Below are 112,165 nucleotides of genomic sequence, written 5' to 3' on the forward strand. Positions count from 1 at the left end.
GTGAATACTGAACGAATATTGTTGGTGGGAAGGAGTAATATATTCAACCATAGTCCAAATGCTAAGATGAGAAAAAGGTTAAGAAGATGCAAAACAAAAATGTATAGTTTCTCAATTTTTGAATCATAATTATAATGACTCATTCTAGATACATAGTTATTGTTGATAATGAAAAGAACAAATATACCAAGACGAAGGAGGAACCCAGAAAACAAAACCTGGGCAAAAAGAAAACCTTCGAATTGAAATAAATATATGCCCCCAGAACAAAGCTAAAAGAAATCGATCCTCAGATCTCTGCCCTTATAGCTGAAAGAAGAGGCATTTTTGAATTAAAAGAAAATAAAAATAAGTTATGAAACTCCAATAATATAAAAGGAATTAGAATAAGAATCGATTTCAATGGTGCAGCTGCTTCTCTTTTCGTTTTCACAGAGTTCAGAGGCCCCTTATTTATAAGGTGGGGGCTAGGGTTTTCTATGAATCACCTTTGGTAAAGAAGGTCTTCTTGTTGCTGTAATAGCAAGCTACTCCCTTAAGTTTCTATTATGTTAAAAATGCCCATCACTTTGTAATTATATCTCATTTGTTTTCACAAAGTATTGCAAACTCTCTTTTTTTATTATTTTCGAAATATTTTCAAACACAATTACGGAGTAAAGCCTTTTAAATTTACGCAAATTTAGAGAGTATGGATCGTATTTTTGTAAACAAACATTTTTATTTTATAAAAATTCTCCAACACTTATTATTTTTAATACATTAAATTAAATACTGTATAAAAATAATGTCAACATAACTAATGTCATATATCTTATTTAATATTATTCTTATACACTCTAACAAATAATCATTTAGGAGATCTCGCTTGTGTTTGAAACAAACGTTAGTAGTCTACTTTGCCAATTTTGGTTGACTGGGGTTTTATTAAGGAAAAATTACTTGGAGGAGTACTTTTTAATAAACAATTACTGATTTTAGCGATATTTTTTATTTATTACTATTTATAGCAATACCTAGCAATATTATGATAAATTTGTTATATATTAAAAGTGAATTATGCATGCAATATAAATGTATTACAAGTGTTTTAAAATATATTATGCTTGTTTAGTAGAAAATTGACACAATGTATTATAAGAGTATTAAAGTGTGGATAAATGTATTATCCATGAATAAAATTTGTATTATATGTGTTTTATAAATTATTCTCGATAATATGTATTAAACCTATATTATAAATGTTCAGTGAAAAAAATGTTATTGCTATAAATGATAAATATTTTCTTAATATATCATATTTATGTAAATTTTCCTTTTATTAACATTGTAAGATAGGAATAGGACAATTTATTCGTAATATGCCAAGAAAATTAGCATTTCCTCGTTTCATTTTATATGATACAATTATTACTAATAGAGCTAAATTATTCTGATAATCATTTTTCATTTTAATTTTATGTATTAATTTTCGGACACGTGCATTGTACGTATGTCCCATGTAAATTTTTATAGATCCGTAAAAATATTAAAAATCTATGAAAACATGCATGTAATGAGTAATAAAATGCAATAGTTATAAATAAATCTTTAGAGTGTGACAAAAGACATCAAATAAGGGTCATATTTTAATGTTAAAATTAATTCCTTTTATGTTAATAACTGTAATTTTTTTTAGTAGTTAACAAACTTTGAATTAAGTCACAAAGAGTTAATTTTAACATACAGACTTACGACATTCAGAATTTATAAAAAATCAAAATAAAGAAATCTAATAAAAATAAAACAACAAAAAAAATAGAGAAAAAAAAATACAACATACATAACCTTTTTAAGACTTTAATCATAACAATTGAACACGTCTACTGAGAGAAAAACAAGGTTGCGGACAAGCTAGTGAAGGAAGGAGCAGAAGAGAACTGCAGGAATTTTGATGTAATTATGTTTGAAACCCCACCATCCTCCTTGGTGGACTTCTTAGCCTTGGATAATTCTGAAACATTATTTACTAGGAAAGTTTGTTGTTGTAATGGTCGTATAACAGACCAGGAAGGTGGATTAATTCCTCCGCTTTTGTATTAAACTCCGATTAATATTATATATATCAAATCTTTATAACAATAACAAAAAAACAATATAGTCGAAAAAAGAAATATAAAATCAGTATCATATTCGTCCATAATCAATCAAAATTCAAGAGTTTTCTTCATCAAGTCAAACTAAAACATGAATCAAGTAGTAAATAATGATAGTATATGTTATTTTATAAGCTCTTAAACATGAGAAAAATAAGTTACAACCTATCCAGATAGTATTGAGCAAAATCCACAAAAATAAATCTTTATAAAAAAAAATTATTGATTTACACTTTTTTTTTGTACACCTTTATATAGTACAAGAAAGATAAGAAAGACAATAGAGTTATGATTATGAAAAGAATAATTTCAGGGAAAGCTCGGAGAATAAAACAAATAAGGTTGAAATATGAAAAGACTATAATGCAAATAATGTAACCTTTCATCTTATGACTTAACACCTTCCCAATTTTAATTTTTAATAATAAAATAATATGCTATAATTATTATTTAATATTTAATTAATTAAATATTTTATAATATTTTAATTTAGTGTAGGGGCAATGATAATTCAATTTTGAGATTAGAATCTTCCCATTTTTAATAATATATGATATATAATTAAAAGTTCCACCCTCAATTGACATCCTACACTACGTAGGTAGGTTATGTTTACATACTGTATGTTCATTTTTATTTTTTTGTGCGTTTATTTTTTTATATTTTAAGTCACTGTTCATTCTCAATATACCGAGACATTAGGATCCTAGCAGGTTGGTAAATCCACTCTAAAAGTTTTAGATAAGGCTAAATTCATCGGTGATTATTTAAAGTTGGTACTAATTTTCATTTACACATTTCAATTAGGGTTTGTTTATTTTAGACACCTCATGTCAGATCCCGCTATGTCATTTTGATACCTTTTTTTATATATTTAAGGTCAAACCATAGCCCTTAAAGTTGACACCAAGTTTCACTTAAATACCTTAAGTGACGATGTTCATTTTAGACACCTCATGTAGGTTCCGCTGAGTCATTTTGACACTTTTTGCAGACATGACAAAGTGAGTGTGATACCCTCAACAATAGCGCATGAAGGACTTTATTTAACCATTTTTTATTTGATTTTCTCTTCTTCTTCATTTCTCAAGCCACCATCTCCCACCATTTTTCCAAGCTTAAACTCTTTCAATGGAAGTCGAATTTTTTATTCAAATCCGTTTTTAAGCTATTTTTTTTCTTCGTCATTGTATTGCTTTTCTAAATCTACCATCACCTCCCTCCACTTTTTTCGCTGGAAAAATGGATACCAACACCTCTATTTTATATTTCTTCTCTCTTTATTTCTTGTTCTCACCATCGCCATTAATTTTATCACTATCGTAAGAATTTTTTAATTTAATTTTTTTTCGGATTTGAAAATTGCACCCACCATCATCTTCTTCTCTTTTCTTTTCTTTAGATCCAATAATTATAATTATGAAAAAAAAGTGAAAATCTAAATCTAATGAAAATCTTAAAATGAAAAAAGAAGCAGAAAATAAATTGGGGGTTCGGGAGGTGCTAGGAAAGTTTGGGAAGAAAGGAGGAAGGAGGGGTGGGGTAGTTGTGGTGGAGTTTAGAAATAGGTATTTTCTTTTTAATTATTTGTAGCTGAAATTTAGTTTTTTTCCTATAATGTATTTTTTAAATATTATTTTGCACTCAAATGTCACGTATTCTTTTTTAATTAGTCGTAGTGCCGGTCATTCACGAGTGTATTACACACACTGTGTAATTTTAGCTGATTGTTAAAAAAGTGTCAAAATGACACAACAAGACCTTACGTAAAGTGTCTAAAGAGAACATTGCTGAGTTAAGGTGTTTAAGTGAAACTTGGTGCCAACTTTAAGGGGCCACTGATGGATTTGGCCTATTTTTAAAACCAATTTAAGTGAAAGTTGGTGTCGACGTGGATGGATGAGTTCAGCCTTTAGAGAATCTCCATCAATGACTTTGACAGTTGAGCATAAAAACACTTGCCCATAAAGATGTGGAGATTGGCATTAAACAAGGTCTTAAACTAGCCAAAGCGAGGTGTTGCAAAGAATATAAAGTGGAGAGGTACTACCTATTTGCTGTCAAGCTTATCAAAGAGGACATTGATAGAGTGTATCCTTGCGCTCAAGTAAATGGACTTTATCCTCTTCACAAACTTTTAAGCCATATAGTCTATGAAAGATATTAAGAGACTGAATATTGCAAAAGGATTTATGAGAAATTTATTTGTTATTTGTATTTATTTGTTATCTATTTTACTGAGCCGAGGGTCTTCAGGAAACAACCGTCCTACCTTGGTAAGAGTAAGGTCTGCGTACATTCTACCCTCCCCAGACCCCATGTTGTGGGATTTCACTGGGTTGTTGTTGTTGTACTATCCTTCCCAATTTCCATATACTCTGGGAATAGAAAAATAAACTCAAAAAGCATTACGAGAAATTTGCGTCTCTCTCTTCACAGAAATGTAACAATATTAAAACAAGATTCTAACGACGAATGGACAAAATTACTAAATGAATACGAGGTGTGACTAATGCATTTCTCCTTTTTCCTGAGGAGAAGTGATCACACTAATGGCTCTTGTTCTTTTGCAAGGGAACAAAAAATAGAAAAATAAACAAATATCATCGGTATCATACAAGCGTTCATCGCTACATACAACCATGAAAATGCCAAAACAAATTTACAGGGGCTTCTCTTACACATACTTCATTTGTAAATGTCGATCTAGACCTATTCAGTAGCTTAGAAACAAACACCAGATGTAAAAGACCAGAGACCAATAAGGCCTCTCTATTGAAGTAAAAAACATGGAACTTCACATGGCCTGCTAGCTTCACTATCTACTTTTAACTTGAACAAATACATCAGACTATGTAAATGACCACTCCGATTGTTCAAATGAACTACGTTACATGATTAATGAACGCCTTCTCTTTATGTCTTATGGTTTTTTCTGTCATTCAATTCCACCAGCCTTCTCCCAAGCTTCACTCAAGCAGTCACAAATTCGATACCCTTGTACATTTCTAGATTATACTGCATGCTACTCATACTTATTTATCTGAAACTATAAAAATATGGTACGACAAGTTTATCACCTAAATCTGACGACGACACAAGATATATCATCTTTGCTGTCTCTCTTCAACGCTTCAGCAGTTAATTCCTTTGCTGCTTTCTGAGGATCTTTAAAGTTTCTAGCTACATCAACTGCCTCTTGATTAGACATCACCTGAATTAATATAATGTCAAAAAGACGAACTCTTGATGACAGTTCGTGCATCAGAAAACTAAAAAAAAAGACGCACACCTTCCAGAGACCATCACTTGCAAGGATAAGAATATCACAATTGACATCAATGTGCATATCAAGAATGTCAGGATCTGATCGTAAATGTGATTTAAGACTCTTATCTCCAAAAGCACGAGAAACAGCTAGCTGCCCGTTGACCCTTGCAACATCCCCTGAAAAAACGCAGAAAAGTCATCAATAAAAAATACATCAATTTTTTTCCTGAAGAACATAAACCAATCTTGGGTAATATTTCCAGATACATAGAGTTCACTGTTAGGTCAGGTCCTTTGAACCTCAATTACACCAAAAAATAACCTCCACCACTACTACTATTTAACTAAAAAGCACATACAGTGAAATGGATGCACGTGAAGTTACTATGGCAAGCAGTGTAAGCAAATAGTTCAGAAACATAGGACAACAAACACAAATCTACTAACGGCAAGCAGCAAAGCAAATAGGTCACAAGCATAGTGCGAACTTATTAGCAATAAGTTTCTCCCAGTGATAAATGGTTCATTTGAAGTGTGCTAACTTTGAGGAGTGTAACAGAACATGTTTCTGCACTAAAGAGCGATGTTGCTCAGACTCTTCAAAATGCTGCCACACTGTGTCGGATCCTCCAAAAATGCACTGCTTTTGGAGGATTCGTCACGCACCCCGTGGTATTTTTGAAGAGTTTGAGCAATATAGCTAAAGAGTGCAGCTAGCCAATTTTAGCTACTTAAAAGAAAAATGAAGAAAGGATATGCAAGCATGGCGTTACAAATACAGATGGGCTCAAGCAACAAGATTTCATTCCAGCAAGCAGAAGCAGAGTTCCAAACTTATACACCTACTGGTTGATTACTGAAGTGAAAGTCCTCCCCTGTTTACACTCAATATAAAAGTAGCTGACAATTCTCTACCAGACAAGAAAAGAGAAAGGAGAACAGAAAAACGGAGTCAATTAAGAAAGCACATAGGAGTATCTACAGCTACTGAGCTACCTGTATCCTCGTACTTGCAATTGATTAGAAATCCACTGACAACAATCAACAGTACTGGCAAAAATTTAACTATAAGAACGTAGAGATAGATTAAAGTATTAATGATTAAGTTAAGGAGTTGGTGAAAGCTGTTCGCCTATTGTTTGGGCTATATCCAGGATTTTAAGACAGTAAACACAAAGTTTTCCAAAATCTCAGTTAAACACTCGGATGTATAAGGAAAGTCATTCGAAAGGGTTTTCCAAATCCTTAGATTTTTTAGCTAAGATGGGAAGCCCATAGTAATAGAGCTATCAAACCGAGTAAACGTTCATCTGCATGCTCTCAAACCACAAGAGCTTGAATCAATTATTCAGCAAGAACGGATTTCACTAATCTCATGAAGATTTGTCAAATAGTTGAAGGGACATTGTATGAGAGACAACAAAACAGAGTAAGTCCAAGGTACTACAACAATACAGATAAAGAAAGATCCACCGCTACCTATGTGGGATAACCTATGCGGTCATACCGCTTAAACTAATATTACATCCTGTCAAGAGTCAAAAGAAAATAAGAGAACTCTTTTTGGAATTGGTCACGTTACAATCTATAAGAAGAGCTCCTTATATAGAAGTCTTAGGTTACATAAAATAGGGTAAACAATTATTCTGTACTCCTAACAAGGTAAGTAAATATGTATATAACGCTTTTGTTTATAGAAGTGTGTCAAACTTTCTCTAATGCCACAATAAGGAAATTTTCTCTCATAAAAGAAAGTTGAGAGAAAATGGCAATAAATATACCAAGCATTTCCCTAATTGAAGAAATAGATAGGATAGGTACAAATCGACCACAAGCAGCTATAGATTGGAAGCATAGGCAATCTAAGTTGTGTGAACTCTTCACTTTCGGTGCCGCATACATGTCGACACAACATGGGTGGGGGATCCGTACTAGATATGGTCAATCGATTTTCGGTACATCGACCAAAATCAATGGAGACACTCGAGACATATACAATGAATTCTGAAGTCAAGCTAGGGTGAAAATATAATTTAAACATATGGTTTTTATTGTTAAAAGATATTTGTATTAAAAAGTCTGTAACCATAAGGTGCTATAAAGATATTTATCAGTGTTGTCAAATGCACGCTTAAGCCCTGAAGTGAGGCGCAAAACATGTTTAGCGCTTCGCCTCGCTTAATGTGTGCTTTAAGTCGTCATCAAGGCCCTAAGACATACTTTTCCGAGCCAATGAGCATTTCTTGAAGAGGCGACACTTCACAATTAGTATTTTACTTTATTGTTATTTTTTTCAATTTCTTTGTTCATATATTTGTTATTCATGCTTATAATTATTAGTCTTGGACTAAACATATATGTTTGTACTTTTTCTCCATTTGCACATGTTTTCATTAAACCCTACGTTTTATTTGCGCTTAAATCACTAACAGACCATAGAGCTTATTTGCTCTTTTGATAACATCGATTTTTATAGGTCAACATCACAGTTGAATGAGCAGTGAACTCAAGAAGTCTAACACGGCCTCTATATCAATTTGCAATAGCCATGTTACACAAGAAAAATAGTAAGGAGATGCATTTGTACTTGATAATTATTACATATTCAAACTTCCTCTCGAAAATTCATGCATTCTTTTTTTTTTCCCAAATAGTCCACCATAAACATTTTTATAACTCTATATTTAGATATTTGAATTATTTTTAGCCAAATCCCTGCACTTATATCCATACTTGGGGTCCATACTCCTGAATCTTAAAATTTAGATCATGTCGGATCTGATCCCTAGATCTGCACCTGCACCCACACCCAAGTCCGAGCAACTTAGTGGGGAATTAAGTATCTTGTGGCAGGTTATCACTACTATATTTGTTTTTTTTTATTGGTGCTATCTCCACTCCTTATTTAGTCGACTCACTTAATTTTTTTTCCATTTCTAGTTCATGTAATTCTTGCTTATATATAGGCTTCCACGTACAAAATCTCAGAGTAAAAAAACATTTTGGTTCAGAAAAAACCTCATGAACATTATTTAATAAGTAATGATTATCTGAGCATATTTATAATTGAGTAATCTATTCAAACTTCTATACTCAGCCTCCGCATTGATCAAATGAAGTCATCACTTTCCCTTCCTTTCTTCTTAGGGATGGAGAAACGATAGCACAAAAAGTACAAAAACTACTACCACATATAATAATATAACTTCCTAGCATAGAACTACAGGCAAAAATCAAATCTGGTAAATTACTAGAGTAGGACCAAAACGGAATATTTGGAGTGCAAATTCAGCGATACAATGCATGAGGCGGACGTGGAAGTGAGGCTTGATACACAGGTTATCCCCAAGAGAGATAGTTTCAAGTATCTTGGATCAATACTCTAGGAAAGTAGGACATCAATGATATCAAACATCGTATTGGTGCGGCGTGGATGAAGTGAAGGATTGCTTCCAAAGTCTTGTGTGATAAGAAGGTACGACTTAAACTTCGGGTAAGTTTTACAAAGTAGTGGTTAGACCGACGTTGCTGTATGAGGTGAAGTGTTAGCGAGTCAAGAACTTTCATTTTCAAAAGATGCAAGTTACGGAAATGAGGATGTTGAGATGAATGTGTAGACACACTAGGAAAGGTAAGATTAGGAGAACGAGAATATCCATGGAAAGGTGAGAGTGGCCTCTGTGGTAGAACAATGAGGGAAGTAAAACTGAGATAGTTGGATGCCTCAGCAAGGAGGTGCGAGAGGTTGGATATAGTGGGTACGAAGAGAGGTAGAGGTAGGCCAAGAAAGTATTGGGGAGAGGTGATTAGACAGGACATGCCACAACTCCATATTACCAAGGACATGACCTTACATAGGAGGGTTTGGAGGTCACGTATTAAAGTAGAAAGTTAGTAGGTAAGGAGTGTTGTCTTGATTTTCAAGGGGTTTAGGCATATTCTTATAGTGTCTTGCTTTAGATTCCACCATCACTTATTGTTGATTGTGTTTAGGTTATCGCATTATTCTGTGGTTGATACTGTTCTCTTATTAGTTGTTTTGTTTCTCCACTGTGGTTTTCCCTTTTTCATACCTATTTTGATATGTTGTACTCGAGTCGACGGTCCTTTGGAAACGGCCTCTTAACCTCCATGAGGTAGGGGTATGGTCTGTGCACACTTTACCCTCCCAAGACCCCACTAGTGGGATTTCACTGGGTATGTTGTTGTTTTTCTCGTACTCCATATATAGTGCTGCTTTCCTTACTTTCTCCTCATCATTGACATTGAGAGGTCTATTCTCAAGTATAATCTCTCATTCTTCTAGTTGCCCCAATAAATTCGTTTTCTGAGCACTAAGATTCCGTTGATAGCTTTTACTCCACTCTTTCAACATTGATTTAAGATCTTTGAATTTGCAAGCTAACCTGTAGTCAGGCTTCCCTGAAGTCTGAAAAGAATTCCACCAGCTTTCTGTTCTCAGCCACCACTTTATAAGACTCCAGTTTCTGAAACTTTTTCTATGGTTTACAAATGTGGAACTATTTCATTTTACCAAGTGAAATGATGTCCAGCAAACTCAAGATTTGGACTATTTGACCATCCAGCTTCAAATAGTGTCAGTCATTTCAGGATGGACAGAAAACATGTACGTACCAAAATCGACTCCCATACACTCTAAACGGGTCCTATATTTGGTAGATGATTGCAAAACAATAGGAATATTTCCTTTCCAGATTACAAATTGTGATCATATATTTCATGACAATTTTAGCATAAACCGACCTCTTCCGTCAGAAAGAGAGAGAGAGAGAGAGAGAGAGGGAGAGAGAGAGGAAATCAAGGTAGCTAAGAGAAGAAAGAAGCAGACATCTTGCATCCAAGGGTGGCCTAGTGGTTAATGAAGTGGGCTGAGCACCATGAGGTCTCAGAGTCTAATCCCAACAGGGACAAAACACTAGGTGATTTCTTCCTATTTGTTCTAGTCTTGGTGAATAGAGTTACCTGGTACCTTTTGTTGGTAGGAAGTGGCAGGTATCCTGTGGAATTAGTTGAGGTGAGCGCAAGCTGACCCGAACACCATGGTTATCAAAAAAAGAAGAAGAAGCGGACATCCAATGAACAGGGAAACGGGTCTGCTCATCACCTTTGTACTTAACCCTTGAGGACTAAAACTTACATTTTCCCAAGGCTCAAAACCAAAGGAATCGAAAATGGAAAAAGGTTCTTATATTATTGTAATGTGGCATTCAGAAATAAAAACTGCAAGTGGTTCAACAAGCACAAAAGATAATGGAGGTTCAGATTATGGTACATGAGCACATTCAAAAGCATATTTTTTGCATGATGTAAATAAATACAACTGCTTTATTGGATGGTTCAAGTCTCCTCACTCCTGGAAACACAAATATAAGACAGACAAAACAATAAACCGTGCCTGCCATAAAACAACAAACCAATGAGCATTACATGTTAATTATTGGGAATGTCAATTGCACCAAAGATTATCTTGGACAGAAATTTCTCAATCACTGACTACATTGTTCAGATTTCAGGAAAGCACCTGGCATATTTGAGACAAAACCTCCTCGGTCCTCAATGCTGTCTCGTTCTGTATTTGGCTCATGATCTATTGTCATCTGAATAGCTTGACCACCCCGAGAAAGAACAGCTCGTGAATCTCCCACATTAGCTACCCACAATCTTAGTCCATCGAGCAGTATAGCAGTGACAGCAGTAGACCCACCTCGGCCCAAATTAGAACTATTTGAAAGTATTGTCTGGTCAGTTTTTTCATAGGCTTTTGTGATTGCCTGCCGTGGATCTACCCAAAACTCCTCCTAGTAAAAACAAACCAGGAGATGAGATGCCAACTGATCAAATTTTTCCACTACATTATATGTTTCAAACAGCAATTGGAAATTCAGGATGCATAGCAAACATACCTCCTCTAAGATATTGGCAAACAGATGTTTCTGCAGATAAGAAGGAACCTCATCCCCCAAATGACCATCATAAATAGCAAATAAGCCAAGCTCATGTTCTTCCATACGTACAAATTTTGCTACAAGGAAATCTTCCATCGGATGATCAGCCTTCCCCTTCACTAGGCTAAAACCATACTTAATATTACCCTCATGGCTTCTTCCTTTAGAGCTAGAAGAAGACTCTCCACCTACCCACTGAGTATTAAAGTAAAAGAAAAGTTAAAAAAAGTAAATCTGCGAAGGTGTTAAAAATAATGAAGATTGAATAAGAAGAGCAAGAACATAACCTAGAAAAGACGAGATATAAAATAATCAACTTCTAAGTGGAGCATATTCAATCCAATATTTTTTAATTTGGTCCCAATTAAGCAAGGGTGCATCAGCTATTCACTCATCATTTTGATGTAGTTAAGCGGCATAGTTCAACTTTCCATGAGAAGTTCCATGGCATGAAAGTTAAGACAAAACCTTCGGCTATCTTTTTTCTTCTCTTAACAACAACCATATGCAAAACTTTAATCATTGCACTTAAAAATCCAGTAACTAGACATTCTTCATTGCACTTAAAAATCCAGTAACTATATATTCCAAGTAACTAGAAACATGGTAGTAGAAATGCAAGGTAAAACTGCGTACTCTTCCCCGGAGTGCACTGGGCTGTCATTTTACAAATCCTAAGTAAACATAACAAGGGCCAACTTTACCTGAGTAGTCAATTACAATTGTTGCATCATAGAGGAAAGGATTAAGTATAAGACAAAACTCTAATTCATTTGCAACATCCAATGAGTGTTGCTTATGAGTTCTACAGGATCTCAATCACACCCAAAGCTCAGTTCTTTTTTTATTATTATTGTAAATGAACTCATAAAGCCACCATAAAAATTATCAAAAAACCTGAACAATCAAAATTAAACAAAAGAACATTTTTTTACCTGGCCACAGTTAACACCAAAACAGCCCAGTTTCACCATCCTAAACAATCTGTGCCACAAAAGTACAATTACATCAACAGATTTTCAACACCCTGATCAAAAACTCTCAGGAAAAACCCACTCAAGCAACAACCACAAACTCATGAAAATCACACCATAAAAGTCTACAACTCAATCATTCATAACAACCCATATACCAAGAAAAGGGAAAAAACATATATTTTGGGGTCTATATCAAGAATTCAGTCAAACTTACCAATTTTAAACACAAACAAATGATGGGTTAATTGGGTTCTTGCATTAACAAAGAATTTTCCCTTTTCTTGAACTACTACTTCTTTTTCTCTTATGTGTTTTTGCCGAACCCAGAATGACGGTGAACAGCTAGGAAGCTAGCTAACACTGAAAAACCTCTTCGGCTTTACACTCAAAAGATAAAGAAAAAAACACTCTTTTTTTTTTCTCTCCTCTTTTTACGTTACGAAATTTGGTTAACCCTTTGTGAATCTTGTTCTTTTCTTCTCAACCGTCTTCAGGACAAAATTCAAGAGAGGATTTTTGGCTGTTTACAGAGAAAGTGTGGGGGGCAAAATTGGAACATTAAATTAAAATTTTGACTTCTCTGTTTGAACATGTCAAGGTTTGTCGCTCGCATTACGGTTTTATTTTATTTTTGCTAAAGCGTTACGGTTTCATATACGACCAAATATGTGTTGTTCGAAGTAAGTGTCATTTTAATAAAATAAAATTATTCTAATTTTTTTATTTTTTTAAATTTTATGTTAAGTTAAAAATAGAGTATCATTTTAAAAAATTCAAGATAATAATGAGTAAATGTTTTTAACTATATCCTATATGAATTTTTTTAAAGAAACATCTAATAAAATGTCAACTTAGTAAATACTCTCCCTATTTTGAATTTGGGAGGCAATGCACACTCATTAAGAAAAACATTCAATAAAATAATTTAAATCATATTTTTCACTATTATCCTTTTGTTTAAAGGAAAGGGCAAATATGAAAAAAAATCAAGCATTTATCTTGAACTCTGAACAATTTAATTATTTTGAACAATGAATAAAGGCTTATAAATTCACTTAATATAGAATAGAGGGAGTAATAGCTTGTATTTATTGTTTTTCTTAATCAATGAGAACAGAGCTAAAAAGACACTTATTTTGAGACGGAGGAAGTACATGTTTCCGGATATGAATCACTTTTAATAGGACCTTCAAAATAAAATTTCTCAACACAAATTCAAATTAATTGAGCTCCAAAACCAATTGCGGGAGAAAACCAAAAAAAACTAATTTATGTACGACTTCAAATATATTTCTATTTGAAGCATTCCTTTCAGATTTCACAAAAATCTTGACAATTCTTGCGATCAAGTTCTGCATTTTATAATAGGAATTCAGAACACATATTTGACCATCTACAATATGTACGACTTTCAATATAGTATTTGCTTATAGTTAAATGTCGATCATAATTGGCTAAATAAGTGATGATTAAAAGATCATAATTTATATTGAAATGTACAAATGCGAATTTTAGCGGCCTCACACAAGCAAACTTAGAATTTGAAGATTGCGAGAGTATTATTATTTTAATACAAACGCTAGCAAAAATTTTAATAATGACTAAGAAATAATGTCGTATTTGATTTATTATTAATGACGTAAATAGTAGCAAATATATAAGTATATAGATCAAATATGAATTTTAAATTAATACTTAGACTTTAACTTTGTTGGAACAATTAAGAGTGATAGCTTAGTGGTCAAAGTTGTGCAAAATATACAAAGTGATTCAAGTTCTAAAATTGCATCCACCTCACTTGAGGTTAACAAGTCCTTTAAATTAAAGAACTTTCAAAAATAGTAAAAATTTAAAATATAATGAGGCAAAATAGCTATAATTTTTTTCAATTACAATTCGTAGCTACATGTTAAAGGGAGAAGAGAAGCGAGCGAGATTGGGAGAGGGAGGAGAGAGGCAAGTAAGAGAGAGAAAGAGAGGGCAGAGAGAGGAGAGAGGCAAATTGTATCTGTAAATCTGCTGGATAATTATATATAAGTAACTAGTCTGTATATGTATCATTGATTTTATTTGTATGTCTGATGGATAATTGTATATATGTAATTAACAGGTATATGCATCAATGAATACAATAGTATTAACGAATACAATTTGTATTAGCGAATACAATTGTATCAATGTTGTATCAAGTTCAACCTTTATATTTGTATAATTGATTGTTATCATTTGTATCAGCAAATACATGTGTCTTTTTATTTGTATCACTGAAGAGGATCTGTATAGTTGACACTTATCAGTTGTATATGTATAATTGATTGTTATTATTATTTGTACTTGTATAAACGACTGTTAATATTTATATTTGTATAATTAATTGTTATTATTTATATTTCTATTGAGAGAGAGGAGGCAAAAAAAGGCGAGAGGAAGGGGGCGGGGAAATAAGAGAGGCGAGAGAGAGATGACAAAGAGAGAGGAGAAAGGCAAGCGATATTGCAGAAAAAGTGAGGAAGAGTGAAGGAGAGAAAAAATAACAACAAATCCTAACTATAGTTACAAATTGTAATTCTTTCAAACTATAGTGGTGTATTATAAATAAATATCACATATTTGCTTAATTATGTTATTTTTCCTTAATTAAAACTTCAACCAATATCTAAGTGCATTAGTGTTTATTAGGGTGCACATTTATATAGTGATTTGTCTCTTGCATCACGAGTACTATTATCCCTATATAGTGTTCAGCTAGCATCTATTATCATAAACCTAATAAACAAATATGCCCATGTAAGTGTGAATCGAATGATGAAGAAAACACACTTAAATATCAAAATATGAGGCAAGTAAAAAATCAATTATGTATTGTGCTAGCTGGACACTATATGGGGACAATAATACTCGTGACACAAGAATAGTGTCCAGCTAGCACCTATTGTCATAAACCTAATATACAAATATTTCTCATGAAAGTGTAAATCGAATGATGAAGAGAATGCACTTAAATAGCAAAATATGAGGCAAGCAAAGAAGTCAATTGTGTATTGTGCTAGCTAGACACTATATAGCGACAATGATATATATATATATATCATACAAATGGATCCGTCTCTCGCGTCGCGATTACTATTGTCCCTATATAATGTCCAGCTAGCACCTAAACCTTATATATAAATATGACCTGTGGAAGTGTGAACCGTATGATGAAGAGAATGCACTTAAATAGTATAATATGAGGCAAGCAAAGAAGTCAATTGTGTATTTTGCTTAAGCAAAGTCTATGCTTCTTACCTGTGATTCTTTTGACATCTCATCCCTTTCTTTGTGATTGCTTCATAGCTTATTTTTTCTATCGTAAATTCTAAATTTCAGATGGTTAAATATAATTAAATGATATAACATTTACTTTATCTATATATATTATTCTGACTCTTTAAAAATGATACCGTATCTACATTGGATTCTCAAAAAATATTTCATTTTTGAAGAATTCAGCACTATATAACATGTGTTTGGTTGATTTTATTCAACTCTGCATTATTATTACTATTCACATAAATTATATTTTTTTTAAAAAGGGCAGTCCGGTGCACTAACGTTCCCGCTATGCGCAGGATCCGAAGAAGGGTCAGACCACAATTGGGTATGATTTTATGCGAAATGGAGTGCAACCTTATTGCACATATTTTAGAACATTTTGTGTTTCACGTATTTGGAGACTAAAAACTCGTCGATACATATGATAAAAGGATCCTGATGTTTTTAACACATCATGCTTCAAAATTAATTTTATCATATTCACTATATAGACAAAAAATTAGGTCTTAAAATTAACGAGCAATCACATATAATAACTTAAATTATTTAAATGTAGACAATTTATATATTACAATACAAGTATAATTGGTCTGTGAACCAATCAAAACCTTATAATTGTTCTCTTATTATTTACTTGTCATTATTAAACTAACGAAAAACGGTTAAAAATGCTTTTAAATTATGTGAAATGAATAAAAACACCATTCGTTTATAATTTTATCTAAAAATACCTTTGTGTCAATACTTTAGTTCAAAAATATCTTTATTGTTACTTAATGAGTCAAAAACGCCTTTTTTCAAATAAATAGATTATTTATTTTCTTTTTGAACACATTTTTTTCCTAATAATATTTCTTTATTAGCAAATGTTAATCCTACTTCAATTTGAAAAAATAGATAAAAAATGAATAAAATTCTTATTTATTATAATTATTTTTTATCATTATCTAAATAAAAATTAATGATGAATTTATTGTGATCTTATATATATATGAAATATATTATCTGCTAAAAGGGTATATGAAGTTACTCTATTTTAATTGATAAAATGAGATTAAGAAAAAAAGATTATTTTCTGCATTTTTATTAGTTAGAGTGGTTTTAAAAGAAAGAAAACAAGAATAAGATGTAATATTTTTATTAGGATGTGTTTTAAAAGAAAAGAAATAATATATTTATTCAAAAAAGACATTTTTGACTCATTCAATAGGAGCATTTATGGACCAAATATCAACGGTAAGGACATTTTTGGACCAAAATATTGGCGACAAGGACACATTTGAACCAAACTATAAACGGAGGACATATTCATTCATTTTACATAGTTAACTATAAACGGATGACATTTTTATTTATTTCACATAGTTTAAAGATATTTTTGCCCTTTTCCGTTAAATTAATTATGCTTGAAAAAAATAATCAATAAGCTTGCGCAGGAACCAGTGATATTTCTCTTTTTTAATTTTTGATGTTTGTATGCATATTTATCACTATCAATTATTTTTCCACTAGGTCTAAATTCAGATTCAATAAGTAATCATGTGTTAGATAGTCCTTAATCCTTATACAATAGATGTTAACAGAAAACATCTATTGTAGAAAAAAAAAATGAGAACTTACTTATTTTTTCCACAAAAATTATCTCCTTTTCTTTTCTTTGCACTATAACTTACGACTAATAAAGTTCATTGAACTATTTTAGGTACATTTCATGAACTCTATATCGTACATTTGAGTTGATTTTAATTAAAAAAAGTTCAAATCAAATCAATATTTATATATATATATATATATATATATATATATATATATATATATATATATATATATATATATATATATTACTTTAGATATATATATTACTTTAGTATAGTTATTATAATATAATTTGTAAATATTTTTAATCTTTTTAATAGTTCAATGTTTTTTAATATATTATTTCAAGTTTGAACTTATAATTTTGGATAACAGTATTACAGACCATAGAAATCTAATAACTCAAATAGAGCTCAAATTAAATCTTGTTCATTTTCATTATCTTTTATTAATAATAATACTTGCATTATGAATTTTCATTATCTTTATTGTTGATGATACTATATTGTAGCATAATGTCATGACTTATTAAATATTTTTTCTGTTTTATTATATCTTTACTAAGACAAAAAAAATATTTGAAAGCACACATTAGTTACATATTTTGTGTGGTAGATATATACTTAATATATAGGGAAAAAAGTTTCAAGAAAAATTGAACCAAATCGAAAAGTCGGGATCAAGAAAAATGATTCTTGTTGATTTAATTGGTATATAATTTTCTAAAAATCGATATAATTAATTTGATTTGATAATTAAAAAATTCAAATCAAACCAACTTACGTACACCTCTAGCTGTAGAATATGTAATGCCCCTGATAGAAATGATTAGATGGGACTTGATAAAAGGTTAACAAAGCTTTTAATACATATACACACTTTTTAAAAAATAAGTATAAAATAAAACAAGTGCACATAATACACATACTTTTGTGTTTGATGATTCAACTAACATGACAAATTATATACATAAAGTATATTGGATCAAAATAAACAATATGCATGTATCATAAGTTTGGACCGTGATACTATTAAACCACTTTTTTTAAAATAAAAAAAGGAGAGGAGAATCAAATAATTAAGAATATCTTTCCCTATTATTTATCTTATCTTAAATGTTTTTTCTTATTTCATAATTCTAATGTTAGAATGGTAGTAGTTGACTTATATTGTAGCTAAATGCTAATCATAAATTTTATGCTTATAACTTTTCCTCATCATATCCCACCTATGAAATACTCACTTTAGAGTTATTTAAATTTGACTATTGAAGCATCGAGAAAACAAAAAACAAAAAACTAAAAAAAAAACTGGAGTATTAATTACCTTATCTTATAAATCCACTATGATATGCTACACTTTACAAAAGTTTATGGTCATTAACCGTTCATGTAGTACTTTTCTTGTTTTAGCAGAGTTCTTTTTTGAATTAATACGTCAACAACCTCGTAAATTTCATTTAGCTATTTGAATTACGATCTGTTTCAATTGAATAAATAATAAAATATTTTTATTAAACACTTTTGGTTTAATTTATGAAAAAAATTTGTCATGGGTTCTCAAGTGTCAATTACATAGATAAGTTAACCATTTATGATAAGTCAATTCTTTTTAAGGGAAAAGGCTCAAATATGCCATCAAATTTTGAGAAAAGACTCATTTATTCATCCGTTAAAAACCATTTGAGAAAAACTCATCAATGTCATTATTTTTTAACTCCGATTTTGCAAAATCACCCAAACTTTTTAACACTTTTCTATTACAGTTTTGAATCAAATGTACTCTTTTTGCTTCTTCTTCTTCAAGAACACATGAAGAACATCAAAACTCCAATTTTCCAATTTCTTCAATTCTTTACGAAATCATCTCAAATTTCAATAATAGCATCCATTCGTGCTAGATATCAAAATTCAATATCTTTTGAGGTCTAATCCAACCTAACCCAACAAAACATACTTAAATTTTTTCAAAGTTTCAAAACTTTAACTCCTTTAATGGTAGAATCTTTGCCGCAACTGCAAATTACTTGAAATTTTGAACATAAACTCAAAAAACACTATGCTAAAGTTCACTATGTCTATGTTCAAAATTTTCAAGTGATTGGAGTTGTAGAGAAAATTCTACCATTAAAAAAGATTAAAATTTTGAAATTTTGAAGAAATTTTAAGTGTGTGTTGTTGGATTAGGTTGAATTCGAGCTTAAAAAATATTGAGTTTTGATATCTAGCTCGGAGGAATGTTACTATTGAAATTTAAGGTGATTTCGTAAAGAATTGAAGATGTTGAAAATTTGGAGTTGGTGTTTTTCATATGCTCTTGATGTTCTTGAAAAAGAAGAAGCAAAAAGAATATATTTGATTCAAAACTCCAATAGAAAAGTGTTAAAAGTTGTTTGGGTAATTTTGCAAAACCGAAGTTCAAAAATAATGCCATAGATGAGTTTTTTCTCAAACGACATAGATGAGTCAAACTTTTAACGGATGGCATAAATTAGCCTTTTCTCAAAGTTCGATAGCATATTTGAGCCTTTTCCCTTTTTTTAATGATATTAATTTGCTTCAACAAGTCGTAAAACCTAATACCTGTTCCAGTTAAATTTGATATGTATGATTAAAAAAAATGACATATTTTATATGGTAAGCTTAACTATATAATAGATACTTGAGAAGATGTGCGGAAGTTTATTAAGAATTTGAATCAAAAGTTTCTAATATGAACACTTTACCATTTATTCATATGCTCAATTGAAACGAATCGTAGTTCAAGTTTAGATTTTGAGAGATTGCAGACAGTATCTGTCAACTTTGATATTGCTTCTGATGATAGAGCGCATGCTTCAAATTTCAGATTATATTTTTCATGTAAAATACAATTAAAATTTGATTGTTTGATCTATTGAGATATTTTCTATCAGCAAGGAAAACCATACCTTCTTTTTACCTTAACATTTTCCACTCAACTGAAAAGTTTTTTCTTTTTTGGTGGTTCTGACTGAACACTTGACTTATACATGTTCAACAACAAAAAGGACTAGCTGGAGTTGCAAATGATGTTGCATTTCTGTCCAAGTCCTTGTTAAAATTCACACCTCAATAATGATATAGTGACCAAAACATAGAAGAGGCTCTCTTGTTGTAACACAAAATTCACACCTCAATAATGAAATAGTGACCAAAACATAGAAGAGACTCTCTTGTTGTAACACAACTACCTACAAGAACTGCTCGCTCAAGTACCCGAATATCTTCTGATGCATTGATATAATACACACACACAAACACACAAACACAAGACCAGGCTGGAAATGTTAACAACTCAACCTACAGCTTTCATCTTTACAGACACAACAGGCCAGCAGAACAATGAAAATGTTCAAACTAGAAATCTTATATAATAGTGACAATGTTCCGACAACAAAAATATGAGATGAAGCTGCTTCAACCACATGTACAGCCGGCAAACAGAGTTTAAAACTATGATATCCACGAAGTTCTAATCAGTGCCAGGACTTCAGATAATCGTTATTGCCATCAAAATGTAAGTAGCAGAAAAGAAAGGCACAAGTGTGAGCATGACAGAGGACTGTAACCCCTTTCTAACACTTATTTGGTCTTAATGAGAACTTCTATACTATACAGCAGACACACATATATGGTACATTAGGTAAATGGGGTTGCCCGACAGATGAGAATGAAATTCCAGACGAACCACCTGATCAATTAGAGATATAGACACAGTGATGGCTGATCAGGTCAGGACTAAAGAGTAGATGAGTACCGTACTAATGTGCTGAGCCAAATGGTCATATTAGCCACTTGCCTCTCCACCTTGTAGCTATTGTAGCTCCACATAAATGATCACCTGTAAGCAAGTCAAACAAACCAAAGTTAAGAAATTTCCCAGAAACTGCAAGGTGGTCCTCCTGAGCCTAAGGCCTTAAAAAATGAAAATATGCATCATATTTGTATATAGATGTGTCCATAGTTAGAAGGATGCACAATATCATATTTGCTTGCATTTGTTTAAATCAGACTTCTCATGTAGCACTTCTCAGTGGACAAATTTAAATTTTACGTAATCTTTTATATTGTGCTCATTGAGTTTTGAGTCGATCTTCTTTTCAAAAGTTAGCCCATAGTTGTATCAAACATGATATGCGACAGAAACATACCAATGCAACTTGCAATGCTTCTTAACCAGCTAATTATGACATACAGGAAATATGGACATAAAAGATGAGATTCGTGACTAGTGCCATTCATGAGTAGTCATGTTTGTTTGTTCTAGATGCAACACTAATGCTTATATTCAAACTGGAATGTGAAAATAGGAGTGTGTTGTTCATTTACTCATTTTCATCTCTTTTTGATGAATGTCTTCTACTGATGATTCAAGATTCTCACGTAGCTTACCCTGTTTGGGAAAGCCGCTGCCAGTTCATTAGCTGATGAGACTGTGGATGCCTCTGCAAGTAAGATGAACTGGTCCCAATACCATTATCATCACCAACATATTGGTCTGAATAGTTAGTACTTGAGGGAGACCATGTAGGAACTACACCCCCATCCCTTTCTCTAGTACTACTGGAAGATTCTGCTGTTGAATCTTCAGAATTCCTCCTCCCTACCGCAAAATTAAAATGTGGGGTGGCATTGGTTCGAGCTGTTTGCATGACGGCTTGGTCACGCGTGTCTCTCCTAGGACCTTCAGCTACATTGATGTCTGTTGGAACTTCTGCCCTACTTTCCACAACTGAATTCCTAATATCCACAGAGTTCTCTTCATCTTCAGCTCTGAACAAAGATGACGTCATGCTTGGCACCATTTGATCTTCATAGCGTCGAACAGTAACTATTACGGGGTTGTTCCTGACTGATTCGTGGTCCATCTCCATATGCATGGCCTGCGGAAAGGCTATTGGCGAGTCAGCAGAGTCACCATGTCCTTCTTCCATACCATTCTCAATCGCAGCTCTTGCAGCTGCATCATTCTGCCACATTTGTGATAAGGCTTGTTCTAGTCTAACTTTTGCTGAATCAATTTCAATGATCGGAAGAGGATAATTGGAACCCAGCTCAATGCCAGCAGCTTCAAGTACAGATTCTGGTGCATTCCATGGATGGTGTATCCATTCGGTGGGCAGCCTAGCAAGTTCAGGAAGCCACCGCCGGACATATTCCCCATGAGGGTCACACTTGTATCCCACAAACTGCCAGAAAAAGAACAGGTCCAAATAACAAGTCAGCCTTTATTAAAAAAATTTACATGAAGAAACAAGAAGAGAAATGGAAAAAGGGATAGAGAGCAAAATCTGCAGCCTCCCTTTTGTTTAACATGAAAACACAAGAAAGAAAAACAGAAGGAAGGATTCCTCAGGATAGTAAATAAGTACAATTTGCAATTAGGCACTCACATACACATTCCATCTTAGCTTTAACACTTTCTGTAAGAAGATTGAGGCCCATGAGATGTTCATGCAATGTCTACTAGCAAGTCAGTGCCATGGAACTAACTTACAATCTGAAAATAACAATTACCACAACGTGGAAGGCTATACACGCATTCGAAGTATATACTAGTCGTAAATCTATTAAAAAATTTATGATAGTGTGAAGGTCTATAATTGGTGTTCCAGCAATATAGTATGAAGGTCTATAGTATGAAGGTCTATAATTGGTGTTCCAGCAACTCTAGTATGAAGGCTATAATTGGTGTTCCTGCAACTCTAGTATGAAGGTCTATAATTGGTGTTCCAGCAACTCTACTATGTTAGAGAAGAAATAGAAGAAAAGGAATTGCAACTGTGAAGTTTTGAAAAATTTCAATTGGAAAAGGAGAGTCTGCCCAAAGATTACCCTAACATACCTGTGGATTATCAATCCGATCAAGCTCACGACCATCAGGTAGGGTACCAGAGATATATTGCCAACCTAGAGCATCACTCTCAAGATCTGCATCTAACAATGTGTCCCAAAAATATTTCATTCCCCACCTCCATGGAAGCTGCAGAACCTTCACAAAGAAACTAGATACCACAACTCGGATACGATCATGTAGCCAGCCAGTTGCCCATAACTCTCTCATACCAGCATCAACCAAAGGATAACCTGTTCTACCTTGTCTCCATGCCTTAAAGTAGCCCTCATCCACTACCCATGGGAAGTACCTTAGGTGACCAAGCAAGGGCCTTTCATGGCTATAAGGATGATTAAAACTCATGTATCTTGAGTACTCCCTCAGCCCAATGGACTTGAGGAACAAATTAACACTCTCTTGACCAGCTTTATTTCCTTCATTGGCCCAGAGAACTTGCTTGATGCGAACAAGATGGAATACCTTACGAACACTGACTTCTCCAAAATGTAAATGTGGAGACAGAAAGGATGTTGTTGCACTATCAGCTTTCCGACGGTTCTGCGAGTACTCAAGTAATGGTCCATTAACGAAAGTAGTTAGTGCTTTATCAGCATTACTCCAGCCAGGTGACCATGCCCGAGCAAGAAGTGCATTGCTTCCTTTCTCTGATTCATCTTCAAATACCAAGTTGTCTGAAAGGCATCTTGATGCATCACCTGGAAGTTTGCACATGAACCCATGTATAAACCAAGTTAATCGAAATCAGTGCTCTTATAAGTACATTAATACCATCCTAGTAATTTGTTTGACCCTTAGCTTATTAGTGACAGCTCAAACATAGTCAGCATCACCTTTCTATTTTTGAAGGACTTGAATATCTGCCAACATGCACATTATGCACCATGTAGCGATCTCCGAGCTTAGAGTCTAGCAACGTGTTCATTACGGTGCAATGACATTATTTTTATCTGACAATTAATATATCTATTACCTCGAGGAGATCTCCCAATTTGTGTGCATCATTGGTGGAACATAACAGTAAGCCAAGTAACAACAACAACATACCCAGTATAATCCTGCAAGTGGGGTCTGGGGAGGATAGAATATGGAGGTACATAGGTTATTTCGGAAAGACCCACCATGCCCTACTAACCTTCTACCCTTATGTTAAACAAAATATGTACAAACAAGAATAGAAATTTTATCCAGAAAGCCAACACGATATAGGAGAAGCTTAGATGAGAACAAACCAGAAATAATCCTTTTAGGTGGAAGAAGTGGAGCATCTGGATCATAAGGCATGCTAAGGCATCTCTCCCAAAAAGCAGAAAATGTTGTGAACGGGCGACCTTCATCATCGTTAACTTCCCATGGTTCATAGAGCAAATCAGCATTAAAGGAACGCACCAATATACCTTGAGCTGTAAAGATTTCTTTTGTGCGATGATCTCTAACAAGTGAAATAGGATCTAAAGCAAAAGAAGTTAAGGTGTTGGTCAGGATAAAGCAGTGGATCAAATTAGCTGCACAAAACTATGCATCTTTTAACTTCTTTTACTGAAAAGAGATCCTTAAAAATAAAAGCCATACATATCTATTAGCAATTTACCATTCAGCCATACATATCAAATGCCAAGCAACCCCCTTTCTGTTTCTATTAATCAAATAATAAGGATATGGAATATGTTAAGTACAACAAATCCAGATTACTGTGGTTTAGATTCAGGCACTAAGCAAATTAGTGGCCAAAGAATGATACAAGCACTAAGGATTGACATAGCAAAAAGTATTGCACCTAAAATTCATTAGTTAATGAGAAAGGCGCATGCTAATAATTTATTATTTTTACCAGAAGACAACTCAATATCTTATTCTTAATGGACATACAACAAGCAAGCACCAATCTAAATTAAGCCATCCCAATAATAGAGTACCATTAACTTCTAAAACAACATCAAGAATTATCCAATATGAAGTCAAACAGAATGATTACAAAGGAAAGCCAAAAAAGGAACTTAAAAAGTAGTACTCTTAAAGATAACCACAAAAATGGAAACAGTACTAACCATACAAATGATTGAAGAAGAGCTGAGTAGCACCAGTGGATTTGACAACTTCAAGAAGAGAAGAAACACTATCAGTAGATCTCTTTGTAATAAGGGACGTTCCAAGACTCTTCAAAGATGAATCAAGATGAGCCAAACTCTGCTTAAGCCACCATCTTGAAACTCTACCAGGATAATAATGCCCTTCTTCTTCAGGAGCCCAAATAAACACAGCAATAACTGCTCCTGCTCTCACTCCAGCAGCCAAAGCAGGGTTATCTTCCACTCTCAGATCCCTCCTAAACCATACTATGCTACAACCACCACCTGCCATCTTCCTTCAACAACCCTAACTCTAAACACAACTCTTTTTCTCTCTCTATGTAAACACCATGTTAGTGAGTCTTTCTTGGACAACAGTATATTGGGTTTAATCTTATCTATTCTTTGACTGTTCCCTGTAGCTTTCACTGAGGAGATAAAGATTACAAAGATGATTTTTTTAGGCAGAATTCTAGTAAAGAACCTAACTTTAACAAACCCCAAATGTTATTCTTGGATGAATGATGAGATGCTATTCTTTTGAAGTTACTATAGGCAGTGGCCACCCAAAAAAACAAACCCCTCTAGAGAAAGAGGGAGGTTGAGGTTGATTGGTTATGGTGGTGGGGTAACAAGAGAACTTATGGGAGATTTGCAACCACAACTTTATGGTTTTTTAAGATTTTATTTTTATATCTTTTCTTCCTTTCTTATCCTAAGAAGGCAACAAAATTCCACCAAGCCTCTATCTCTAGTGCCTTCTCTAATCCTCTCTCTTTGACAGGGAGGAAAATTCTTGTTAGATTCAATATTGGCTTTCTTAGGTACAATAAAGTCATGAAAATTAGATGTTTGATTTTCTTGAATCATTGCAAATTGAAAGTGATTTGTGGATGTTTTAATCAGACAATAGGACATCAAGAAATGAAATGACAAATAACATTTTGTTCCTTGTCAAGAATGAATTTTAAGTTATAATATACACTTTGTTTTGTTACATTGAAAAAAGACTTAAATAATTTACAATCTTTCAATCAAAAGTAACTCTACTTAAATCTGTCGGTAGAAAAAACTTCATATTCTTGAGTGCATATTTCAAGATTATCAAACCTTTATTTATCAGAAAAAAATTGACATATTAATTTATCCTCTCCACGTATGTTTAATAAATGCCTTGTTAACATTCAACAAATATTCTTTAATATTTGTTACAATAAGTAAGCAATGTGTTATAACATACACTTGTATAATGATGTATCAAAGTTTTGCCAGCTTTTATACAGTTAAAAGGAGGCAAACACACCACCTTTTTTGCTTGCATCTGATTCTAGACAACAATTTTTGTCATTCCCATTATATTATAATATATAGTGTTTGGATTTTTTCAATATTTTATTTTTTGTCGGTTTTTCCGACCAAGTTGGGAGTGTGTATAGAGAAAAATTGGGAGTTGGAGGGGGACATCAAGCATGGGTAAGAGAAGGGATAGGAGTGCTGACTACTTTGGATTTGGTATTTTTCTAAAGGGTGTGTGGGCCTTTCCTTCTTTTTCATGAATGGAGGTATTAGATTCCCATTCATTCATCTGTTGTTATTTAAAGTCACTTGTAATGTGGGAACCCCACACACCTATGTTACTATATTTTCACATGCTCTTGTATGCGCTTCTTATGGTAAATTTCTATTATTAGGTAAGAGGGGTAGGTGAGATGGAAAGAGAATTTTCGAGAAATTAAACTCTTATTAACGAGGTGAAATCTTAGGTAGTCAATTAATATTGCATTATTAAGATTCCATGTATTCTCATTTTTTATAGAGCGAGATATGACTCATTGATTTATGGAGGAATTGATTTTACCGCTCCACCTAGCATCACAACACTTGATAGCAATATTATAATTATTGAATTATAATCTTTGAACTAATTTACTTCACCTAACAGGTGGGATAAAATAACAACAAGTTTGATGAGAATTATAATATTTGGATTAGTTTATTACAAATAAGAGATGAGATAAAATAATATCAAGTTTAAAGAGATAAAATGGGATATCCAAGACTAAGTTTAAGACTAAATTTATAGAGTATTTTATTTGATGAGATAAGATCAGGATTGGGGTTGGGAGTCTGATCTCAAGTTGGATCAGGGTCGGGAATCTAATCATGGATTTGTGTCGAGGTTAGGATTCAAGTGTTGGGTTGGGATCGAGAGTGAGAGTTGAGGTTGGAGTCAGGATTAGGGTCCCAAATGGGGATCAGCAGTCAGGTCTCAATATCGAGGTCAAGTTTAAGATTTGATCACAGGTCGAATCAGGGTGTCGATATCAGGTCAAGGTCGAGTCTGGATCAGAATTGGGAGTCTTTGTTCCAAATTAGGGTCAAGGTCAAAAGTTGGATCTTGAATCGGGGTTGAAAGTCTAATCCTGAATATGGATTAAGGTCAGGAGGTGGGTCTTAGTCTGGGTCTTAGTCTTAGTCTGGGTGTTGTGTTAGGATCAAGAGTCGGGAGTCGGGGTGGAGTCAGAAGTAGGGTCCCGAATTTGGGTCAGGAGTCGAGTGACGATATCGAGGTCATGGCTTCATCCGAGTTCAAGAATATGTTAGGGGGTCCTGATAGCAGGGTCGAGAATTAGGCTATGGGTTAGGGTTGGGAGTCTTGTTCCAAATAGATCCTGGATTGGGGTCGAAATTCTGATCATGGGTATGGATTGGGGGTGAGAGCCAAGTCCTAGGTCGAGATCGACTTAGAGTTGAGTTCCGAATTAGAGTTAGGAATTGGGTCCCGAGTTGAGATCAGATAGTAATGTTGGAAGAGAAATTTGGAAAATGTTTTCCTAACTTCATGTGGGAAAATCATTTTCATTAAAATGGAGGAAAATTAGTTCATTTGGAAAACAATTTACAAAATGTTGAAGTCAATCAAACGTAAGAAAATTAAAAATTATTTTTGTTTATACCAAACACACCCAGATCTATTTAGAATCCAATTATTAACCTTTAAAATTATCGTTTTAAAATCCACAACTAATAAAACTAAAAATTGTGACTCCGCCTTAGTTCAGGCAACAATTAAAAAAAATGTCATTTGTGTTGAGTATTGGGTGTCTCTTTTCCAAGTAGGGCCCACTTAAAAGTGGGCAAGTTGCCCACTTGTTTTTTTTTTGCACAATTTATGCTTCCTCCTCTTCTATAAATGCCATCCTTGGCATTAAGAAGAGAACACACAGATACAAAAATCTCTTCTACTCTCTCTATATTCTCTTGCTTTCTTTTCTTTATAAAACTGTCAAGTTAGTTAACTTTATAACACGTTATCAGCACGAGCCTTCGTCGCTTTGAGCTATATTTTTAGAAGGTAACAAAAGGGGTAAGAATTTTATTTTCTTAAAATATCTAATATTTCAAAACTTGAATTTGTTGCTCTTGATATTTCAGAAAAAATACTACTCATCATGGGCACTAGATGCCGAAATACATCTAAAATCGATGGATTTGGCAGACACCATTAAAGATGACAATACGACATCTAGTCAATACCGTGCCAAAGTCATGATATTTCTCCGCTACCATCTTGACGAGGAGCTAAAATTATAATATCTCACATTAAAAGACCCCCTTAAACTGTGAAAAAATTTAAAAGAAAGATATAACCACCTGAAGTTGGTCATGATTCCACAAGCACGTCATGATTGACTAAATCTGAGATTAATGGATTTCAAAAATATAACTGAATATAATTCTTCCTTGTTTAGAATTATAGCTCAGTTAAATTTATGCGGAGAAGAAATCACTGATCAAGATAAACTGAAAAAAACATACTCCACAAATATGCTCCTGCAGCAGCAATATCGCAAAAAAAAATTAAAAAATATTCTGAATTACTTTCTCACCTTCTGATTACTGAACGTCACAATGAACTGCTAATGAAAAATCATGATACTCGACTCATTGGTTCTTTGCCACTCCCTGAAGTGAATCAGGCAAATTATAACTAACGAGATAAAGGTCATGGCCCCAGTCGTGATCGTAGTCGTGGCTGACACCGAGAAATGATCAGCAATACAAAAAGAAGAGTGAAAAGCCAGAAGTTTTACCAAAGAAAAATTCAGAAAGTATATGTCATAGATGTGGAGGTGTGGGGTAGTGGTCACAGACTTGTCGGTCATTAAAACGTCTGGTTCAGCTATATCAGGCATTCTTGAAAAGTGCAGAAAATAATTCAAAAATAAATTTTATCTCTGAAGATAATATTGAGCCTATGCATGTGGATGTAGCTGATTTTTTTAATTTTTCAAAAGACAATATGAATATTGATAAGCATAATAATATTTAATTTTCTTTTTATTTATCTGTACTAAATATTATGTTTGTATTTTTCAATCCAAGTAAAATTTGTGTAATGAACCATGTATTAATTATAATATTTACTTTATTTTCTTTTTGATGAAAAATATGAAAATGCCTCAAATTTTATTTGGATCAATGATCAATCACGGAGATATTTGTGTAATTGATAGTGGAATAACTCATGCTATTTTTAAAGACGAGAAATATTTTTTCAACTTGATTAGAAGAAAAGCAAATGTTACTACAATTTTTGATAATTCAAAAATGGTTGAAGGCTCCGGAAAAGCTACTATGTTTCTGCCTAAGGGGACAAAAATTGTTATAGAAGATGCATTATTCTCTTCTAAATTTCCAAGAAACTTATTAAGTTTTCAAGATATCCTCAGAAATGGATATTATGTTGAGACACTAAATGAAATGAATACTGAATATCCTGGTATAACCAAGAGTGTCTCAGGCCAGAAATATGTTTTGAAAAAAATATCAACTTTGTCATCTGGCCTATATTAAGCAAAAATTAATGCAATTAAAGCACGTTTGATCGTAAACCAGAAGTTTACTGATTCAAATACATTTGTGTTATGGCATGATCGAATAGGTCATCCTTGATCAATAATGATAAGACGAATTCTTAAAAATTCAACTGGACATCCGTTAAAGAACCAGAAGATTCTTACGAATGATAAATTTTCATGTGTTGCTTATTATCAAGGCAAATTAATTATCAGACCATCGAACCTGAAGGTTGGCATCGAATCTCCTACCTTTTTAGAGCGTATACATGGAGATATATGTGGACCTATTCATCTAGCTGGTGGATTGTTTAGATAATTTATGGTCCTAATAGATGCATAATCTAGATGGTCTCATGTGTGCCTCTTATCATCCCGTAACCTGACATTTGCGAAATTGTTAACACAAATAATAAGATTAAGGGCGCAATTTCCAGATTATTCAATTAAGGCCATTCGCCTTGATAATGCTGGAGAATTTACATCTCAAGCTTTTGATAATTATTGTTTATCAATTGGGATAAAAATTGAACATTCTGTTGCTCATGTTCATACTCAAAATGGCCTTGCAGAGTCATTTATTAAGTGCCTACAATTGATAGTTTGACTTCTACTAATTAAAACAAAATTGTCAATTACTGTTTGGGGTCATGAGTCAAATATAGCCCATCTAAAAAATTTTGGTTGTGCGGTATACATGCCTATAGCACCACCACAACGTACAAAGATGGGCCTTCAACGAAGGTTAGGCATATATGTTGGGTATGACTCACCCTCCATAATTCGATACCTTAAATCGTTGACTAAAAATTTATTTACTCCTCGATTTGCAGATTGTCGGTTTGATGAAATAACTTTTTTGTCATTAGGGGGAGAGAAAAAAAAACCCGAAAAAGAAATTGCATGGAAAGTTTCATCACTATCTCATTTTGATCTACGTACCTGCACATGTGAGCAGGAGGTCCAGAAGATCATCCACTTACAGAACATAGCAAATCAAATTTCAGATGCATTTACTAATTTAGAACGGATAACTAAGTCACATATCACTGCAGTGAATGTGCCTATCCGAATTGATGTACCAAAAGGATCATATACTAGTATCATAGCTTCTGAATTCCAAACACGCCTGAAGCGTGGTAGACCATTGGATTCAAAGGATAAAAATCCTAGAAAGAGAAGCGTGAGGAATAACAAAGATTATCACTACACAAGAACCTCTTGAAGAAGGTTAACATTTGAGTATTCCTGATATTCCTGAAGAAATCAGTAAACCTGAGACCCAAGTGAATGAAGAACTTTCAATAAGTTCTACCGGTGATGAGATAAATTTAAATTGATTGAAAATTACGATGGATAATATTTTTACATATAATATCGCAATTAACCTCTTGCAAAATAGTGAAAGTCTTGAACCTAAATTTATCGAAGAATGTCGATATATATGTGATTGACCAGAATGGTAAAAGGCAATTCAATCAGAATTAGACTCACTTGCTAAACGTGAGGTTTTTGGACCTGTAGTCCAAACCCTTGAAGGTGTAAAACCAGTTGGCTATAAATGGATTTTTGTGCGAAAACAAAATGAGAGAATTGAAATTGTAAAATGCAAGGCACTCCTTGTTGCACAAGGATTCTCTCAAAGACCCGGGGTCAATTATGAAGAAACATACTCACCTGTTATGGATGGAATAACATTTCGATATTTTATCAGTCTAGCTGTACAATAAAAATCTTGAAATACATCTAATGAATGTAGTTACAGCTTACCTTTATGGTTCACTTGATAATGAAATTTACATGAAAATCCCAAAAGGATTAAAATTGCCTGAAGCATGTAATATGTCTCGGGAGATGTACTCAATAAAACTGCAAAGATCATTATATGGTCTAAAATAATCAGGGTGTATATGATATAATCGTCTTAGTGAGTACTTAATAAATGAAGGCTATATAACTGATGTCATTTGTCCATGTGTTTTTATTAAGAAAATGGAATCAGAGTTTTTTATACTCGCCGTTTATGTTGATGACATAAATCTTATTGGAACTCTTGAAGAGATCCAAAAGGCGATTGAATATCTAAAGAAAGAATTTAAGATGAAAGACCTTGGAAAGACAAAACTTTATCCGGGTCTGCAAATTGAATATTTAGCAGACGGGATTTTTGTCCATCAATCTGCCTACACTGAAAAAATATTAAAACGATTTTACATGGACAAAGCACATCCATTAATTACTCCAATGGTTGTTCGATTACTTGAAGTGGAAAAAGATCTATTTTGACCTCCAGAAGAGAATGAAGAACTTCTTGGTCCTGAAGTATCATATTTCAATATTATTAGTGCACTTATGTATCTTACTAACGCAACCAGGCCTGATATAATATTTTCTGTTAATTTCCTGGCAAGATATAGTTCATCCCCAACGTGAAAATATTGAAACGGTATCAAACATATTTTGCGATACCTAAAGGGCACCATTGATATGAGTTTGTTTTATACTAACAAAGGTTGTGCAGACCTTATTGGTTATGTAAATGCAAGTTATTTGTAAGACCGACATAAAGCTCGATTTCAAACAGGCTATCTATTTATACACGGAGAAACTGTTTTATCATGGCGATCTACAAAGTAGTTTATTGTTGCTACTTCTTCAAATCATGCTGAAATAATAGCAATTCATGAAGCAAGTAGAGAATGTGTGTGGTTGAGATCGATGATACAGTTTATCAAAGAAAGATGCAGCTTGGAAAATAATGTCAAAGTACCCACAGTTATATTCGAAGACAATGATGCTTGCATAGCTCAATTGAAAGGTGGCTTCATAAAAGAAGACAAAACGAAACATATCTCACCAAAATTATTCTTCACAAATGATCTCTAGAAGAATGGTGATATCTATATACAACAAGTTCGTTCAAGTGATAATCTTGTAGATTTATTCACAAAGGCATTACCAACATCAACTTTTGAGAAGCTAAGATATAAAATTGAAATGTATCATCTCCAAAATATCAAATGAAGTTTTCATCAGGGGGAGTAAAATACGCGTTGTACTCTTTTTCCCTTAACCAAGGTTTTGTCCCACTGGATTTTCCTGATAAGGTTTTTAATGAGGCAGCATTCAAGGCGTATTGTCAGATGTGTGTACTATTTTTCCTTCACTAGGCTTTTTTCCACTAGATTTTTTCTAGTAAGGTTTTAACGAGGTACATCTATCGGTGTTCAGAATAAATATGTATATTATTTCTTATAAAAATTTTATGGAGGCACATTATACATAGACATCCAAGGGGATTGTTGAGTATTTGATGTCTCTTTCCCAAGTGGGGCCCACTTATATAAATGATATCCTTGGCATTAAGAAGAGAACACACAGATACTAAAAATCTCTTCTACTCTTTCTATGTTGTCTTACTTTCTTTTCTTTATAAAACAGTCAAGTTAGTTAATTTTATAACAATTTGCAATAATAATTAAGGTGGTTCTTCTTGTTATGAGTTGACATGTGCGTATGGAACTGTTTCCTAGTGCCTATTACCGGAAGTAAGTGGTATTAGTAATTTTTTCCATTTTTGAAGCAAATCAGTGATGTGAAAGAGTCCCATCATAAACTCACACATAGAAAACTTATTGAAAAGAATCCACCAGAAAAGAGCTAGCGCACACGCTTTGCTGTTCTACTTCTACATATGATTTGTTTACATATTTAAATCACATTTTTATTAGCAGTAGAATATACATAAACGTAAACAACTGGAAGATTGAAAACAAAAAAATAATTACTTGTCCGAGAAATTACAAATTATGATATATGGAATGAAAAGATAAACACGTACCGTGTTACAGTTTTGACAAAAATTGAACAAAAATACTTCTGAACTATCGAAAATAGAACACTTTATTCTTCGTTATCTTTTGATATTAAAAATATTCTTTTTCGTCTAAAAATTGGACCACACTTGCTAGTCTTCACTATCAGAGCATCAGCTCCCAAGTTAATTTTGTATCAAAATCAAGCTATATTTCTGGATTCTTAAAGTGTATATATGTTATTTTCTTTTTTTTTTAGCCCGGTTCATTTTTTATGGCATATAGCCATATACTTTTGTCAATCCCTTTTTGTTATTCCAATTTCTCCTAAAAAAGCTCAAAGGTTGATATTTTATTACTACTCTGTCTACGTTTAAGCGGTAATTTTCGAAATATGAGATTCAAATAAGTTTTTTTTATCATAATATTTTTATATATCTTTCAAATATTTTCAATTGTCAATTATTATGGCTTATAATATTATTTTTTACATAGTTTCCAAACATATTGATTTTTTTTCAAAAATTTTAAATTATTTGACTCTCAAAACCTTGTCTTTTAGAAAGAAAAAAAAAGAGTGGAAGCGGGCTAGTCCCCAAAAATGCCCGGTACTTTAGCAACAATGATTTGTTTTATGGACAGTTATATTATTTTTAGTTCAGCCTCTAACTTAACTCTTGAATCCGCGGGCTTTTATCTTTTTATAGTTAAGAATATTTTCTCTTTTCCGTAGTTTTAAAATATATACTATTTGTTACCCCCACAACCTTCCCTTTTCTGAACTAATGAAGCTTTCGTGAATTAAACACTAGCTTTAATGCGTGTTAATTTGTATAACACAAATTGTAGAAGGGTCCCATATTCATTAATCAGTCCAAATTTTCCTAACAATTAATGATCATAATCATCAAGAAAAGTTGAGGGGGAAAGACAAAAGGAGGGGTCCATAGTGGCGTACAACTGGATTCTTTAACGTTTTATAGAACATATTCATCAAACATAAAACGTTCTAACCATACAATGTGAGTAATATTTGGTTAGGTTTGAGTCTCCTCATATACAAAATTATTTGTTATTAGAGATGCTTTACTTCTCAATATAGGATTTTGCAGCGTGAATTCAAATTTAATCGATTTTTAATATAAATATAAAATATTAGGTGAAAAATCAAAAAAATTATATTTGGTGAATATTTTTTTCCTGAGGTATGGCCCTGTGAAAGCAGTCAAATAACGAATATTTTTGTGTGAAGTTTGATATGGTTTGTCAAGATCAATTTCAAACATATTTTATTGAAATTGTAAAATTTGACAATATCAAATATCAGATAATTTTTTGCTGAAGTTGTGACATTGGCAAGAGTTCAAATTTATAATGCCTTGTCAATGCCAATTTCAAACATTTTTGATTTATATTAATAGCGGCTTGCCAATGCAATTTCAAATAGTTTTTCATCAAAGTTATGGCATTGGCAAAATCTAACTCAAATATTTTTGACTAAAGTTCTTGACTTGACAAGGTTAAACTTCATATGTTTTGGCTTTGAGGTCAAGACATATATTTGGCTAAATTTCAGAGATTTTGGCATGAAGTTCAGATGAACAAATTTTCTTCAAAACCATCGATTTATTCTTTGAATTTCAATAATCAAACATACAATATAACAACCAATTTTAATTTAAAAAGCTCAAATTAAAAACATAAGTTTCATATATTATCAAGAATAAACCCCAACCGGTAAATTGCCAAAATCACACCATTTGATGTTATATACTATTGTAAACATGTTTTTATTACTTGAAAAAATAAAATGAAGTTTGATTTATTGCACCAAGTTTTGTTTTGAAAAAAAAAAACTTTTTCTGAAAATTGCATGCAATTATGTTATTAATAGCCTGATCTTTGACGATGCTAGGTCTCGAGATAAACTTGTTGCGTTTCGATCAACGTATAAAATCCTTTGATGGTCTAAATAGTTAGAGCGAGCACCATGTCGTCACTTGTTGGTATAATATCGTAAATTCGAACTTAACAGTAATCAATTTGGTATATGTTAATATCATGCAATTTACCGTTTTCGTGCTTACTGTTAAACAATTTCTCATATTAGTTTGTAGAATTTTGAATTTTCATCACAGAATTAGTTTTCTGATCCCTAGCTCATTTTTATATTAAAACTATGAGATATAGAGAGTAGATAAATGTTCATGGTAATTTTTGCGATAAAAACTTTGGACAATGTCAAAAAGTATTTATGATTTGAATTTTATGAATTTTGAATTTAAAATTTAATTTATGAACATATATAATGAATTTTTCAATATATATACAAAGTTTGGATTAAATTTATTAAATTATGTTGAATGTCTCATTTTCATGCTACACCCCTAGAATAATTAATACTATTTAAACGCTGAATGATTAGAACTATTTATTTTTTAACACTAAAAAAATTATTTATTTTTAAATATAATAAATATATTATTCAAAATAAAAAATAGTTAAATACTTAACTATTAGAAGGAGAAATGACGATTTTAGTCCATGTATTATTGCATAATTTTAGTTTTAATCCCTGTATTATTTGATTATGCGCATTTTAACCTTTAATTATTTGAAGTGGATGATTTTGGTCCTTGAAGTTAACAAAAGTTAACTATTTATCAAAATGATTATTTAAAAATATATAAAATAAAATAAAGGGAAGGTGATTCTAAATACTTGAAGAATTATATATATAAAATTAAAATTATATTATACATATTTTAAAACAATATACAATTAAAATGCAAAGTAATTGATAGTGTCGATGGCGACTGAAGAATATGTGGTAGTTGGTGATGGTATATATTGGTGATAGTTGACGGTAGTGCTAGTTGTGATGATGGTGATGGTTGGTAGTGAGATAATAATGCACAATATTTTCGGTTCACTTCGTCACACTCTCGTTCAGTGGTTAGGACATCGTCTTTTCATAACGAAGATATGTCTTGGTTCCATAACATGATTTAAATATGGCTTTTCATGACTATGAAATTCCATCGCAGTTGTGAGATGGTTGCGGTGGTGACAATGAATATAATTTTAATGATGAAGATGGTAAGTATGTTAGTGATTGTCAGTAATATAGTTGATAACAATGTTAGTTGACAGTGATGATTATGATGACAAAGGTGGTTGATAAAAATGACAGTGATTGTTACTTGTTAGTGATGATAATTGTGAATAGAGTGATGGTGAAAATTATTCACAAAAAAAATTCTTTTAATAATATTGATTTTTTGTTCAAAATCTCAATAATTAAAATCTATTCAAATTAAACAAATATGGCTTAAATCTTAATATTAAAAAATGATGAACTTAACAACATAAAGATCTGAATTATTTAGATTCAAAACTCGTTAAATACAAACAAACCAACATGAATGTCCAAATATTGCAAAAATATTAAAATAAATCACGCAGTACTTCTAATCGGAACATGCATAAAATCAAATCGATCAACTAAAAAGTTACCTTTGAAAATTGAAGGTAACTTTGAACAAATCTTTGAGGATCTCCTCTATATATTGTTGGATGTTTTTTAATTTGTGGGAAAAAGAATACAATATTGAAAGACAAAAAGAAGTATTATGGACCACTTTCATCATTCGATTTAGTATAGATTCTTACCTTTATACGAATTGTTGAACAACAAATTTAAAATGGAGTTGTATAAATTAGAGTGGCAACCCAAAAAGAGATAAAGTAAAAGACAATTGAAGAGAGATGGTTCCACGGCTGGCGTCTATATATGCTACGTAGTTCACTCTTTATATTCGATAGATGGGCGAATCATCCTTTCGAGTTTCGACGAAAAATCATTTGAATTGAAATCAACTAAGTAATAAGTCATAACTCAAACTCTCTATATGTTAATCAAGTTTTCAACTTCTTTATTAGTTTTCTTACAATTTGTTTCATTACCAAACAAAATTAATATTTTGTTATAAAAGTAGTCAAAAGTGGATGTTTATGGGACTCACTTTCACTGTAGTGAATAACATTTTCACTGTAGATCGTCGTTGCCTATAAAAGGCACCGTCTGGAATACAAAAATATACACTCAATTCTCTCAGCTCTCTCTCTTTCTATTACTCTTTCTTTTATTGTCTTTCCTTTATTCTTAATTTGCTAAGTTAGTTTATTTTATAATACGTTATCACCACAAGTCTCTATCACCTTGAACTATTTTAAAAAGGTAACAAAAGGATAAGAATTTTATTTTCTTAAAATATCGAATATCTCTAAACTTAAATTTGTTGCTCTTGATATATCTGGAAAATGCTACTCATCATGGGCACTAGATGCCGAAATACACCTAAAATCGATGGATCTAGCAGACACCATCAAAGATGACAATATGACATCATCGCTGGGGTTGAAGCTTCTTCAACCTTTAGCCCACTCGAGCGGAACTTCTAACTAAAGTTGCTCACGTCTTTCAGCAGGGTCTGGGCTACGGGGTCCTTTTTCTATCCACTTCTAAGCAGGCGAAAGGTCCAAATCATAGCCGGGAGCGAGCCGGATTTCGAAATGAAAGTGAAAGAGTAAGCAAAAAAATGTGTGCCGGGCGCGCGACCCATCAACCTACTAGCAACTCCCAGACAACCAAGAAAGTATGCGCGAAGAGTTGTCCCTGCTTTATCCATCTCTACTTCGCGGGACTAACCAAAGAGACGATGAACTCACACTTGCTGGTAAAGTCGTCCTCGGAGGAAAGACCGTATCAAAGACATGATATTTCTCCGCCACCATCTTAACGAGGGTTAAAATTATAGTACCTCACATTAAAAGCCTCCCTTAAACTATGAAAGCATGGTCATTCTTCCATAGACACATCATGATTGACTCAATTTGAGATTAATGGATATTAAAAATATAATTGAATATAATTTTGTCTTGTTAGAATTATAGCACAGTTAAATTTACGCGGAGAAGAAATCACTGAGAAAGACAAACTTGAAAAAATATACTCCACATTTCCACCCGCGAATATGCTCCTCCAACAGCAATATCGCAAAAAAAGTTTTAAAAAATATTCTGAATTACTTTCTCACATTCTTATTGCTGAACGTCATAACGAACTGTTAATGAAAAATCATGATAGTCGGACCGTTGGTTCTTTGTCACTCTCTAAAGTGAATCAGACAAACTATAACTAACGAGAAAGAGGTCATGACCCAGTCGTGATCATGGTCGAAGAAGAAATTATAATCACGATGCTCGACGGACACCGAGAAATGATCAGCAATATAAAAAGAAGAGTGAAAAGCAAACATCTATACCAAAGAAAAATTCAGAAAATATATGTCATAGATGTGGAGGTATGGGGCACTGATCACGGACCTGCCGGTCATCAAAGCATCTGATTTAGCTATATCAGGCATTCTTGAAGAGGGTAGAAAATAATCAGACACAAACTTTATCTCTAAAGATAATATTGAGCCTATGCATCTGGATGTAGATGATTTCTTAAATTTCTAGAAGGAAATATGAATATTGATAACCTTGATAATATTTAAATAATTTTCTTTTTATTTGTCTGTACTAAATAATATGTTTATATTTTTCTAATTCGTGTAAATAAATAAAAGTTGTATAATGAGCGTGTTTAAATTATAACGTTTAACTTATTTCTTTTTGAAGAAAAATATGGATATGCCTCAAATTTTGTTTGGATTAATAATCAATCACGAAGATATTTGTGTAATTGATAGTGGAATGATTCATGTCATTTTTAAAGACGAGAAATATTTTTCCTACTTGCTTAAAAAAAAGCAAATATTACTATAATTTTTGGTAATTCAAAAATGATTAAAGGCTCTAGAAGAGCTATTATATTTCTGCCTAAGAAGATAAAAATTGTTATAGAAGATGAACTATTCTCTTCTAAATCCCCAAGAAATTTGTTAAGTTTTAAAGATATCCACAGAAATGGATATCATGTTGAGACACTAAATGAAATGAATATTGAATACCTTGGTATAATCAAGAGTGTCTCAGGCCAGAAATATATTTTGAAAAAACTATCAACTTTATCGTCTGGCCTATATTATGCAAAAATTAATGTAATTGAAGCACATTTGATTGTAAACCAGAAGTTTACTGATCTAAATACATTTGTTTTATGGCATGATCAAATAGGTCATCCTGGATCAATAATGATGAAACAAATTCTTGAAATTCAACTGAACATCCGTTAAAGAACATGAAGATTCTTACGAGTGATGAATTTTTATGTATTGTTTGTTATCAAGGCAAATTAATTGCAATATCATCAACCCTAAAGGTTGGCATCGAATCTGCTGGCCTTTTAGAGCGTACACATGAGGATATATATGGACCTATTCATCCACCTAGTGGATGATCTAGATATTTTATGGTTCTAATAGATGCTTCATCAAGTGGTCTCATGTTTACCTGTTATCATCTCGCAGCGTGACGTTTGCGAAGTTATTAGCATAAATAATAAAATTAAGGGCGTAATTCTCAGATTATCTAATTAAGGTTATTCTCTTTGATAATGCTGGGGAATTTACATCCTAAGTTTTTGATGATTATTGCTTATCAATTGGATTAAAAATTGAACATCTTGTTGCTCATGTTCATACACAAAATGGCCTTGCAGAGTCATTTATTAAGCCTATAATTGATAGCAAGACCTCTACTTATGAAAATAAAATTGTCAATTACTGTTTGAGGTCATGCTATCTTACATGCAGCAACACTTGTACGTCTCAGACCGATCAATTATAATAAATACTCTCCGTCAAAATTAGTATTCGGTCATGAGCCAAATATAGCCTATCTACAATTTTTTAGTTATGCGATATACGTACATGTAGCACCACCACAACGTACAAAGATGGGCTCTCAACGAAGATTGGGTATATGTGTTGAGTTTGACTCACCTTCCATAATTTGCTACCTTGAACCGTTGATAGGAGACTTATTTACTACTCGATTTGCAGATTGTCAGTTTGATGAAACAACTTTCCCATAATTAGGGGGAGAGAAAAAGGAACTCGAAGGAGAAATTGTGTGGAAAGTTTTATCACTATCTCATTTTGATCCACGTACCCGCACATGTGAGCAGGAGGTCTAGAAGATCATCCACTTACAGAAAATTACAAATCAAATACAAATGCATTTACTAATTTAAAATGGATAACTAAGCCACATATTTCTGCAATAAATATGCCTATCCGGATTGATGTCCCAAAAGGACCATCTACTGGTATCATAGCTTCTGAATCTCAAATACGCCTGAAGTGTGGTAGACCATTGGATTCAAAGGATAAAAATCCTAGAAAAAGAAGCGTGAGAAATAATAAAGATGATATTACAAAAGAACCTCTTGAAGAAGGTCAAGATTTGAGTAATTCTTATATTCCTGAAGAAATCAGTGAACCTGAGACTCAAGTGAATGAAAAACTTTCAATAAGTTCACCCGGTGATGAGATAAATTTAGATCGATCAAAAATCACGATTGATAATGTATTTGCATATAATGTTGAACTTAACCTCATGCAAGATAGTGAAAGTTTTGAGCCTAAATCCATCGAAGAATGTCGACGTAGATGTGATTGGCCAGAATAGCAAAAGACAATTCAATAAGAATTAGACTCACTTGCTAAACGTGAGGTTTTTGGACTTGCAGTCCAAACCCCTGAAGGTGTAAAAATCAGTTGGCTATAAATGGGTTTTTGTGCGAAAACGAAACGAGAGAATTGAAATTGTAAGATACAAGGCACACCATGTTGCACAAAGATTTTCTCAAAGACCCGGGGTCAACTATGAAGAAACACATTCACTTGTTATGGATCGAATAACTTTTCGATATCTCATTAGTCTAGCTGTACATAAAAATTTTGAAATACATTTAATGGATATAGGTACAGCTTACCTTTATGGTTCACTTGATAATAAAATTTACATGAAAATCATAGAATGATTAAAATTTCCTGAAGCATGTACTAAGTCTCGGGAGATGTACTCAATCAAATTGCAAAGATCATTATATGATCTGAAACAATCAGAGCGTATATGGTATAATTGCCTTAGTGAGTACTTGATAAATGAAGGTTATATAAATGATGTTATTTGTCCACGCGTTTTTATTAAGAAAACAGAATTAGAGTTTTTTATACTCGTTGTTTATGTTGATGACATAAATCTCATTGAAACCCCTGAAAAAGACCATAGACGATTGAATATCTAAAGAAAGAATTTGAGATGAAAGACCTTGGAAAGACAAAACTTTGTTTGGGTCTGCAAATTGAATATTTAGCAGACGGGGTCTTTGTCCTTCAATCTGCCTACACTGAAAAAATCTTAAAAAGATGTTCCCTTTTTATGAAATTTCTGAGAGGTCAACCGGGGCTGTCGCCTTTGGCTCGAGCTACTTTTGCTTTCAAAAAGAATTCAAATCAACAATTTTTCTACACAAAACAGGGAAAGAGAATGAACTAGAATAAAGCGGATTTTCTTCATTCCAGCACTAGAAACATTTTCTTACATGGGCATGGACAAAACACATTCATTAAGTACTTCAATAGTAGTTCGATTACTTGAAGTGGAAAAAGATCTATTTTGACCTTCAGAAGAAAATGAAGAACTTCTTGGTCCTGAAGTATCATATTTCAGTGTTATTGGTGCTATGTATCTTGCTAACGCAACCAGGCTTGATATAACACTTTATGTTAATTTGCTGGCAAGGTATAGTTCATCCCAACGCGAAGATATTGGTACAGTATCAAACATATTTTACGATACCTAAAGGGCACCATTGATTTGAACTTGTTTTATACTAACAAAGGTTATGCAGACCTTATTGGTTATGTAAATGCAGGTTATTTCAGGTTATTTGTAAGACCCACATAAAGCTCGATCTCAAACAGACTATCTATTTACACACGGAGGAACTGTTATATCATGGCGATCTACAAAGTAGTTTATTGTTGCTACTTCTTCAAATCATGCTGAAATAATAGCATTTCATGAAGCAAGTAGAGAATGTGTGTGGTTGAGATCGATGTACAGTTCATCAAAGGAATGTGCGGCCTGAAAAATGATATCAAAGTACCCATAGTTATATTCGAAGACAATGCTGCGTGCATAGCTCAATTGAAAGGTGGCTTCATAAAAGGAGATAAAATGAAACATATTTCACCAAAATTATTCTTCACACATGATCTCTAGAAGAATGTTGATATTGATGTACAACAAGTTCGTTCGAGTGATAATCTTGCAGATTTATTCACAAAGGCATTACCAACATCAACTTTTGAGAAACTAAGATATAAGATTGGAATGCGTCGTCTCCATAATATCAAATGAAGTTTTCATCAGGGGAGTAAAATACGCGTTGTATTCTTTTTTCCTTAACCAAGATTTTATTCCACTGGATTTTTCTGATAAGGTTTTTAATCAGGCAACATTCAAGGCGCATTTTTGAAATATTTGATAGTTTTCCGATGAGTTGCTTTGAACTCTATATTAGTCCAATTTAATCCATCCTTTTTTATAGATTAATTGACTTGAGTTGCCCCAAATTGATTCGTCATGAAAATATGATCTGAATCCGTTTTTTTTCTGCCTCAATTGAGACTTGTAAAAGGCGATAAAGTCAGTTCAATATAAATGACAGTGAGGATTGAACAAATTATATTTTCATGAATCCACGTTTTCGTGTTTTTACTCAAAGAGGGACATAAACCTAACATTATTGATGGAAGAGACTTTGGCAGGCAACAAGCCAACAACTCCTGATTTTTGGCATATCCCCTTGTCTTTCAGAGTTTTTCTGTAATTTAGCTAGCCACTATTAGTACTTCTCGGATAGTATATTTTAGTTTAATTATATTTCTAGATACTCTGAAATGTTTTTTTTTTAAAGGTAAAAAAAAAATGGACAAATAATTCAACATTTTCTTGTCAATATCCTAGGGAAGGTCCACACATAAAATAAAAATGTTCATAAATGCATAGTTATTTAAATGGAAAAATTATTGGGTGAACACTTTTTAATAAATAATTATTGATTTTAACGATACTTTTTATTTATTATTATTTATAGCAATACATAACGACACTATGATAAATTTGATATGTATTAAAAGTGAATTATGCATGCAATATAAATGTATTATAAGTGTTTTAAAATATATTATGCCTATTTGGTAAGAAATTGACATAATGTATTATAAGTGTATTAAAGTGTATAAAACTTATATTATATGTGTTTTATAAATTATTTCGCTAATATGTATTAAAATTATATTATAAGTATCTAGTGAAAAAAATATCATTATTATAAATGGTAAATATATATGTATGTAAATTTCCCTATTTAAATTGCGTTATTTGCACTTCTGTCATTGTTGCATTGTGCAAGCATATGAGATAAGAAGATAGGCAAAAAATGGTTCTTATCATGTGGGCTTGGCCCATTTGTGATTTGTCTGGACACGTTCACGTAAAAGAAGGGTAGAAATAACTTTGCTGGTCAAATTTTGCACCATCCTGAAATTTGAAATTCTATAACAATAGTTATTTTTTCCTCATAAGAATTAAAAAGTAATTATTTATAAATTTTACTCGAAACAAAGTCATTTCCAATTTCTTACTTTGGAGGGTCATCCCCTTCTTCGTTTCTTAATGAGAATGATTTTCTGATCATTTTTGATTCAATTGATTTTAGAAAGACTTCATTGTTACGATTTTTCACATGAAAACCATCACAAGTTAGCAAAATTCATGTAATATTTCATTGTTTACTAAGTCAGACTTAAGAGTGTCAAATAGATGGTTGGACTGGATTTGGAGCATTCAACATAGGCTGAAGTAACTCGTTGGAACGTTACTTGGACTTAATTTGAACAAATTAAGATGAACTGTAAAATAAATACCCCAAAAAATCCAACTCAAACCAACTTCAAATGTGTCCTCCTCCTACTTAACGTGTCATGAAGTTCAGGTTTTTTTAGTTTAAGACATTATGATATTATGTCTTCAAATCTAGTTTTTAAATTAAAATTTCAGAATACTATATTGTGAAGTGCAAGGCAAGGCAAGACTGCGTACAATAGACCCTTGTGGTCAGGCCCTTCTTCGAACCCCGTGCATAGCGGGAGCTTTAGTGCACCGGATTGCCTTTTTTATATTGTGAAGTTCATTTTTTAGTTCATAACTCCAAAACACTATATTCTAAGTTCAAAACTTCAGGATATTTTGTCCTTATTTGAATTTTTTCAGCTTAAAACTTCGAAACAGTACTATATCTTTAATCAAGTTTAAAACTTCAGGAAATGTGTGTACGTTTGTAAGTTCAAGTTTTCTACTCGAAATATGGAGTTTCGAGTTTAATCTAAAATTCAAACTTCATGACATGGCTATATTTTGAAGTACAAACTGCGTGGTTTAGACTTGTATCCTGAAGTTTAACTGTTGGTTTTTCAAATGTTCGAGTAGAAGAAAGAATGAAGAATGATATATATATTGAAAGAAACAACAATGGTAGTGACCAATTTGATGTAATTCTTTTCACGATTTGATGGCATGCAACAATGTAACCATGCATATGATCATTAAATTTGAATTCCATAATTCAAGCTTCAAGACTCTGGTCCTTAAGTTTAAACTACGTATTTCAAACTTCAATTGGTATTTTCGTAAGACTAATTAATATGACAAAGCTTATATGACCTAATTAAGAGCGATGCTTTGCAAGATGGGATTCTTGTTGATGTGAATATTAATTAAGAAGAAGACATACTTTTAATAAATCCATCCGCCCAGACTTTCACCTCCGGAGATGGTGACCGAGAATTTGGTATGAATCCCTACTATATATATTACGGAAAAGGGTCAAAATTACTCTCGAACTATTTGAAATAGCTTAAATATACCCTTCATTTGGAATCAAATACACCATCGCCATTACCAAAGGAGACCACAAATACCCTTTCATTTAACGGTTAACCGTTAAAGCTGACGTGGCAGTGCCACATGGAAAAAATATCCACATGGACGGCCACGTCAACCTCTCTCCCTATTCCTCTTTAGTTCAGGGGTATTTTTAACCCTTTTTTATATATAATTTTAATTTTTTTCTAAATTTTCTACATCACTACGTACCCCTTCCCTCCACAACCCCACCCACTTTTTTTTTTAATTATTAATTATTATTTTTTTACATTTTCTACAACACCACATACCCCAACAACCCCCCCCCCCACGGTTTCAAATTATTTTTTAAGTTTTAATTTTTTCTGAATTTTCTACACCACCACATACCCAGCCTCCAACCCCCTCACCCCAAACAAAAATTCTTAAAAAAAGTTTTAAAAGTTATTTTTTTTTGAATTTTTACACCACCCACCCCCATGATCCCCTCACACCTCACCACCCCCTCCAAAATTTTAAAATTTTAACCACTCAAACTTTTTTTTTTATAATTTTTTTATAAAAGGTAAATTAAATATGAAATAAATTAATTTTTTATTTTATTTTTTTACCCCTCGACCCCCTTCCTCCACGACCGATACCCCTCAACCCTCCAAAAAAAACGTTGAATTTTTTTTATTTTTGATTCTCTATACCCATTTTCTGAAGAAAAAAAATGTAAAACTTTAAAAAACAGTTTTTGGGGAGGGTTGAGGGGAGGGGGGGGAGTATGTGGTGTTGTACAAATTTTTTAAAAAATAAGAATTAATAATTAAAAAAAAGTAGGTGGGGTTGTGGAGGGAGAGAGTATTTGGTGGTGTAGGAAATTTAGAATTTTTTTTATAAAAAAGGGTCAAAAATACTTCTGAACTAAAGAGGAAGAGGGAGAGAGGCTGACGTGGCCATCCATGTGAATATTGTTTTTCCATGTGGCACTTCCACGTCAGCTTTAATGGTCAACAGTTAAGTGGAAGCGTATTTGTGGTCTCTTTGGATAACGGCGAAGGTATATTTAATCCCAAAAATAATTAAAAGATATATTTAAGCTATTTTGAATAGTTTGAGGGTAATTTTGATTTTTTTCCGTATATATTATTAAGAAAAAATTATTATGAGGAGGACATAAAGACCTAAACCTCTAATAACTTTACAAAAATACAAGATAGAGAAATTAGGGGATTTCCCTTGCTATTAATAGAATTATAAAAGAAAGGAACCCCGATCAACAGAATCCTTTATAGCTTAGCTCCCTTAACCAATTTCAAAGACTCGGATGAGTTGGACGATTCATATTTTTATGAGTTAATTTTGTCCGCCGTGCAACTTGTTAGGATGCTTAATTTGGAGAAATAGAACAACCAAATAGTCAGGGTATGCATGTGCTAAGCCAAATAAAAATACTGTGATTCCTCCTATTAGATGTTCTATAGAATTACAGGGAACAAAATCTTTTAACATTTTTGAATACATCACATCACTAACACTCACTCTCCAAATTTTTTAATTTTTTTAATTTTTTTTGTATGATAATAATAACAATTACTTCTAGATAAAAATCCATTGTAATGAAAGTGATAGTTTCTTAATATTGGAGAGACAAGGCTACATAATTTGAGCCGATAAGCTAATTAACGAACAGTACAGTATCCAATATTAAAATTAAGAATATGTGTAATAGCCCGTGCTAATAATTAATATAGCCAATAAAAGTTGTGATGGTGTGGTAATTAAGTACTCTCTCATTCTTAATTAGAGGTTTTAGATTCGTGCCCGTTTTAATATGACGTCGTGTTTGTTAGAGAACGCTTTACCATTTCAATGTGAGACGTTCTGATGCAAATTCTGATTTAATCGAACCCAACGCGAATTTCGAATAGATACTAAAAGTAAAAAAAAATAGTCGATGCTATAAATCTCCTATCAAGTAGTTAGGATAGGGTATTTCTTTTCTACGAAGAAATTGACTGCCAAAGACTTTAAATTCACACAAACCATATGAGTAACAAAGTCTCTATTTAATTACTAGTAAGACTTTCTTCACACACTTGTCGATATCCCCATGGTCTCTCTACTCTTTTTTGTTTTTTTGTAAAATAAATAAAATAAAACGTTTTTGCATTTGTGTGTTGTTTAGTTCAAAAATAAAATGTTTAATAACTTTGATTAATGTTAAGTAATTGTGGAGTCATAGTTGTCAAAGCAAAGGTAGAAATTTTAGATAGCGTTAGGTTTTTTCTTTCTTTCTTATAAACCCTATAGTTCCTTCTTGGTGGAGAAGAAATTAAGAAGGTTTTCAAACTACCTAATCCTACCATATCTGTTAGATTATTTTTTTTCAAAGTTCTTATGTCATTTAAACTCTTTTATTTATTTTGAAAAGACATATAATTAAATGAAGCAGATCCTGGTCATGATGGTATATGGAGTTGGTCACGAACATCTAGAAATTCTAGTGGCCATATATAAGTGGCAACATCAGGAAATTAAATAAATGTTTTGTTTGTGTATTAGAGTAATAATTAAATATTGTGCTTCCAATCATCTAATTGATGTAATCATAGACAATCAAACTCTTTTGTTGAAAAATTAGCAAAGAAGTTATATTCATTAGTTAAAGATTGTATATATAACACTAAACAGTGCATGCAATACAATTCCGTACAAACCACCCGCGTTTCCTATTTATCCTTTGTAATTGAGAGTTGTCGATGAAAAATAAATAAATTAAAGTTATGGTCAAGAATCAAGATATATAGATTCAAGATATGAAATGTATGGGGTTCGTACCATAATCTTGTATTTATTTATAATAATGATAACTGAGTTCACAATTAAATATTTATGAAAAATTTATTAAATTATCTACAAGTAAAGTTCTCCCAAGAGTCTGAGACACATGCCCTACTCTATGGGTTTCCCTCATCCGCTCGCCTATCCATCGGGAAATCCTAGCTAGCAACAAAGAAAGACCTAACTAATTATGGCCGCACACCAACATGAATTGTGATGCACTGGTGGAATTGCTTCACCTTAATCAGAGGTCTCGGATTCGTGTTCTAGTATGGAGAAAATTATGTTGGGAGCACCACTCCTAAATGAACCCTACAGTGCGCACGCAATTTGAATTTACTCGGTTCCAATGCGAACTCTGGGCATTGGGTGGGAAACAAAAAAAAAATTACGACTGAACAATATTTTATGATTTTTCGGTAAAATTAATTTATAGCATCTATTTGCTCATGTGTAATGTGTTACCTGATGACAAATCAACAATTCAGTAGTCCTTAAAAGCTTTGATCAATATACATGACATCATATTTTTTTACTTATCCACTTTGAATTTTGTATGTTCCTTAAAAATAATGATTAATATGAGTATTTTACCACAATATCTATATTAATTGATATATAGTCTTAGATTTTGGGAAATGATTTAGGGAATGCATAATTAATGTTGAGTGTAAAATGAAAAAGAATAGTTGCATTTCCTTAATATGTTAAAAATGTCAAAGAAAAACGAAAAATTACTTTTAAAATATTAAATAAATAAAAATAAATGGATGAAATATAGTTTAACACATTATAATTTCGTCATTACAATTTTTATCAAGTAACCATAATTAATATAAATCATGACCTGATTGAATAAGTATTTTCTTTACATCATTGGTGCATAACATGAAAAATGAAAAAAGAAGGAAAAGGAAAAGCGTAAAAAGGATTTGGAAGGTAGCAAGTAATGTATGTTACTAAGAAATTTCAGGTTAATTACTAGATCGCATGGAAAGAATAGAATATATACAGGGCGTGAACATAGCCTTTTGACAATGGTCATCTGAATTTATAATTTTTGACATAATATATAAATATATTTATAAAATTTTACTAAAATCTCTAAACAAATATTAAATTATAACTCATAAAATCAGAACAATAAGGAATATTTACATTATAACACATCCAACAAGGATCAAAAAAGAAGAAGAAGAAACAAGAACCGTAATGTGAACGTGTGTGTACCCTCTCAACAATGATCAATAATATAATTACAATAATTACGCCTCAATCGCAAGCGAATTGAGTAACCTATATTATAATAATCCTGACCATCTATATCGCTCATCAACAACCAAACGTACTAATATACAAAAAGCCTTCAAACTTTATTTTTTTCCAAGCCTCGCGCAAATATCAAGAAATGTCATGCATGAAGTGTTCTTCAAAGAATAGCTCTGGCCAATATGAAGAAGCCCCTTGATCAGCACCATTGTTAGTTGAATTACTGCTGGAATCTCCTTGATTATTGCTAATTGAAATTTCAGTCAAAGGTAGCAAATGACTTGAAGAATGTGGAGAAGGAAGAATATTAGTATTATTCAATGGGGAACTTGGTGAATTATTTTCATGATCAAAATTAAATTTGTGACAGTTAATATCATCACTAATGTCATTATTATTCAAATTTGTTTGAAAATTGAAAGGGACTTGTTGTGTATTATGATCTGGATTGTGGAGCAGTTGAGAGCCAGAGTTATTTTCATTGGAGAAAAGTGATTGACTTTCAAGATTGGATAAATTTAAAGAAGGGGCACTGGCACTATTTTCTTTAACAAAATCTGTAAAATTAAATGCCCCCAAATCTCCAAGAGTATTATTATTATTGTAATATTGAGTAGTGTTTGATGAGGTTGTAGGTGGCATTGGATTATAATTATTTGAAGATTGGAATAGAAATTGTAAGTATTGAATTTTAGCTAATTGGGCAGCTTCAACTTGTAATCTCACAGCATGATCTTCAAGTGGATGATGCTGAAGTAAATTTGCCAAAGCTATTATATTAGGCAAGCTTGCAAATAAATCAGTTCTTGGCCTGTGAGTCATTGGATCATATCCCATTTGAATTAGCTTCTTCTTTAAATGTGTGTTCCAAAAATTCTTGATCTCATTATCTGTTCTTCCTGATAAATGTGTCGCGATCGCGGACCATCTACAACCATAAAATTACATGATCATCAATATGAATTTCTTATACAAACAAGGAAAAAAAATTCAATGTGTGGTAGCTAGCACCAACAATAATTATGCATAAATCTCTAGCAAAATTGTGATAGCTATATAAATCATCATTGTCCATTTGTCGTCACTCCATATTTAAGCCTAGCTTATTTTAGTCAATATTATATAAAATGCGAATAAAAAAATACTAAAAGTTCTCTATATTTTTTACTGGCACATAACTATGTGACATGTTAATTTTTTGTGATAAGAAATGATCACAATTCACAACATTATAATTCTCATGAAAAATGTAATTTATATTGAGATAATTAATTACTTGTTTCCTAGGATGGAATGGAGATGAAGAATTGTGTTTTCTTCTTCTTCAGAGAATTTGCCTCTCTTAATATCAGGCCTCAAATAATTAGTCCATCTTAACCTGCAGCTCTTGCCACACCTATTAAGTCCTATACAAAATATGAAAACAAAAAACAGTTACTAATGTTGAAAAATAATCTATGATATAAACCAATAAACATGAGTATAAAAAAATAGTTTTTTTTGTTGTTGGAATAATAATAATAATAATAATTAACCTGCAAGCTTAGGAAGGGCTCTCCAACTTCCATGGCCATGTTTGTCAATATAATCAACAAGTAATTGATCTTCTTCAGTAGTCCATGGTCCTTTTTTGAGCCCATTTTCATCACAACAAGGAGACCTCCCCATTTTAATTTGTAGGACAATTTATTTATTTTTCTTTTGGTTTCTTCTGTTTGATGCTACCAAATTAGCGATGTTTAGTATTTATACAATTGAGCAGTCTAGTTACTTGTACTTTAATCCAATTAACAAAATGTGATTTTGACAGTTTTCTCAAAAACAAAAAAACAACAACTTGTCTTCATAAACTAATCGACTATAATAAGTGAACAAGGAACCTTTTAAATTATTTGTTTTAAACATTAATCTTAAGTTAGAAATTTAGTTGGTCAAAATCCTAAACAACAAGGGTTTAGAGGAGCTGCCGACCACGGATTAAATTTCAATTTATCTGTCTGGTTTTAATTGACATGGTTTTAAAAAATAGAAAATACTTTTAAACTTATGATTTTAAATTAAAGAGACGTAGAATATACCAAAATGACATTTAATCTTGTAGTATTAACTCTTAAAAATGTCATATGCAAAGTTGAAATTGAAGTATTTCCCAAAAAAAGAACGATGAATTCTTTTTGAAACATACTATAAAAAAAAGTAAGACAAACAAACTAAAACGGGAAGTATGTAGTAATAATATATTTATCTTATTAATTCTCTTTATTTAGTCCGTAAAGTTCCATTAACCTATTCCTCAATGGGGTAGATTTAATTTCTTGTTTTTAGTTTCTTTAGACGACTTTACTTATATTTTGATGCATTTTCTTGAGAGGAAATTTTCTAATGTAGAATATAGTTTTATAAAAATAAAACTTTTAGGGCAAAATTTTAAAAAATTAATAATATATACAATGATCAAAAAGTGAAAATAGGTTTTCAAGTATTTTTCAAATTCCAAATATAACCAAAAAAATGTTGATTTTCAAATAAACATGGACTTTCTTGTATCCCGACGAAAATTAATGCTTGCTTTAACAAATAATATCTCTTTAAGAAAAGTTTGATTTTTCACGCCTCTAATTCTATCTTCTTCGATTTTGTTTACCTATTTTTATATGAGATGATGGGACAGGCTATTTGCTAGTCAAAAGAGAGGCAGCCATGCAACGAATAAAAAGAGATTTCACTGCGTCATTTGCTTGCCTGGCTTGAAATTGCTTTAGTAAAAATTATTATTTTTCACACAAACACATTCAGTATTCACTTTTGTTTTATCCCATATTTTCTTTTTTAATTCAATTGAGTGAGTGCACACTCTTAGGCTTAACTTGTTAAATGAAGTTTACTTGTATAATTCAGCTAACCTTTTAATTTACGAAACTTGAGAAAAATCTCTAAATTGGTCAAGGGTAATTAGTCAACTTTTATTAACTAAACAAGAAGAATTAGACTATTCTTTGTACCCCATTATTTGTCATGTATAATAGTAACAGTAATATATTCGATATAATTTCATAAATAAAATATAAAAGGGTAGAATATGCAATTCTTATTCCTACCTTTATAAAGTACTAAAAATGTTATAGATCCTTGTGTGATGACCCGCCATATCATCACGCCACATTTCACAAAGTTGCCCATGTGGAAGCCTTACATAGGAAAAATGCTAGTCCATAGTGGAAGGTTCTAGAGACATGTGGAGAATTTCTTGAAAGACTTTAGAATTCCATGGATTTGCATGGAAAGTCCTTAGAATCTTCTAGTTATGTAGAGAAATCTAGAAGAGAGATTAGTTTGTAAATATGGAAGGACTTGTGTAGTAATTTTTATTTACACTTAAGCCCCTAAGGAGTAGTATAAATAGAGGGGGCATTCATTTGTAACAAATCACCAAACAATCAAGCATTCTTCCAAAGCAATACAAAAGTCTTCTTCATAAAAGCTCTCTTGTCTTTCTTACTATATAGCGTTCCCTTAGCGATCTAATCTTAAAGGCTTACTTGAGCTTGCAAGATCGTGAAAGATTCGTGAGTAAGTTGTCAAGTGTCGCACGGAAGTCTTAGTGTGAAGTCTAAGTCCGTGATACTTGAGTCATAAATCTTTTTCTCTGATAACACTAGACAATAATGGTGTGTTTGGTATGAAGGAAAATATTTTCAATTTTTTCATATTTGGTTGGCTTATATGTTTTGAAAAATATTTTCCAAATTAACTTATTTTCCTCATATTCAAGTAAAATGACTTCCCTTAAAAAGGTAAGAAAAATATTTTCCAAAACCATTTTGAAACCTACCCATGCCTCAACTTTCCATCCTAACTTAAGTATCGGATATCGATTTACAATACTAATCCTAGATCCAACTCCTAATTCTCAATTCGATACCCGACTCTCGACCTTGAGTCGATACCCAATTCTCGAGTTCTGAATTAAGTCGAAATCGAATCTTGAGTTAGAATTAGAGATTGAATTTTGGATCAAGTGTCGAGATCGGGTCTTGGATCGGGAGTCGAGAGTCAAAAGTTAATGTCAGGTCTTGAGTAGAAGTCGAGTATTGGTTCGGGTGTCCGGATCGTGGTCGGGGTTGGGTGTCGAGAGATGGGTTGGGGTTGAGTCTCGGGTTGAATCTCGAGTCGGGTCCAAAGTCGGGTCGGGGTTGAGTCTCGAGTCGAGGGTATTGGATTGGGGTCGAGGTCTCGGGTCAGGTCTTGAGTTGAGGTCGAGGTCGAGTCTCGGGTCAGGTGTCGGTTAGATTATATAAAGTATATTTTTTTAAAAAAAATAATCATTCACGAATCATACACTAGAAAATATTTTCCACTCACCAATCAAATAGGAAAAAATAAGTTAGAAATTAACTTATTTTTTAAGAAAACATTTTCTAGGAAAATATTTTTCAGGGAGAACATTTACCAAATATTGGGGGGAAGGAAGCACTACAACTGAAGTTTGATATGATAATAAATAATAAAAATAAATTGGACTAGAGAATTTTATATGGAAACCCCTCAAACAGATAAAGGGGAAAAATCACGGGGTAGAAGGATCTTATAATGATAATATGAGAGTACACTGCTCTCAAATACACGGAGAAATAAATAATTAACACTTCTCTCTTATAAAACGACCAACTCACTAAAGAGGACACTCAAGACTATAATATTTATCTTGGTATATAACTCTCTTTGTGTTCTTACTCTTTTGGATTGTATTTTGTGGGATAATCTAAATGAGGGAAAGAGGCCCTCTATTTATAATAAACTAGAAACGCGTAAAATCAGCGTATTACACCACCCTTTTTGACTATGCGTTCAAAACGCATTTTGTAGTATTTGACTATCTTGCATTCTCTCACTTGAATATTTAATTGAGAATCAATTAAATCTTCACACCATCCTTTCTACTCAATTACTGCAATGTTACGTTTTTACTATGCCAACACAAGATCGACACCATATAAATTTGTTACTGTTGATCGGCTTCGTAAACATATCTGCTAGGTTATCATTAGTGTGAATTTTCTGAATATCCACACTGCCTTCTTCCACCTTCTCACAAACAAAGTAATACTAAACTCGTATGTGATTTGTCCTTGAATGAAATGCCGGATTCTTTGCAAGATGCAAAGCGCACTGACTGTCACAAAATAGAGCAACCTTATCTTGTTTGTGCCCGAGCTCCCCCAGTAACATATGTATCCATACCACCTCTTTGCTAGTTGTGTAGTTTCTACATATTCTGCTTCAGTCATAGATATAGCCACGATAGACTGCAGTTTTGAAATCCAGCTTACAGCTCCTCCAGCAAGAGTAAACACATAACTTGTGGTGGACTTGCTTTTATCAAGATCACCTGCAGTATCAACATAACCTTTAAAAGTAAAGTCTAATCCTCCATAACACATTGCAACATCTGAGGTACCCTTGACATATCTCAGGATCCTCTTAATAGTATTCCAATGATCTCTACCAGGATTAGCCATGTATCGACTAACCACTCCCACTGCTTGTCTAATGTCATATTTTGTACATACCATGACGAACATTAAACTTCCTACTGCTAATGCATACGGTACTCGAGACATCTCCATCATCTCTACTTCATTGCTATGACTCATTCTTGAGGATAACTTGAGATTAATAGAAAGTGGGGTAGAAATTGACTTATAGTCTTGCATCTTGAAGCATCGCAAGATTTTCTTCAAGTAGTTCTTTTGAGAAAGTCAAATCTTTCTATTATTTCTGTCTCGGTGGAATTTGCATCCCTAGAATTTTGTTTGTTGGTCTCAAGTCCTTCATTTCAAACTTCTTAGCCAACTGTGCCTTTAAATTTGTGAGACGATCTTTGTTGGGACCTGCTACCAACATGCCATCAACATACAATAGCAAAATAACAAAATCGTCATCACCAAATCTCTTGTAATAAACACAAGGACCTGAACTATGTTTGTTGTATCCAAGGCTTATAATGAAGGAATCAAATCTCTTATACCAATATCTCGGCGCCTATTTGAGACCGTATAGAGATTTGTTCAACCTGCAAACCAAGTTCTCTTTTTCTTGTTCTTCAAAACCTTCTAGTTGGAGCATGTAAATTTCTTCTTCAAGCTCTTCATGAAGAAATGCAGTTTTGATATCTAACTGCTCCAAGTACAAGTCAAATGTAGCACATATTACCAGGACCACTCGAATTATTGTGAGTCGAACCACGTGAGAAAATATCTCGTTGAAGTCTATACTTACTTTTTTAGCGAATCCTTTTACCACTAATTTTGTACGATACTTCTTCACTTGATCATTACTATTGCGTTTGATCTTGTAGACCCATTTGTTTTCAATGACCTTCCTTCCTTGTGGAAATTGAATAAGATCCCATGTTTTATTTTTATGAAGAGCTTCAATTTCTTCTCGCATTGAGGCCATCCACAAAGATGATTCTTGGCCTTTCATAGCCTCGTGAAAAGTTGAAGGCTCTCTATCCTCTGTTAATAGAAAGTATGCAACATTGCCCTCCATAGAATAATCTGAGTGCCAAGATGGTTCTGTTCTCTCCCTAGTTGACCGTCGAACTTGTGGAGTTTTGATCTCAGCTTGCTCTTGTTCTTTGTACTCTGGTGCTTCCTCAGAAGAAATTTGAGCTTCTTCTATTTCTTCAACTTCAACTGTAGTAGTCTCTAATTTTTCTTTCGAAGTGTTACCTTCTTTTGCTTGTATCTTATTTTCAACAAACACAACATCCCTGCTGATTACCACCTTGCGGGCAGTGAGATCCCACAAGTGATACCCCTTGACTCTATCAGCATACCCTAAGAAAATGCATTTTCTGAATTTTGGATCCAACCTCAATTTTTCTTGGGTATTGTACATAACATAAGTAGGACTTCCGAATATATGTAAGCGAGAATAATCCACCATTGTAAATTGCAAAAACAGAGTATTTAAAATATTGATGTGTTTAGCAACCAACATGGACTCTGCCATTCAAAGAGTATACAATCTTTTTTTTAAGAAAATTGTATTATGCAAAGACTTGGCCTCATACAATCGCATAAGAGTATCACATATTTCCTTCGCCGTCCGTTTTTCAGCCACACTAGACAACACTTGATCAGCTAGTGCCAAGTGTAGATCAACAACTGCGTTGTTGTCTATGTCGTTCCACTTGCTATCATCGGTAAAGTCTGTAGGTCTGTCTTCAATTGCAGCTAAGCAATTGTCTTTTTTCAATATCGCTCTTATTTTTATTTTTCACAATGAATAATTAGTCTTATTGAATTTCTCAATGTCAAACTTTGTTATTCTCGACATTGTTATTTGCTTCACACCCTTCTAGATTATTTCTGAATATTTTGGCGAACAATCATAATAAACTGTACCGTCACCAAAATTTACTATTCACGTGAATAGTGCTTTTCACTGAATTTTACTATTTATGAAAATTTACTATTCACAGATAGTACCTTCGCAAAAAACAGACAGAATAACCGAGGGCTCTGATACCACTGTTGGGAGGAGGAAACACTACAACTAAAGTTGGATATGATAATAAATAATGAAAATAAATTAGACACGAGAATTTTATGTGAAAACCCCTCAAACATATAGAGGGAAAAAACCACAGGGTAGAAGGATCTTTCTATGATAATATGAGAGTACACTGCTCTCAAATACAAAGAGAAAACAACAATTAACACTTCTCTCTTGTAAAAGAAACAACTCACTAAAGAGGACATTCAAGACTACAATATTTATATTGGTGTATAACTCTCTTCGTGTTCTTACTCTTTTGGATTGTATTTTGTGGGATAATCTAAATGAGGGAAAGAGACCCTCTATTTATAGGAAACTAGAAACGCTTAAAATCAGCGTAAAATTCGCGTATTGCACCTCCTTTTTTGACTACGCGGTCAAAATTCATTTTGTTCCCTTTTTGACTGTGCGTTCAAAACGCGTTTTGTAGTATTTGACTATCTTGCACCAAACACACCCTAAGTCTTGATGGTTTCTGCAATATGATCAGCTTCTCTTGTGTAGCCTCCTATATCTTTTTATTTATAATATTTTAGCCGAATCCCGATTTCCAAGCGTTTTTATAGTTTCTCGATAAGGTAACAGATTAAAAAATTATGTCAATCGAGTTAGAGTCTGTTTGGATGAACGTATTTTAAGCAACTTATAAATTGAAAACTGTTTATAAGTTTTACAAAAAATAAGTTGGGAAAAAAAATAAGTAGGTGCAGCCCAACTTATTTTATTTTTTTTACTTATAAGCTGTTTTCAACTTATAAGTTGTTTTAAATAAGTCCATCCAAACAAACTCAATTATTTATTAGGGCTTATTTTAAACACAAAATAATTTTAAGTTGATCAGTCAAACACTCAAAAAAACTGAAAACGGCTTATAAGTTAATCCAAACGGGCTTTTAATCTTAACATTATTAATTATAATATTATTAAAATATCTTATTTAATACTATTTTTATATATTTTATCAAACTATACTAGTTATATGATTTTTAACCCCAGCAAAGGTCTCATATTCTGTTCTTTGTCTCCTTACTCCTATTCACATGGCCTATCACATCAAAAAAAGAAATAATTCCAAAACTATACATAAAAGACCTCAATTTTATCACGAAAGAATGTGGTGCACTGGATAAAGTTATTTTTTTTAATTAGAATTGTGAATTCGAGCCTTGAATATGAAAAAATTCTTGGTAGAGAGCGTTTCTCCCTGAATGAAGTTCTACGTGATGCGAATTCAAATTAATCGGATATCAATAGGGTATTGAAAACCGAATAGGAAAAAAAAGGAGAGTAAGTAACAGTTAACCATGGGATAAGGCGTATAATACACGTGTATAACATTATTGTTAGTTAATGATAACACGTAAGCTAACAAATCTAGGAAATTAGATTAGTACAAAATGACACCAACATACTGAACAAAAAAAAACATATTTCTCTGTCATATTGTATTTTTAAATAAAATTAATTAATAGATTGAATATTGTAAAATAATTTTTAAAAAAGGGTGATGAAAGTGAGTTGACTATAAGGAAGAAACTGGTTAGAAGTAAAGTTGGTACAGCAAACGTCCTAAATCTTCACCTAATTTCATTTTTGAAACAAAGTAAAATGACTTTCACTTTTTGAATATTTGGCTTTTGTTGTTTTCTTGTTATGCCAACCAAAAATCTTTTGTTTTTCCGACAGATTTCTAGTGTTTGGCATTATAATTACTTATTTAATTGGTTTAGTATCGTATAAGGTACTCTTTTAGCTATACTTAGTCAAGTATGGCTTAATCAAAGAAATGGGAAATTACTACGTAGCTAAAAGAATATTAATAACGCTATTTGTATATTTTTCTCATGAAAAATAATGTACGGGTGAAAATATTGAAGGATTATATTTGATTCAATTAAATAATAATAGGGACATTTTAAAAATAAACTATTAACCACATGGATATTTCTTAACCAAAATGGAATAATAAAGAATATCTTTGTTCAATTTCACATAATTTAAGAATATATATTTATTTATTTTTAGGAAGGATTACACAAATTCCATTGTTAAGAGCTAATTACATTCTATTCTTACTTTTTTTTAAATTACAAAAATTCCTTAAATTTGGTGGAATCCAAATACATCCCAAAACGTCTTGATACATCACGTAAAGTGATGTATCCAACCGATACATCGTGTAAAGTGATGTATCCGACTGATACATCACATAATGTGATGTATCCGACTGATATATCGCGTAATGTGATATATCCGACCGATACATCGCGTAATGTGATGTATCCAACCGATATATCGAGTAAAGTGATGTATCCAAGAATAGGAGAGAGTAAGAATTTTTTATAATTTTTTCAAATGATAATTTTTTTTTAGAGAATATGATAAAATAAGTTGTGTATTTAGATAATTTTTCCTTATTTGGATCTTTTTTCCCCCACTTTTTAAAGCCTGCTAGCTTTACTATTGGAGTGCATAGCAGTGGGCTTATATTAAGGACTTAATACATACACCACTTATTAGGGAATAATGGATTTGTAAGCCTTCATGTGAACTAATGAGGCCTCAAACTAGGTAAATCATGGGCTCACCAAGGGCTTAATACACAAAAAGTTGTTTTCATTTTTTCACTTCAAATTACTCATAAAAGTTTAAAAATTATTTCTATTTGTATTCATGATCAAATAAAACTCTAATTTTTAAATATCATTTTTCACTTTAAAAATAAAAACTATTATTTTCAAATATTCACAATTTTCATAGCCATACACCCCCTTAATTTTCCAAACGAGAAGTTGTGATTGAACGTGAATTTCAACAAATCTTTGGGAATCTTATATATATGGGCTTTTTATGTAAATGTACCATTAGTCAAGATTCTTTTCAGCTAAAATGGTCGCATATATATATATATATATATATATATATATATATATATATATATATATATATATATATATATATATATTGTATATGTAGTGTAAAATTGAGTATATATGATGTAATTATGTATCAGAGATTATATATATTGTATAACAATATTTATACTTGCAGCAGGTCATCTTCTTAACTGACCTATGACTTGTTTTCCTTGTTTCTCCTCCCTTGTTCTTCTCTCTTAAGCCGAGGGTCTTTCGGAAACAGTCGCCCTACCTTTTAAGGTGGGGGTTAGGTCTGCGTACGCTCTACCCTCCCCAGACCCCACATGGTGGGACTATACTGGGTTTGTTGTTGTTGTTGTTGCAGCAGGTCATCTTCCTCAATAAGTTGTTTTTTTCCAATTCCCACCAGCTCAAATCTCCTCTAAACAGTCTCAAATTTTAGATATTGATGAACTTCTATCAATATTTCGAATCTTATGATATATTATTCACATGAAATAATTCACATTTATGGTAGGTCGAATTTTAAAATTTGAACTTCGAAGCTTTTCATGACAAATGGCAGTGAACATCAATCAATTCAAATCTTTCTCTAGCTCAAATTTTAAATATAAGCTCATCTCGATTCTTTTGATATATTATTCATTCGAAATGAATCTCATTTGCTCCGGATCGAATTTTAAAACTCATAAAGATCAAGATGTTTTTTGAACGCGGCCTTTATTATAAAAAGTTTCAATTAAAGCCCAAGAAAAAGGAGCCACAAAAGCAGCTTCTCCTTAGCTTCAGTAAAGAAGCAAATGTAAATTGGCCTTTGCAAAAAGCTAACTAAAGGAGAAGTGACGTTGCAATTTTTTGGGTCCTACCCTCCAATTTGGCTGAACACGATGAACTAACATTAGGCGATGTTTTTCCATCTCTTCGTGATGAATCTTTTTTTTCTTTTTTGGGGGGTCTAATTATTTTTGTATCATATATTTAAGAATGAATAGGTCAAAACCTTCCTAAATTATTATCATATTATGAGTTTCATATCATAACTCTCTTTAGATTAAAAATACTTTTGTTGGATAAGTCCACCCCGGCATAATGATTTCATGATAATTCAAGAGAGTTCCGTGAATCCCTAATAATTTAGATATGAAACTAACTGATAGCTTGTGTCCGCCCCCAACAGGCAAATGCGGACAATGACCTCAGCGCCGCAGATCTTGAAGCCAACCCCTCCAAGTGCCGCCTATTGGACCCAGCTTTTCCTTTGTTTTAACTCTGGGTCATTTTCAATGGAAATATAGAGTAACAATATCGAAGGTTGTCATCTCAACTTATACGTTACCTTTTTGAAAAATGTTTTTCTTAAAATAAAGAAGGAAAAGGATAACAATAAAAGAATAGAAAAGGAGAAGCACTATACTATTATAGTTTGAGGTGTGACAGGGTCATGATAGAATAGTTTAGTTATATAATTCTGGGCATAATGTGTAACCTCATTGATACAAAAGTCCAAAATGTAACTGATGGTATCACATGATGAAAAGAGTTGGAACACCAAAAAGTGATGGGATATTGCATGGCCCCATCCATGTGCACCACCTCCTTCTTCTTCACTCATCGCCAGCTATATTATTACTTAACCAAAAAGTAAAAGAAGAAAAAGTTGCACTTATTACTTTCACTCTATCTTGGTAATCACTATTATTTTTTTTCCCAAAGAAACACAAAAAACAATTGTAGTCTAATCTAAGAATTGCACCACGCAGATTCAAAATTTTTGAACTTATAAATTCTAAAAAGGATAGCTTATTGAGTTCGAGATAAATTACTCCCTCATATTCGTATTATATGGTGTTTTAACTTGGACACAACACTTAAAAATTTCACTTGAGTAAAGTGTTTTCACTAAATTAAATAGTATATATTTAATATGATTTCTTGGTTATGTGAAATCGCACTTGTCTAAAAATAAGGGTAAATTTGAAAGAAAGAGAAAATAATTAATATCGTCTTGATTATGTAAAAAATCATATATCTTGGGCTGAATGTAAAAACTAAAAATACCTAAAACACCATATAATATGAATCGGAGGAAGTAAATTTATATATATCATTTCTTAATACAAACATAATGATTTGCCAAAACTGCAGAATCCCTAGCTAGAACTCTAGCTCCGTCGTCTCTAATTTCCAACAACAATCGAAACAAATACCATTGGACAATAAAAGAACTTATACTATCATTTATCCCTAGTAAAAGAAGTGAATTTCAGAGTGAATCAACTTATACAAGATTGAAACTGCGTGTTATAGTGCTGAACAACGCAGTTGATGATATTATACAAACTTCTCATCTAAGCGCTAATACCCCATAATGAACCTCCAATTGAATCAGTGAATTTCGGATATCAAATGTCTAACTCGAATAAAATAAGCCGATTACTAGAAGCAGTACTGAAATGTTCAGATATGTTGCAAGAGAAACACAACAAACAGCAGAGGAAACAGGTGAAAAAGCAGAAGGTCCAAGAGCAGCAGAATCAGGGTCAATAGGGTACATCACATCATCTGGATTTTTACTAGGATTAGAAGGAATAGTTGGCACAGAAGAAACAGGAGGCACCACACCACCAGAAGAAGGGAAGAGAGGTGCAATATCTGGAGAAATCTCGGAGAATGGAGATGCCACTGGCACCGGAGGATTTGCAAGAAACTCTACTGGGGTTGCTGATATTAACTTCCTCTCCACATTCAGTGACACTACTAAAGGTGTTGTGGCCATGAATATGCACATAATGAGTGTTGCTACAACAAGAAAGCAAAAGCTGCTGGCCATTATCTCAGAACTAAAATTCAGTTTACTTCAATTCTTTTTCTCTTGCTAATGATGAAGAAATCAATAGCACATAGGCTCTTTATCTCTCTTTTTTTGAACAATAATGAGTGTGGAGAGAAAAAAGATAAAAAGGGAGAGATTGATCTAAGAGGGGCTATGATTAAAGGTGAGCAAAAGGTTTGACAATTTATATGAATTGAGTGAGTGGTAATGTAAATATGTACAGGTTGGCATGTTAGGAAGTAGACAAAAATTCCCTTGGTGGTTATGATTGTTTATTATCTTAAGTACTTTATTTTAATTATGTCATGCTTTTTTCTAAAGGGTCTTTTACAGGTTATGATCTGGGATCCTCTCAAAGTTGATTTATTGGGCAGTGGGCTCTAAGATATGATATTACTTTTCTATTGCCCTAGTTGCAAATCACTGTTGGAGTTCTACTGTCTCAAGGACATGAACTAGTTCTAAGCATGATTCATTTTGACAAACTGAATTTGTTTCAAATATTTGACTTTTAAAAAAAATAAATTAGAGCATTACTTTTTCTCAAATTCATCCTTACTGCTCCAATTAGTAGAGTGTTCATTAAGTGAGACGTCTATGACAGTATAAACAAATAATCGTATGATTAAGATTGAAAAATATCTTTCTAAAAGACGTACACAAAAACTTAGAAGACAAAATATGAATCAGAGATAATATTACCATTTATATTTAACATAAGTAAAAAGAGGAACCAAAGATTGAATTATTGGTGGACAAAGTTGTTGAAAGACCGCCCAAAAGGCAATCAAAATTACCTAGGGAATGATACAAACATGAAAGTCCAAAAGCACTCATCTCCACCCTGAAGTTTCATAAGAACTTTAAAGATACTATCTAGTACTATAATTTTTTATACGGATACTTATTTATTCCAAAAGAGAACTTGGTGTTTGCCCATTAGAGCCAACTTAATACAGAAAATGACAAAATCAAGTCATATAATTAATATGTGCCTTCCAACTTTTCTACCTTTTACGAAGTGCCTCTCACATTTTTCAGTGTGATTACCTAATAATTAACCTTAGTTAACTGCATTGGACATTAATAAATTCTTATATTGACATCAGAATTTGATTTAAATATAGCTAGCTCTAAACGCAAGAACCTAGAGATACTACAAGTCTGTACATCAAAACTTAAAAAATAAAGTGACTAAACATAAAATAGAATATTAAAAAGCCCCATGGATAGAAACATAGAAGTTCATTGGATGCCTTTGGGTGTAAGTTATTTGTATAATTTACATGCACGGACACCGTAAAAGGGATGTGACTACATTCATTATATAAGGAATTTTCAAAGATAACATAAATGAGAGAATATAATTGTATATGTTACAAATTATATGTATGGGCACTCACGATTTTGGACTCTTTTATATATTACTCCCCTACTAGACTATATTCTTTTCTTCTATTCTTAATTTTTACTTGATAATGATCTACAAACTACAAAATACTCTAAATTGATGAAGTCAAAATCTACTCATGTAGGGATACTGCACATCTCATTTCATTCCATTTTGTTTAGATGTTAGGATTTTTTCCTCATACAGCCGAACTCAAGAGGAGATTTCACTGGTAGCTCTTATGATAATACTCAAGTAGTTGGTCAACTGCTTATAATAGTTGATGATCAAGAAGTGCGTGAAATGTTGCAACAAAGAGTTAGGAGTGTGAAATGATGCAATAAATATTGCAAAAGCTACTTAAAAGGGGAAAGGAAAAAAAGGAGTATACGAATTGGCAGCTAATTTAATTAGAATAAGAAAGTTGATAGTTGTAATGCTAATGAGTTGCACGTTACTTAGTTTGAATTCTTTATTAGATGTTCTAGTGTCTTTTAAGATTAATTCAGGCTAAAGATAAGAATGAATTCTAGATATGTTGAGCTTTCTTGACCCCCTTAGGGATCTGGCGCCTATATTCAACCACAAGAGGAGATTTGTTAGAGTAAATTGAATTTAACTTGCAAAGTGCAAACCATGCCATGTAAAGTATTGGAGAAAAAACATCTAATAACAGGAATAAATTGTATGTATAGAGAAGGTAAAAAAAGAAGATAACTCAGATCAGTTGCCAAAAATATTGCAAAATAAGAAGTAACATACAAACGTACCAACTCAGGAACACAGTCGAAGGATGCTTTAGATGCAGTCCTAACCAACTCAGGAATGCAGTCGAAGGATGCATTTTTTATCCTGAAAGAAGAGACGGAGCTAGAAGTGAATAGCATTGATGAACAACAAGGCCATTTATCGGGCATTACTAGGCTGCTTGGCAGCAATTATAGTGCTGATTGGTCTCTACACTTAATCTTTCTACAAAATGGTGGTGACTCTACTTGTTTGGAATGCTGCCTATATTTATGTAATGGTTTTTTTTACCTGATTGGGAATTCTTCACTTGTAGTGTCTCCTGGTGGTGCACCCCTATCACTGTCAATTACTTCACTTATGGATCTTCCAGAATCGCTTTTACAAGGTGATTTAATCTCGCTGTCTAGTTTTCCTATTCCTTTTCAAAAGATGTTGATTTACCTTAGTTTCTAGAGGTACTTATGAAAGCACTTAAATTACTTAAACTTGTCGGAATTATAATTTGAGGGCATTATTAAATTTGATTAGTTAACTGAGCTATTTGGAATGAGCTATAAATGAGCTTGGTCGAGCTCTAGAGGTTCGACTAAAGTCAACTAATTCTACGAGTTGAGCTGGTCTCGGCTCAATATCATGCAAACCAAGAGCCAAGCTCGAGTTCATTTGACTGAAGCTAGTTATATATCTAGCGCTTGTTGAGAGTTCATTTATGCTTTATTTAAAATTGCTATTGTTTATTCAGCAAAGAAAATCTATTTTTTTTTAAATACAAATCGTGCTAAAAAAATATATCATATTCTTATTCAACTGATTAGCATTTAGGAATCAAAAACACTAAAATAGTGAATTACATAACTTTGGTATATTTACATAGAATAAGGAGTGGGGGCTATTTGCTAATGGTAATGAAGAGGAACTGAAATTTCTCAAGCTTGGCTCATTTTAATAGTTGAATTAAAGAGAAAGCTCACATTCAAACTGATACAAGCTTAGGTGAGCTTTATTCACAAATATGTCAGTTTTTACAGCTCTACTGTTACTATTTCTCTTTTCTCAACCAAGTAATCAAACAAAAAATCCCAACCTAACAAAGAAATTTAAAGATTCACCTCAGGTGTAACCACTTTTTAAGTGTACATACCTCATAATCCACCAAGGAGACAAGACCAATATCTTTTGGTTCAGCGCTTTGGCAAATTCATCCCAGGTTCTTACAACCTGAAGACAAGCATCTCGCTTTAGCCATGGAATATCTGTTTTGGCTGCACTGTAGTGTTGAACAGCTCGTACCTGGGAAGTTATTACAAAGCTTAAGTAAATATATTAGCATCAAGTTTGGTATCCAAAAATAACAAAATTTAACAACAAAAACAAATTATTTCTATTTTACTGTCCTATTTGACTTTCTTAAACGGCTGGCAAGTAGAAAGGATAGACAGAAACTACAACTCCTACTTGGTCGTTTGCAAGGCCTTTTTGTCCTGGTTCAATCCTAAGAGTTAACCCACTTCATTCTCCCAGAAAAAATATTTCCAGTCAGGTAGTAGTTCTCTCTGAGGTCCAGCTCGGCACGAATACCTGATTCATTCAAGTTTTTAGCCGTGGCAGAACATTCATCAAAGCTCCCTTGAGTGTCAGCATCCTCTGAAGGGCACAGGAAGAATAATTACTTGAGTTGTTGCTACTATAGGAGGTAAGACCAGGCCCCTCTCATCCCGGTGAACCTCGGTCACCATACCAACCTATCACCACATTGGTAAAAGAAGTGAGAGTTTGAATAACAAAGTAGAAAACTACAACGACAGTTTCTAAATAGCTCTGAATTCCTATCGCCTGGTCGTATAGGCCCATGAGTTCTGCCAGACCATAGACTTCTTTACTCATTTTCAATATTTATCTCAAAATATTTGCAAAATTCTGGCCTAGATAATGTGAAGTGGCACTTGGACGTCACAGACAGTATTAGGACTAAAATCCTAGCAAATACTGTCAATGATGACAGATAGAAACATCAAGAATTTTCCGAGAAAATACTGTTAAGAATTGCCAAACGAAGTGCATGACTGAAGCAGTTGGATGCCTAAACTGTAGTGTATAGAGTACCCAGCTAATTTCTTAAACCCACATAGCTTTCCCTTAGTGACCAGAGCAGCTAAGAACTCTTCATATCTGCATCTACATAATTCCAAGAACCTGAATTCCAGATAGTAACATGATCACTACTTTATAGAAATATAGTAACATGATCACTACTTATAGAAAGATACTAATCCGTATAAGCAAATATATCCAACAGACTTGAATGAAAAGGCTGGAAGCTGACAGCGGCAAGTCTTTTCTGTCCTAAATCAAGGCATCCGAGAAACATACTGCTGATTCTCACAAAGCCCTTCAACTGGGATGTGCTCACAAAATAAAGGAACAAGATTAGAAGAAAACCATTGTTACAAGAACACGAACGAGCCGGAAAAAAACCAATTAATAGTTTCGAATGATATTAAAGTGGGTGGCTAAAAAATAAAATTAACCTCTTCTCCCACTGCTGTAATAATTATCCTGAGACCTTTACTGCACTTTTTCTTACATATCACTCCAGCTTCGACCAGAACTCTTATGGATTTTCTTTTCTATCATCAGCCTCCGGACCAAAGCAGATCTTTCCCAGTCCTCAGAAGTAGCAAATATGTTTGATAACTGCACAAAAGCACCTGAATTCTCAGGATCAAGCTCTATAATGCGTTGGGCCACAAGCTGTCCTAGTATCTTGTTACCATGAGCTACACATCCTCTCAAAATGGATAACCACATGCTTGAATCTGCCTCAAATGGCATCTTTTCGATGAGGTTCACAGCTTCTTCAAGACATCCTGCTCGTGCATAAAGATCTACCATACAGGAGTAATGTTCAATCCCTGGATCAATGTGGTAATCGTAATTCATTGAATAAAACCACTTTTTTCCCTCTTCTAGTAGACCACAATGATCACAGGCAGACAATACGCCAATAAATGTGATATTGGTTGGCGAAACACCCGCACTTCTCATTTCGTGGAATAGATTCAATGCTTCATTTCCGTATCCATTTGTAGCATAACCCATCAACATAGAATTCCACGAAACCTCATCGGATTTCATCATTTGGTCAAAGAGCTTCCTGGCATCAGTAACAAAACCACACTTGCAGTAGAAATCAATTAAGGAGGTAGAAATTATTTGATCACAATCAATGCCGATGATAACAGCTCTTGCAAAAATCTGTTCACCAAGTTCAACTGAAGCAATGCTTGCACAGGCACTGATCACACTTGAAAAGCTAAATTTGTCCATCCTAAAATCCATCCTATTCATCCTGTAGAAAAGAGCCAGTGCTTCAACTGGACAACCATATTGGTTAAGACCAATTATCATAGAATTCCAAGATATTAAGCTCTTATAGGGCATTGACTCAAATAACTGTCTTGCATCTTCAATTCTGTTGCAATTAAAATAAATGGTAATCATAGAATTTAGCAAGACGGTATCATGTATTTTGAGTTCATTAAAAACTTCAGCAGCTTCATCAGGACATCCACATTTAGCATATGTGTCAATGAGCGCACTAGCAACGATAAGGTCATCCAACAGTCCAAGCTTTGAACCATAAGCATGCACTTGTAAACAATTTTTAAGGGCATGTGCACTAGCACAGGCATTCAATACACTAGCTAATGTAGAGGAATCCCCTATAACTCCCTCTCTGTGCATCTCTTCAAAAAGCAACAATGCTTCTGATACTTTATCACATCCCACATACCCTGCTATCATGGAATTCCACAATACAATACAAGGATCAGTTATCCGGTTGAATATCTTTCTAGCATCATCCATTCTATCACAGTTTGAATATGCTGAAATTAGTGCTGACAAGGAAAAGTTATCAGGGTTCTTCATTCTATTCAACATATAGCTCGCGCTATCCAAATCACCACCCTTTCCATACATATTAACTAAAGAACTTGCCAACACAGAATCAACTTCAACTTCATCGACTATAACACGAGCATGAATTTGCTTCCCCAAATCAACAGCTCTTGTGTCAGCACAAGCTCCTAATGCAGTTGCCAAAACAAATGAATCTATATGTGATGCACCACCCGTCTCATGAAAATCCCAGTATATAAACTCCTTAAACAAGCATAAAGCCACTCCAGGGAATCCCATTTTCGCATACCCATGAATAAGTCCATTCCAAACTACTTCATTCTTCCGTGGCATTTCACGCAGAAGTCTTCTAGCAACACCCAACTCCTCCGCTTTAACAAGGCCAAGAATAACCACATTCCAAGAAAATTCATTCTTGGAAGGCATTAAACGAAACAAGTCCAAAGAGTTGTTTATCTTTCCCCATTTCATATACCCTTCAATCATGGTATTCCAAGTGAAGCAGTTTCTCTGAGACATTTCATCGAACAGTAACTCTGCATCGGCCATTTGTCCACACCTTGTGTACATTTGGAGAAGGCGATTGGCTATTGTTAGAGCAGAGTTAAGGACACCCCTTTTGAGGAAAACGAGATGGAGTTGCTTCCCATTTGGAAGATATTGGTTGCTGTTGACGGTATTGAGCACTCGAGCACAGGATTGCAAGTGTAGCTCCATCAATGAACATGAGATTCTCCTCGTACTCCAAGCTAGAAGATTTAGAGAAACATAGTTTTCTCTTTCAATTGAATAATATAGGGATTATGTGATCATAAATTTTAAAATGATTAGAGAGACACAGAAATTTAGCAAAAAGAAATCTTCAGGTAAAAAAGGAAAAGGCAGTTGATCACACTCATACTCTGCTATGAGTTAATTACTCACTTCAACAATGTTTAGTCTTCTAGTAAAGATTTGAAGGAACTTTGTTACACTAATGTTGAGATTTGAACATGTCACATTAAAAACTATTTTTAAAAAGTACAGTAATATGGTTTAAAATAATTAATATTTAATTTATAATAAAAATACGATTTGGCAAGGGTCTACATAGTGATGTTTAGATGGGTAGATTATTGACTTGTCAAGAATTCTCACATTGAAGATTTTTTTTAATGCATATGCTTTAAAAGTCAGACTTGAAATAGATATCCCAGCCTTTCTGCAAGTTTCAATTTACAAAGCTGAAATTGACCATAAAACAAAAACAGAGGCTAAAATTCTCTCTTTTCTTTTGGGAGTATCTGAAGAGACTTTAGTGGCAGGAGATTAAAATCGGATAAAATTGTATCTCCATCTTTGGTCTCCCTTCACGATATCCCTTTCGAGGACCTCGGCAGATTGAAAAGTTGTAGGTGACCCTTACAGCCTTTGATCAGTAAATTATTTAGAACTTCGAAAGATGGTCAAGGTATGTCTGTAGAAATGAGGATGTTGTGTTGGATGTGTAGTTATACCAGTAGAGATAAGATTATAAATAAAAATATTCGAAATAAAATGAAAGTGGTTTCAATGGAGGAAAATATGCAAGAAGTGAGGTTGAGATAGTCATGTGAAGAAGAAAAGCACGAATGCCCCTATTTCAGAGGTGTGAGAAGTTATTTATGAGTGTTATCATGAGAGAAAAAGGTAGACCGGAGAAGTATTGAATAAAAGTGATTAAATATGATATAACGTGATTTCAATTTATCGATGATATAACCTTACATATGAGGTAATGGAAGATACAAATAAGGGAAGAAGATTAGCAAGTGATAGTGTGTTGTTCAGCTATCCGTCCATCCTCCATATTAGTAGTATTGTTCATTTAGTTTCTTATCTTTGATTTATGTTGCTTTTGTATGCTTTATTATAATTTTACTTTTGCTACTTTTTTTGGACTATGTTTTTTTTCAGGCGGGGCCTATCGAAATCTTTGAGGTAGAGATAAAATATGTTTATATTTTTTCCTTTCAAATTCATTTTGTGAGACTATATATTGGATATGTTGTTATAAAAAAGGATGACCATATTGCCAAAACTCACTAACTTTAAATAAGTTTACAAAATCGGCTATATTTCAAAATAGTGCCATCAAAAGTGGCTACTTTGGTGCCACTCTTACCTTACCATGCGGATGATTAGGCCCGACCCTACCTCTGGCCCAAACCCTAGACTTGCTCTTTAGCCAAGCCACAATATAGTACAACCATCAGAGAAACTCGAGAAGTAGGAGAGACGACTGAAAATACAACTTCTCCGGCGCCGTCCAAGGCCTACAAATTCTCGGAAGCTCCTCGTGTCTGCAATTTTTTTCCAACTTCCAAGTAATCCTAATTTCTTTTGCTTCTGTTTTCTCCCCCCCCCCCCCCCGAGTATTTTAGGTGTTTGAAAGATTTTCTTACTGGGAATTTTTTGTTTTCATGAAATTTATTTTCAGATGAGGTTGTTAACTCATAATATGTTATCATCCAACATCAAGGGTGTCGCAAATGGATTTCCGTTGAAGATCGACGTTGTGAAAGTGGTAGAGAAAGAGGTCGATTTTAATATCGACTTCCTCAAGAACATGTTCCATAAAGTTGAATGGAAGGCACTGGCGGAAGCTTCTAGAACCATGGGTTACGCCGAACTGCCCGAAACTGCTGATGCCGCAATGCTCGATTCAGATGATTTTCTTCATAAGTTCCATCATGCCCTCCTTGAGCTTCATCTTGAAGAGGGTGCCTTGGTTTGTCCAGAGACTGGCCGGAAATTTCTTGTCAATAAAGGCATTCCTAATATGCTTCTTCATGAAGACGAGGTCTGATTATCTTTTTCATTTTTTGGGTTATTAATGTGTTTTGGTTTGGAAATGGCGACTAGGGTTCTTGATACTACGGTTTAAGGGGTTTGTTATGATATACCATTTTGACTGTAATGCTATTATTGGAAGACATTGTCGACATTAAGGAGTAATCATTAGAACTTCTTTGTTGCACCACATAGTTTTGTATCGAAATTACAAGTCACTTTTTCGATTGAAAAGGTCGTTGACATGTAAATTAATTCGTGTCCTCTTACGAGTCCTAATAATCTTTTTGTTGTGTTAAAAAGAGGTCTAGTTCAAAAATGGCAGCAATTCAAGGTTGAGCTCAACAATTTGTTGCAAACATTCTAGATTGCCTTGTGTAAACAATTTATGAAGGCATTTCGAGAGTAACATTACAACATCTCTCAAATTCCAAATAGAGGACACTTTCATGATCATACTGATCTCAGATAATTCAACCTACTGGCTGCAACAAAGTTTCAACCAAACAGACCATAATTCATCCTACATTTGCATCAGAGTAATTTGCTCTGTGACAATTGAGGTGTACAAAGCTAAAAAATTAAATTGTTACATCTATTATGTGTACAATTATCTCTCGCGAGAAAAAGAATAATCCATCATCTGTGCTACATGAGTTGGTTCCTTATGCAGATGAGGAACGCCCTTTCTTGCGAGGAGTGGTTTCATAGGGGGGAAGAGGCACACCGAACACCCAATCAAGAACATTCAAGTACTTGGATTTGAAGACATCCCTCTCCATAGCATAACAATGCATGATAATTGCAGTTGCCATGCTAAAGATCACGACATCACCTCTCTTTAATTTTTCAGACTGAGGCAAATAACCAACATCAGCCATGCATGTGACGAAACTCTCAAGTGCCCGAGCAAGGCAGTAGAGTGAAATCTCTATCCTTCTGCTTTTCTTCTCAATTGCCAGGGCCAGACCAGTAGGGAGCTGCAAAACGATTTTATGTTACATTTACAAAGGGAGAGGTAAACGACTGGTCAAGAAAAATAATTAATCGGTCCTATACCGTTCCCAGTGCCACCATGGGGATGTTACACCTCTTGAACAGCCTGAAGAGAAAACATGTCCATAACCTAACAATGAAACAACACATGAAGCTTTGAGATGAACAATCATTCGAAGTAAGAGTACTTAAAGGGGACTAGCATCGTCAGACAAAAGGCCTGAAAACACGAGGAAAAATATTCATAACAAGACAATAAAATACAAATAATCAAATCAGTTCTTACCAGGCAGATGAACAATACACAGAGAGAAATAGACTAGACCTTGCTGTACCGAGGAGACCCTTTGCCAAAATTGTGTTAGGTCTGCAAAAATTTCCTCAGAATGTTGTATTAACTGGAGCTAAAGGAAGATATTATACAATTACAGGTACTTGCAAATGATAAATTATTCTTAGTAAAAACTACGCTAAAATATTTCTCCTATAATGCTACAAATTTTATCAACCAATGGCTGATCAATGGATAACCCAAGAGGAAACGAAGAAAACAAGATGATTTGTCATTGAAGAAACCAACATTCAGTACCTTTTCAATAGGCCTTGACGATGTACAATGAGTGCAGGAACTAAATAAACTGGAAGGTAAACTGGCAGAGCTCTCTTGTAGGCTTGAATTATAAATGAAATGAAATGTGCTCCACATCCTTGATTCTCATGTACTATCTGCATGAACACCCAAAGGGAGAACAGTGCTCAGATCAACAATATCAGCATGTTGATTAAACTCTTGCAATCCTTGATTAGTATGAATCCAAAAAATTCAAGATAGTACCACCTACTTTAGGCAAACACATGAAACACAATTCTATTGAGGCCAATATAACAGAATGTTTGGTTTTGTCATAACATTTACAGGTAGAGCAAAAGTATACGGAAGTGCAATTGCACCATCCAGTTACATCCTCAAATGAAAAATCAAGAGGCCACAGCTCTTTTTTTTTTTTATAAGGTATAGAGTAGCTACAGCACTGCAGGTACTTTTATTCATATGAAGCTAATCAGACTCGTGCACCATAATTGGAACTATAGCAAACTAATGAACAAACAGAGTACTATCTTCAACTGGGTATTCACTACGATAATTAAATCAGAACTGTCCCTTTTGCTGTAATACAACTTAAATGCATTTCACACAGCCCCAAAAATACCACATGAAAGATGAACGGAAGATATATCATGATTTCCAAACAGAGTACAACTGACAAAAGATAGCGAAAAAACACATTTTCCACATACACAAAATAACATCCAGATATTGCATGTCTTCAAAAAAAGTATTTGACTATCAAGCATGCTGGTTCATTGAAAAGTAAATGATAATAACAAACAGCAAAAGAGGAAAAAGAAATATAATATGGTAAAAAATACACAAATCTACAAAGCAGTTTCTTCTAAATCATAAAGTAATGACAACATAAACTTACTAGAAATAGCCAATGTCATCAATTTACGGACCCTTAATAAAAAGATATCGCTCAACTCCCAAGAACCCTTGTTGTAATCTTACAAATTTGTTAATTAAACCCTAACTTTAGAAGTACCCAGACAACCTCAAAAGCTTTAAGAATGCAAAACAATAAAAACAGAGGACACAAACAACTTCCAGCCAAACCTCCAACTTCTAGCTCTACACAGTAAATATTTTAAGCTCCTTTTTACCCCACCATTTTATAAAGTCGCAACATTTGCTTTGGGAGGAGCACACCCAACTAAAATAGAAAGCAACATTCATATTTGGACTATTTCTCCTGCCAAAGAACAGGAAACTATGACATACCGAGCAAGGTACTTTCATTTGCGGATCCAGTTTAATGTCAATACCATTGGACTTGTAATGATTCTCTATTGCTTCCAAATTCATTACAGAGTTCCCACATGCTAGGTCTTTCACACCCTGCAGGATAACCAAAGCTTTGCCACCGTGTTTGTTGAGAAAGGATTTGTAAGATGGATGCAGACTATCTTGCTTCAATATATAAGCGGACCTGACATAAATAAAGAAAATGCAGTATGAGAGAAAAACATTGCTCATTAGGGGATAGACGTCTTAGACCCAGAATATGCAAATCAGTCTTCTGTGTAAATCAGGTGTAGAATTCTGAACTCACTACCTTTTAATCAAAACATATATCGACAGGAAAGAGATTATTTATCTTTATTGTAATACCTATGACAAACAAGTGTTTAGACAACGACAGAAGTTTTGGGTAATTTCTGCAGGAAGTAGTAATCACAAATAATCCTATGGAGACACAAATTTCTACAAGTAACATATCTACAACATTAGCACTTTCTGTGTATACTGTGAAGTGTTAAAAACTGATTTGTTGTGTATATATTGTATCCCTTCCTTGGGATATTACAGATTTGACCTCTTCTCGCTGTTGCTAACAAAATACACCCCATCTCCCACATCATCAGCAGGAACCAAAGTTATATGGGCTGACAATGCTAGCTTGAGTCAAAACAGGAATTCCACTTGGGCTAATGGAGCACGACAACCCAAACAGTTACTTTTGCTCATTGTTGAGGTACATTATCCTTGAATTATTGTGCTTTGGGATGACATACATGCAAAGACTACTAGTATGCTAATAGACGGCTTTGCCTTGTATAAAGCCTTTCCACGTAGAAATGCAGTGTTGTGTCCTTTAAAGGAGATACTAAACATGTCAACTATCTCATGGAACCACTGCGAATTGGTGCAGTTTTATGCTTAATTGGTTAAACTAAACACATGGAATCAAGATTTTTATAAACAAGGTCCTACTTATATTGGTAGAAAGGATTAGAGATTAGATCTCAAAACAAACCATAAAATCATAAAATCTTGCTGAAACTATAAAATGTTATGCAAGAACGTGATACAGTTCTTTCATCGTAAATTGTGACAGATAAATAAAGAATCTGAGATTAACCTGATTCAGATATGAAAATTCTACCATGCTTGAAACATATTACCAGATTACCAAATGAGATTACCAGTTTAAACATTTACGATAATAAGACTACTGATATGTCAGTATCCAATCAGCGCACTGACTGTCATGACTTCCTTAGTCTGAGACATTTACTTCAAAAAATGCGAGACTGAACACACATATACAATGATTGGAACATAAAGCTTAAGAAGTTGTAAACCACTGCTAATAGTGTGACCAATTCACGCATATACAACAATTGGAACATAAAGCTTAAGAAGTTGTAAGCCACTGGTAATAGTGTGACCAGTTCATGCATTTATTTAGCTGTCACTTCCATTAGAATAATCCCAAAGACAATCAATTTGATATATATCAAAATATAAGGGTGAATACCAATCAACAAGTCAACTTCATCCTTCAATAATTCAAGGCTGCCTTTCACTCTCCACTAAAATGGGAACTTCTCCTTCATGGTTGACTTGAAAAGTACCTAATTTCATGTCTAACTTCAATACGAAGCCAAATCAATATGATTTAGCTTAGAGCCAAGCATGCCTAATCTCAATTTCTAAGCACTGCAAATTACATCATGTTCAGAAGGAAGAAACGTTTACTTGTTCATGACATTACAGTTTATCAACAATGCATAAAAATTGCAGTTTTACATTGTTAAGAAGGAAATGAGATTGTGTAGTAATAATAATGTATTATATATAAAAAAGCATAAGAAATATGGCTTTGCAATTAAAGGAAAGATATCATTACTCAGTATGTTTTTATATGAAATTAGGCTCCACAAAAGGAGAAAAAACAATGCTTACAGGATCTGTGAAGAGGATAGACACATAAGGAAAATGTCTCCATGAGCCCAAGTTAAAGGCTTGCATATGTGCCCAAACCGCTTACTTTTTATTCCACAGCGGGATGCCAACACAGCTGCACGCACAAGAATGTAAACCGCCAAGCTCATGTGCTGTGTGTTACCAGTAAGAAGCATCGATGGCCCTGCAATTGCACCCGCTAGTAATGCTCTCCACTTAGCTGTCCTGAATTTCAAATAAGTTTCTGCTTAATCTACTGTTAGGTTAACCATTTCACCAACTCTTAAACAAATTAAAATTTTCTGATTTTCGTGCACATACACACTAACACACACTCAAACAATACAATACAATACAATACATAGATAAGCAACAAATTAAATATATCTATTTAACAAACTGAAAACATCAGAAATTCACACACACACATACATACAAATGTGTGTGTGTATGTATATGACTATATATACAGTGACGTACCTTCGATGACCTCCACAAGCGGATACAATTTCATCAACTGATACAAATGTACCAGAGAAAGTGCCAAGGAATAGACCATATCTTAGAGTTTCCTTTAGTGCCAAAACTACATCATCCCTGCTCGAGACCATTTGCCCTTCTCTAAAAAATGAAAACAAACTCAAATGAGCTAAGCATAGAGATGAGATTTAGATCTAAATGCTTTGAGGATTCAAAAACAACTTTACTTCGCAGGGGACAACGATTTTCTACGTCGTAGCCGTGAGAGAACAGCGAAGATAGCGAGGCCACCTTTGAGGCCAGCACCAATAGTGAATCCTTTTATGGAGGCACTATAGATTCTCCAAAGCTTGTCGTAGTCCTGAACCGGATAAGATTCGAGGCTAAGCAAAGAGATAGATGACGAGGAGGAAGGGAGAGTCGATCGCCGGCAATGCTGGCAGTTCTGGATTTGGCTTTCCTCTTCCGAGGAAGAGCACGTGCAGCGGCCACCGGCAGAGGCGTCAGCTCCGTCGCCGGACAGCGGCATGGCGGCGGTGGAATGGAAAGCGTTTCCGAAAGAAACTCTGAGACTATCGAAGGGCAAGTGAAAGTATTACACGTATGATTGCAGAATTAGCATTGAGGATGACTCTTTTAAAAATAAAATAAATTTCATTTTCTGGTTATTTTGGATTGTGATTTTCATTTATTGTTGTTTTAAAATATATAATATGTTTATTTTATTATAATATTCATATTAATTACTAATATTTAATTTTAAATTTTGAAAAAAAAACTGATAAATAAAAGTAAAAACACATTTTTAATATAATAAATAAGTGAGAGGGGTAAATAACTTTTGATCTTGTAATATGAGTGAAATACACTCCTAAATTTTTATTTGGATGTTCTTAATACTTTTCTTGGTTTTTTATTAAGAAAAAACTCGTTATATCATGTGACAAAAGAGGCTATATATAAGTTTAGTTAATCAAGTAAAAAAATATTTTTAAATTTATCAATAATTCGACAATAAAATTAATAATTTATGTCAAGTTCAAAATTATTTTCAATACTTCTTTCTAAATAAGTAAAAATGAACTGACGGACTAATAATAGTTTCTCGGACGGTGTATTTTTATTGGGAGATCAAGGAAACAGAATTTTTGCCATATTAATTGCTTAGTGAAAAAAAGAATAAATTATTCTTCTTATGGGTTTTCACTCCTCTGTCGGTGTCCCGTGTATTTGTGCCTCGCCAGAAAGTTAATTAAATGCAGAGTCCTTAAATAGGTAAAATTTCATGATATGATTGATTTTTCACTTCTGTCGTTGACTTTTACTCCTGTCACCTTCAAAACGTGAGAATATATGTAAAATTTACTTCAACCCTTTTCAGTTGTTGGTACTAACAAAAGAAATTCCAAGTAAAAAACACAGTTGACTTAGATACAATATTTTTGTAAAGCAATTAAGAAAATTGACCATTTGCTTCTAAGATATGATTTCTAACTTATTACTTTTGATTTATTTTTATTATTTTAACTTAAAAATAAGTACTTTTTAGTTTTACTCAAACACTACAAAAGTGCTTAATATTTTAGCTTTAAAAAAACACCTAAAATAAGTCAATCCAAATAGGCTAATCTTGTGAACTAGTTGAGATGGAAATTGAAAAAGGAGATATGAATGGACATTCACACATAGGTGTTTATCAAGACCTATAAATATGTGATTTCTATATGTTTGAACGAGATATATACATACAACAAGTTGATTAAACTTGAAAACTAGAGATCTCGATAAAAAGAAATTCAGAGAAGGGGGACTATAATGTTGAGAATAAAAAGGTTCATCAAATGATAAAAAAGAGCTATTTGAACAAAATTGTTTTTCTTTTGGGATAGAGAAGAGTAAAATATAGCATCGAGTCTGTGAGCCTGGATTTAAGCTAAGGATTTCATCAAGTGTTAGAGAGAAACTTTAGCTTTCATGTCCAACAAACTAGATCCTACCTCTTTAACATCAAGGTGATGAATAACACTGTAATGCAATGTTTTTGTACCTCACTACTTAGCAACAGATGTCCTTCATTCCACTTTGAGAACAATCTTCATGAACTCATAGACGAAGTAGCTTATGGAGGCTGAAGGTAACACCTGAAGATTCAGAACATAACAAGTGAGGATGGGAAAGTCTTGATAGTTACAGAACATGACATGATATACTTGAAATTTTGAATACTCTAATCATATACATATGCAAGTAAATTGAACTGAAATATGACAATCTCTCTAGCTCTGAATGAAGTACTCTTTCTGCTATTTAAGGAAAAACAGGGTCTATCCAATAAAAGGAAGGGGAAGCGTGAAAAGGCAGAAATTAGAAAGGCCACAACCCAGAATCTTGTTCTCTTAGTTTCCCCTCCTGCTATCCAGATTCATAGAAGTTTGTTCTTTCGGGGAAAAGAGATGAGATCTTAAGCCTTAAGATTTAGTTAAATATAGCTGATTTTGTTCTAATTAACTATGTTAACCTAAAGAAATATTGTAACCTCCATGCATATTAAGGAGCACACCGGTTGGGAAGAACATCGTATTCAGTTTCTGAGATTAAAATGAGTCATTTTCCAATTAAAAAGTTATCTCAAACATAATGGCATGGTTACACAGGTACTGGTACCTGTAGTAAACTAGGTATTAGTCCTGCATATAGAGCTGGAACTCCTCCATGTTCAATAATCTTCGCACATGTTGCCAGGGCACTTAGTTTAGATGCTCGGCCTTGTAATTGAAGTTGCCTTCTAATGACCTCAAATGGATAGGTTGCAGCTTCAGCACAAGCACCAGCAATAGCACCATGAAGTAAGGTCCTCATAGGTCCCAACTCAAGCTGGTCAAAAGCATTGAGCTCTGCACCCTGAACCTTCATATACTCTATTCTTTTCCTGCCTTCTGGTGAATGCAAATAAGCTGATTTTAATATGTCGTATACACCATAGAAAACAGCCGCTGCTGGGGCCATACTCAAAATGGAGGGTACTAGTCCCTTATAAAGAGAGAAGAATCCTTCAGTTCTGATCACGTGTTGGAAAGCTCCTACCACACCACCCAAGGCTTCTCCACCCCGTGCCACTAACTTGGTCCGGATCTGAAAGGCTTTAAATTATCAGGCAACATTGGAAATAACAAAGCAGAAGCCAGAGAAAAATCAACTTCCCCAACCATTAGGAGGATAATCGAATCTAATAAGAGCATTTCCATAAATTAAAAAAAAGGAAAAATCAATAATAAGGACATCAGATGATGTGAACAATTGCACATTCATATTTATTAAAAACAAAAGATTGGTACACATTCTTATAGAAAAAGGAAATGCAAACTACTTCAGAGCAGCTGCTTTCATATTCAAATCAGAGACGTAAAAACTATGTACTAAAACCAGGCCTTTGATGCTAATAATTGACAGAATATCATTCCATGCACAAATTCAAAAATGCACTATGTTATATTAGAAGCATGTATCAGACCTGAAAGATAAGGGAGAAACTAGTCTGGTCCATATTCACAATAACAGACATTGTCCAGTACCCATTTTGTTTTGCTGGTTCCCTGATGGAGCTAAAATTGCTCTATTCTTCCAACTCGTTCCTTGATTTTCTCTTGGATAAAGCTGCGGTACGAAATCTTTCTTTCTTCTTTTTTTTTTCCTGATCAGTAGCTGCTGTACTAAATTTTATACAGGTAATTTTGCTCCTTCACCCCTGCCATTTGCGCCATCTTCAGTTGGGACCCTTCTATTATTTGACTTAGAAAAAGAAAAAAAAAACAAACTAAATCCTCAACTTCTCGACTAAGTCAGTTTTATTATAATTCAAAATGACACATTAAAATTCTAAGATTCTTAGTTTTATTTTATTCTGTATTCCAAAAGTTTTTCCCTTCTTTCGGTACCTAATGCATATCAATAAATAGCAAAAACAAAAAAGGATGTGCTTAAGGATCTTCTAGTCATGATTCACAATGATGTGCCAACTAGTATGCGTTCTTGCTCAGAAGTTAGTTTGATTGAGGACGAGTAAAGCTTTAAAGTTTGAGGAAGTTGATAAGAGTCTATTAATCATCAATCTCTGTCCACAGCCTGAGGCTTTCCCTCAAGCACTGACCCATCTCCACAGTCCTTTTTTTTATAAGGTCTCACCTCCCTGGTCCTTTCTGCCCCTAGCTGGATTTACCTTTCCCCTTGTCACACCACTATCTCCTTCCACAACTCACCAATAATTACTAGAAAAAAACAAAAAAGGTTTAGAGGCAAAACCCGCTTGAAAAGTTAGAACTCATCAACAGATGAATCAGAAACAGCGTAACCACCGAATGTATCATGTTTTCATTCAGAAACTGTAAAATATACGAGAAATAGGACAGTTATGGATCAAAGATGGGATGGGTACATGATCATTGACACTTGAAGATAAGGGATCCAAAATATCAACCTACTTTCCTTCAATTACAGAACTAATTGTTTCATATGAAGAATCTCTTGTTTTTTGGTTGCTGAATTTCCGATGCAAATCAAAGTCTCACAAAAAGATATCTCCTTTCTACCAAAAGAAACCTATTATCAATAAATGACACAGATCAAATTGACAAGCAGCTAGAATTTGGCAGAACTTAAACCATAAGATTATGTGACAAAATGCCTCCTTTTTAACTCCACGTGCTAATTTTACGATTTAGGCCTATTTTTGGACTTCACTTGTACTTGCAGCCTTCCTTTTTCGATTGCTAGAAGATGAGAAATTGTATTGAAGGAATGGAAGAACCATGAGCAACATAAAAGGGCGTTTACTAAAGACGAGAAAAGAGCTCTGTTATTTTCCTTTTCTCTTGCTATTTGTGGATACAAACTGTACTAGTAAAGAAAGAAAACAATTACATAGAACAATGGTACTAGAAAAGAAGTTCTTGTATTTGACAGTTCAGTCAACGGCTAGATCAAAATGCAAAAATTAATGCACTGACAGTTTTATGTGTTAATACACGAAATAGATGGGCTTAGTTAAAGATTATAAATATCAAAAGGATAAAAAATGCAATTTTCCATATCTCATAACTCATGACTTACAGTGTCCAGTGGTAAGCACATCACAGTAGCAGTCACTCCAGCTGCAGCACCAGCAACAAACCGCTCGGCATTAGTGGTTTCTTCATTTCCTGATAATCTTAGGAGTTGCTTTCTGTATGTGTCAAAAGCACAAAAATTAACTGCCTTAAAAGGAGCAGTACGAAGGATATTGACCAAGTTCCCTTTCCAAAAGCCTCTCAAGCCTTGACTAGCAGCAATTGTTTTGATGAGCTCCAACAGCTGCTTCTGTTCACCACGAACTATATATTCCAGCTTTAGTCTTTCAAGTGGAGCAACAACAGTTCTGCTAAAACAAGATTTATTCAAACAGAGTTGAAGCAAAAGATAATTGTAAGCAGAAACTGAGTTCAAGATCGATCTGAAACTAACTACTTTAGACGAAACTTAGAAAGCATGAGTTATCTCAAACTTAAAAAATAGAAGGTATATAGAAGGATAAACTAGATTATATTTTACCAACTTTACTATTTTAACAAATGTCAAATAATAAAATATAAAGAAGTTAACAGGTCTATTGCGTTAGTTTATACAATTAGTTGCCGACTCTGGCCATCACAATGTCAGAGAGAACATGGAACAAAGAACGAGAAAAGGAAATTGGAAGCATATGGAGACTTGAAAAAAGTGTACAGAGACTCAAAGAGAATGAAGGGGTAATTGACCAGGAATGGATGGAAAAGCCCTTATTCCAAAAAAATGAATGGACCAACCCTCTCTCTCCTCAATATAAAGCTCCAAATGGTTCAGAATAACGACCATTTCCCAAATTTCATCTTGGTGCAAATTGCAGAAAACTGCTAAAGATGATAAAGGCAATTTGTAAGCTTCACATAGTTACTTACCAAAAGGAGGGAAATATCTTTAACTCGAGGAATACAAAATTTAACTTCTTTGTATTCAGAAACAGTATGATTAAGAATAAGTTAAAAACTTGAGCATAAGGAACATCTAGAGGCTTAATCCAAATTATTTTATTGGAAGTATTCAGATCATAATTGTTTTAGGTTGAAATGTGATGTTCCTCTTTTATATTTGAATGTCTTGTTTGACTTTTAAAAAAGATTTTAAAACCCTCTCCTTCCCTTCATCAAAACAAACAAAAAATGAAAATAACACTAAACAACAATGATTTTAAATGGTCATAGCGTTGTAGAAATATGGATTACTTTATGAGTAACAGGTCGAACTTTTTGGGTAAAAGCTTACTTCTGATTCATCTCTATGTTGGAATGAGGTGTAGAAAGTGTGTCAAAGAAAATAATGATGCTTTTAGTTTAAGAAGCTGGACGTCAAGTTGACAAGATCCGAAAACACACAATAAACAACAACAACAACAAGCCCAGTATAGTCCCACCATGTGGGGTTTGGGGAGGGTAAAGTGTACGCAGACCTAACCCCCACCTTAAAAGGTAGGGCGGCTGTTTCCGAAAAACCCTCGGCTTAAGAAAGAAGAACAAGAGAGGAGAAACAAGGAAAACAAGACATAAGTCAGTAGAGCCAAGCATATCGAAAACAATATAAAAATATGAATAATGAGAGAGAGAAAGTCAGGGTAGGAAAGACCGGAACGAAAGGAGCATTAACTACTATAGATAAATAGGATACCCAAAGTAAACCGGACCAACAAATATAAGCAGTAATCAAATGCAGAAATCAAATGTTAATAAACAAATGAGCAAAACTACGACTACTATGGAGAAAAGATAAACCACCTAGCCCACTATCTTAGTCTGAGTACTCCACAGCCTCCTATCTAAGGTCATGTCCTCGGTGAGCTGCAACTGTGTCATATCATGTCTAATCACCTCTTCCCAATACTTCTTCGGCCTCCCTTTGCCCCTCCTGAAATCGTCCATAGCCAACCTCTCGCACCTCCGCACTGGAGCATCTATGTCTCTCCACTTCACATGCCCAAACCATCTCAGTCTCGCTTCCCGCATCTTATCCTCCACCGATGCCACTCCCACCTTGTCTCGGATATCTTAATTCCTAATTCTATCCATCCTAGTGTGCCCACACATCCACCGCAGCATTCACATTTCCGCGACTTTCATCTTCTGAACATGAAGTTTCTTGATTGGCCAACACTCCGCCCCGTACAATAGAATCGGTCTAACCACCACTTTGTAGAACTTGCCTTTGAGTTTTGGTGGCACTTTCTTGTCACACGGCACTCCGGAGGCGAGCCTCCATTTCATCCACCCTGCACCAATACGGTGTGAAACATCGTCGTCGATATCCCCATCTTCCTGTATAATAGACCCAAGATACTTGAAGTTTCTTTTCTTTTGAATGGCCTGGGTACCAAGCCTCACTTCCCCATCAGTCTCACACGGCAGGCCACTGAACCTGCACTCCAAGTATTCTGTCTTGGTCCTACTCAATTTAAATCCTTTAGACTCCAACGTCTATCTCCAGCCCTCCAGCTTGTCGTTAATCCGTTGCGAATCTCGTCAATCAGGACTATGTCATCCGTGAACAATATACACCAAGGCACCTCACCTTGTATTTGTCTTGTCAATTGATCCATCACCAGGGCGAATAGAAATGGGCTAAGAGCCGATCCCTGGTGCAACCCCATCGTAACAAGAAAGTGCTCCGAGTCCCCTCCTACCATCCTTACCCTGGTCTTAGCTCCATCATACATGTCTTTAATAGCTCTAATGTACGTCACAGGTATACATTTCGCCTCCAAGCATCTCCATAGGACCTCTCTTGGCACTTTGTCATAGGCCTTTTCTAGGTCAATGAATATCATGTGTAAGTCCCTCTTTCGCTCCCTATACTGCTCCACCAATCTCCTTACAATATGAATGGCTTCTGTAGTCGAGCGCCCCGGCACAATATTCATCAAAATGAAGAGTAACTTAAAAGTGAGACAAAGGTTCAAAGTTTGAGCAAAATGGATGACCGTGCATGCCTTAAAAACATTGATTTATGACTTAACAGAAAATAGGCCCTTGATTCTGAAAAGAAGCCTAAGACAAAGGAGGGATAGCCTAGTAAAAAGGCCCACTACCTCAATGAGGTTGAGGTTTCGAGTCACCAAGCGAACAAAATAGGGGAAGGGCCACTGTTTGCTCCTGCATTGGGGAGCTTTAGTGGTGGGATTTACCATAACCAAAAGGAAAGGTAGACACCACACCATATCCCAATGCTTCATTCAACATTTTTTACCTTAAAACAACATGAGAAGCATAACTAGACCCATGACACTTTCATTCGTAACAGCAACATAGTGATATCGGATTATCTGAAGTAAATATGTCCACATTGTGACTTCTTCTTTATACTGTTATAATCTCTCTTGATTAACCATTACAGCTTCTTACCTCAAGGCAGAAGAATATCAGGATCAATCTCCAATCAAGACTCATCCATTTCCCAGCACTTATACATGTGGACAACTATTTATGGAAACCATCCCCTTTCATGGCATTTTTCTCCATATTCACAGTTTATCCATATCCTTTATTGAAAATTCAGGCCTCTCTGCATTATTGTTTTTCTGTTAATGGAAATTGACCCCTTTCTCCCTCATATTCCTTCATATTCACAGCTTTTTTCTATCATATATTTGAAACTTCATGGCACATTCCTTGTTTCTTAGATTCCATCTTTCAAATGCAAGTAAAGATATGGCGGTGTTGTAGATAGGGTGAAGTGGGAAGGTATGGAAGCTTTCACAGACAACCAAGACCAAGAGAGACAGTCGACTGCCATTAAAACATATAGGGCCAGTTTAACATTCTTTTACAGATGTTTTTTCTGTTCACGCTTAGTTTTTCTGTAGTTATTTATGAGGCCAAAAGATATGAATGCACAACAGCCCGTTGCACCTCGGGGAAAACCTCCTAAGTGCCACTTAAGAGTTACCAGCAAGAAAAGACTAGAAAACGGAATTCTAACAGCAGATCAAATAATTCCCTCAGGCATTTTAAATTTTTTCCTTATTTATTGTTAAAAGAACACGCCATCTAGCTCCCTGATTGTTGTACTTTCTTTTAAAATGTGCACAAGGAAGAACGAAGGTAAACTTCAGATGGCAAGCAGTTTTACCTCAAAGGCAGTATGGGAAATTCCCTACCACGGTTTAAGTATTTACATAGGAGATCAAGTGCAAGGAAGAAATAAAAAAAGTCAGCTATGTAATAATTCCTCCAGGCTATGATGAAAATCCACTCTGTTAAATAGGAGATTGACAAGTTAAACTCTGTTTGTAGCACTTCTTGTTTTTTATCTCCACCTCCTACATAGTATTTGTCATTGTTCTGCCGACTAGACCCCAAACAATTATGGAGTTACTCAATATACATAAAAATTTATGCATACTGTGACAAGGCTACTCATCGAACACCAAAAGTAATCAATCATCAATCAACTATGCATTAACCAAAACCAACCACTTGGGTCGGCTATATATATCCTCCATATCCATTCCATTATATTCAGACTCATTTCGTTCCAATAAAAACTTGTAATTAATTTGTCGTCTTAGGTTACTTTGGAATTTTCTAAAACAACTTGAAATCTCACATTAATTCCTTCACAAACAAGTGTCTAACCAAAAGGCTCCCAGCACATACCAGATCTAATTTCAGTGAAATAACAACTAAACATAATTTCAATTAGTTTGAATGCCTAAAACCATGAGTTGGATTATGAATGAATTCCATATGCACTGTTCAAACTATTAAGACTCTCTATCAGATTAGCAATGAGGTCAAAGTGGCAAGATTGGGGTGTTAAACTACTTGAGATTTTGAGTTCTAATTTTCCCGAATGCAGGATAACTCTATTTATAATTACTTCACCCCTTTGTTATCAAGAAAATAACTACTTCTCCCCTTATACAGGTATTTGTAAGTTGTAACTGTGATGCATTTGATCATTTTGAGCTGTAATCTCCCTAACAGTGGAATTCATTGTATTATGACACTCCACTCGAAAGAAGAAAAGTCCCTTCTAAGACTAAGAAATACTGATGTCCCAACGATCTATACAGATAAGAATGACATCAATTAGCAAAAACCATAAGCTGCAGTAATTGTTTTTCTTCAATCCAAAACTTGCAGAGGCAAATTATTCCCATGTCACAAAGAAGATAATGATGTATTGAAAAGTTTATCCTCTACATGAAGTAGCTTCCTTTGTTTCCCAAGTCCCTCCTATATGTCTTATCTCAAAATTCAATCACAACTTGCCAAATGGCACTTACAACATTTGAACACTAAGTAATGCACCTAATAGTTAATACTAGGGTATCAACAACTAATTTCCAGTAACTATTTTGACATTCCGAGTAAGTTCAAACTTTTTAAGTGTACAACAAAAACAACATCCCTAGTGTAATCCCTGGGGTTTGGGAGAGTAGAGTGTCCGCATACTTTACCCCTACCTTGTGAAGGTAGAGAGCTTATTTCCTAAAGACTGCTCAAGTGCAGCAAATCAAAGTATTTACAAAAAGGGAAAACGACAGTAAAGAAACCAATAAGACTGGTACAGGAGAAAAGCACTAACCTTGACACCATTGCAGCAACTGCTCCAGCCCACAAATGTTTGCTGGTGTTCACTGCACCACGTCCCCGTAACCCAATATTTCGCTTCCTCTCATCCCCATTACTAGTCTCCTCCACCTTTAAACTCTCATCTCCATTACTCAACAAACATTCACTCGAATTCCCAACAACCCCAGTACTCTTCTTGACTGATAAACTCAAACACAAGAATTTACCCCCAAAACCGGCACGAACACTCTTTTTTTCTCGCCGGAAAATTGGTCTACTACGACGAGAAATGGGAAAATGCAACTCACTAGAATCATCAATTGATGATATTTTTAGAAAATTAGTTGTAATTGAAGAAGGAATCAATGGGTCAAGAAATAATCCACCAGAGAACAAAATTGTATCTGGATTTTCTAAAAGAGTTTGACTTTCTAAGTGTTTAAACCAAATAGTATGAACTCCTGTCATGCTAAATTCTACAGTAAAGTGAAGATGAGAAGAATTTTGCTGGCATTCAATGGGATAATGGAAGGGAAAATGGTAAGTCACCTTTGCTTATGTCGCCGCACAGAGCGGCTTCAGCCTTGTTGATTATTTTTTTGTGTGGTATCAATGTACACCATTATTAAACAATGGAAAAAATATCACTATTATTGAACTATTAGTACAGTCCCTATATTAGTAGTACTATATTCTATGTTGAACAACTAAAATCTATACCACCAACTTATCCTTAATCTAGAGTTTTCAGATTGTAATTTAGAGTTTTCAGGTTCAACTCTTGACTAGGAAGATTTTACTTTGCACATTCATTTAATAATTTAAAAATAAATAATTTTAGAAATAATTTAAAATAAATAATTAATATTAAATGTAATAATAGAAAAATGAATTGTCTATATCTTAATATGTTAATGTGAACAATTAAAAATTAGAAATAATTTAGAATTAATAGTTAATACTAAACATATAAACAAAATTCTTTTTATCTTTTTTTTGATATTATAAAATAGATAAATACAAATGCAATTTTATTTTTAATATAATAAATAAATAAAAATAAATTTATTAAAAGTAAACGGATTTAAAAAACAAAAATAATATTCCTAAGCCACTTTTCCAAACATAAATGACTGTTCAGAAAAATTAATCTACTAACAAAACTCATTTTTTTACTAATAAAAAGAGAAGATTACAAATTAAAAATTCGAGTCCTCACCAAGAAAGTTTAGATAATTAATTAACCAAGCCGCTAACATTTCCCAACAATCCATCAATGAATTGATGCAATGAAACTACATGTTTCAAGTAATCAAGGACCAAATTGTAATTCCTCCCACCTCTTTTTATTTTTCTTCTATATTGTGCCTAAAAAATACGAGACGTAAAAATATCCCCGGCCAACCGACTTATAAATACCGCATTTCCTTCGCGCCATTACATTTCGAATGTTCATTCTCAAAGACTCGACGTTCAACTGAGAGAGAATTGCAGAAGACGATCGCTTCGAGATTTCTTTTTCCAGATTTTTCTTCTCCGATACAGTCTAATTCTCTACGCGAACACTAAAAGCTAGGTTCACAGAGCCAAACGCTTCGATTTTTCTATTTCTAGGGTTCGTAGGATTCCTGCTTCGTGTATGTAGGGGAATTAGGAAAGTATTTGCGTTTGATTAGAAAATGAGTAAACTCTTAGGACTATCAGGCATGAAAGGCCTTGATCACTTCAAATCGCTGTCTGGATCTGGTGTAGGAGCTGCGAAAACGATGTCGATACCTACGCGCATGTCTTCGGACATGGTTTCTACTGGAAGTTTTGCGAATTTGAAGCTTACAGCAGGTAGCTAGTATTTTGATGTATTAGCTTTCTAAATTTTCTGAAGAAATGGATACATTTTCTTATAAATGGCTCATGTTTTTATATCGTCGCCAGAGAAATTGGTGAAGGAGCAAGCTTCTGCTAAAACTGATCTGCAATTGGCGGTAAATTGGTTGAACTGTTCGAATTTAACACCAATGCATGGTTTTGTGTTTTTGTGTGCTTGCGTATCTTTCTATGTCTTTTCTACTCCGTGCGTGTGTCATTTGCCATAGATTCAGCTATCAGGTGTAGGCGTATACAGAGCACAAAGACCTCTATATGTTCATATAACTGCAAGTATTAGGTTTCACGTTTAAATTTGAACTCAATAATTAGTAATTTCCCTTGTTCTCTAACTATGCGCCATCATAATACAGAGCTCTAAATTGAAGAAGTTGACTGAAGATGTTCGTATGCTAGAAGAAAAGTTGAAAAATGCATACAATGAAAATGCTAAGTTGAAAGTGAAGCAGAAAGAAGACGAGAAGCTATGGAAAGGACTGGAATCTAAATTTTCTTCAACAAAGACCTTGTGTGATCAGCTAACTGAAACGTTACAGCACCTAGCTGGTGTGGTTCAGGATGGTATGTAAGCGGAACTTTCCTTCGAAGAATTTCCAGATGCAAAGCAGATGGAACAATCCTTTCTAGATTTTTAATATTATTTTTCTGATTGTATACTTGACTCTACAGCTGAGAAAGACAAGGCATCTTTTGAAGATAGACAATCTGCAACTTCTGCTGTTATTGATAACATGCAAGACAACATGAAATCCCTCTCTTTGAGGTTGGAATCCTCCGAAGAAACTGTTAGAAATTGTAAGTTAATAAATGCTTTATTGTGCAATATATTTTATCCTAAGAAATTCTAAGTAGTCAGAAACCATATCTGCTGCTGAATAACTAGGGATTTTTGCTTCTTAGATACTTCTAACATGTTTTTGGGTTGTCACTAAAGGTAAAAGGGAGCTGAATGAATTTGGTATTGAGAAGGAGAAAATGGAGAACTGTTTCAGGGTTGAACAGAGCAAATGTATCAGTGTAATTGAGGAGAAAGGTAAATTGCTATGATCTAAGAGCTTTTGTGCTTTCACCTTAACGTTCTAGAAATAGCAGATGTTGCGTAAAAAATGGCTCTACTGTCTGCATCAGCAAGCTAATCCCATCTTATTTTTCATTTATTTATTTTGGTTCTGTTGTCTATCAAATCCCAGTGTCCTTTGGTTGGATTCAATATGGACTTCACTGAAAAAAATTACTTAAGCAGCTCAAGTTCTATTTTACTTTTATTACATGGTCGGTTTGTTTGTGAACAATCTGTCCGTCTGCTCTTAATCACATAAGAAAGCTCGTAGACTGGTCTGTAGCTATACAAATCCGATAGTTTCTCCTTTTTAAATCAAGGGGTTGAAATTCAAGTCTTTTTTGAGAATATAACTGTTGAGTGCCACATCGTTTGTGGGATGGACACTTGGGCATCCTCACCTCATAAGCTAACTTTTCTAGTTGAGTTAGGCCAAATGTCCACTTCAGAGCAGGCAAAGGTCTTGGATTTGAGTCCCATCATTTTTTATAAAATTCCACATGCTTAGCCCATGAAAATCGTGCGGGCGTGTTCAAGAGATAATTAAGTAAATAAAAGTGTGCTCTCAGACAACTTAAGCTTTTAGATGAAATGGTCACACACTTCAACAATAACATCTCTCTTTTATGTTACGCTGCAACTGAAACTGTTCACTGTGTTTGGAAACAGTTCGTTTGACAATTCAGTTGAAGTCATCTGTCACTTGACTTTCTTCTCTATCCATTGGAGTTCATACTATGTGCTTTGAGATTCTTTTAACGATAAAACTTTTCAGAGTCTTTAGTTTCTCCAAAAGAGGTGTTAGCTCTTTAGGAGCGTTTGCCTTGTTAATCAGAAAGGGGAAGTTTTCCTGTATGGGTCATTCTGTCTCACAATTGTACTTCTGACATAGATCTAAACATCTCTATTTTGTGATAATTTTACCTCCTGGTAACTTTCTCAGTTCTAAATACTTTTCTCCCTTTAATTACTTGTTTCTTTCTTTTTATTGTTTATAAGATGCCGTGATCAAGGAGTTTGAAGCTACTGTAGCAGTTAATGGACTTGCAGTGGAGAATTTGAAGTTAAAGTTGGAAGAATTACATCTTGAATCAAGATTAAAAGAAGATGAACTGGAGGACTTGAGAACTGCCAAAAAGAATTTGGAGAATGAAAAGAGTGATCTTGTATTTAAAAATAGCGAATTCGCTAAACAATTAAATACATCACTTCAGGAGATAAAGAACCTTAATGAGTTTGTGAATGAGATGGTGGTGAAGATTACTGATTTGGATAGTCAAAGTCTTGCCTTTGCGGAGAAGATTATTCAGCTTAATGCTTTATTTGACTCTGGTTTTGAAATGATGAGAGAGAAAGGGGAACTTGCTGCTCGGCATGCTCAACAAAAGTTTGGCAAGCTCCTGGATCAATGTACAAGCATTACATCAGAGAAAAATGCTCTACAGTTGGCTAATAAGGACTTGAAGGATAAGATCTTTGCACTTCAGAAAGAGCAAGAGCATGCAATGGTGCAGCACGCTCAAGAATCCCTTTTAGCAGAAGATCAAATTAGAAAATTAAAGTCTGAAGTAGAACTGCTTCTTTCCAAGAAGATGGATATGGAACTGCTGATTAGCAAGCTGCAGGAGAATATTGTCACTCTATCAGATAATTCAAAACTATCGGCGAATGAAATGGTCAATTCTTCTCACAAGATATTCATGCCTAGTAGTAGTGTCTGATAAAATATAACAAGCTCAAATTTCATAACTTGCAGCAAAATTTATTATTGAAACTCTCCGAGATGGAAACAGAGCACAAAGGCCATATTGGAAAGCTTCAATCAGACATACAGAAAAAGGAAGATGAAATTCATCTTTTACGCAAGGAAATTGGCAACTACACAGAAACAGTGGATTCACTGGAGAAGCATGATACAGAGATTAACAATAAATTGGAGGAGAAAGATCAGCTTGTTCAAGAACTTCAGGACAGGAAGATACAGTTGGAAGCTGAGAGAGAAAAGGTTTTTTCTACGGATACTTTTAGCTCTACAAATTCTATTATAACCTATATAACGTGTTCAAATGACTAGTGTTTTGCATCTTGTTGCAGATTCAGGCATCTTTGCTTGCTGCTGAAAGCAACCTCGCAGAATCTAAAAAGCAGTATGATCAGATGTTAGAAAGCAAACAGTTAGAACTTTCTAGGCATTTAAAGGAATTATCTCAGAAAAATGATCAGGTTAACCTTGAAATATTTGTTCTGTTGTTTTCTCTGTACTTGTTTGCTCCTATCCTACAAGTTACACTCATAAGATCTTGCTCAGGCCATCAGTGACATCCGGAGGAGGTATGACTTGGAGAAGTTGGAAAGTGTCAATCTAGAGAAGGAGAAGGTAGCTACTAATTCTTATGTTAAAGGACATTTGACTGGAAAAGTATTGTTTGCCTTTCACTTTATTTATTAATCTTCAGGCTGAAAAAATTGTTGGGGAGATGGAAAGGAATTGTGAGTTAAAGCTGTCGGAATGCAGAGAAGAATCTAAGCAGAACTTGAAGCGTGTACAGGAAGAAAATGCTAATTTGGTATGTGTGGGAAAGGATGCACAATTATCGATTTATCGTTTACTTCTTTAGGGTCATGAAATCTTCTATATTTTTTTAAGAATTCCAAAATTGACAGTCTGATAATTCTACTTATCTCTTCTTTCAAAGTCATTCTTTGCACACAGTTCAGTTTTTTCTTTGTATATTCTAGTTCGATTCCTGTCAGATATTAGTGTTGCAGTTGCATTGAAGTTCAATATTCTTTCATGATTTTCATGCTTATTTGTTAAGGTTGTAGGGAAACTCTTGAGAACGATTATCTTATTTTGTGGTCATTTATATGAATATTGAATTTCTCATGATTCTCAAGGAAAATGAATTTGGGATCTTGCTTAGATCCTTTTAGCAACAGCTTTTCAAGGCTTCAAATGTTGTTTTAAGGCTCAAATGTGATTTTTTGAGTTGTTTGTACTGGAATCACGATTGTGAGCGGGCAATTTGACTGTGATTTTTTCACGCGTTTGTTGAAGTTACCTTCTTCAAGGCAGCTTTTACCAAAACTGAACTCTATTTAATTTCTTACATTACCTTTTCTCATGCTATAGAATGTAAAATATCTATAGCATATGTTGGATATGATTAACTTGCAATCAGTCAGTAGGATCATCTAACAAATTAACAGATCATTATAATAATCCCGTTGTCGCATCTAATGGATTCTATTTTGCCCACCATAATCGGACAGGCAGTTAGGCTAATTATGCTGCCTAAGAAACATAAAACCTTCTGTTTGCTTTACTATATAATTCAGATAAAGACAAACATTTCTTGGGCTTCAAAGACAGAAGCTTGTGAATATGTTAAAAACAGACTTCATTTAGCGGTGAAGCGTTTTGCTGCAGGTATGTCATATTCAGCGAGAGCACAGCAAGAAGGAAATGAATCTTGTTGCCAGTCACAATGAAGAACTAAAACGTTCCCGTCTTCAGTATGAAAATGAATTGAGAGAGGTAAATTCTTTTAAGCTTAGTTTTTGTGTCTTAGCTAATTATTCTGAGTGTATATTTCCTTAGTCGCTGATGTGTGATATTTATCTCAGAAAACAAATTCAATGAAGAATGAACATGAAGCTCAGTTAAGAGCTCTGAGACTTGAGCATGAAGATGACTGCAGAAGACTGCAGGAGGAGTTGGATATGCAGAAGTCTAAAGTATGTTCTTATTGATTTTTCTGTTCACATTGAGTTTTTGTCTTACTGTATTCATGTCTCATCTCAGGAGGAGAAACAGAGGGCTCTTTTGCAGTTGCAGTGGAAAGTAATGGGAGATAATCCAGAAGAGGAAGAAGTGACTTCAAAGAAGGTTTGACTCTTTATTCATTAGATAAGACTTATCGCTGCCCAACTTTTACCCAGTTGCTATCTGCAATCACTTCGTAGTTTAATGGTTCCTTTCTGATTCAATAGATACTTCATGAGGATTTAAATTTGATTATCAAGTTGATTGTGGTATAACAACTTATGAACTATCTAATTGTCAGTTATCTAACCACATAGCTATACAAAGTCATTGCAGTTGAAACACTAGCATATAACTCAGCTGATTGATCAGTTTTTAATTTATATATACAAATAAACTACGTTTTCTCCCGTATTAGGTAACGTTTTTTTTTTTAATAAGGTAAGGTAAACCCATATTTAGGTAACACTATACAAATACAGAAATTAATGTGTTTAATGGTTGAACCTTGTATCTTCTAATCAGTATCATGCTGATCACTGTGTGTAGCTACATGTTTTATTCGTCTCCCTGAGATTCCTTGGATATGACTGGCTCCCACATGAGAACAAATGAAAAAGACTCCACAACTTGACCTATGACAGAGATTTTCATAACTTGTTATATTTCTGATCTGAACTGAAAGAGATGTGGAAGGATCAATTTGGTTGCTACGTGAGGGGATTCTGAACACTTTAAATACAACCCAATTTGGAAAATAAATCTAACTTCAACCATCATTGCTGAAAATTTGTGAAATTTGCAGAACTACGCTTGCTCGGTGACAAAAAGAAACCAAACTGATAGTGGCAAACCACCTGTGAGAGCTGAAGCTAAGGATGTGGTAAACATGCAAAGCAACAGATCATTCTGTTTTCCTTTCAATTTTCTAAACTAGCATGCTGATCTTAGCTTATGTTTCAATGTTTTTGTAGGATTCACATTATCTGGTTGGACGTCAAACACCTGTATCAAATTTGTTGAGGAAAGTTGAGCAAGTGAATACAGGAAGTCTTTCCCAACATAGTAGGAAGGTTAGTGGTTAACTGCAGTTTCACTAATCCAAACAGTTCAGCTGAATTAGCTTTCTGCAAAATTAGTTTGAGAACAAGTAGCACTTAGTTCTGTAGAAAGAGTTAGCTGATGCCTTATCACGGAGCATGCTCTTTTATGGATTCATTTTGCATTAGATAATTGGTATCTAGCATCTGGCTTACACTCTGATTTCATCTCCTTTGGTGGAGATACCTTTTTAAGATCTGGATGGTCAACTCAGCATTTAACCTTTTCAGTTTATATTGACACACCTGAATTTGTCTGCATGTCCTATCTCACTGTTTTTCCTCACTTTGTAAATTCCAGGTGACTCATCACGAGTATGAAGTTGAAACCACAATTGGAAGAACAATCACGAAACGAAGAAAAACAAAAAGCACAGTCATGTTTGATGTATGTAAAATTGAATTCTTAACAGCATTGCTGGCCGTCATTACCTGATTCCAGTATGTCAGTTACCAGACTGCTGGCCTGCCAATGTATATGATGAGTCTAACTTCTATATTACTGCATTATGAAAGGATCCATCAAAGCACAAGAAAAAAAGGACGCCAAAGGTGAAGACTCCCAAAGAGATTATCGGGGTATGACTCATTCATTCACCTGCTTTCTGTTCACTTTCCATCTTTACCAGATTCCAGTATATCGAAGTTACCACCTTCTGTTATATGTCTATGCCAATGTTTAGATAAGTTTAAACTTTATATTGCTGTATTATGAAAAGTTCCATCAAAGCACTATAAAAAAGAGACCAAAATCAAGATCCCCGGAGACTTTATCAGGATATGAACCATTATTTGATCCTGTTGTGTTTTCACTTCCCATTCATGGTTCTTTGTGCCTTAATCTAAGAAAACTTCACATCTCCTTAATTGGTGTCTTGAAAGCTTAAATAGCTAAAAAAGTAACAAGATACAGACAAATCTCCATACTTGAGCTCAACTTTTTCTAACATCCATTACTTAATTTTGAATGCAGGGTATTAAAAGAGGTCACCCAAAACCTGCAAACATAGGTGATTTGTTCTCAGAAGGATCTCTGAATCCATATGCTGATGATCCCTATGCATTTGATTAAGAGGTACTATTAATCATTCTGATTTCAGAAACCTGAGAAATAAAACTTTATATCTCCTCTTGTCATGCTGTGCTGTACACTATCGATCAATTCCCAGTGCATGCAATAATTTGTGCAAACATTTATTCACTAGTTAGAAGAAAAAATGAAGTTTTATTTGTTCTGATTGCAGAAACCTTTCAGATACCTTCTTCCTTCAATCAGCCTATGCTGCTTTGAATAACCTACAAAGCTCTTCCCCCCCCCCCCCCCCGCCCCCTACGCTCCACCCTTTCTCTGTAAATATGCAGCTATCGATTCAACACCCACAGTTTTCAGCAGACATTTCATATGACTTGATAAAAGAGTAATTATTAATTTATGTGCTTTTGCAGCTTTATCAGGAGTATTGTGCATCACATCGTTGTTTAATTCATTGCTTCTATCAGTACCCCTCCCTCATTGATAATACTATACGGCGAAACTCCTAATTATTAACTTTATTCCTTCTCAGGTGAAGATGGTACTACTCTGGATTGTTTATCTGAAGTGAACCTTGACCTGTAAATTCATGCTTGCTGATTCTTTGATGGTAGGCATATATTTGGCTGTTTCATATATAGCAAGGAAATATGATTTCCTTTTCTCGTAAAAATGAAAGAGAGTGTATATCAGTGCAATTAGTATGAGAACAAACCAACTTCATTAGAACTAGATTGGAGAGGAAGTGCATCAGTGTAAAGTCACGAGCTGCTTAGAACTACATATATTTTTTGTCATGTGCTTTATAAACTGTATAAGATTAGCTTTGGTTGTCGGTTTAGCAGGACAAATGGAGATTCCATTAGATTAGTAAGACTAACGCACACAACCATCGCCATCGGCCTTCTTCTCAACATATGCACACGTAAATAGTAATTCCGGGTCTCTCAAATCTCAATACGTCCCAAGGAAACAATAGAATCAGATAACTGATACCCTTTAGAAAGAAACAAAAAATCATACTCCTGCATTCATTTTTACTTCTCTTGTTGCTATACTAAAAATACATCTTCATTTTTAACATATTAGGAGAAAAATATCTTTAATTACATATTCTTCAAATTATTTTTCAAGACTTAAAATTATACATCAATTAATATAGATATTGTGGTAAACTACTCATATTAAATATTAATTTTAAAAAGCATACAAAGTCCAAAATTGATACGTAAAAGTGAACAAGGGAGTATAACTCTTGAACGTTGCCATCAGTCAACTAGCTTGCTTTCTAGAGGTGTAATTGAATAAAGTATAGGGCCAATAAGTCATAAATGATTCCATTTGAGTTACAACACCATTAAGGAAGGGGATATAATATATTCCTTATTAAAAATAGATATTTTATGGGAAAATTACACCTAGTAGACCAATTGTGAAACTATTTACTCAAAGTGGATCCAATCTAAACTATTTACCCTTAATACACTCATGGCCCAAATTATTTGCCCTCTTACCCCACTTTTTTCCTTTTAATTCCGAGCATGACGTCTTGCTGACGTCAGTATTACTACTCCTCTTTGATACTATCAGAGTATATACTCTGATGGTATCAAGCAGTTTTGCTGAAGCACTATCTCTTCCTTCTTGATCTCATCAGAGTATATATATACTCTCATGGTATCAAACGTGTATTTATGTCAGTGCCCCCTTCCTTGTTCCTCTTTGATACCATCAGAGTATAATATACTCTGATGGTATCGAGAAGGAATAAACAGTGCTTCAGCAAAACTGTTTGATACCATCAAAATATATTATATACTCTCATGGTATCAAATGCGCGAGATAGTTAAAAACAAAGGATATGAAAGTAATGGGTATCCAATGATAAATAGTTTCCTTTTGGGGGGTATAACAATAATTATCCCATGTTTTATTTTATTAATTCATTTTAGTAAATTGAGAGAATTTTATTACATTTTTTTCATATTATTTTTAGTATTAAATGACAACATAAAGTTGTACTGTAATAGTAATTAAATTTAGAATTTCAAAACATTATTTAAGAAGTTAGTAAAATATATTTCTAATTAAAACTTTTGTTAAAAAATCTGTTAAGTCAACTAAGATAGAGTAATACTTCCTCCATTCCATATTAAGTAATTTTTTGAGGGATTTTTCATTGTTTAAAATAATTGAATTGTTCAAAGTTCAAGATAGATGTTTGAAACTTTTTTCATATTTGTCCTTTCATTTATTGAAGTTTTATATTTTCTAGGAGATAAATCACACTACTTGCAAAGTTATATTTATGACTTTACAAAGGGCAATAGTGGAAAGTATGATTTAAATTATGTCCTTGAATGTTTTTCTTAATATGTGCACAAATTCACTTAATATGGAATGGAGGGAGTATGAAACAGAGGAAGTACTTAGAAGGAGAAAAGCTTCAAAATCATACACTTTCTTTGATTTTAGACTCAAAATAATACATATTCTTTTACATGGAGCACTAATAGTCCTCTTTCTTTAATAAAGTGGTGTACTTTTAGTCATAACCCTAAACACCGTTACTTTCTTAGTGGAAGACCCCTCATGTGCATATGACACAATTTTCTGTCCCTCTTAGACATATTTCTCTACAAACATATAAATGTTCTCTTACTTTTCTTCACTCATTCTTCCTCAAATTTTCATAACCTAATTCGCAACTTCATGAGATCAAGTGAGAAAAAGTTTGGTCAAATTGAATCAACAATATGGAGCTTAAGGAGCATACTGTTGATTCGATTTGACCAAACTTTTTCCCACTTGATCTCATGAAGTTGTAAATTAGGTTATGAAAATTTGAGGAAGAATAAGTGAAGAAAAGTAAGAGAACATTCATCTATTTGTAGAGAAATATGTCGAAGAGGGAAAGTAAATCATGTGATATGCATGTGAGGAGTCTTCCGTTAAGAAAATAACGGTGTTTAGGGTTATGACTAAAAGTGCACTACTTTATTAAAGAAAGAGGACTATTAATGCTCCATGTAAAAGAATATATATTATTTTGAGTCTAAAATCAAAGAAAATGTATGAGTTTGGGCCTTTTCTCTGCTTAGAAGTTTGAACCAAACTTCTCCTCTCCCGCATGATTGTTGAAAATTGCATTGCATTGAAGTTTATGCTCCTCTCACCATTTACTCATGCAGACCGACAGGGGCAATTACAGGATAATTTACAATGGTAATGAAAAAAAAGGTTCCCCGTAGATATAATAATACTACTATCACAAATATTTCAATAGCCATGCCTTTTCATTTTTGTCTGCGGCCGCTGAACAGATAGTTTCGATTTAAATGTAGTAGCATATAACATGACTCATGTTCGCTTGTTAGGGAGCACGGGGGTAGTTACGACCTTTAAAAACTACTCCCTTCATTGGATAAAATTTTGCATAATTTTTTAACAAAAAATTAAAAAAAATCATCAATGAAATTTGACTAGTATATTTCTTATTAATTCTTTAATCCTTATCTATTTATCTGTCAATAAATTCTAGAATAATTAAAGCTTTGGATAAAGATGAAAAAAAGTAATTGATACTTTTTTTGTTATCTTTTAAATTAATAATTATTTAGGAACTATTATTTTCAGTATACATAACAACTAAATGGACATAGAGGGAGTATTCTCTTTTTCTCACTTCATGTAAAACGAGTACACAACCTTGGAGAGTCGAAGAAGTTTTTCTTTAATTGCAATTTTTTCGTGTCTTTTAAATATTTTGAAATGACTAATTATTGTGACTTTTACTTTTATAGTAGGTTTTATGCAGTTTCTAGATACGTAAATTTTATTTTTCAAAAATCTATACAACTTTAAACTGAAAAATAAATATTTGATCTTGGCACTTCTAAGTTGTAATCGTATCACATAAAGTGTGACCGAGGAAGTAGTAATCAAAGGCAAATCATCTCTCGCTTGAAGTGATAAACGGATAATAATGTATCTTCAACCATAGAGAAGCATAATGCCTTTATTATAATTTTCACAAAATATATATATATATATATATATATATACACTATGTGTGCTAGTGAGGTATACATATGAGCTTTATGAAACATGAAATAGATCTTTGGCTTTGCCTTGTGAAAATAATTGAACGAGTGATCAATAGAGTATAAGTTGTAAAGTGGGATATATATGTTGGCCTTCTCTGAGGTTTGAGTATCATCTACCCTACGGAAACTTTGTACTCCAGTAAATTACTTGATTTGGTACGGTTCCAATCTGTGGTTTTAAGACTTTTTGAATGAATTGAAGCAATCATGAACCATATAGACGGGTTGCATAATCTTGATCCCACGACTAAATCTCCGATCTCTGAATTATCGAAACGGACTAAGTAAAAGATCCATAGCAAAATTTGAGCAACTTTTGGGGGCATGACTAGTCACTGAATCTGTCTGAATAGGGAGAAGAACTGCCTGAGTAGTCTGAGTCTGAAGGAAGGTATCAGCCAGCATCTGACCAAGATGGACTTGTGCTAGTGTGGTAATGTGCACATAATCCATCCCTACAGGGAGTCCTTTGGCATCAACAGTTCTCACATTTGGAAGATTAACACTCAGTTGAGCTTTTCTAACCTGCTCCATATAAGACCCTATAGATGATGCCAATGCCACCTACACCCACACCAACAAAATAAAATTAGCCAAACGTATTCAAATTTGCCTCAACAAAGGCGTGGATCACTCTTAACTAACACCAATAATGACATTAAAAAAGAGTTGTACAGGATTGAATTTGAACTCCTAAAAGCTAAGCTACTCCCTCCGTTCACATTTACTTGTCCACAATATATTTTGTACACCTCTTATTAAAGGATGAAGTGGATAAGTAAAAGTGAACGTGGAAAGTATTTGGTTTGCTGAAAAGGAAAGAGAGGAACCATTCTAGACCCCTTAAATTTTCATGTGGTACAAGAATAGAGACTGACCAGGTCCCTCCCAGAAATTGGAAAAACAAAAGTGATGCTGAAAGTACGAGAGTCAAATCACTTATTTTTGGTGTTAATTCAAGAATTAATAATTAATACGGGTATTATATATTAAAAACCAATAAAACGTACTTTAACTTGCAACTTTTTTTTTTAACCAAAAAAAAAAATTGCAACTTTTTATAATTAAAAGAAATTACTGAGAGTTAAATAAAAAAAACTTTTTCATCCCAAAACACAGAATAATATATTTTTGCCAACTATTATAATTTGAATGACTAAAGATATTTATTTACCTGAATCACAGGCAATGTAGGTGACTGTAGATCACGGAGCACATTCTTGAATAATCTCTTCAATCTAAATCTGTACAATTTGGCATCCTCAAGTGTCTCTGTATCACTCTCACCTTGGTACCACAGCAAAGCTTGAAGTTTCCCACCTCCTTGCAAAGCAGCTTCTGTTCTCCTTATCATATGATTATACAGAACACCCCCACGAGCCCACTCACTGATATTTGTTCCACCAATAGCACAAGGCACCAAACCAATCACTCCAATACTTGGATCTCTTTTCAGAACTGAATTGGCAAATGACATACCTGGCCCAACTCCACAAACTTTACCCAAATCTATGTCTTGGTGAAGTGGTTCTTGAGCCTCAACCCATTGAAATCCTGCATTCAGCCTAAGGATGTTTGGGTTGGATTGACATTCTGGTGGAATAACACCATCCCATGTCTCATTAACCAGGCCATTTTGTCCATGATTAATGACACCGCCACGGCCGGACATGTTGCTTTGTCCGGCTAATATGAATATGTTTTGAACCTGTGAAGTTGAAACATTTGCTAGATCTGCTGTATTCACCCACCTGATGTGTGTTAGAAGTATTAACCAAAGAAAGGGAATCATTGTTCTCTTGAAATTGAGGCAAACTTGTGACATTAAGCAAGTGATCTGGCCATAAGAAAGAATATAGAAAGGGCAAGGTGGAGTGTGAAAAGGTGAGAGGAGGTTTCTGCCTACTGGCCCATTCTTTAAGCAAAGATGTGTTGATTTCTTTATGGAAAATTGTGCGGATAATCAAACATATATTTGTTAATTAGCTAACATAATTATAATTTGAATTAATTATGATTCACGATAAATATCTAGTTGTAATTACAGTTTGAATTTGTATAATTCTCGCGATTATACAGTTGAGTTATGTATAATTCGCGCGATTTATGTAAACGATGTGTGCGAATCGAATCGGTATTTGAAATATACAAACACTACAAATTGTACAAACGTTGGACATGAATTATATAGTGAAATATACAAACATTATACAAAAATTATAAATTTTATAGCGAATTATACAAACGTATACAAATGCTGCATGAATTAGACAAACACTGCTATAACTATAGCTACGAATTGTAATTAGCAAACTATAGTTATGGAGCATAATTAAGATATTTTTGAGTGGCTATATGCGAAAATTGTCCATTTAATTATTACAACTGTATTTTAGGATTATTTTTAAAAAAAATCCAAACCTTCTACTTTAATTATCAGTTGTTGAATAAGACTAGGAGACAAACTATTTGGTTGTTCAAGTTTCCACATCTAAGCATATGTCAATTCCACCCATTAATCTACTACTACTGTTTTCATGGACACTTTATATCATCATTGTCCTTAATGATCACTTCATTTCCATATCCTTGTGTTAAAAAGTGACTCATAACATTGGTCTAGTTGTCTTTTCCCTCCTTTTAAAGAAGGCAACAAAAGGAAAGGCAACATATGCACAATTACTGTTATCCACAGCAGTTGGGATTAGATGCCCCTCCAAATCCCCCAAAAAGAGATTGCGACTATACTAGCAATTCTTATCCCCAAAAATGAAAAAAAAAATAATAACCATCTTTTATCTTATGGTCACTAACTTTACCAATCCTCGAAGGAAAAGAATATATTAGATAGAAACAAGATTGTAAGGGCAGATCAGTACACAAAGCATTCCGTATTAGGGTCTGAGAAAAAGATGCACTTCAAAGAGTGTGATGTAGACCAACTATCCTAATGCAAGCATTAATGACTGCTTCCACCTATTTTAAAATTAAAAGAAAAAGTTTCTCCACCTATTCAAAGCATTCAATTGGAAGTAAACAGCAAATGAGAAATTCTAGAAAACACATATTACTTGCACGAGCAAAATGGAAATAGAAAAGTAAAGCAAATGCAATCTACTGCTGCAACATTTACAACTGTAACACTACAAAATACAAATACAGAAGCATTTTATTATCCACGAAGCAGTCTAACGAATCACAAATATATTCCACCGCAAAAGAAAATAATTCTCATGCCAGATAACGAAGATTTGAACATTTTTTTCTTCAGAAGATTCCAAACAATTACTATCCACAAACAGAACACACCACCTAATTAACCAGAAAATCATGCATTACTTTCAAAAATCTGCAGTACATCTTCATCTTACTGTTAGAACAAAACAAAAATACTAGATGCAACCATATTGAAATATTTGGTACAATGAAGCCATGATCTGATGGATAATCGAAGTCGATTGAATCTCAGTTCTCAAGTAGTCCTGCATCTATAGGCTGATAACAGATACTTCTAGAATTCAACACTAGAAAAAAAGACACTTCAATGAAGAACAATATGCGTATGAATAATAAACACAGAACTATTTGAATATAGCAACAAAATGAATCGCATAACAGTACTGGGATCAATTCAAGGCCAGCAACAGCAGCATGGTCCAAACAGAGAGTAAAACGATAACTTGAATCAATAGCTCCGTAACACTGCAGAGTTTGAGCCTCTTATTCTTCAATTTCTCCTTCACTATCTCCATCTTCAATTCCACCACCTCTTTCAAATTCTCTTCATTCTGAAATTATCAAAAATCAAAAACTTCAACAACAAAAATGACGATCTATTTATCATATAATCAAATGCATTTAAAACAGAATGAAACGAAAAGAGATTGAATACCTTGTTTTGGTTAAGATTCGCATAATTGAGAGTAGTATTTTTCAGGGATGAGATGAGAATTGCAGATTTAGCACATTGAATTGCGACTTTTGGCTTGAGAACCTCAGCTGTTTTTCTTGCACTTGTGATTTCCTCCATTTTTCTCTCTGTTTTCGCGCTCTCTGCTGCTTTTCCAATGAGTTCGATTCGAATGGAAGGGGCGGAGAAAGTGTTCTGGTTCACGCCAACTTTAGGATTGTAAAAAGTATTTTTCCCTCGCAAAAGGTGTATATATTGTGAAAATTGCATTTTTCTTGTGTCTTCGAAATATTTGAAACTAAAATTTGCGTTAAAACTTAAATATTTTTTTATAATATCCGAATATTATTGGTCGTCAAATTTGAGTGATCGTAAATACTTTTTACATTTTTTTTTTCTGGATAAAAAATCACGTTTGATCATAACGGAAAAATTCGAGAATTTGAAAAACATCAAAAAGTTATGTTTTCACTTCTTTCACCTCAAATCACTTACAAAAATTCAAAAACAATTTCAATCTAAGCTATCAAAAAGTTATGTTTTCACTTCTTTCACTCCAAATCACTTACAAAAATTCAAAAACAATTTCAATCTAAGCTATGAATCTGCTCGTGAGCGTAAGTCGGAAAGACAAAAAGCATAAGCTGCAATAATAAGAATCTAGTGAAGCAGCTAGAGTGTATACGAATGAATTGGAAAAGCCAACAGAAGTACCCGTTTCATGCTCTTAGATTATTATGTATGAATGAATTGGGAAAGCCAACAGAATGATTTGATTCTTGATTATGCTCACGAGCAAAATCTTAACTTAATTTGATTATATCTTTACACTCACGCCCTTGAATTTAAATTTTCATCATTGTGGTGTTATTATGTTTTTACACAACTTAATACGGAAAATGACCAAAAGTACCTCTATGATATGAAAAACGGTTCACAAATACCCTACATCAATCCATTGGTTTAAAAATACCTCTAAACAATTTTTTTTGGCTCAATATTATCTCTCAAACTAGCACCCTAAATCTTATAGCTTTTTTTCAATTTAAAATTGAATGAAAATTATTTGCACATCCAACTTTGCTTTAAAAATCAAAACTTACATACATATTGATCCGATCACGTTCAATCATTTCAAAAGAACAATCATCAAAACCAGAAATTGAGAGCTTTATAAGAGAGAAGCAGATAGTCAGACATCAGTAAAGAAAAAAGAAGAGGTAAAATCTGAAACTTAGATTTGAGGGTAAGAGTGAAAGGCTTTGAGCTACCATTTGAGTCTGTAGTCATTGTCAACTCCAGGGGTAAAGAAAGCCTCCCCTTAGCTACCTCCTGCTTCAGAGTTTTGGATGTTCAATAAAGCCAACAATAAGGCTCCAAGGGAATACCTTGTGAGGCACCCCCGGCCCTGATCCCTCTTGAATGCCGAATCAACAACATACCCAATAAAATTCAAGTAGGGAGAATCTTAATAGAATGGAAAGAGAAAATGATTCCTTTCATATAAAATGGGTCCTTGTCATTTGATTACTGAAACACCAACAGGACCTTATACCCGGTTCAAAGAAAATAAAACGTTGAACACACTCAAGAACTAAACAGCTGAAAAAGGTTATACTTTGTTATTATTGAAAACACAAATACTACACTCGTTTATTAGGTCGCATGTAACACGGAATATGCGACAGACACAACAGACAAAAGTTTTTTAAAAAGGCCGAGTGTACTTAATCAGTGAGATGCTATCTTGAGACTGATTGACTTCTTATTAAACCATGCCTTCCAGTTTCCAGCTCCCTTTTTGACCATTGGTGACTGTTTCCCATCATCAACTGGGTTCTCACCCTGTGACGACTTCTTGAACAGCATGAAATTACGAACTCCAAGCGATCCAATAGTCTCCCATGGACTCAAAGCTGCAATAAGATCATACGCATAAGTAAAAAAACTCATCCACACATTTGAACAAAAACTAGAACCTCTATACTAGGACAAAAGGCAGTTCATATACTAATTTAGAGTGAGCACCAACAGTTCCACCCCAACAACAGTATAACACCCAATGTAATGCCACAAAGTGACCTAATCACTACACATTAGAGAGGTAGAGAGACTATTTCCGACAAGACCCTCACCTCTTAACAGTTTCACCCCAACAAATACCAAAATTTTACAATGTTCGAACATTAAAAGTATTTCAGTGCACTTCCACAATAGGCAACTACTATGCTACACATGTGGTGCACAATGATACTAGTTTTCTGTAAAAGCCAAGGAACATACATTCTACCAAATGCAAATTGTTCATATGCAGCTGCAAAAAATGAGCAAAAGATCAATCTTTTTAACCAACCTATCATAAATTTGAGGAAAGTAGGCAAATCAACAACAAACTCGAGCAAATGCAACTTGACCAGTTGAAACTAATTAAATTAGGAAAAAAGATGTTAGTAACCAAATGCATTGAACAAAGAGCAAACTTTACAACTAACAAATATAGCTTGAACAAACAATTCGCATCATCAAAACAACAAAATTACACAAAGCAAAGCTATAGAACAAAACAAATGAAGACCTAACAAACTGAAATCTCAATAATACACATTTCAGAACAAGTCAACTTGATCATCAGCCCAAATTAAAACTTTTCTGATGCAAAACGATCTTATCAAATCAACCAAACACAAAGAGCACATCAACACTTCTCACAAACAAAACATAAATTGAGTCTACATTCAACACCTACTAAACTGATAAAACAAATCACCCAGCCAACTTAACATTAGTTAGATTTCTATACATGATAAGGTGAGAATTAACTAACAGCAGCAATTACCTTCAGTTCCAGCACTGGGGCAATAAAGCACAAAGTTACTGAAGTCAGAACCAAGAACAGGAAGGCGACCTTCCCGAGCATAAGCTTTCATTGCAGTATCAATAACATCAGCCACAAGCTCCTCTTCATTAACCACAAACCGGATCGGACCGGCACTTCCAAGAACCGTAATGCTAATCAAAATCCGGTTTCCTTTTCCGGTTTGATTCTTCTTTGGCTTGTAAAGCAACATCTTGTTTTTAATTTCAATTTTTTTCTGGGTATTTTCCAAAATTTATTTTCAATCAAACAAATCAGGGCAAAAAGAAGAAAAAATCAAGATTTGAGTTTTCAAGAAACGGTGAGAAAAAAGGCGACAGAGTCTAAGGGTCAACGCCAAGGCAACGAAAGTACCAGCCTTCTTTGCAAGAGCCAAAGGAGAAAGAAGAAGAAACAGAGATCCCCCTTTTTGGAGTTAAAGGGGAGATCATTAACAAGTTCTTGAGGATTTCTACCATTCACAATGGAATTCGCAAGAAAAATAATTGAATCTTAGATGAAAGAAAAAGAAGTTTGGGCTGGCTATGAAGAATAAGAGTGGTTTGTATAGAATTAGGGTTAGGGTTTTTGTTTTCCTCTTTTCTGTTTATAGATCTTTGGAGTCTTTCTTTTTGCTTTCTCATCATTGTTGCTAAATAAAGGGAGTGGGACGGAGAATTTTTTAATTTTTTTGTCTTTTCTTTTCCTTTTCCTTTTTGGTGTAAGGCTGTCCATTTTTATTTTAGATTTTAAAAAAATTGTTAGGTACAGTATTTTTAATAAGACTCGGGATAAATTGCACCGACTCTCATAGTCGGTTTGAATTGGCTTATAAGTCGTTTTTAGTTTTTTTGAGTATTTGGTTAATCAATTTAAGGTTATTTTGTTCTTAAAATAAGTTAAAATAAATAAATTGGGCTATCTCAATTTATTTTTTTAACCTTATAAGTTGCTTAAAATAAGTTAAATCAAACATGCACTTAGAGCTCCTTTGAATTAGCTTATAAGTTGTTAAAAACAGCTTATAAGTTGTTTTTAGTTTAATTGAATATTTGATTGGCCAACTTAAAATCATGTTGTGCTTAAAATAAGCCAAAAAAAATAATTGAGCTTGTTTAGCTTAGCTTATCTAAAACAGCTTACAGGTTGAAAGCAGTTTATAAGCCAAAAAAAATAAGTTGAAATTTCCAACTTATTTTTTTTGGCTTATAAGTTGTTTTATATAAGCTAAGTCAAACAGACACTTAGTTTGAATCTCATATGACTCATTTGTACAATTTTTTCAAAAATACATATGGTGTAATGGATATGTATTTTAAAGTGTTGCCGGGCTTTAAAGTGATTTTAAAAGGGTGTGGGTGATGCTGGTTGCAGCCACACGACCCTCCGTTTGGTATGGTTAAAAATTTTGCGAAATAAAGATTAAAAACTCTATTTTTGTATCGTAGTTTGGAGCTAGTTGTCCGGAGCTTGTATTGTGTAAAGTTGAAGTGAATTACTTGTAAATATGTTGTTGGTGGTTGTTGTTGGTATGGTTGTTGACATTGTGGCCGAGTTGAAATCTCGGGGATGTTGAAGTTATAGGGAAAATGCTGCCCGATTTTCGGTAGCATCGGAACTAGTAACAAACTAGTCGGGAGTAATGGATAAGGAAATGACTCCTATTAGTACTTGGTTGTAGAGTGGAATATTGGAAAGTGAAAGACTATTAATCTTAGTATTACTTTCATGTCAATAGGTTAAGGAGGTATCAAGGCAAGCCAGATTTCAATTAATCCCGAAAAAAGGTATGTGAAGTCCTTTCTTCTCTTGGCATGTCTTTGGCATGAGTAAATAGAGCTACCCTTCTTCCCTCTTGATATGCCCTTGGCGTAAGTTATGATGTTATGACGATATGTTTATGGTACCGAGTTCCTTGATGGTCCAAGTATGATATATGTTACTATCTAAAAAATCGAGTCGTACGTTCCACGACACATATGTATATAATGACTCTATGAGGGAAAGTAGAGGGTATGTGAAGTTTATTATCTTTCTTCTTTTGGCATGGCCCATAGAAAGCCACAGACGAATAATGCACAAAGTCTACAAAAAGCTCTTATTCTTAAGTACACTAAGATGGCTAACGTTTTTAATTCCCTAGAACGTATGTCCTTTTGCCTCGATTCATGTGAAAGTGTCCAACCATCCTAAGTTGGTATAATTTAGGTTGTGGTATAAAGCATGACCCTTATTCACTCCTTTAAGCTAGAACCCTTCTAATAATTGAACTACGGCTTCTCAAGTTTTTCTATATCTTCGAAAGTAGTAAGTAGGTAAAGTTAATCTTCTTTTTTCTTTGTATGAACTTTATGAAACAAATAGACGAAGTATGGGTGATCCCAAGGAAGCCCCATTCTCAAGGCCACTAAGATGGTCATTTTCTTGACTTCCAAAAGGTATGTTATTACGCCTTGATACGAGTAGATGACTCCAAAAGTGCTACTTGATGCAAACCATAAGGACACTCCAAAGGTACTTGTTATGGCTATTGTCTTAATTTTTGAGTGATAGTTCATTTTGATTATTTCAACAACTCTCCAATGATGGTTTAAATTGCATATGGTTACTCACTACTCCACTTGTGTAGACTGTGATACATCTTTCACCGAGTCCCGGGCCGGCTATAATATACTTATATGATAAATGAATCGGGTCGTACGCTCCTCGGCATTATTATATGACATATGGATCGGATCGAACATTCCTCGACATTATTATATGATAAATGGATTGGGTCGAATGCTCCTCGACATTATTATATGACATATGGATCGAGTCGAACGTTCCTCGACATTACTAAATGATAAATGGATCGGATCGTACGTTCCTCAGCATTATTATATGAGATAGCACTAATAGCACATAGATGCTTATGATAACAGAGTGATGTGGTTGTTACACTGGGTCCCCGAAGGGGTCGGGTACCTTATATGATGATAGTATGTACGACTTTATTTTATGAGATGCAGGTACAATGGTTTGTTGAATGTTATACTTGCCCCTGCATCCCTATGTTAGTTGTGCCCTCCTTTTGATGTTTTATACTTTACATACGCAGTACATATGTCGTACTGACCCCTTCTTTCTGGGGGGATGCGTTTCATGCCCGCAGGTATAGGCGCGCGCTTGGGGGATCCGCCAGCGTAGGATTCCACTCAGTTGAAGAAGCTCCATTGAATCGGAGCCGAGTTTTGGTACTAAACCTTCTATGTATATATATTTATGTGATTACGGGTACGGTGGGGGCCCTGTCCCGCCTTATGTTACTGTTCTTACTCTCAGAGGTCGGTGGACATGTACGTGGGTTGTATATACATGTATGTGGGTTGTATATGTATGTGTGAACAATTGTGCCTATATGTTACGATAGCCTCGTCGGCTTATATATTTGTCTTGCATGTTGGCACGCTATGACTCAAAGAGGAGACATGTATACTTATAGCTAGTAGGGGTATATGCGAGTGTCCAGTTTGGGCATCCATCACGGCCCGCAGAGTTGGATCGTGACAATAATCAATTTTAAAAATAAAAACAAATAACAAAATCCTAAGTAAGAATCTAAACTATGGAAAATGTTTGAATTCTAGGATTTGTTGGCGACTCATCTCAATCACCTCTTCCAGTTTTGGATATTTTTTTCACTTTATCTTTAGACAAGGAACAGTTCTCCTCAATAACATGAATCTCGCCTTTAAAAGTGATAATCTTCTCTTTACTCTTAGATAACGCTTTCTTTTCCTTTATGTGAGCAATGGTCTTTTTCTTCTTCACAAACAAGGTCTTTAATTCTATGTCAACTTTTGTAAGAGTTGCTTGAAGATCCTTTAGGCGCCCGTTCGCTTTTGTGCTTTCCTTCTCTGCCTTGATGAGACATTGTTGCACATTGAAAAACAATTTTTAGTGGCATTCTTTTGTCATTGGGATGAAGACGATTTCATGGTGTCATACTCTTCATATGTTGCCAAAAAAAAGCTTTCCATAACTAATCTCTAAATAACCAATCTCTGCATAACTAATATCTACACAACTAAACTCGGCATAAGTAATGCATGCATAAGTAAATCCTGCATAACTAATACTTACATAATTAAACCCTACGTAATTAATACTTACATAACTAATATTCACATTACAAATACTTACATAACTCTATCCAGATACCAAACGACCCTTAACACTTTGTTTGGATGGTTGTTATGTATTATTTTATAATGTATCGTATTGTAATGTATTGCGTTGTATTATATCGTACTGTGTTTTTTTAATGAATGCAACGTTTGAATAAATTGTATCATTTTTCATCATTACATAACGTCACATGTCCATAATTTGAATTATAAATCTACAAGAAATTGTAGGGTACATGATAGAACTACTATGAAAAGGTAAGGTAAATAATAAAATAAAATTAAGCAAATA

The 112,165-nt window shown here is 33.8% G+C and overlaps 12 protein-coding genes across 18 annotated transcripts; 2 read left to right on the forward strand and 10 right to left on the reverse strand.

The window, feature by feature from the left end:
• Positions 1-4,716: 4,716 nt before the first annotated feature.
• On the reverse strand, positions 4,717-12,909 carry LOC129903962 (probable protein phosphatase 2C 10). 2 transcript variants are annotated; one of them, XM_055979484.1, is made up of 6 exons: positions 12,563-12,909; positions 12,307-12,355; positions 11,330-11,566; positions 10,948-11,224; positions 5,428-5,582; positions 4,717-5,349 (listed from the first exon to the last, which is right to left on the reverse strand). In XM_055979484.1, exons 2-6 carry the CDS (start codon positions 12,343-12,345, stop codon positions 5,212-5,214), a joined length of 846 nt encoding a protein of 281 aa, XP_055835459.1. In that variant the 5' UTR covers positions 12,346-12,355; positions 12,563-12,909; the 3' UTR covers positions 4,717-5,211. The 2 variants fall into 2 exon arrangements, with proteins under 2 accessions (XP_055835459.1, XP_055835460.1); XM_055979485.1 differs by lacking the exon at positions 12,307-12,355 and having other exon boundaries at positions 12,563-12,907.
• Positions 12,910-20,628: 7,719 nt separating this feature from the next.
• LOC129902080 (cryptochrome-1) lies at positions 20,629-25,972 on the reverse strand. Of its 2 annotated transcripts, none has more exons than XR_008770043.1 (5): positions 25,182-25,972; positions 24,366-24,584; positions 23,125-23,831; positions 21,609-22,468; positions 20,629-21,120 (listed from the first exon to the last, which is right to left on the reverse strand). XR_008770043.1 is itself a non-coding variant. In XM_055977113.1 (5 exons), the coding sequence occupies exons 1-5, from the start codon at positions 25,492-25,494 to the stop codon at positions 21,117-21,119; spliced, it is 2,040 nt and encodes a 679-aa protein (XP_055833088.1). In that variant the 5' UTR covers positions 25,495-25,967; the 3' UTR covers positions 20,629-21,116. The 2 variants fall into 2 exon arrangements, 1 of the variants encoding a protein (XP_055833088.1); XM_055977113.1 differs by having other exon boundaries at positions 21,672-22,468; positions 25,182-25,967.
• Positions 25,973-49,856: 23,884 nt separating this feature from the next.
• On the reverse strand, positions 49,857-51,622 carry LOC129903208 (transcription factor MYB93). The gene is made up of 3 exons (XM_055978713.1): positions 51,459-51,622; positions 51,200-51,329; positions 49,857-50,851 (listed from the first exon to the last, which is right to left on the reverse strand). The coding sequence occupies exons 1-3, from the start codon at positions 51,589-51,591 to the stop codon at positions 50,056-50,058; spliced, it is 1,059 nt and encodes a 352-aa protein (XP_055834688.1). The 5' UTR covers positions 51,592-51,622; the 3' UTR covers positions 49,857-50,055.
• Positions 51,623-61,600: 9,978 nt separating this feature from the next.
• On the reverse strand, positions 61,601-70,226 carry LOC129903390 (putative pentatricopeptide repeat-containing protein At1g77010, mitochondrial). Of its 5 annotated transcripts, none has more exons than XM_055978931.1 (5): positions 67,870-70,226; positions 66,920-67,083; positions 66,483-66,631; positions 65,362-65,443; positions 61,601-61,986 (listed from the first exon to the last, which is right to left on the reverse strand). In XM_055978931.1, exon 1 carries the CDS (start codon positions 69,977-69,979, stop codon positions 67,922-67,924), a length of 2,058 nt encoding a protein of 685 aa, XP_055834906.1. In that variant the 5' UTR covers positions 69,980-70,226; the 3' UTR covers positions 61,601-61,986; positions 65,362-65,443; positions 66,483-66,631; positions 66,920-67,083; positions 67,870-67,921. The 5 variants fall into 5 exon arrangements, with proteins under 5 accessions (XP_055834906.1, XP_055834903.1, XP_055834904.1 ...); XM_055978928.1 differs by having other exon boundaries at positions 61,601-61,997; XM_055978929.1 differs by having other exon boundaries at positions 61,601-61,997; positions 66,797-67,083.
• On the reverse strand, positions 62,779-63,198 carry LOC129903499 (classical arabinogalactan protein 25-like). The gene has a single exon (XM_055979063.1). It carries the CDS (start codon positions 63,196-63,198, stop codon positions 62,779-62,781), a length of 420 nt encoding a protein of 139 aa, XP_055835038.1.
• Positions 70,227-71,339: 1,113 nt separating the features above from the next.
• Positions 71,340-72,263, forward strand: LOC129904559 (multifunctional methyltransferase subunit TRM112 homolog A-like). Its single transcript, XM_055980116.1, has 2 exons — positions 71,340-71,607; positions 71,721-72,263. The coding sequence occupies exon 2, from the start codon at positions 71,721-71,723 to the stop codon at positions 72,087-72,089; it is 369 nt and encodes a 122-aa protein (XP_055836091.1). The 5' UTR covers positions 71,340-71,607; the 3' UTR covers positions 72,090-72,263.
• A 236-nt stretch (positions 72,264-72,499) lies between these two features.
• Positions 72,500-77,982, reverse strand: LOC129904556 (uncharacterized). Its single transcript, XM_055980114.1, has 8 exons — positions 77,585-77,982; positions 77,358-77,498; positions 76,878-77,102; positions 74,910-75,117; positions 73,659-73,795; positions 73,356-73,436; positions 73,133-73,199; positions 72,500-73,053 (listed from the first exon to the last, which is right to left on the reverse strand). Exons 1-8 carry the CDS (start codon positions 77,884-77,886, stop codon positions 72,739-72,741), a joined length of 1,476 nt encoding a protein of 491 aa, XP_055836089.1. The 5' UTR covers positions 77,887-77,982; the 3' UTR covers positions 72,500-72,738.
• A 1,233-nt stretch (positions 77,983-79,215) lies between these two features.
• Positions 79,216-88,632, reverse strand: LOC129904558 (probable mitochondrial adenine nucleotide transporter BTL3). The gene is made up of 4 exons (XM_055980115.1): positions 88,005-88,632; positions 82,464-82,767; positions 80,022-80,489; positions 79,216-79,498 (listed from the first exon to the last, which is right to left on the reverse strand). Exons 1-4 carry the CDS (start codon positions 88,457-88,459, stop codon positions 79,430-79,432), a joined length of 1,296 nt encoding a protein of 431 aa, XP_055836090.1. The 5' UTR covers positions 88,460-88,632; the 3' UTR covers positions 79,216-79,429.
• Positions 88,633-89,462: 830 nt separating this feature from the next.
• LOC129903147 (synaptonemal complex protein 1-like) lies at positions 89,463-97,657 on the forward strand. The gene is made up of 19 exons (XM_055978650.1): positions 89,463-89,830; positions 89,924-89,973; positions 90,229-90,436; positions 90,545-90,670; positions 90,810-90,908; positions 91,935-92,611; positions 92,692-92,940; positions 93,030-93,158; positions 93,244-93,312; positions 93,392-93,502; positions 94,366-94,473; positions 94,563-94,673; positions 94,741-94,824; positions 95,507-95,584; positions 95,676-95,774; positions 96,103-96,189; positions 96,318-96,380; positions 96,775-96,876; positions 97,367-97,657. The coding sequence occupies exons 1-18, from the start codon at positions 89,671-89,673 to the stop codon at positions 96,871-96,873; spliced, it is 2,607 nt and encodes an 868-aa protein (XP_055834625.1). The 5' UTR covers positions 89,463-89,670; the 3' UTR covers positions 96,874-96,876; positions 97,367-97,657.
• A 3,219-nt stretch (positions 97,658-100,876) lies between these two features.
• LOC129902988 (probable carbohydrate esterase At4g34215) lies at positions 100,877-102,865 on the reverse strand. The gene is made up of 2 exons (XM_055978460.1): positions 102,115-102,865; positions 100,877-101,504 (listed from the first exon to the last, which is right to left on the reverse strand). The coding sequence occupies exons 1-2, from the start codon at positions 102,763-102,765 to the stop codon at positions 101,208-101,210; spliced, it is 948 nt and encodes a 315-aa protein (XP_055834435.1). The 5' UTR covers positions 102,766-102,865; the 3' UTR covers positions 100,877-101,207.
• A 1,391-nt stretch (positions 102,866-104,256) lies between these two features.
• LOC129903982 (uncharacterized) lies at positions 104,257-105,162 on the reverse strand. Its single transcript, XM_055979518.1, has 2 exons — positions 104,833-105,162; positions 104,257-104,728 (listed from the first exon to the last, which is right to left on the reverse strand). The coding sequence occupies exons 1-2, from the start codon at positions 105,118-105,120 to the stop codon at positions 104,567-104,569; spliced, it is 450 nt and encodes a 149-aa protein (XP_055835493.1). The 5' UTR covers positions 105,121-105,162; the 3' UTR covers positions 104,257-104,566.
• A 1,185-nt stretch (positions 105,163-106,347) lies between these two features.
• Positions 106,348-108,414, reverse strand: LOC129904060 (uncharacterized protein At4g22758-like). The gene is made up of 2 exons (XM_055979587.1): positions 107,687-108,414; positions 106,348-106,766 (listed from the first exon to the last, which is right to left on the reverse strand). The coding sequence occupies exons 1-2, from the start codon at positions 107,916-107,918 to the stop codon at positions 106,582-106,584; spliced, it is 417 nt and encodes a 138-aa protein (XP_055835562.1). The 5' UTR covers positions 107,919-108,414; the 3' UTR covers positions 106,348-106,581.
• Between the last annotated feature and the right edge of the window lie 3,751 nt (positions 108,415-112,165).

Source organism: Solanum dulcamara, chromosome 9 (genome assembly GCF_947179165.1).
Source record: "Solanum dulcamara chromosome 9, daSolDulc1.2, whole genome shotgun sequence".
Classification (NCBI taxonomy): domain Eukaryota; kingdom Viridiplantae; phylum Streptophyta; class Magnoliopsida; order Solanales; family Solanaceae; genus Solanum; species Solanum dulcamara.

Bases quoted from the DNA above. Each gene is read 5' to 3' on its own strand.
- LOC129903962 (XM_055979484.1), bottom strand. From the start codon at position 12,345: ATGGTGAAACTGGGCTGTTTTGGTGTTAACTGTGGCCAG. The intron at 11,225-11,329 runs GTATGTTTGCTA...TGTTTTTACTAG, and splicing joins TTGCCAATATCTTAGAGGAG to GAGGAGTTTTGGGTAGATCC. The intron at 5,350-5,427 runs GTGTGCGTCTTT...ATATTAATTCAG, and splicing joins CAAGTGATGGTCTCTGGAAG to GTGATGTCTAATCAAGAGGC.
- LOC129902080 (XM_055977113.1), bottom strand. From the start codon at position 25,494: ATGGCAGGTGGTGGTTGTAGCATAGTATGGTTTAGGAGGGATCTGAGA. The intron at 24,585-25,181 runs GTTAGTACTGTT...CTTTTGCTTTAG, and splicing joins CTTCTTCAATCATTTGTATG to ATCCTATTTCACTTGTTAGA. The intron at 23,832-24,365 runs GTTTGTTCTCAT...GCAAACTTCCAG, and splicing joins ACCTAAAAGGATTATTTCTG to GTGATGCATCAAGATGCCTT.
- LOC129903208 (XM_055978713.1), bottom strand. From the start codon at position 51,591: ATGGGGAGGTCTCCTTGTTGTGATGAAAATGGGCTCAAAAAAGGACCA. The intron at 51,330-51,458 runs GTTAATTATTAT...TATTTTGTATAG, and splicing joins AGCCCTTCCTAAGCTTGCAG to GACTTAATAGGTGTGGCAAG. The intron at 50,852-51,199 runs GTAATTAATTAT...TTATGGTTGTAG, and splicing joins CATTCCATCCTAGGAAACAA to ATGGTCCGCGATCGCGACAC.
- LOC129903499 (XM_055979063.1), bottom strand. From the start codon at position 63,198: ATGGCCAGCAGCTTTTGCTTTCTTGTTGTAGCAACACTCATTATGTGC.
- LOC129903390 (XM_055978931.1), bottom strand. From the start codon at position 69,979: ATGGAGCTACACTTGCAATCCTGTGCTCGAGTGCTCAATACCGTCAAC.
- LOC129904559 (XM_055980116.1), top strand. From the start codon at position 71,721: ATGAGGTTGTTAACTCATAATATGTTATCATCCAACATCAAGGGTGTC.
- LOC129904556 (XM_055980114.1), bottom strand. From the start codon at position 77,886: ATGCCGCTGTCCGGCGACGGAGCTGACGCCTCTGCCGGTGGCCGCTGC. The intron at 75,118-76,877 runs GTAAGCATTGTT...TATTTATGTCAG, and splicing joins CTATCCTCTTCACAGATCCT to GTCCGCTTATATATTGAAGC. The intron at 73,054-73,132 runs GTATAGGACCGA...ATCGTTTTGCAG, and splicing joins CCATGGTGGCACTGGGAACG to CTCCCTACTGGTCTGGCCCT.
- LOC129904558 (XM_055980115.1), bottom strand. From the start codon at position 88,459: ATGACAGGAGTTCATACTATTTGGTTTAAACACTTAGAAAGTCAAACT. The intron at 82,768-88,004 runs GTTAGTGCTTTT...TTGTTTTAGCAG, and splicing joins GTTGCTGCAATGGTGTCAAG to AACTGTTGTTGCTCCACTTG. The intron at 80,490-82,463 runs GTAAGTCATGAG...AAAGCCTTTCAG, and splicing joins TGTGCTTACCACTGGACACT to ATCCGGACCAAGTTAGTGGC.
- LOC129903147 (XM_055978650.1), top strand. From the start codon at position 89,671: ATGAGTAAACTCTTAGGACTATCAGGCATGAAAGGCCTTGATCACTTC. The intron at 95,585-95,675 runs GTAAACATGCAA...ATGTTTTTGTAG, and splicing joins GAGCTGAAGCTAAGGATGTG to GATTCACATTATCTGGTTGG. The intron at 95,775-96,102 runs GTTAGTGGTTAA...TGTAAATTCCAG, and splicing joins TTTCCCAACATAGTAGGAAG to GTGACTCATCACGAGTATGA.
- LOC129902988 (XM_055978460.1), bottom strand. From the start codon at position 102,765: ATGTCACAAGTTTGCCTCAATTTCAAGAGAACAATGATTCCCTTTCTT. The intron at 101,505-102,114 runs GTAAATAAATAT...GTGTGGGTGTAG, and splicing joins CTACATTGCCTGTGATTCAG to GTGGCATTGGCATCATCTAT.
- LOC129903982 (XM_055979518.1), bottom strand. From the start codon at position 105,120: ATGCAATTTTCACAATATATACACCTTTTGCGAGGGAAAAATACTTTT. The intron at 104,729-104,832 runs GTATTCAATCTC...TGATAATTTCAG, and splicing joins CGAATCTTAACCAAAACAAG to AATGAAGAGAATTTGAAAGA.
- LOC129904060 (XM_055979587.1), bottom strand. From the start codon at position 107,918: ATGTTGCTTTACAAGCCAAAGAAGAATCAAACCGGAAAAGGAAACCGG. The intron at 106,767-107,686 runs GTAATTGCTGCT...ATCTTATTGCAG, and splicing joins CCCCAGTGCTGGAACTGAAG to CTTTGAGTCCATGGGAGACT.